The sequence below is a fragment of the Drosophila willistoni genome, assembly GCF_018902025.1.
Source record: "Drosophila willistoni isolate 14030-0811.24 chromosome XR unlocalized genomic scaffold, UCI_dwil_1.1 Seg143, whole genome shotgun sequence".
Taxonomy (NCBI): Eukaryota; Metazoa; Arthropoda; class Insecta; order Diptera; family Drosophilidae; genus Drosophila; species Drosophila willistoni.
The window spans coordinates 3022810-3161147 of NW_025814056.1; the positions used below are offsets into that span (position 1 = coordinate 3022810).

The 138338-nt window shown below is 36.7% G+C and overlaps 23 protein-coding genes, 1 long non-coding RNA gene and 1 other non-coding gene across 28 annotated transcripts; 11 read left to right on the top strand and 14 right to left on the bottom strand.

Moving 5' to 3' along the window:
• Window positions 1-2183: 2183 nt before the first annotated feature.
• Window positions 2184-5858, bottom strand: LOC6645489 (transient receptor potential channel pyrexia). Its single transcript, XM_002067879.3, has 8 exons — window positions 5798-5858; window positions 5418-5670; window positions 5097-5352; window positions 4752-5041; window positions 4347-4691; window positions 3694-4271; window positions 3471-3624; window positions 2184-3410 (listed from the first exon to the last, which is right to left on the bottom strand). Exons 1-8 carry the CDS (start codon window positions 5822-5824, stop codon window positions 2377-2379), a joined length of 2937 nt encoding a protein of 978 aa, XP_002067915.1. The 5' UTR covers window positions 5825-5858; the 3' UTR covers window positions 2184-2376.
• Window positions 5859-6985: 1127 nt separating this feature from the next.
• Window positions 6986-16045, top strand: LOC111519008. The gene is made up of 3 exons (XR_002724193.2): window positions 6986-7079; window positions 7920-8114; window positions 8864-16045. It is a non-coding gene; the product is annotated as an uncharacterized LOC111519008 (long non-coding RNA).
• Window positions 7079-7940, top strand: LOC6645490 (transcription factor Ken). Its single transcript, XM_002067880.4, has one exon. The coding sequence runs from the start codon at window positions 7155-7157 to the stop codon at window positions 7680-7682; it is 528 nt and encodes a 175-aa protein (XP_002067916.1). The 5' UTR covers window positions 7079-7154; the 3' UTR covers window positions 7683-7940.
• Window positions 16046-16050: 5 nt separating the features above from the next.
• Window positions 16051-16954, bottom strand: LOC26528756 (homeobox protein Hox-A1). Its single transcript, XM_015177819.3, has 2 exons — window positions 16884-16954; window positions 16051-16817 (listed from the first exon to the last, which is right to left on the bottom strand). The coding sequence occupies exons 1-2, from the start codon at window positions 16915-16917 to the stop codon at window positions 16093-16095; spliced, it is 759 nt and encodes a 252-aa protein (XP_015033305.1). The 5' UTR covers window positions 16918-16954; the 3' UTR covers window positions 16051-16092.
• Window positions 16955-17419: 465 nt separating this feature from the next.
• On the bottom strand, window positions 17420-18085 carry LOC26529100. The gene is made up of 2 exons (XM_015177829.3): window positions 17599-18085; window positions 17420-17533 (listed from the first exon to the last, which is right to left on the bottom strand). The coding sequence occupies exons 1-2, from the start codon at window positions 18035-18037 to the stop codon at window positions 17475-17477; spliced, it is 498 nt and encodes a 165-aa protein (XP_015033315.2). The 5' UTR covers window positions 18038-18085; the 3' UTR covers window positions 17420-17474.
• Window positions 18086-18141: 56 nt separating this feature from the next.
• On the bottom strand, window positions 18142-19210 carry LOC6645583. The gene is made up of 4 exons (XM_015177783.3): window positions 18909-19210; window positions 18696-18835; window positions 18393-18635; window positions 18142-18338 (listed from the first exon to the last, which is right to left on the bottom strand). Exons 1-4 carry the CDS (start codon window positions 18935-18937, stop codon window positions 18202-18204), a joined length of 549 nt encoding a protein of 182 aa, XP_015033269.1. The 5' UTR covers window positions 18938-19210; the 3' UTR covers window positions 18142-18201.
• Window positions 19211-19266: 56 nt separating this feature from the next.
• Window positions 19267-22685, top strand: LOC6645584 (unc-112-related protein). Its single transcript, XM_002067883.4, has 2 exons — window positions 19267-19953; window positions 20021-22685. Exon 2 carries the CDS (start codon window positions 20058-20060, stop codon window positions 22209-22211), a length of 2154 nt encoding a protein of 717 aa, XP_002067919.1. The 5' UTR covers window positions 19267-19953; window positions 20021-20057; the 3' UTR covers window positions 22212-22685.
• Window positions 22686-24204: 1519 nt separating this feature from the next.
• Window positions 24205-25049, top strand: LOC6645585 (probable prefoldin subunit 2). Its single transcript, XM_002067884.4, has 2 exons — window positions 24205-24486; window positions 24551-25049. The coding sequence occupies exons 1-2, from the start codon at window positions 24356-24358 to the stop codon at window positions 24864-24866; spliced, it is 447 nt and encodes a 148-aa protein (XP_002067920.1). The 5' UTR covers window positions 24205-24355; the 3' UTR covers window positions 24867-25049.
• A 36-nt stretch (window positions 25050-25085) lies between these two features.
• LOC6645587 (molybdenum cofactor biosynthesis protein 1) lies at window positions 25086-28060 on the bottom strand. 2 transcript variants are annotated; one of them, XM_023177407.2, is made up of 4 exons: window positions 27586-28059; window positions 27438-27516; window positions 25834-26685; window positions 25086-25701 (listed from the first exon to the last, which is right to left on the bottom strand). In XM_023177407.2, the coding sequence occupies exons 1-4, from the start codon at window positions 27766-27768 to the stop codon at window positions 25103-25105; spliced, it is 1713 nt and encodes a 570-aa protein (XP_023033175.1). In that variant the 5' UTR covers window positions 27769-28059; the 3' UTR covers window positions 25086-25102. The 2 variants fall into 2 exon arrangements, with proteins under 2 accessions (XP_023033175.1, XP_002067922.3); XM_002067886.4 differs by having other exon boundaries at window positions 25643-25763; window positions 27586-28060.
• Window positions 28061-29571: 1511 nt separating this feature from the next.
• On the top strand, window positions 29572-30384 carry LOC6645588. The gene is made up of 3 exons (XM_002067887.4): window positions 29572-29824; window positions 29896-30104; window positions 30175-30384. Exons 1-3 carry the CDS (start codon window positions 29631-29633, stop codon window positions 30348-30350), a joined length of 579 nt encoding a protein of 192 aa, XP_002067923.1. The 5' UTR covers window positions 29572-29630; the 3' UTR covers window positions 30351-30384.
• A 517-nt stretch (window positions 30385-30901) lies between these two features.
• On the bottom strand, window positions 30902-34146 carry LOC6645589 (protein suppressor of underreplication). The gene is made up of 4 exons (XM_002067888.4): window positions 33668-34146; window positions 33364-33563; window positions 33117-33295; window positions 30902-33055 (listed from the first exon to the last, which is right to left on the bottom strand). The coding sequence occupies exons 1-4, from the start codon at window positions 33996-33998 to the stop codon at window positions 31030-31032; spliced, it is 2736 nt and encodes a 911-aa protein (XP_002067924.1). The 5' UTR covers window positions 33999-34146; the 3' UTR covers window positions 30902-31029.
• An 83-nt stretch (window positions 34147-34229) lies between these two features.
• LOC6645415 lies at window positions 34230-36297 on the top strand. Its single transcript, XM_002067889.4, has 5 exons — window positions 34230-34443; window positions 34513-35515; window positions 35581-35795; window positions 35861-36090; window positions 36152-36297. The coding sequence occupies exons 1-5, from the start codon at window positions 34322-34324 to the stop codon at window positions 36193-36195; spliced, it is 1614 nt and encodes a 537-aa protein (XP_002067925.3). The 5' UTR covers window positions 34230-34321; the 3' UTR covers window positions 36196-36297.
• Window positions 36298-36420: 123 nt separating this feature from the next.
• Window positions 36421-36913, top strand: LOC6645416 (immediate early response 3-interacting protein 1). The gene is made up of 3 exons (XM_002067890.4): window positions 36421-36605; window positions 36670-36768; window positions 36835-36913. Exons 1-3 carry the CDS (start codon window positions 36518-36520, stop codon window positions 36888-36890), a joined length of 243 nt encoding a protein of 80 aa, XP_002067926.1. The 5' UTR covers window positions 36421-36517; the 3' UTR covers window positions 36891-36913.
• Window positions 36835-37498, bottom strand: LOC6645417 (biogenesis of lysosome-related organelles complex 1 subunit 2). The gene has a single exon (XM_002067891.4). The coding sequence runs from the start codon at window positions 37453-37455 to the stop codon at window positions 36961-36963; it is 495 nt and encodes a 164-aa protein (XP_002067927.3). The 5' UTR covers window positions 37456-37498; the 3' UTR covers window positions 36835-36960.
• Window positions 37499-37816: 318 nt separating this feature from the next.
• On the top strand, window positions 37817-39446 carry LOC6645418 (2-aminoadipate transaminase). The gene is made up of 4 exons (XM_002067892.4): window positions 37817-38088; window positions 38156-38277; window positions 38358-38659; window positions 38717-39446. Exons 1-4 carry the CDS (start codon window positions 37927-37929, stop codon window positions 39391-39393), a joined length of 1263 nt encoding a protein of 420 aa, XP_002067928.1. The 5' UTR covers window positions 37817-37926; the 3' UTR covers window positions 39394-39446.
• A 134-nt stretch (window positions 39447-39580) lies between these two features.
• LOC6645419 (proton-coupled amino acid transporter-like protein CG1139) lies at window positions 39581-43175 on the bottom strand. The gene is made up of 6 exons (XM_002067893.4): window positions 42920-43175; window positions 41487-41673; window positions 40788-41413; window positions 40549-40724; window positions 40335-40490; window positions 39581-40267 (listed from the first exon to the last, which is right to left on the bottom strand). The coding sequence occupies exons 1-6, from the start codon at window positions 43147-43149 to the stop codon at window positions 40176-40178; spliced, it is 1467 nt and encodes a 488-aa protein (XP_002067929.1). The 5' UTR covers window positions 43150-43175; the 3' UTR covers window positions 39581-40175.
• A 14007-nt stretch (window positions 43176-57182) lies between these two features.
• LOC6645420 (protein aurora borealis) lies at window positions 57183-59343 on the bottom strand. Its single transcript, XM_002067894.4, has 2 exons — window positions 58957-59343; window positions 57183-58898 (listed from the first exon to the last, which is right to left on the bottom strand). The coding sequence occupies exons 1-2, from the start codon at window positions 59223-59225 to the stop codon at window positions 57509-57511; spliced, it is 1659 nt and encodes a 552-aa protein (XP_002067930.1). The 5' UTR covers window positions 59226-59343; the 3' UTR covers window positions 57183-57508.
• A 594-nt stretch (window positions 59344-59937) lies between these two features.
• LOC6645421 (ubiquitin carboxyl-terminal hydrolase nonstop) lies at window positions 59938-63632 on the top strand. The gene is made up of 6 exons (XM_047011902.1): window positions 59938-59972; window positions 60065-60833; window positions 61316-61717; window positions 61796-61906; window positions 62338-63239; window positions 63358-63632. The coding sequence occupies exons 1-6, from the start codon at window positions 59938-59940 to the stop codon at window positions 63398-63400; spliced, it is 2262 nt and encodes a 753-aa protein (XP_046867858.1). The 3' UTR covers window positions 63401-63632.
• A 1843-nt stretch (window positions 63633-65475) lies between these two features.
• Trnap-cgg lies at window positions 65476-65547 on the bottom strand. The gene has a single exon. It is a non-coding gene; the product is annotated as a tRNA-Pro (tRNA).
• Window positions 65548-66658: 1111 nt separating this feature from the next.
• LOC111518979 (uncharacterized protein CG13380) lies at window positions 66659-68866 on the top strand. Of its 2 annotated transcripts, none has more exons than XR_006954661.1 (3): window positions 66659-66929; window positions 66992-67780; window positions 67838-68125. XR_006954661.1 is itself a non-coding variant. In XM_023177469.2 (3 exons), exons 2-3 carry the CDS (start codon window positions 67840-67842, stop codon window positions 68312-68314), a joined length of 423 nt encoding a protein of 140 aa, XP_023033237.1. In that variant the 5' UTR covers window positions 67594-67780; window positions 67838-67839; the 3' UTR covers window positions 68315-68866. The 2 variants fall into 2 exon arrangements, 1 of the variants encoding a protein (XP_023033237.1); XM_023177469.2 differs by lacking the exon at window positions 66659-66929 and adding an exon at window positions 68177-68866 and having other exon boundaries at window positions 67594-67780; window positions 67838-68124.
• Window positions 68867-72940: 4074 nt separating this feature from the next.
• LOC111519005 lies at window positions 72941-73806 on the top strand. 2 transcript variants are annotated; one of them, XM_047011917.1, is made up of 4 exons: window positions 72941-73134; window positions 73195-73319; window positions 73379-73529; window positions 73590-73806. In XM_047011917.1, exons 1-4 carry the CDS (start codon window positions 72944-72946, stop codon window positions 73798-73800), a joined length of 678 nt encoding a protein of 225 aa, XP_046867873.1. In that variant the 5' UTR covers window positions 72941-72943; the 3' UTR covers window positions 73801-73806. The 2 variants fall into 2 exon arrangements, with proteins under 2 accessions (XP_046867873.1, XP_023033291.1); XM_023177523.2 differs by having other exon boundaries at window positions 72941-73117.
• A 159-nt stretch (window positions 73807-73965) lies between these two features.
• Window positions 73966-75975, bottom strand: LOC6645557 (prolyl 4-hydroxylase subunit alpha-2). Its single transcript, XM_023177482.2, has 6 exons — window positions 75767-75975; window positions 75384-75692; window positions 75125-75303; window positions 74490-75067; window positions 74268-74433; window positions 73966-74208 (listed from the first exon to the last, which is right to left on the bottom strand). The coding sequence occupies exons 1-6, from the start codon at window positions 75958-75960 to the stop codon at window positions 74144-74146; spliced, it is 1491 nt and encodes a 496-aa protein (XP_023033250.1). The 5' UTR covers window positions 75961-75975; the 3' UTR covers window positions 73966-74143.
• A 39-nt stretch (window positions 75976-76014) lies between these two features.
• On the bottom strand, window positions 76015-77296 carry LOC111519004. The gene is made up of 3 exons (XM_047011918.1): window positions 77092-77296; window positions 76787-77035; window positions 76015-76726 (listed from the first exon to the last, which is right to left on the bottom strand). Exons 1-3 carry the CDS (start codon window positions 77265-77267, stop codon window positions 76660-76662), a joined length of 492 nt encoding a protein of 163 aa, XP_046867874.1. The 5' UTR covers window positions 77268-77296; the 3' UTR covers window positions 76015-76659.
• A 6494-nt stretch (window positions 77297-83790) lies between these two features.
• LOC6645559 (protein terminus) lies at window positions 83791-85258 on the bottom strand. Its single transcript, XM_047011886.1, has one exon. The coding sequence runs from the start codon at window positions 85173-85175 to the stop codon at window positions 83826-83828; it is 1350 nt and encodes a 449-aa protein (XP_046867842.1). The 5' UTR covers window positions 85176-85258; the 3' UTR covers window positions 83791-83825.
• A 20759-nt stretch (window positions 85259-106017) lies between these two features.
• On the bottom strand, window positions 106018-124186 carry LOC6645560 (somatostatin receptor type 2). Its single transcript, XM_002067900.4, has 2 exons — window positions 124098-124186; window positions 106018-107849 (listed from the first exon to the last, which is right to left on the bottom strand). The coding sequence occupies exon 2, from the start codon at window positions 107711-107713 to the stop codon at window positions 106205-106207; it is 1509 nt and encodes a 502-aa protein (XP_002067936.1). The 5' UTR covers window positions 107714-107849; window positions 124098-124186; the 3' UTR covers window positions 106018-106204.
• Between the last annotated feature and the right edge of the window lie 14152 nt (window positions 124187-138338).

Genomic DNA, 138338 nt, shown 5'->3' on the forward strand with positions numbered 1-138338 from the left:
TGAATCGAGATTTGAAGTATGTTCTGGTCATTACCGTAACAGAGTCATACGCAATAGCAAGGAAGCGTATCACAAAGATTGCTTACAACGCACGGTAAAGTTTCCCACGAGCACAATGATGTGGGGATGTATGTCTGGAAATGGTGTGGTAGAGCTCTACTTTATAGATGACACTGTGAATGCAGAAATATACAAAGATATTTTGCAAAAGTTCCTCATTCCATCAATACCAAAGCTTTCTGACTGTGGGGAATATACCTTCCAACTAGATGGTGCAGCTCCGCATACCGCAAAATCCACCAAAAATTGGCTTCAGGTGAATGTCATAAATGTGTTAGACTGGCCATCATCAAGCCCAGACCTGAGCCCAATAGAAAATATTTGGTTTGATGAAAAAAAAGTTGAGAAATGACCCTCAGCGAACCCTGGCTGGATTAAAGTCAAAAAATCAAGAAGTTTGGAATTCAATAACTCCAGAAGTTTGTAAAAACCTAGTTAATACTATGGGAGATCGAATTTAGGCAGTCATTTTAAATAAAGGAGATGTTGCACAGTTTTTTTTTTAAATAAAGTTGCCGTACCCATTAATAATGGTCACATTATTTTTGGTGTTTTTGACATGGTTTCATTTAAATAAACATTTTAAGTTTTTTTGATAGGAAACAAATTAATATTTTGATACCAAATGAAAGATAATAAAATAACATTTCCAAAAAGTATAAACTTGTATGTTGGATTAGCAATTGGAGATAAATAAAACCAATTGAAATTCGAACTTTGAAAAAAAACTTGCCGGACCAATTAATAGTGGTTTGGGTTGTATATTTTATGGGGTCGGAGAAGCTTCCTTCTGCCTGTTACATACATTTTGGCGACTTTAATATACCATTTCACCCTATGGGTGTATGGTATAAAAATTTAATAGCTCTAGGTCTTATAGTCTCTGCGATCTAGATGATAATACAGACGAAATAGTTTCCGAGATTCCAATGCAGGTTGCAAGAATTTACTCTAACTTAAAAATTACATGAATTTTGAAGTATTTAAAGAATTGACGAAATTAGAGCTTCTTGATATTAAGGTTTATCTTTTGACATTTTTTGTCGTTTTAACCATTTTTTGCTAACAATAAGACTATATTTTGGAAAATAATAACATTCAAAACCAAATAAATGAATTGAATGACTTTGAAAATCGACTTCAACTAAATGAGTGTGCGACGTAAAAATCAGTCGCACAACATTCAAACGAAACAAAACGAATTGAATGAGTTAGAAAGTGAGTCAATGAGTTGCTATGATTCGAATGCATTCGAATTCCAATTCTGATTTTAGTATTTAGTATTTATTTGTATTGTATATTTTTTAACTATATGTGATTACTGTACTACAAAACTGGAGTGGTTAGTGGCTCAGTGGGGACCTGCTCAGACTACAATACTGTTGTTATCGGGTTCAAACCCCCTACAGAGATAGAGAAGAATTTTTTTTCCAAATAGTGAAGTATATTAAAAAGTAGATCCATTGTGTATATGATGGATTAAAGAATATAATTTTTTTTTATAATATATTAGAAAGCTTTATTTATGTTTTCACGGTTCGTGGCAACTAGGAATCTAATTTAGAAAAAATAGATTTTACAAAATTTGTCCCAAATTGTCAAATCCAAAACAGTGTCCTTAAGTTTTTGGTGTATAGAATATTTTAATTTTAATAGCCCCCATTTTGCCATTATTTTCCATACATTTTTGATAAAATAATTAGTTTTTGTTGCTTTTAAACATCCCAATAAAAATGAGTCAATTCGAATAATTCTAATGATTCGAGTGCCTTAGTACAATTCGATGTTTTGACACTCAATTCATTGCCTTTCATTAAACAAAGTTACGTATTTTGCGTGATATGACAAGTGCAAACTCATACTCATTCATTTCATTGTGTAGTTGTCACTCATTTATTTGAATTCAATTCGAATGGAATTAGCTCTCTAATATGTATGTACATACATATATGAATAATGTGGCACTGAGAATATAATAAATGCATAATGTCGGAGTTCCTTCTGGTTTTTACACAAATTTTGGCCACTTTAATATACCATTTCATCATGTACATAATATGCTAAATTTAAGTTTATAAAAGTAATGTTAAATCATCTCAAACTAATGATAATTCTGTCTGTAATCGAGCTTGACATTAATTTAAAATCGCATAAAATCAGATTTTACTACTCTATACTTTATATAATTGTAAAGTTTTTCTTTTGCCTTTTGTAGATGGAAAGTTTTGAATTTAAAAAGTAACCATTTTTTCGAATATAATGATTTGAAATATTGTCATTTATTAAAGAATTTATATAGATAGATAAGTGAACTATTTAACGATGATGATGACTTCGACTCGTTGTCGTTGATTTGGATTGATTGGACTGCTGTCTCATGCGGCACAATTCATCGGCACTGTAATTTAGTTTACGTGTGGCATTCTCCGAGAATCTTTCGAATTTGGCCATCAGCTCAGCCAGCTGAGTCTTAAGCGATTGGACATCTGCATGCAGATCGCTGAGAAGGTTTGTTTGATTCCTCAATCTATTGGTTACAGCAGCCGCATCGCGGTCCTCCTGACGCCGCAACTGCTGTGGCACATTGGTGGCGGAATGTGGACGCAGTAGCTCATGCATTTGAAATACTTGGTGTGGTCCATTTCGTGTTAGTCCATCCGGCTGATAGGATTGCGTTTGGGTATGCGACAGCTGCTGCTGCTGTTGCTGTTGGCCATCCTGTGTTGCCTTATTTTGTCGCTGCAGACTTCGACTGAAGAAATTATAATTATTCTCGAATTGACGACGTCGCATACTTTGTTGACGATCCCTGCGCTCGGCCACCAATTTGTATATGTTAACTTTGATATCTTCGGGCAATTGATTGTCGCGTGGATCATTCGGACGGATCATAAACTGTAATTTATCCCTTGAAGTGCGCAGAAGAGCACTACGTTTGCACAATTGCATTAGCTTGGTGGGAGCACTGCGCAGTAGGCGGGAAAAAAACAAACTCTCCAGACGTGACACCAATTCCGCTTGTCGCACCAAACGATCCAGCGATGCGGACACTTGAAGGCCTTGTATATCGCTGACGGCCAGACCAACCATTAAATTCGTAAGTATCACGGTGACCAAAAGTACAAATGATAGGAAGATTATATGAGCGGTGATGGGAAATTTAACAGCATAATCGCCATAGAATATATCCTCATACTCCAGTTCGCCAGACATCATGGTAATCGATTTCAGAAATGACCAAGTGATATTTTCAAAGGCCGGATAATCATTGAAGAGTACGGCAAAACTAAGACCAAATGCCACAAGCAGACAAATGTAGGCCATAAGGAATTTACCAAAATTGACAGCAACTGACAAAAATTTCGACTTTTAGTTTGATGATTTGATTTCGACAGACAGTCCTTACTCACCTTTGGTAAACATTTGTACATAAACCCCAAATATGGGAAATCGCCCCACCAACATCATTAACTCCAGCCAGACCAAAAGTATGACCACAGCGGCCACATGATGTTGCCACAAGGGCACCGCTAGCAAATTGCCTGTGCGTAAAATCTCTGGAGTCTACAATAAACATACAACGTATATCATTTAAAAAGGGTGAGTAATTCTTTAATCCTTTCGTCGACTCACCACACAAAGCAGAACACCAAATACAATTGTCCATTGTAGCCAATTTTCCCAATATTTGGCATAACCATGCAAACCATGAGCCATCTGAAAAACCTCTTTGGCCAATAGAATCAAATTAAGTATAATCACAAAATAACCAATTGTCGACACGTAACCTGGGGCCAGACACTCTTCTCCGTCTTTGCAGCAACGTACAAATACCCCAATCACATATAGTGTAAAAAGTAATACAAATATCGTATGATAGGCCAAACTCATTAAAAAGAATTTTCGAATGCGACGCCATTTCAGAAATAGAAATGTCTCACAAAGCGGATGCATTAGTATCCTTTTCTGTCCCACCTCGATCAGGGAGAGCAGCAGCTCAGTTTCGCCGCGTTCCATTGAAGAACTTGGCACAAGGAGACGAAAATCCAATTTAATTTGACAATCCACATCGCCAATTTCATGATCATTTGCCTTGATTGAACAATCGAATTTATGCATTAATTTTGGTATAATTTCCGGTGTACGGCGCACAATAAAGGACAAAGCCGAGACATGACCATCGGTACGAGCTGTTATATCGGCACCATGTTCTGAAATATATACATATATAGAGGATTATAGATAGAGCCTAGATTTCTTTTTTCCAAATTCCATTCTTGGATTACCTATAAATGTGTAGACACAATTGCTAAACTCATTTAAGGCTGCTATATGCAACGGGGTATAACCATAATTATCCGCCTTATTGACATCAGCTCCGGCTTTGAGCAGGGCATTACAACAGTCCAGGCAACGAGACTGCTTGACTATGGCCGCATGGAGAGCGGTTCTACCATCACGATAGACAGCATTAACATTTGCTCCCTTGGAGATAAGCAGATCCACTGTCGATATAGACTGTGAAAGGCAGGCCAAATGCAATGGGGTCTGATGGCTGGCATTACGGCAATTGACATCGGCCCGATGCTCCAGCAACAATCGCACACATTCCACATAATCGTTCTCTGCGGCTGCAAGAACAAATCGATGAAATCGAGGCATAATGAGATAATTAATAGAATATTTCTTACCCAAATGTAAAGCTGTTACCTTGCCCTCACCAAATTGTGAACGAACGTCCGCATTGTGGCTAAGAAGCAATTCGACACATTTCGTAAATCCTGCCGCACTGGCCGTATGCAATGGAGTCTCTGTATATACTTGCGGGGTATTCGGATCGGCACCGTATTTAAGTAATATCTCTACACATTCGACAGCATTTACATCGATGGCATAATGTAGGGCCGATCTTTTCTCAATGCCAATATTGATATTGGCCTTGCGCCGCAAAAGCAATAGCAAACACTCAACGCTCTTGGAACTGCATTGTGAGATGGTTAAGATATAGGAGAACAGTATTGGTGGCCATCTCTCACCTGGCGGCACAATGTAAAGGTGTCACCTCCTTACGACCATCCCAACGATTCGGATCGGCGCCACGATCGAGCAATACTTTGGCGATTGGAGCATTTGCCCTCAGGCATGCGAAATGTAACGGCGTACGGCCCTTACTGTCCGCCGTATTTGGATCGGCATTATAATGATTCAATAGTAGTATAACATTTTCCACAGTACCATAGAGGGAAGAACAGATTAAAGCTAAATTGCAATCACTGGACTCGGCCATAAGTTCTGTGGGAAGAAGAAAGAAAGATCGGTTGGAATAGAAAGCTAGGGATGATAAGTGGGGGGATTACCTAGAAAACATCCCGTTTTGACCATTTCAAAAATATTGATGGCCATTGTTGTACCTGCACCCAATAGAGTTTCTTCGATCTCCTGCGGTTGCCATAAAACTTGATTTTGTTGCTGCCTAGCGAATATCTCATGCGCTTCATTGCTAAAGACTGCATCGCTATTGGATTCACTTGAAATGCTGCGTTTCTCAAAGAGTAAATCCATATCGGCGCCATCTCGATCGCTTTCCGAGTTCCACTTCAAATCATTTTCCTGCCAAAACAAACAAATCTCCAATTAGCGCGCAGAAGCGACAGCAGCAAAAGGGGCATCAGGCGTCGGGCGATGGATATATGTATAGATGGGTTATGGGGAAGGATGGGAGGCACACAACACTCACAATGATCGAAAAGCGCACGTTCTCCATGTTTTATGTATATTTTCTGACCAGCAGCACCACCACCAACACCACCAGCACCACCACTTTCAGACGTTCTTATTTTTTTGTTTACAAAGTTTCGTTTCGTTTTCTGTGGCCTATTAAAATAATAAATGCGTTCAATGTTCGATTTCTTCGCCAAGATCTCCAGCTGTTGACCATTTGGCAAGTGGAAATTTGACATATGCTATACAGAAGGAGAACTGTTGCCTCTGTTTCTAATTAGACTCTTCCCGTTGAATTTGTTGAATGATTTTTGTTTATTTGGAAATCTTCAAAAAAACGCAATTGTTTTCCCACACCTCACACCCAACATCAGACAACCACACAAACAACTGACAATTTGTGTTAATTTTTCACATTGCCCCTCGCCCAATACGATTATTATTTTGTATTTCCGTGTTCCATGCCCGACATCAACGAGGTGCTATAGTCTACTGATCGCCACGATTCTTATTTCTCATTCATTCGTATAATGTACCCCAAAAGTGTTTTTTTACTCTGATTTGAAATTCTCTTGATCTATGTACATATCTGAAGAGTGAGTGGGAGTAAAAGTGTGATTCAGAACTCCTTTCCAATATGACAAGTATTTTAGGGGTCGAGGCAGTACTCAAAATAGCAATGGTTGTGCAAATAAATTGCTACGATTTTTCATAAAAAACATACTATGAATTCTAACTTAGAAAAGTGTAAGGGAATGAGACCGCTTTTCAATTTCATATCAATTGGTTTAAAATACATTTTTTATGCTCTATTTCCTTCAAAGAACAATATTTTGAAAGCGATAGTCTTGGCGCTCTTTAATGTATGTATCGGTAAAATGCACCTCTGTGAAAAATGCTAAAATAGTCTAGTATTTTTCCTTAGCATTTTTTGCATAGACGCCAGCAGAGGCTACCCTGCTGCCAGTTATATTAGGGTGCAAATTTCAATTACTAATTACTAGCAAATCAGGTAACAAAGGATTCAAGGTATCCTTTGAACGTCTCGTCTACCTGGTTGGCAAAAAATTTAAACCAGTTTGGTCTGAATTTACCCTTGCAGCTGCCATAAAATGGTAGCCAATTTAGGTACTACCAACTGCTACGTGGCGTAGCAATACGTTTCGCTGCTGCGGGCCAAGCTATAAAAGGTCCGCTCGCCTGTATACAGCACGCAGTCATCTGGTGTTTGTCGTACGAGAAAATTGAATAGTGGAAGCAGCAGCGCTTACTTCGGATAAAGCGAGAGAGCAGTCAAGGTGTGTTTTTTTTCTTGTATATTTTGTGTGTAAAAGGGAAAGAAAGAGTGAGAAGATTTTTCCTAAGAAAACAAAATGGTGGCATATTACGACGATTGTGATGCCACTCTCAATCCCAAAACCCTAACCGATTGGGTGCGCAATTTTCGCCTAAAACGTGTACAAATGCGACGTAAATTAAGAGGCGCTGGCAGTGATCTGCGTGTAAATGCAATATTATCAACCGCTCTGCTGCAGGCTGAGCTTGAGCTACGGAGAAAGCAACAAGAACGCTTTAATCGTTGGCTTGATATGCAAACAAAATTTGTGCCACATGGTAAAACGCATTGTGGAAGCGATGCTGCTGAGAGCATCAGCAACAGAATGGAATCCGAGCCAGAGGCGGCAGCGGAGTGTGAAAGGCGTGAAATTGAAAGTGATTTGTGGAGGAGTGAACTGAGTGGCCTCGATAGTTTCATGCGCAGTTTGAGTGGCAACAGCAGCAATAATAACAGCACCAACAACAACAACCAGCACCACCACCATGCTCCTCATCATCACATCCACAATGGAAGCAACAGCAATAACGGAACCAGCAGCAACGCCATTACAGTGAACAGTTAAACAAAAAACAAAAAAAGAAAGAAAGAGTCAGATATATGCTGCTCTGATACACAGGCACTATGTGATATGTGTGTGTGAGAAAGGAAGAAGTGACAGCAGAAAGAAAAAGAGAGAAGCAAACACTGTATTTAAGTTTCAGCTAAATGACGAAATATTTTCACATTTTTAATATTTTTGTTGTACATATATTTTTGTTAAATTAGTTTTATTACGAAAAAACCCATTTCTCATTTGCAGTCGCAAACATAGATTATAAAAGAAAAATGTGAAGGAAGAAGAGTGTAATGATGGTGAAGAAGAAGAAGAACCAAATAACTGGCCTTCGCTGAATCAAACAAAGAACAAAAATATCGGTGTGAGTCATGGGCGCGCTGCTGCGATTCCTACACGACACCAGAAAGCAAAGCCATTGGTCCACGGGATTCACACTCGGTTTGTAAATCTCTCTGTATACTATTATTTATTAAGTATAGAACATTTTTCCCCCAAACCAATCGAAAAGAAAGAGAAGGAAAACTGAAAATGACGTCGGGCAGGTAGAGAAGATTCAAGAAGAAACTCGCCAAGGAACGACGCCATTTTGGTTGTCAGGCAATACACACACACATACACACACACTCAGATGTAGACATGCATATGCACATATATATAGAAATATATCTATGTCCGTATGTGTATTTATGACGTGTGTGTATGTGCTTTGTTTTATTTTCGTATGCATGAGCAAGCCTTGAGTTATTTGTCAGTTTCGTTTAGTAAGTTTTCTTCTTTTTTTTGTCGACATATTTTCTTATTTCAAAAGTACATTTGAAATGAGAAACAAATTTTTTTTGATTCACATTGAATCGCTCGTACTACATAGTTACCACACGAAAACGAAAGAAAAGAAACTTTTTTTCTTGTAATTGAGGGGCAAAATGTAAGTCTTAACTTGTTTAGTAATTAGTCTGTAGTTAATGTTCATGTACATATATTAGAGTAAAATACAAAGAAAATCCAGAACTGATAACGATATCTATAAAAATAAAAACTAATGTTAATACTATTGTGAAAATCGGACGTATATTTGCCTTTATTTATTTGCAACCACACCCCATATAAACTTTCTCCCAGCCACACCCCTCACTCCCTCTCATATTCTTGTCGTATACAATTTGCCTATAATTGATTTTGTCTTACAGTTTCCTGCTCCTCGCTACGTTCGTTAAATATTTGGCAACGATGAGGAGGAACGGAATTCTCTACTACTACTACTACTACTACTTGTGCGTCATCATCAGCAGAGAAACCCATCGATGCTTGTTTTTTGTGCACGCACGCACACGCACACCATCTCTCCTCATTTTCTGAGAAAAATATACGTGTATAGAGAGAGGGAAAGAGAATGAGAGTGAGATAAATGAGAAAAAGAAAGAGTTAACACTGAGTGAGTCTTCACGTCTGTCCGTATCAACGCTTGGCAGTCTACACACACTACCACCCACTACTTCTACTACTACTACTACTACTACCGTTACCGTCTGGAGTCCGGAGCAGCGAGCAGCAGCAGCAAACACCACCGAGTCTCCTTTGTTTTTTGCATGACGCTCTGGACAAAATGGCAGGGGACAAGGCGGAAATTGCGCGCAGCCAGCAGCTCCAGCTCGACGAATTTGACCAACAATCAACCAACTTCCTATCGATCGAACGCTTCGCAGTTGCTGACCACCACCAATCAAATCAAATCGATCAACCAATCCACCCATCCACACACGACACAAAAATGAATAACGGTATTTGGTATATCAGCTGCGAACGAAAAATATTGCCTTTTTGAACAGATTTACAGCAAACAAAAAAAATCATCGGAAGAGATACTAGGAGAGAGATCGACAGATCTTTATCCCCTCCTACTACTACTACAACTACTGCTTCCACTTCATCACCGCAACAGTGCAACGGCGGCGGAATATTGTATCAACTTTGATTGGGCTTCTTCAACTTGTCGCATTCATCCTCCTACTCTCCACTGTTTGTTCTTCCACTCTCCACTTCTACAATTATTCAGCACGTAAGCCGATTGGGATTTTGCTCTCGTGATTAACGCTTGAATTGCAGCTTATTTTATATCTATGGCATCGGACCCTTTTAGTGCGCCAATTTAGTCCACTTTTTTTGTTTCACTGTTGGAGGAGGCAACCAACCATCCACCGACAACCATATAGATCTTTTGTATATCTTTTAGCGATATGATGCAGTTGAACGGTTCCTGTACATATCATCCTCTGAGTTAACTGAACAAAGATATTGATAGACCCATAGAGAGTGTGAGAAAAGGACGCTTGTGTCTAAGAAGAAGATTCTCAAAATGCGAAAAAGCCCCGGGAAAGGAAAACAGACATTCAAAAGGAATAAGTTTGCTCTATTGATTTTGACAGCCTAAATTTTGTGGGCCTCTTTTTTGTTGTAGCGACATTATCACAGTTGAACAGTACCTGTGAATGTCCCTTCTATGTATCTCTTTGTCGTCGTCGTCGTCCTATGGTCTTGTGGGAAAGACGAAAGCCGCCGGAACTCAAGCAAGCCAATCATAACGAAATCTTTGCGAATGAATGTGAATTCTCTGTCGACTCAAACGACTCACGTAAATAGAATCTAGGACATAGCCACAACATTTTTCGTTTATTTTTTTTAGCGATGCGACGCAGTTGAACGGTGCCTGCGTGCATCTGCAAAAGGGAACCACATAGAATTGATCGTATCTCAAGCGTTGAAAGACGATAATCAATCGAAGAGTTTAAGGATGATGATGAAATATAGCTTTCTTCTTCTATAATATTCAAGCTCTCTTTTTAGAGTGTCTCGAAACCAAGCTCTGCTCCAAACTTCAAAAAACTCGAATGCTGAAAGAAGAGAAGAACACACGTAACATTGCTTATCTTGATCCTCTCAATGTTGGATATTCTATTCTTCTTTTAGGTATATGTATCATCATATACACTCACAGACACAGACATTTGAGCGCGCGCATACACAATGCAATGTGCAGCTGCTGTGCTGCTTTCCGATCCCCCCAAAACCTAAAGTGGCGGGACTGGCTATGCAGGATTCTTGCCTTCATCATCGAAGACGTGTGGAGTTCAAATAAGAAAAAGAGAGCTAAGATCTTAGACCATTTGTGCTATCGAAAAAACCGTTTTCTTTCGTATTTTTATAGCAATATGTCGCAGTTGAACTGTGCCTGCGCATATTGATGGTGCTTTATCGAACGAACAGACTTCTCGACACGTGAGATTGGTGTGAGCAAAGACAGTTGCTTGGATGCAACCCCTTATTCCGTCTTCAATTCGCTTTTGCTGCGTTTTCTCACGTAAATCAAATGAAATTTTTGGAACAAAAACGTTTTTTTTCGTATTTTTGTAGCGATATGAAACGCAGTTGAATGTGCCTGCGCATATCATTCAATCCAATCGTCAATTAAAATGAAAGATATGAAGGCCCTTTGGGACATGTCGTGTCGTCGGCGTCCTTATGTGGTGTATCAGGCTACAGGAGAGATTGATCACAGAATATTGCAAAAACCAACGGGAATGAGTTTTGAATGAGTTTTTTTCCCCTTCCTCCTTTTGATGAAGAGACACAGCTTTACTATTATTATGTATTCATTACAGAGTTTCCTCGCCTTCGCCTTCCATAAATATCATCCTGTGTGTGTATACATGTATAGCAAAATTTCTTGAGGCAATGGGAATCAAATGCCAACTTGAAAGCAAACACAAAAAAAAAACACTCAATATCTGCCTACCTATATGTCATATGGAAGAGAAGATATACTACTACTACTACTACATACACAAATGTATTAACCATATACAAGTCATGTTGTATTCGCTCGAAATCGCAAGGTCAGCTCAAAATCTGAACTCAACTTGAATTGTTTAAACCTGTTTTACAGCTTCCAAAATCGAATCTCGAATCGAATCAAATGTGTCACAGAAGAGTGAGAGAAAGATGATTCTTGAACCAACAGAGTGAGAAATTTGGCAGATTTCTGCTTTAAAACTCATTTGTGTTCCTTTTTACAGCCGCCCAAAAAATAATGTACAAACTAAACACAAGCCACATACAGACAGACAGTTGAATATGTCGGGTCTTGGCCTTCTATATGATTATCCAACAACTTTTCCCCCTCAATTTTCTCTCCTCATTCTTAATCATAGGTTCTTTAACTTTAAAACGTACGCCAAATCGTTAAAGGGAATCCAAAACGATACATCAAGTCCATCCAAAAACAAAAAAAAAAAGTTAAATTAACGCTTCGACAACAACAACAACAACAACTTGCATGGCACAACACAATCCAGATCCATCCATATCCAGACACAAGAGACACTGAGAGAGAGAGAGAAAGAGAGAGAGCGATAGAGAAAGAGAGAGAGAGAGTAAGCGAACGCCAAGCAGAGCTCTGTTGTCTGCGCCTTTGGACGACTCTCACATTTTAATGTTATTTAATGCTGCTGCGTAAGCATAACTCGTTTCTATATATGTACATATATATATATATATTACAGACCACATATATATCCATCTTGATATCGCTACTGCGCAAGCATATGTGTATACACGTGCAGTCAGAAGATACAGCGAGAGGCATTACGGTGATGACAGTCTAGGCTACAAATTAGCCTGACTGAACTCTGTGGACGACACACGCACACACACACACACAAGATCGATCCAACCCGATCCGATCTAAAAGCCGATTATTATTAACCAAATTGTCAAGCGCGTGAAGCGCCGTTAATACCTACCATCAACCAAACCAACCGTAGATGAGAGGCGTGTATCCCTCATACGTATAATGCACATTGCACCGCACAGAAATGTGCGCTCGGTCCACGCTAAAGGGAAACAAATGCGTTTGGACCGAGACCCGCCACACCCACACCACACCATCACACCAGCTGATGTGTTGTTGTCGTTGTTATCGGGCAGCTGCGCCTGCAAGTACGCTACGGGCATCCAAGCGTCGTCGTCGCTATCTTTCTTTCTTTCGTTTTTTTTTTCTAGTCCTATTTTTTCTTCTCTCTTCTATTGTAACTTGTTGACTTGACTTGCAGGAGAACAAAATAATGAAAACAGGAGGCAGCAGCTAAGTATAACGACTATGTAGCTAAGTCGTTTATCGCAAAAGGGAACCAATTGCGATTAGTGTTCAAGAAGAAGATGATGATGATGATGATGATGGTGGTCAAGAAGAAACATCCAAGACAAGGCACCCAAAACGAGGTCCAGGCAGAGCCAGCCAACGGGTTGTTTTCAATTATTCCCCATTTTCCCCCTTTTTTTCTCATAGGTAGAACAGTTTTGTGTAACAGAGAGAATCAGAGGTAAAGAAAACAACACATACATCTTAACCAGCTCCTCCCTCCCAGTCCACATTCCATCGCAAAGGGAATCAAATGCGATTAGTGTTCGAAGACCGAGCTAGCTAGTCTGTGCGGCTACGCTACGCTCTGCCAGTTGAAAGCGCTTAACTCCTGGCCCAACGTTCAACATACCGCAATAAGGGAATCAATTGCGAGGTGGTACAGCAGCAGTTGAGCTCCCAGATTGAGCTCCTGGTTCTTCCACACAACAGAAAGATATAAACAGAGCCCACAAAGCACACAGCAGCGAATCGTAAAGGGAACCCAATACGATGTACAGCAAGCAGAAAAACATTAACAGCCCCCCCACCCACCTCAGACACAGGTCTCAACAGGCCCAGGCAGGCAGACACAGGGCGGCAGCAAGCAGCGCAGGGGCAGAGGCTGAGGCGAAAATTCAAAAATTTTATATATTGGTGTATAAATAATTTTTGTTCTTTCCAATTTACTTCCCCTCATCGTCACATCCGGCGTCGTTCATGGTCGTCGTCGGCGTTGACGTCGTTGTCCTCCATGTTGTTGTTGTTGATGTGTTCACGTACGCTTACGCATTCCAGGTATCCTTTTGGTCGGTCCAGCCTAGGGCCTTGGTCGATTGATTTAGTCATCGACAGCGTCGCCACAGTTGGTCTCAAAGGGAATCCAAGAGACACGCGCCCGCGCCTACGCTACCACTACAGCAAGCTGCACATCTCTCACTTTTTCTTTTTTTTTTTTTGTTTTTTTCTTCATATATATAAATTTTTGTATTCTTGTAGTTATTTCAAAATTGTAAACTCTAATTGCAGCTAGTAGTTAGTATCCAGATTATGATTGTAAATCACCCTCCTTCCCCCCTTAAAATGCAAGAAGATGATGAATGAATTCAATGGATGGATAGTGAAAACAACTTTCTAGTAGATGTTAAGAAATGATTTCAAATTGTAAACAATTTTGTATACACACTTAGAGATATTTTCTTTTGTAAAAAATTATGTGACATGTAATAAGTTTCGCTGAAATGACCCAATGACAAGAAGAAGAAGCAGACGATGTCACACTACTATCACCCTCCATTCCCTTGAACTCTGAGAAGTATGCGGCGCGCAAGGCAGGCAAGGCACTTCACTTTCGACTCCTCCTCAAGAAGGCTCGTTTATGTGTGTACCAGGGGAACAGAGATTAAATGGGATTATAGGAAGGAAGGCAGACAGACATAAGAGGCAAAGCATTGTCAGTGAACAGAAGAGAAGAAGATGAGAGCAGAAGAAGGCGTCGGCTAGAGCGCATCCTATAACTTTCTTCATAACTTTTGGGCTTTCGGCTTAGACGAATCATCTATCTACCTAATCCTACTACCTTGGATGTGCTTCCATTATGCTGCTGCTGCTGCAATTATATGCTATTTCCAGCCAGCATTCACACACTCCACAGTCTTGAGGTGTCCAGTCCACATCATAATTAAACTTGGGCCGTTTCATCCGAAGTGCACACACAAGTTACTAACATGCATCATTTCCATCGACACGCACCACTTTCTCCACCACGATTTTGAGATAGTTCCGCTGGCTGATAGAATTTTCTTCCTCAATATGATATGATGGGCCCAATCCCCCTCCGAGTTATGGACTACTATTTATAGAGAACCTATAATATACTTCACTTCTCTTCGCTTCACACAAACTTCATCAATTCACCACCACCACCATGGTCTGGTGTGGTTCTTCACCTGGTGTTTAGGAGCTGGTCTATGGCAACTTCGCTTCACTTTATTTTTGAATCTTGATGGGATTATGCCGATTCAGTATTTTCATGGGGACAATCGATCCCTTCCGCTTCATATGGAAATTAGGGAGTTTCTTTCGAGGAATTTGCAAGTTGTATTTCACTTTCCGTACTTATTGACTGCTGCGTGGGATATGTTATCTGAATAAACGCAAAACAAAAAAGTTGACGGCAGCGCGGGATTCCTAGAATTGACGGCAGCGCGGGATACCTAGAATTGACGGCGGCGAGGGATACCTAGAATTGACGTCATCGTGGGATCGCTAGTGTATTTTTCAACGTGGGACTGTTTCTGTAGGGCGTCGGTTAGGCGAGGGCGCTAGGGATAATGTTTTCTATTACGATTTGAGCAAGGGATATGCATCATAAATATATATATATATATATATTGACGGCGGCGTGGGATCAGACATATTGACGGCTGCGAGGGACTCGATCCGAAATTTGACGGCGGCGAGGGAGATCCTGGACTATAAAGACGGCGGCGTGGGATACTTGGAATATTTGGACGGCGGCGTGGGATTTTGAACCTGGACTGCGACGAGGGTATTTAACTGGACTGCGGCGTGGGATTTTAACTGGACTGCGGCGTGGGAGATTCAGACGGCGGCGTGGGATTTTAAGTGGACTGCAGCGTGGGAGATCCTGACTGCGGCGAGGGAGATCCTGACGGCGGCGTGGGAACTTGTGACGGCGGCGTGGGAGTATATCCTCTTCGGTTATAATGTAATTGCTTTGTTTCTGATCATCGGTGGTATTCCTCCAAGAGGGTTTACTTTGGGATCTAATCTTCTATATATACATATGTGTCTAATCTATATCCTATATATGTGTACACATATTCACACAGTTCAAAGCTGATATACTCAATTGATGCCGGGTTTTTGGTAGGCATCGCATCTGTCCCAATATTAACATCAATCAACTCCGCCAAATACCCTCTTTTATGACTAAAACTAGAACCAATCAGTATATAGTATATATAAACCTCATAAATACTGGAGCGATCATCACACATTTCTATCTATATATATATAAACATTTCAAAAAGTTCCTGGAATACCGGAAAAGTAAATAAGTAAAACCAAATCAATCATACATACATTTGAACCGATGATCCGCGATAATCGGCTGACCTCAAAAGACTGATTATCGCTTAAATAAAAATAAATGTTTTTTGAAAAAATGAAATCATATTTTGTCGTCTTGATTTTGTAACTTTATTTGGGGCAGTTTGTTTAATTGAAGAGATTTGCATACGGATTGGAGCTGGCATTATTTGGTTTTGATGGAACAACGGCGTTTGAAGCAGCATTTGGGGGTGAGAGGGCGGCCAATTGTTGGTTACCAACAAGAGGAGAACTAGTCGTATTCTGGGCGGTCCATGTTCCATTTGAGTTGAACAAGGTTCCATTTAAGGTTGAATTATAGCCAGGAGCAGGCAATAAAGGTTGTGGTGGTGCAGCTGCCGGGGCCTGTGGTGCCGACCACACACTGCCTGGAATGGGAATACCTAAGGGAAATGATGCTGTCGCAAAGGCGTCTGGCTGTGCCGCCTGCTGAGGCCAAGCATATTGAGTCTGATTGGTGGTTGATCCAGCAGGATGCCAAGAAGTTTGATTAAAAGTCCCGCCCCCTATGGATTGTGTGGGATAAGTTGGTGCTTGCCCCGGGTGATGGGTCGAATCCGTCCAACTGGCATTCCTCTGACCAACTGGCCAAGGTTGACTAGCATTGCCGTGACCAACCTGCCAACCCGGTGCACTCAGAGTATGATTGACTTTGCCTCCTTGATTCCAAGTCTGATTATGGTGCACGTGATGATGATGATGATGATGATTATGCCCGTGCACCTGATGAATTTGAGCTGGAGTAATACGCGTTGCGTTTGGCCGCCGTTGGGCGTGGTGGCCATGACGTGGTGATGCATTTGTCACCCAATTGATACAGGCAAACAGCAACACTAAATGGAAAACGTAATGTTAGATTATTAAAATAAATGGAAATACCAGCTTTGTATAGATCTAACCTATGGCCAAGGCCCACTGATATGGTTTAAGCATTTTTTGAGATTTCTGACGACGTGAAGGCTTTGAGATTTCAAACGGAACTGCTGGAAGAATATATATTGGCCACAATAGGTGAGATGATGATGCGGTGCTCTGGTGATTTACCCTATCAGTACATAATGTACATAGACAACACAAGCACTAATGTTGTTTATATAGCTAGTCATCATAATTTTAGTCTTATCTATTCTGGGCAATTGATACACTTGAAGAAAAGTGGAAAATATAATTCGATTTACGCAAAATTTGAATGCTTTTTGGTTTGACTCTTTAAAAGCGCTACAATTCTCAAAGGAAAATCGTCTTGCCATTACTTGGGTGTATAATCAAATCTTAAATCCTGCCCTGATTGTCATTATAATGAGGTGAACACAATGCAAGCTTCATCCGAGGCCAACTGGAAGAGATCCGAATAGACTGCAGATGATTCTTTCAAACACATTTGTTATTGTGTTTGGGAATTGATCTGTACTGGATATAAATTAACTAAACGTTGTTACGTTTGTTTCTTTTTATTTATTTCAAAATTTTAAATATTATTAAATGTTCCTTCAACCTCGCATCATGGGAAAGAGGCCTTCACAACTGCCACGGCGTACAATTTGAATATCTGCCAAAAGTAAACGATGTCACAAAAATTCCAAAGAATCAATATTCTTGAAATTTACTGCTTACCTGCTCCACAAAACCGTGCACAATTGAACTTTTGCTCATTCAAATATAATTGCATATTGCTACCACAAATTGGATTGTATTCTGGTGTGGTTGGGCAACTGCCAAAACAATCAAGAAACTGTTGTGTGGGTGGAGGTAGGGTGACAAAAGGAGCTATGGTGCCCGGTATTCGACGATTATTAACCAATACCCAATTGGCAATTGGACGTATAGTTGTTGTAACCTGCCTAGATTCCTGTAGGGGGTTTGCTGTTGTGGTCTGAAAAACTAGAACATCTTGGCCAAGGCTCAAATGGATATATAGACTCAATAATAATAACGGAAATAGTTGCAAATGATGATACATCTCGAACGTTGCGCTTGATACTGAGAGGTGTCTATGTATCAGAATAAATATCTGCTTGAGACTGGTTTTTTTTTTGTTAGTGAGAATGAACATTAACTGTCATTAGTGGTAAATCCAGTTCAACTTAAGCTTTTGTTTACAATTTCATATGGGAAAGTCCCTGAGAGCATGCTTAAGTTTTTGAGTATGTGCTATAATTTTGTATTTGTATGTGTATATTTATATTTGTGGGTAAATTCAGAAATCGAATGAGATGATTAACCGATGATAATAACATTATACGGTGCAGTTGTTACACGAGGACCAGGCATTGAATAAGTGGGCGAGACATATTGCATGGATTGCTCCAGTTTGCGGTAGCTGCTTGAATGCATGCCTAGAAAACCTATTTGTGCTGCAACAGAATCATATTTTAGATGAGTAGCAAGAACCTGAATTTTAGACATACAATTTGATGTACTGGGCACAGGTAGTTGAGGTTTCTTCTCCTTCGCTTCGGCACCTTCTGAGGTCATGGCCTCTTCTTTGGAATTGTTATAAACCGGACTTATAGTTCGCTGCAAGCATTTAAAAGCCATATGTAAGCCTCGACGAGGTCTGCCACAACGACAAGTCCCTAAAAGACTATGATGCATATCGGATGATATAAAATAGCATTCGCCCTGATTGTCGTGCTTATAGGGACACAGATCTGTATAGAAAAATAACAAAGTTCTAAACGAGATTGTTTTTAAGTGTGTTGATTGTTTACCTTGTAGCTTTAACTTATCCTTTAGCTGAGAATCAATTTCATTTTGATTATAGAAGCGATTTTTTTCAACATCGGCCACATTAGACCAAACTTTTGGATAGTTACGACGAGATTTGTGCTCCATTCGCACTTGTTCTTTTCTACAAATCCAAATATACCTTAGTTGTAATTAAAAGAAAAAAAAGAATAATATGCTGTCAAATCTAAACTTACACTTTTCCAATCACTTTGGCTGGATCCATTTTATGTTTAATGGTGTTAATATTCAAGATTCTACAGTGACAACTTGCTTGTTTGATTGATTTTTGTTGTCAACACTTTAAAATTCTTAACCATAACAACGGTTAAAACTGTTATTTGTAGGTTTTCAAATTGGCGACAACATTCGATACAAAAAAAAATGATGTCAGCTGAAAAACGATAGATCGACCGATTATATTCAAATGGCAGCGCTGAATTTGCTGAATTGCGCTTTTTGCCTATTGGAGGCAACGTTCAGTGTTCCCAGGTTCATTGACAACAGTGGCAGCGCTGTCGGAGAAAAGTAAATAGTGGGGAATAAAATACAATTAACGGCTTAAACCGATAACCATATTTTAGGCTTATCAACTCAAAACAAGTAAGAGCAATAAAAAAAAAAAAACGGAGCAAAAGGTGCGTGGGTGTAACGAGAACGAGAACAGTTAATAATATTAACAAATATGTGCATAGATACAAATGTATACACCAGCGCATATATCGCCAAATAAACATAAACGAACGTCGTCGTAAGATTTATTTATGGATTAATCGGGGCCTTTGTTACGCTCTCACTCTCTCTTCTTATATCTCTCTCTTGCTGTTGGTGCTGGTGCTCTTTTGCTGCTGCTGCTCTCACTCTCCATCTATCGCCCTCTCCACGTATATACGTGTTGTTTGTGGAATTCGCAGCATTTAAAATACATACAAACATTATTTGTTAAGTCGTGGAACGGAAGACAACATCAGAAGCTCTCGTCTCGTGGAATAAATATCTGGGCGAAGCGGAATCAGAATAACCTTGGGGCGTGTGTAATATTCATTTATACCCGCGCGCCCAGTGTCCAAAGAATTTTAGAGTGGAGGAGCATACAACATCTGGCGAGATAAGGGCCAGCCCCTGCCCACCCCCGTCCCATCCTAGTGGTACATAATTATTGCAAAAAAACATACACAGACACACACATACGCACACACATCGGACAGAGTCACCCAGCTAGAGAACCTCGGAACGTGTAGAGTAAGTAGGGATTACGTCATCATTGTATTTGGAGAGCAATTTTTAGATTTTTCCTTTGCCCAAATAGATTTTTCAACGCCTATAACGCCCACAACACCTACACAATGATTCATGTGGGCGAAAACACCTGGAACCTGCGGATTCTGATCACAGATTTGCAGGTGGAGAAGACTCTTCGGGTCAAGGGTGACCAGCACATTGGTGGTGTGATGCTGCAGCTGGTGGATCCGGAAATGCCCAAAGATTGGTCCGATCATGCCTTATGGTGGCCATCGAAAAATATATGGCTAACACGGACGCGCTCGACCCTCGATCAGGCTGGTGTCCAAGCGGATTCATTTCTCCATTTTACACCCATGCACAAAACATTGAGGGTTCAGTTACCCGATTTGCGTTACCTGGATTATCGTGTTAATTTCTCGTCGAAAACATTTGGAGCTGTAGTCAGTCTATGCAAAGATTTGGATATACGCTATCCGGAAGAGTTGTCGCTCTGCAAACCATTGGAGCCAGAACATTTGAAGAAGAATTTTTCCAAGTTGCCGCAAAAGAAAATTGCCATAGCCGAACCCAATGGGGTATCTTATCTTCAACCAGCACCAGATACCAACTCATTTTTGCCAATAACAGCATATAATGGCAGCCAGGGGAGTTTGGATCGTTCAAATAATGGGAATTTACTGTGTGCCCCTGCCTCGCCGTATGGAACGACGCCAAGGCGAGCTGCCACAGCTCCAGGAACTCCTATTAGTTCTCCCACTGGGACCTGGAAGCATAGTACCAATGGATATGCCAGCTACGATTCGAATTCCAGCAGTTTTGGTGATTTCCAAGAGAATTTGGCCGTCTCACCGCGTTCACCTAGTCCAGATGTGAGGGCGCGCTTGATGAGGCCCAAGACATTGGTAGAGAAGGCCCGTCTTAATGTTGGCTGGCTGGACTCTTCGCTCTCTATTATGGAACAAGGCGTTAGAGAATATGATACGCTTTGTCTGCGCTTCAAATATTTCACTTTCTTTGATTTGAATCGAAAATACGATCAAGTTAGAATTAATCAGTTGTACGAGCAAGCCAAATGGAGTATTCTAAATGAGGAATTGGATTGCACCGAAGAGGAGAGTTTGATGTTTGCTGCTCTCCAGTTTCAGGTAAATCGCCAAACGGATTTAAATCCACCTGGCATCGATTCAGGCATAGATTCATCAAGTCAAGAGAACGGAGGCGATGACGATATCGATTCGGCTCTAAACGAGCTTCAGATCACATTGGAGGGACCAAATAATGGACAGGATGTTGGCAATATAACACGCATTCCGGAACTCTCCGATTATTTGAGATTCCTGAAACCTCAGCGTTTCACGCTGAAAGGATATAAGCGTTACTTCTTCACCTATCGCGACTTGCATTTACATCTGTACAAGACGCAGGAGGAATCCCGTAGAGGAGCACCCACAATTAGCATCAATTTGCGTGGCTGTGAGGTGACACCAGATGTACAACTAGCCCAGCGTAAATTTGGTATTCGTTTGGAAGTGCCACCAGAGGGCAGAAATGGACCAAACACAGAGGTCTGGGTGCGATGCGAGAATGAAGAGCAATATGCCAAATGGATGGCCGCCTGTCGTCTGGCAGCCAAAGGACGTTCCCTGGCCGATAGTTCGTACGAGAGCGAAGTGAGTAGCATCTGTTCTCTGCTGCAAATGCAAAAACCCGCCGCCCGTTCCCAGGCATCGGCAGCCCCACTCAACATCAACCCCGGCAGTGTAGAACCTCTGGATTATTTATCAACCAAAATGCTGCGCAAGCTATCCAGCAGTAAGGCAGTGCAACGTATTCTTGAGGCTCATGCCAATGTTCGTCAATTGCAGCTTATGGATGCTAAGCTAAAATATATTCAGGCCTGGCAATCTCTGCCGGACTTTGGGGTAACCCTGTTCGTCATCAAATTCGATGGTCATAAGAAGGAGGAGCTTCTGGGCGTGGCCCATAATCGTATCATGCGTATGGATCTCAACTCGGGAGATCACATCAAGACATGGCGATATAATACCATGAAAGCCTGGAATGTCAATTGGGGCATTAAATGCATGATGATTCAGTTCCATGATGAGAATGTTGTCTTTTCTTGCCAATCGGCCGATTGTAAAGTTGTACATGAATTTATTGGCGGCTACATATTCATGTCCATGCGATCAAAGGAGAATAATCAAACGTTAAATGAGGAAATGTTCCACAAACTTACCGGTGGTTGGTCATAAGGGAAGAAAGCACTATTGCACGAGCAGCGAGATTACGAGGATGAATCATTAACCAGCAGTTTTACAAGTGCCAAGCACAACTACTTTTCGCATGTTCTAAAAACAAAACAACAAAAAAAAACCTAAAAAAGAACAAAAAAACTATAAAAAAAAAATGATAAAACAAACAAAAAAGAAAACGTGCCCAGAAATCTTAAAAAGGGATTTCCCCGTTTGCCTTCGACTTTGGCAACCATTTTAACAATTGTATTCATAATATGTGTGTAAATGTTGACAGGATCTTTTTATATAGACTAATAATGTTGATGAAATATTGTGCCTTCATTTTTGCGGATTAGGAAGCAATCTTAACACTTAATACCGAAAACCGCATTCAAGTCAAAACGCACTAAAACAAAAAAAAAAAAAAAACAAAACAATGAAACGTAGTCCAAATGCAGCAGCCTTTTTTTTACATGTCCGGCAAAAAAATAATAAAAAAAAAACTAACCAGAACAATTTTTATATATATTATATATTGTATATTTATTAAACAAATTAATAAATAAATTATTTTATATATGTTTTTAATGATCGTAAACAGAAATGTGTATCTAGAGATATTTATGTTTGTGTCTGGTTTCATTTATTTATAACTTGAGCTCTGTTTATTAGTCACATTTATGGGGCGGAGGCAATAATATAAAGCCTGGGCATTGTTATTAATAATATATTTCAATTGAATTGATAACAACGAAAGCAAATGTGTACCACCATATAAGGAAAGAGAAGATTGGGGTGAATCGTCTGTGTTTGCGTTGTCTCTCTGCGTTGATTGATGACGACATTGAAGTTGAAGAGTTAACTTAAGTGTACGTTATGCAAGTCTTGCTAAATCTCGAGTATCTTCAATTTAATCCAATTAGGGTTAAACCAGAGGGCCGGGGCTAACTTCGACCGCGTCAAAGTTTGTATACCCTTGCAACATTTTTGGTAACTCTTTCCTTACCTATAGCCATCAAAAGTGGAAAAACGTTTAAGCTAAAAAGGCTAATGTTTGCGAAAGAACGGCCTACATAGGAAATAACGGAGTTATTGATCAAAGTCACTGTTTTCCACCGATCGTTCCTATGGGAGCTATATGATATAGTTACCCGATCCTTATCAAATTTGGCACAATCATTAATAGATATATTAAACTAACAAATGTTTAATTTGAAAGCAATCGCGTCAAAAGTAACGAAGTTATTCACCAAAGTCACTGTTTTCGAAAGATCGTTCCTATGGGAGCTATATGATATAGTCACCCGATCTTGATCAAATTTGGCATAGTCGTATATGTGTAATTAACTCACCAATATTAAATTTCACGACAATCGCTCAGAAAATAACGAAGTTATTAAGAAAAGTCACTGTTCGTGACTTTGCCATTTGTATGGGAGCTATATGATATAGTGATCCGATCCGGCTGAATCCGAGATATACAACGCCTGCAGTATATACAAACCTACATGCAAAATTTCAGCTCTGTTGCTCTTACGGTCTAGGAGGAGTTTGCGTTGATCCAGACGGACGGACGGACGGACGGACGGACGGACATGGCTATTTGAACTCGTCTCGTCGTGCTGATCAAGAATATATATACTTTATATGGTCGGAGATGCTTCCTTCTATGCGTTGCACACTTTTGACCAAAATTAATATACCCTTTTTGCAAGGGTATAAAAATAGCAAATTAACTGCTAATTTTCCTTTAAAATATCTGTAGCGATTTTATATTGCGAGAAGTTACTTCAATAACTAAATACAAAAATATTTATTGTCCAAATTTATCTAATTAATAAATATTTATTGACCAAATTTATCTGAAAATCTAGTAAAGTACTCACATGATTTTTGACACATTCAAATTTCGATGAAATAGCTTTAACTGCGCGACTTATCGATTTTTTTTAATGTACCTATCGAAATGAAAAATGTGCACAGTGAATGTTGCCAGACACGGAAAATTAACGGAACAGCGTCTGGCAACACTGCCTCGTGCTAGTTTAGCTTATTCCATTATAAATATCTGAGTGCTTGTTCTATTATAATTTACAAGTGCTAGACGCTCGTAATTATTTCCTCTGCCTGCGACCCAGTTTATTAAATATCCAAATATTAAAATGAACACCGAAGCAGCCAAGGCGGCCGCCAGCCAAGAAAAGATTGTCGCACAATTCCAACAGCTGCGAAGCGAGCAAAGAAATTTGGCCAATAGCCTTAACACGCTCGAAATGGATTTGCGAGAGCACAAGTGAGTCTGAGTCATTTGACAGGTCGCCCCGGAAAAAATCTCATCCCAATTCGTTTCCGTACAGAACTGTGATAGAAACCCTCCAATCAGCCGATCCGGAGCGCAAATGTTTCCGTCTTATTGGCGGTGTGCTATGCGAACGCACAGTTAAGGATGTATTGCCACAGCTGGTCGAGAACAAGGATTTCATTGCCAAGACCATCACCATAGTCACCGATGATCTGAGCAAAAAGGGAATCGAGCTAAATAAATTCAAAGAGGAGCATAATATTAAGATCCGCGGCGAACATCTGGGTGCCGATGGCGCACCGGGCAGCAAATCATCAGATTCGGAAGGGGCATCCAAATCGGAGAATCGCAATGTTCTGGTCTCAAACTAAAAGGACGAGCCGGCCGAAGTGTCAAAGATGGATTGAAAGATAAATTCAAATGTTGAATGTCAAATCATTTTTTTTTAGTTCTATAACACATTACTCGCGCTCTCATCCATACATACAGCACTCTCACTCACACAAAATCTACAGCCCCCACAATAAGAAAAAAAAAAAAGAAAAGAAAACGCCAGCAAAATTAAAAAAAATGCTAACTTTTTCTTAAACTTTCTTTAAAAGGGATTTTATTTGGAATGATGCCTATCATTACGGTGATAGTCCCGCTTGCCACCAGATTTGCTTAGCAAACGCACTTGGCTTATGCAAATATCATGGCTAACGGCCTTGCACATGTCATAGACAGTGAGAGCAGCCACGGAAACCGCGGTCAGAGCTTCCATTTCCACACCAGTCTGCCCGCGGCAGCGAACAGTCGATTTCAGGTGCACGCATTGCTCTCGCTCCAGCAACTTGGCCTCGACTTTAACCGATGATATTGCGATATTATGGCAAAGAGGTATTAATTGTGATGTCAACTTGGCTCCCATAATGCCTGCCAATTGGGCTATAGTTAGAACATCTCCTTTTGCCAACTGATTGGCCGCTATTAGCTGGGTTAACTGCTCACCAACCACAACATAGGCCTCCGCCTGGGCTATACGTGTAGAGATTGGCTTTTCTGCCACATCCACCATCTGGGCTTTGCCCTGAGCATTCACATGGCTGAGTTGGCTGCAATTGCGGCGTATTTGATGATGATAATGATGATTTTGATAATGATTTTGTTGAACAAGATGATGGATTGAAGAATGATGAATCAAGTCAACTGGAACTGGAACGGGACCTGCAATTAACCGCCGATGAGTATCATTGGGCGATTCTCCATTTGCGATAGATTCAACATGCCTGAGAAGAGCACACACAGACACAGTCAATCTTGTGACATGACATGGAAGATTCATTTGCAAAAACTCACCCGCATGCTGGCGTTTCTTGCGTTGAACTGCTGCTCCAATCAGATCAACCAGATCCTCTTCAGAGATATCTTTATTTCGCATGGCATCACGCAGAGAGAACTCTTTATTGCCAAATAGACATACTTTTATATTGCCATCTGCTGTCAATCTCAGCCGATTGCATGTGCCACAAAAATGCTCTGTCATGGAGGTAATGAATCCCACTTGACCCTGAAATCCTGGCACAGCATATGCCTTTGACGTGTCATTGGGACCATTTGGTAGTGCTTCAAAGTCGCTAAAACGCTTTCTTATCACTTCCAGTGTTTCCTTATACGATATCAATCTTTCCGTTTGCCATTTATTGCCACTAAATGGCATATACTCAATGAATCTCACATCCACTGGACGATCTCTGGTGAATTCAACAAAATCACAGATTTCATCTTCATTGAAATTTCGCATGAGTACACAATTCACTTTGGGTCTATAGCCCAATTGAATGGCCAAATCTATGCCAGCTATAACACGTTCCCAGCCCTTGCGTCGTGTGATACGCTCAAAGCGCTCCTTACGCAACGAATCCAGGCTAATATTAAGCGAATCCAGGCCAGCACGTTGCAAGGAGGGCAAAAGGCGGGTCAAAACTAAACCATTTGTGGTTATACCAATATGCTCCAATTGTGGCAATGCCTTCATTTCGGCCACTATATCGACAATGTCACGACGTATAGTCGGTTCGCCGCCCGTAAGGCGTATCTTACGTACGCCCTGCTCCACAAAGATACGGGCCAATCGTATAAGCTCTTCATTGCTTAACAGATGAGATTTAGGTTGCAATGGCACTCCTTCGGCGGGCATACAATAGTCACCTGGTGGTAAATGAAATATATATGTATAAGTATAAGGAATGTGGTAGGTGTTTTTCTTTCTTTCATTTTGAAATATTAATAAATCTTGGAAAATTTTCAACATAATGAAAGGAGAGTTATATTATAGTTTTTCCTATAAGAATCATCTTCAGTTTCTAAAGGGCACATTCAATAATTTCCCCTTACCCTTAGGTGAGATTTAATGCAATTTTGACGGGGGAGTCCATGATAAAGACATGATTTAAAGGTTATATTTATTTGTATAAATTGTAAAAACGAATAAGGTTTATTTAAATTTAAAGAAGGAAACGGATAAAAGTATCACTCTTTACACTTTTCTGTAATTAGTTTATATTTTTTCAAAAAGTTGATGTATGATTTTCAAGTGTGACGCGAAGGTTAGATATTCTTGGATCTCTCTGCCCATTCAAAACACACGAAATTTTGAAATTTCCATAACAAAATGGAGACAATATGTTTGGGCCTAGAACAATCTTTTGGGTATAACTTTTGTTTGTCCTCAAATTTTGTAGATTGGTGTAGATATGTACATATATATATATATAATTTTTTTTTGAGAATTTCGCCATAACATTTAATTAAGGTATGACTGTTGAAGGGGGTTAGCGGAGTGGAAAAAAATGTCTTATCATTAAACTGAAGTAGTGACGATAACAAAAACTATTAAACTTATATTGATTTTTGTTTTTTTTTTTTTTTTGTTGTCGTAGGATTCAACAACACCAACTTACAACGTAAATTACAGCGTTCTGTTAGGGAAATTCTCAGATAGGTATGATGTCGTCCAAAACTATCCGTTAGGGGCGAGACCTATAATGAATATTTGATGAATATTGTCATTAGTTATTGATTTCAATTGTACTTTATTTCACAAACTACCTTTCTATCAACTGCTCTCATTGTGCTGGTTGCTGTTGCTGGTGTTGTTTGAGCACTTGTTGCCAATTTGAGGTAACCGGTTGTAGCCGCAGTCGCTGCCATTTGCCGTATAGAAGAAACTGGACCTGCGCCGCATTGATGTTGGAATAACAACAGATTCGCGTGTCTGACAAGAAGCCGCATTTCATTTGATTTGAATTGATGAATGTGTTTATATTTTTGTATTAATTTCTTAAAAACACATTCAAATTGATTACGTAAGGCCAATTTAGTATGTATTGGATGGAACCAAGAGGGAGGAGGTAAGAGGGCGACAGCTTGGGTGTCAGATTCAGTTTCTGCAATTTAGACAATTTGATGTGATAAGCAATTACATTGGTCACAACAAAAAAAACACACACACGACGAGGTTAAGCAGAAGGTGATACCGGACTATCTATCGACTGCACTGCAACCGGCTACTGTTGTTTATAAACTGAGCTGAGGTAAGATCATATGGGGGGCTATTTGCCCGTCTATTAGTAAGCTTTTTTTTTTCTTCGTCGAAAAGCTTTCATATCGAATACTCTACAGGGCTGGACTTAGAGAGATGATGGCCAAATGGGGCAACTAAATAATATAAATAAAATCTGAAGTTCACTTTTCCATGCCTTTCTCCTAGTGTCGGCTTTTTCTCGCCCCTTCTGTGGTGGTCCCGCGGGCTCTACCCTAAATCCGACCCTGTGTACACTTGTCAAGTAAGTCATCACTGTGCTTAACTGTGTGTGTGTACTGTACTGACTAAATGGAAATTGGACGCCAAAAAAAAGGGGGAGACAAATATAATTAATGGAGTTTGACCCACGTAGCTAATCATTAAAAATAAAAAACTCAGCTTTTTTAATGTATAACTACATTAAACTACCTTTTAGACTATAATTTTGTCGCTATTCATTTCGACTTGGTAACGATCGAGAGAACATGAACATTATTGCTTGATAAACGAATGAAGTTTTTGATTTGCTTAGGTCCCTTATATATTATGTTTGAGAAGTTTTGGATTTTTTGTTTTAACCTCCTGCCAAACTAAGCCGCTGTCTAAGTGTTTTCTCTTAAGTGAAAATATATTCATTCACATGTGCAAAATTTCTGCGACAACTTGTATTTCCACAAAAAAAACTAAATAGAAGTCAAGATATCCGGTTGAGGCAGCTGTGGAATGACATTATTTGATGGTGATTAGGATTTCTTGGCTAGTAGATAACTAAAGGGAAGAATGATTATATACTCGATTAAAGAGACTAATTTAAAATAATATTTATTTTGTTTCTTAGCAGCTTTAAATTTTGAACATTTAGCAAAAAATTGATTGTAAGATAATACGAACTGAAATTAAGATGAAAGCTTTTGTACCCATATCCGTTACTAAATAAATTAGTTGAAAGCTAAAATTACTTTAATCGCTCAACAATTTCGGTCATATCTTATCTGTATATCTATTATAGAAATCGCCAAAGAATAAAATCTTAAACCCTTTTAAAGATGTTTTGATTTTTAATTAGATATTATTAGCCTGCCTCTTATCTGTTGGGTATTACCTAAAAAATATTTAATTTTTAATTAGGAATGTAACTATGTTCATTTGAAAGCGACTACTGAACAATGTGAGAACAGATAAAAACAAAAATGTATCCCAAGACCTTAATTGATAACAAATATTCCCCTTTTGAAAACTAAGCCTCTGAATCTGAAGGGAGATCTCGCCACTCTCTTTTCTTCTTTCCTTCGCTCTTCCAACACTCTCCAGTAGTTGTATGTACATATGTACATACATATGGAATAATTTGGAATAAGTTATTCATTTTAATTTCTCTCATTTAGTGTGAATATTGCTTTGTTGCGGATAGGACCACAATCATTCAGAAGAGTTTTTGGTTTTTTTTTTTTGTTTGTATTTTTACATTTATCGTTTGTTTATTTCAAATTTGAAACTTCAATTGTGTATATTATATACACACAAAACGTATTTTGGAACATCATCATCATCATCATCAACGGCAAGCAACATGCATGGCGCTCCGCGGTTTAATATCAGACGAATCTCAGTTTTCTTTACATTGGGCCTATTGTTCTATGTGTTGGTGATCTCCGGCAGCTATTATGAGTATCAAATAGGCGGCACTATCAGTAATGCAAGACCGGAAAAGGTTTGGGAATATGTGGCCGATTTTAATAAAATGCGTCTACTAAATCCCACCATGTGAGTTTAAGATATTCAAGGAAATTTGCGCTGACTACTATATAGATGATATGGATTTCTTCATTCAATAGCATAAATTTCAAAATATTAGCAGATCATGGCCACGCCCATGATTGGAGATATACAGTGGAATATACCGAACGCCTATCACATTGGCCACATTGGATAAATACAGCCACAGCCAAATATATGGTTACAAAAACTAAACCTGGGGTTACACCCATTGAATATGCCATACAATCGACCCATGAGACTTGCTTCTTTAAAGGATTATACTGTCGTAAGCACCTACTACCAGTCCAGATAAGTCTAGTGTATTAAATTTAAACCTTTTCTTGTGTTTTCTTTAGTACACACTCTCAGTGAGTTTCGCTTTAGTGGAGTCAAAAAGGATACCTATGCCCATGAGAGAATCAAGTATCAATGCCCTCCACTTTTGAGTAGCATGTGCCGAAGAGAGCTTGAATACCAGAGGCAGGCTGTTATTCATAATTTAACTCATATTTTTAACAAACAATCTACTTAAATACACAATTAATAAACAAGTATTCAAATTTCAATGCAAGCAAACAAAATTGCTTGGTTTTTTTTTTCATTAGCTTCTTGTAGTTTATCGAACTATAAGGATATTTAATGCAAATGTTGAGGCAATTTATATTGCCATCTGTTTTTTATACATTAGATATACATTTTTTGCATAATTAATAACCTTTCTGAGAGATATTGACTCTTTCTTTTTGACGCCTACTAGAAAAAAGGACACGTTACTGATCATTTTCATATTCAGTTACATATATATTTTTCATCATCATCCATATTCATACATATATGTTTCATAGTTCTTTTTGTTTCTTAATCTTTACATTTCCTGGGCAAAATTATAATTGAGATACAACAAAAATTGGCTAGCTAAAATGTTTGTCCAGGTCATGTGGAACCAATCTCTAAATAATACAAATTAAAATTGCAGACTAAGAAGAAATAAAAAAAGTAAAACAAGAAAAAAAAAATAAACTATTCATATATATTCTCTATATATGTATATAATATTTGTAAAATTAACTTTTCTTTCCAAAATTAATCCTTTGTGCTAATTGTATTTTGATTACATTCAGTTCGCGAGCTATTGAAAATGTCTCTCGAGTCTTTTTTTGTTTTGTCTTACGAAATTTTTATATATTCTTGGATCGGAGATCAAACTGTCATCATTTGTAGAGATCCAATCTTTTGCGTTTAGTTGGACTACGTGAAGTACGTCCAGCTCGCATTGCTGCCGCGGCATTGGCACTAGTCGATGGCCCTTTGGGAGTGGTGGGAGCACTTGACGATTCACCCGAGCTCATCTGAGTGTTGGTGGCGGAGGAGTTGGCGGTGCCAGTGGCAGTTGCACCAAACCAGCGTGTGAGTTTTGTGGTTTGTTGCTGCTGTTGGGTGGCCCTTATAGATTTTGGTGATTTACGTACATTGGCCATTTGCGTTGAGGTACGTTCCTCTGGTGTGGGTCCGGAGCTAATTAAATAGTTAGTAATCTTGTTTGGCTGCTGTGGGGAACGCAATGAAGCTTGCTGTGTCTGCTGGTGGTGCTGCTGCTGTTGTTGCTGTTGCACAGGTGAAACATTTCCCCCCGAATTGAGGCGCAGTCGACTACCAAATTCACGATTATTGGTAATCTCAAAAATGTCCATATCACCTTCATCCTCTAGGAGATTTCTGCGTGGCAATGTTGGCATAACCTGAGTATTGGCTGGCTTTTCTGGACGTCGATGTGGCTCAAACATTTGCTCCAAAATGTCCAGGCAAGAGCGTTCACGTCTCTTTTTGCCAATTGGCTTGGTTTTGGCATTTTGTTGTTGCACTTGCTTCACCTCCGAGCCAAAAATCTTAAAGCCCTCGAACGGTTGAGGCTGAGTTAGGGTCATTTGGGATAATTCTGAATAGTTACTAAATATATCTGGCGATTTATTTTGTTGTCTTTGTTGTTGTTGCGAGATAAGTGACCCAAAGTTAGAGGAAGAGACACTCACTGGCGTTGCCTGCGGATGATGATCCTCGTTTCGTTTTCGCTTCAAAGCTCGTGTCCGGCGACTTTGTGTGGGCTGCGAATGTGAGCTATCATCGTGTGAGCTGGATACGACAACAATCTCTCTTTGCTTCTGACTGACTATGGGGACGACCAGCTCTGAGTCACTGAAGAGATTAAACGCTGATGGCAACAAAAGACTATTTGGCGTGGCAGGTGAGGGTGTAAAAGGCACTCGAAAGCCAGGCAATTCCAAAACGTCTAGATTCTCTGGCACCTTTTGGGCACACTGCAAGTATTCTGATGATATTGAACTAGAGCTAAGCAATTGTGGTGTTGCTGTTGGGGTTATTGGTGGTGGTGGTTGTGTTGGATTATCGGCTGCCATAGGAATTTCCTTGGCCAGAGACTTTCGTTTCGGCCGACGTCCTGCCTTACGTTTGGGTGTCTCAGTGGTTCTATTTCTATTCATATATTTGCTAACCATTCGAGCGGAGGCCGAACGAGTCAATCGTTGCATGCCCCGAGTCATTGGACGACTGGGAGTCTCCGCTTCCTGTTTTACTACCTTGGGCTCACTCTTGGGACTAACCGTATTCCTTATAGCATTAGATTGGGGTGTAGCTATTGTTGTGCGCCTTAGACGGATGTTTACATTTCTGGTCGCTAGTACGGGCGAAGGGTGCTTTACTGTCTCCATTTCCACCTCAGATTCACTGATCTCCACTGGCAACGGTTTCAACGGTACTAAACGCTTTTTGGCCTTCCGTTTTGTCGTTGGTGTTGAAGGCACTCGCTTATTTCTCTTTTGTGGTGTCACCATCTCACAGTCATCACTTGACACAGTGAACACAGCTTGTGACGTCGGCGGCGCCGGTATCGGAGGCTGTCTGTCTTCCTCTTCGGGCTCAGACATTTCGAAAACCAACGGCGACATGGCCAACACTTCATCACTATGTTCTGATAATTTCTCTGGCTCTTGAGCACCTTCCCGAACACGCTTCAAATTAATTATACATTCCATAATCTCATCAGTTCCAGCTGTGGAACGCGCATCTGACGAAGATATCGTGGGCAGAGTAGAGCCACTCAGTGTACTCTCGCTATTGTTGGCTGTCAGCCACAGTTTAAGATTATTATTGTAATGCTCTACGCTGACCAAGGGTAAATATTGATCAAATTGATGTCGATAACGACGCAGTCGATAATCTCTAAAAGCAGGAATTCATGATGGGTAAACATTGAAATTGGAGATAATAATTTTACACTTACCTGATGTACTCGCCTAGAAAACCTCGCTGCTTGTAGTATTCCTCGAGATCGACTTTCTTTTGAAAGACCTCTTTGGCATCGGGCAAATGGAATTTGCGCTCAAAACTACGATATGTTCTATATTGGTTTTCGAGGCATCCGCCCAGACGAAGTATGTTATACAAAAGTTTTGTCTCCGACTATAAAAACGAATTCTAGTTAACATAAAAGAGAATAAATTAAAGATATATCTCTATGCCTCACTTACGGTAATATCTACACTTGAGATCACAAGATTGACCTTCTTCTCGTAGTGCTTGAATAGCATAGAAGTACAAAAATTATTGTTTAGCGTATGCCCACGATTATCCACAATGACTAGATCAAAATTAAATCTACTTAGATCCCCAATGTTTCTCAATACACTCCATTTGGCTAAATAAACACTGTGCGGTGATTCTGTGGAGTCTGGGCGAAAGTGAGTCATATTAGAAATGCATTTCAAACTCTATCATGTCGTGCCATCGCACTCATTTTCGTGACGACAGCGACAAGTAACTCCTTCCTCTTACCTTTGACATCCTGTATTACGTAGACAGGTAAATCCGTCAAGATATCAAAATGAAATTGCCAACCAGATAGCAATCGGTCATCGTTTTGCATTACAATCAATGTTTTCTTTTTGGCCGGCTCCAGGGCACTTAGTAGTGCCACCACAGCTGCACTTTTACCCAAACCGCTCTCATCGTTGTATATACAGAATTGGTGTTTGGACAGCCGTTCGTAAATAAATTGCACTGCCTCCAGTTGGAAACTCTTCAGATATTGCGTTGTCTGACTGCTGACAAGAACATTGGTGGCAAGTCGCAATTCTGGTGTCTGCTCCGAGACAAAGTGATACATGCCCGATTTGTTTGAATTGTGTATATATGATATGTGTGGATAATACAGAGGCTGGAAGAATTTTTGGTCTCTTGGTCTTTCTTCGTCTACTTTATTATATTTTCATTTCGATAGTCGCCGTTCACCGTGGCACTCAGGTCGGCGCTCATTTCTAGAGATGTGCAGAACAGTAGAACTGCATAATTATCGACTATCGATATACAAAAAAAAAAAACTCCCTTTACTCACATTCAAGCTAACAGAGCATTACTATTGACCGGCAAAACCGTGAATGGTTTTGGAACATTTTATTTAAATCTTTCATAAACTCATTTTTGTTAATTATGTCTGCTACTAAGAAAGCAAAGAAGGCTGTAAAAAGGAAGGCCACCAAAGAAGAAATCCCTACACAAGAGCCTCCTGCACCTACCAAAATGAGAATAGTTGTTACTCCTTGGCGAGACACGTGCGTTTGCGTAAACAAAACAATTGACTGCTCCCTGTCACATGTCACTCACTTCTCTTTCTATTACAGATCAGAATTTACAAAAGTCTATAACTGGCTATTCGACAAGACCACCTCCAATGAGGAAAGTCATTCCCTGGCTCTTCGACAAATACGCATTTGGCAATATCGACGTGCCAGTCTCTGTCCAGCAGCTGTTCTAGCCACTTCTGTTCTCATCGAAGCTCAGATGGAGGATAAAAAGGGCAATAGCCAAATCCAAAATGTATATGCCAGCGCTTTTACACGCTTTTACAACTTCATGTCTTCCATTATCAAAGGGCATAGCGCGGCCAGTATGTATGAAACAGCGGAGGAATTGGGCTTGGATTCATTTATTGTAGACCTGAGACATTTATGTGCCCATGGCCAAATTCTTCCCCCAGTCGATGTGCTTCGGAAAGCTACAGTCTTTTGCATTGAATGGCTACGTGGATACTATTGGCTGCCTCACAAAGAAAGCATGACAAATTTAATTGCTGAAAAATTACCCAGCAAGGATTTACAAAAGTTTACTCAAACAATTGAAAATCTTCTTGAATTATATGATCTTGCTCTCGAGTGTTATATTCTCAAAGCTCATAAACTGAAAGCCATCAGTAAATTGAAGACAAGTGTAGAATTCAATAAGTTAAGAGTCTATAGTTCCAAAAAGAAGGCGAAGTCAACTATGGAAATGATCACCGCTTTGGTCAATGACATGGGTATAATGCTGAAAAAGGAATCGACCTCAAAAACAAATTTCTTTCAAATATATTTGCTCAAATTGTTGGACAGGAAAGTTTTCCTAACGGCCGGCGTCACATTCAAGGAGAATGAGGAACTTGTTATAGAAGCCACACAGTCAATATTTAAAATGCTGGCTATTCAGGGGCATATCGATGATTTACTTGTGGCCCTTATTACCTTGGCTGAGAATAAAGACCAGCCCGAGGAGAAACGTACTGGTGCCAGCTATTGGGCAATAAAACTAATTGATACTCTGAGAATGCTTAATGGCATGAAGAAAATGTATCAAGAGGAACTGAATCTGGTGGGAATTGTTTAATCAAATGCTCTCCAGTAAAACTCAACTAATAACTTGGCTTTGAATTTCAGAATGATAAATTCAAGGACACAGGCTTTTCATCTCTTAACAATACAATAGTTACAAAAACTATGAAAACTCTATTAATACATTCTGGAAGGGATCTTTCGGTGACTTTGATCTTCGGCGATAGTGCAAAGAAACCACGAACTTGGTCATTCGAACGTGAATTTGTATTGCAACGTGTGGGTCTAGTGAGTGATTACTCTGTGGAGATTCTTAAAGGGTAAATGGAGATGAGATTGATACTATAAAAGGAAATGGCTTTATTTCACATGTTCATACTTTCAGTTTACTGCATATAGTCGAGCCGCCTTTTAGTGCTGAACAGTTAAGAGACTTAACTAGTCTTTGTAATATACGTTTTCGTTTGCTGTCCGAGAAGGAGACCAAACAGATGAAAGAGGCTGAAACGCAATCAAATTATAGTCTCGAAGACTTGGAGAATCTTGTGTCGGACTATGAAGGCAATGTCCCTCCCTCAACGGGCAAAACATATGGTCTGTTTACCCTAGATACTAGTAAGTTGGACTGAATAATGTTTGAAAATCTGATTATATCTATTTTCCCTCTTGTTTTTAGATCCAAATTGGTCGAAATGTGCTTTGGGTGTTTTACCCTATTAAAAATAAAATTGCTTGAATTTGTCTTAGTTTAATCACTGTATAAATAATGTATAATTATAAGTATTTTTTTCTCCTTTTGTAATAATCGTTTATCCAAAAAGAGTGTGGGACTTGGTCTATTTTTTTTTATTTGAATTGGGCGCTCTCAGTTGAGCAAGGTGTGTGTGTGTGTGTGTTATGGAGAATGGCAAATAGTGTTGTTCAACTTGGCAAAAGTAGCCAAAAGTGGCTAAATGAACACCACTAATGGTAGCGCTTAATAACTGACGTCAACAAAAAAACTGTGCGTGCTCTTGCTTCAATTAATAATAGAAATTTTGAAATGTTTACCCTGTGGACCCTAATTGAAGCATCGTTGCTGTGCTTAAATGCAGTCTGCATACTGCATGAGGAGCGTTTCTTGGCCAAGTGTAAGTCGAATCTGACCCCGGATCAGGCAAATAATGATCAGAAACTTGTGCTTTTGTTTTTCAGTCGGTTGGGGCCGGCATGCAGGTCAACAGAGCTTTGGAGCTCCTACAGCCAAGGATCAAGTACTAAATCTCATCCGATCTATACGCACAGTGGCGAAGAGTAAGAAAATGAAGCAACAATTAGCCACAAGTAGCAACTAATAAAGCTAATTTTTTTTTTTTACAGTTCCATTGATCTTCCTTAATATAATTGCCATTTTATTTAAACTATTACTTGGTTAGATTTACACACACACACATACATATCTATTGTAATAAAAAATTTTCTTTATATAAAAAGAAAAGCTCCGCATTATGTCTGTGCCGCCGCTGCCGGGGTCGATTTACGTTGAAGCACACATTTGACCCGATTCTCTAGGGCTATGCTATAGGCGTCTAATTTATAGGCAGCTGCCTCCAGCTTGTCCACCGTGTCGGAGATCTCATCAATTTGCTGCATTAGGGGAGCCAACTGCTGAAACTTTAGACTCAGCTCGTTGGTTGAGCCATTCAAATTCTCGGCAATTTGACGCATATCCTTGTACTTTTCGATAGTCGCCTTATTCATCTCCTCAAGCAGTTTGTAATCCTCGAGAGGTGCATTCAACTCATGCGTGATATAGTCCTCGGTTTTGCGAAACATCTTTGTGGCCAGTCGCGAGAGATTGGGATCGTGGGCATGGGCCAGGGCCTCGAAACTGGATGTGCTAGTCGAAAGGGTGGGTCCTCGCAGTGGTGAGTCCAGTAAAGGATCTTGACTGGCGGCTCCGGCGGCCGCAGTGTTAGTTGTTGGCTTTTCCGTATCCATTTTGTTGTTGCTTATAGGACAAAAAAAAAAAATTAATTCCAACAACAATAATGCCAAGTTAAAATGAAAAATTAATCAGCTGTTGTTGTCCACGTTTTACTGCGATTGGCAATGTTTGTGTTTTTGTACAAACCGTGGTGCAAAGTACAAATTTAATAATTTATTTAATATCCTATCACATTACGACAACAATAATTTAAAATGCTGAAACATTTAAACAGTACAAACATTATATTTGTTATAATTTTAAAGCAATATAGTTTACTCGACTTTCTCATATCTCTGGGCCCAATGTAAGGAATTGAATTTCCCTGTGAATGACAAAAAAAAGCGAAGAGCTTTACAAGTTTAAATTTTTGTTTGATTTAGTTTATACATACATATATATAATTGTTATTGCTATTATGTAGTTTAATTTAGTGTGATAAGACTTGAAATTATCATTATAAAAATTCACCTTCAGCTGGCAGCATGTCGCAAACCCAAAAGGAACTCAAATTGAAGCATCTTTTCGATGGCGGCGCTTGGAATGTATACGATCCGAATGTCTTAAATCTGGGCGTAGGAGCTCCAGGCACTGATCTTCTCGAGCCATGCTGTGACATATTCCATCAGGCCACGGCACATTGTCTGGTAAATGATACGACAATGGATGAAATTTTTCTTGCTAACTTACATTTTTTGTATTTTTTTGAAAAAGGAGCGCGAAAAGTCAACAAATCAATCGCTGATCTTTCAGTATGGACCCAAAAGTGGCAACTATGAAGTACGCCGTGAGATAGCCAATTATTTTAGTTCACAGTACGATATGCCCATGAAGAGGTTAGTCCACATTGCGGTTTAGTCTTATCATATATATATACTTAATATTGTATTTGACATTTATGTGGTTGACTTTTTAGTGAGGATTTGATTATCACAACGGGAGCCACGCAAGGTCTACATTTTCTGATATCCACACTAATTGATTTTAAGGGTTATATATTTGTGGATGAATTTACGTATATGATTGCTTTAGATAGCATGAAGGAATTCACTAGCTTGACTCTGGTGCCAATTAAATTAAATGATGATGGTGTCGATCTGCATGATCTCGAAGAGCAGGTGGCAAAATCGGTATTTAAATCCAATGAGAAAGAATTCTGGGGCATCTATTATACCATACCCACCTATCATAATCCTACGGGTATTCTCTTTTCGCCAGGTGGGTGCCATGGAAGAGATTTAGATTGATTTCTGATAGTTACATTTTGTCTTTTAGCTGTTTGCCGTGGCATTGTCGACTTGGCACGCAAGTATGACTTTTTGGTGGTATGTGACGATGTCTACAATATATTACACTATGGCGAGAAACCTCAACATGCCCGTTTGCTATCCTACGATGTTTGTTCCGATGCAAATTACAAGGGTAATGTCATCTCCAATGGCAGTTTCTCAAAGATCATTGGGCCGGGCGTACGTTTGGGCTGGCTAGAGGTTCCGGCACGTCTAAAACCCCATCTGCTGCAAAATGGCTTGATACAAAGTGGTGGTTGCTTCAATAACTACACAGCCGGCATAGTTGGTAGCTTATTTGAATTGAATTTGGCTCAAGAGCATATTAAACGTCTCTATGAAGCCTACAAAGAGCGCATGTTGGCCACCATTGAGTTACTGAAATCGGAACTACCCGCCGATTGTAAAATGCTGAAGCCCAGCGGTGGATATTTCATTTGGATACGTTTACCCGAACCATTGGATGCGAGTGAATTTCTTCAGTATTGTTTAGAGCATGAGAAAATTGCATTTATTGCTGGTGCTAGATTTGCTTTGGCAAATGATATGGGTAAGCAATACTTTCGACTCTCCATTGCCTTTCATGGCAAGCAAAAGCTACAGGATGGGGTCAGACGTCTTTGTCGTGCTTTAAACGACTATAGAAAAACTATAAAAGCTTAGTTTTTAGTACATAAATTTTATGGCAATATACAAACGTTTATTACGCTTCTCTATATTTTTTGTTTTTCCACTTTATATTATCATAATTTAAGGCAACTTAGCTGCTAAAAACTACTACTTAATGATTACGATTAGAAGCTATATAGAGTTATTTTTAAATTGTTATAAAGTTTGTGTTTTGTATTTTTATGTTTTCTCTGTTTTGTTTTTTGTTTTTTTTTTCCTTTTTGTGTGTTTTTCATCTTGGGCATAATATTCTTAAAATATCACAAATCTGATCAATTTCATTTAAAAAAAATTATTATTATTACATATATTCTTCTATACAAGTTTATCAAGTTTACAGACAACAATTAACTGTACAGAAATCTTAATAACATTCGATATATATTTAGGATTTTGCTTTGCTATATAGCTTTTAGTTGATAGTATAGGAATGATAGTAAATCGAAGTTGAGAAAGAGAAATTTGTCAAGAGATTGAGAAAGCAATTGAAGCATAACAAATGAATCGAAATTCGGAACTTTAGGGATTTTTAAATCCCACTTTTGTTGGCCCAAAGTTGTGTCCTTTATATATACATTTGTATATGTATGCATTGGTAGGTAATTGTCTATATATATAGTGGGTCTGTGAATGTTTATCGATTTACATAGTTTTATCATATTTTATGTTTTTGTTCATAATACTTTCACTTGTAATTGGAATGCCACTTGGCAAATTCAAAGAAAAACAAAAAAAATTCATTCATTAACAAACCAAGATTATTAAATAACAAATTACTACTCGGAGAATGTGAGTACAATCTCTTTGAGTGAGGTATATGTGCCTATAACCAGGCCCAGTATTCCGACAATGATTAACACAAAGTTACCTATAAAAAGGAAAGAGTTAGTTAGTTAGTTTATTGCCTTGAAAGTATAAAAGTTCAATACACTCACTTAATAAAAGCCATATTTTGGCAATACCCTTGGTGTGATACCAATGTGTACAGATTTGTATAAGAGCCGGAAAAGCCAAGCCCAAAGCTGATAGACATAGGGCACCAAAGAGTGAGATAAACAGCTCCAGATTGGGTATAGCCACAGCCAAAAGAACTGTAAGTTAAATATTATTTAATTGGCTTTCTTCTGTCATGTTTTTATATGTACTTACAAGTGGCAAGAACCAGAAGAGTTCTAACTGCATACTCCCAAAAGAGTTTATTACGCTGGGGTCCCAATCTGTCGGCCACATAATCATTCCAAGTGATATCAATGGCCACATAACAGGCCAGGCCATGGGTTATATAAATGGCAAAGGCCAACATGCCCTTGACACATTGAGCCAGGCTGTAATTCACAATAAATAAAACATGTTTCTGCACTTTCCATCCATTTCATGTTCACACTTACATCTCATGTTCCGGCAGGTTAAGCGTTATGGATCCCAGCACAGAGGTGCCATAGTTGAGATAACCGAATAGACCCATGCCCACATATAGGAACACAATCAATACCATCGACACATTAAGCACGCCACAACTGCCGCCAAATTTCTTTGGGGTTTTCATCTCATTTTCCAATGGCAATATAACACCGATTGCCTCTAATGCGAATAGCACGGTGCCAAAGAATAGTGGGAAATTCTCAATTTTGCCAACCGCATCTTTGCCCTCCATTGAGATGGGTTCACGGAAAATGTAATAGCAAATGATGCCAAAGGAGACCATGGTAATGGCATTGGCCAGAGTGGAGAACGGAGCCAAATATTTCAAATTGCGCACCCAATTGATAAGAATGAGGGGCACTAAAATGATGATCATGCATAGACGTACATCAACATTCGTCTCCCAAACGGCATCCACAATTGACTTGATATTGGAGGCCACAAATACCACATAGACACAACAAGTGCCCAGTTGATAGATCAATAGGAAGGTATTGACCACAGTTCCAATATACGGAGAACAGGACCGAAAGCATGATGGTCCCTCGTTAAGAGCAGCTTCTGCAACAGCTGGATAATTCATGGCGGGCATCTAAAGGATAATCAACAACAACAACAACCTATGAGAGAACTGCTTATCATTGGATTCCATTCACAGAACTAACCTTCTTTCGGCGGCATAACTCAAACTCTGCCTTGACCAATTGATGTATGCAATATGTGCAAATGAAACCAATGACTATAGTTCCAATCGATCCTGTCACATAACCAGAATTCTTAAAGGCATTAGGCATAGCCAAAATTCCGGTACCCAGTGAGCCTTTCAATAGATGAAACAATGTTTCCGCATTGCTGAAAGAAAAAACATACAAAATTATTCAAGTAAGTGAAAAAGATTTTTTGAACAGTTTTCTATAGTCTAAATAGTTAGTTTAAGTTTATAGTTTAGATTAAGACTTATTTATCCGTTTAATTTATATGCATACTTGGGGTCTAAGATTAATTGGAACGATCAGTCTAAAACACGTACATTAAAATGTTTGAAAAGTCTAACTCAGTTCATTTTGTAAAGCAAAAATCTCAGTTTATTGTTTCTAAGTTAAAAAATTAGATATTTTTCCACTTCAAATTTAAGAAATGGGGTTTGCCAGACACATTCTGACATAGGACACGATTTTAATATATTTCTACTATAGATAGCGAATTGTGCTTTCTGGTACCTTCTTAAAATTTAATTCTCTATCCAGTAAACAGAATAATAGTTCCTGTAACAAAACGAAAATCTCGGTTTTTAACTTACTTTGCGCTCATAGGTCTATACCCCTGTATAAAATATATGATATTATGTCGAATTTTATTCACTTAGACTATTTTTCATGGTTTTTATCTTCTTTGCATTGGAAAAATCTATATGTAGTCTATCTTTTACGGTCATTTATTTGATATGCATCAATTAATAATGAATAACATCGTTGGAATCGTTATCTCTTGCTACAATCAAATGATGAAAATTGGACTGGATTGGATTGGAAAATATGTTTCTTTTTTCCTTAAGCAGGATACTAAGGAATGTCGTGACAAGGTTTCTTTGTTTGTCCATACCTTGAAAATTCATAAGGTTTTATTCCAAGTTGGAACAATTTTCCACAATGTGTATTTAGCTTAATTGGCATTTTAAGTTTAATAAATTATTGAAATACATATTTGTGAAGCATAAGAAATGTAAAATACCTACAGTTCCGGAAGTTTGATAAAGTTGGAATGAAAACAAAAATATTTGCCGATAAAAAGAAGAATAGTGAAATTTTGCTCCCTAAAGTATGCAAAAATTAGTCAAAAAATAAGCTATTTAAAACAGAGAAGTCTTTTTTAAATGTATTGTGAATAAAAAGTGGTTCACCACCGTACAGCTTCTTTTATTTATTGAAGTTCTGTTTTATTGCTAACAATTTATGCATTGATAAACTGTTGCATACTTGAGGGTCATAATTGAAATCATTTTACAACCCTACATCATCTCTACAATTCTTGAAACATCTTCCATTCATGTGTTTTCAAACAAATTAGTCATAAACAGAAAAATTAAGATTAAACTTACGTAGTGGGATGTTCAACTTGACGGTTCTCATAGGGATTATAATCGGGATCTTTGGCAACGATGGCTGCCTTATTGTTATTATTTGTGCCCTTCTCGGCTAGCTCCAATGATGGATATGTTGTTGTGTGCTTGCCACCAATTCCTCCTCCTCCTGCTACTGTTCCTGGCTGTTTAATGTTATCCACATGATCACCAATAAAGGCGGCATTACTATGCCCGTTTTTACTCATGTTGTTGATGATGACGATGACGGGGACTGTAATAAAATAGAACAGATAATACTAGGTAAATGGTTTAGATATATAAAATGGAATGAAGGCAAATGTTTGAAAGAATTCATTCTATATACCTCTAACAGGCTCAAGTGCGTGCAATGCACTGCATTCTGCAATCTGTCTGTCTTTTGCTTAAAAATAGTTTATATTTTTCTAAATTAAAAGCAGACCGCAACTGAAATGTCAAGTTCAATGCAAAGCAAGATGTTGTCTACCCCCTACACACACACACACACACACACACACACACACACAGCAACACACACACACCCACTAAGGCACACACGATTCTGATAAAATCGGCATGTTCTACCTACCTACAAAAAATCAAGAATACGTTTTCAACTTGTCGTGCAAAGAGATTCTCGTAATTGTCGCCAATTTTACTGTCACACACTTGTCACTAACTTTGGATTCTATTCTGATTTTTCATATATATACATGTATGTATATATATTTCCCCCAACCCCTAGAACCTTTCTATTTTTTATTTCACTCTTTATCTGCTGTGACAGTAGCAAAAACAACAATTGCCTATATCTTAATTAGAAAATATGTATGACATTTAGGAAGATTTGTTTCTTTTTTTTTTTTGTTTTTTTATTGTACCAGTTAAGATAATCATAAACCAAAAAAAAAAAAAAAATGAAAAAAACAACATGAAACAAAGAAGAAGGGGGTGATAACAAAAAAAATGGAAATTTTGGTACATTGAATTTGAAATTTTTCCGGTTTTCGCATATCTTGCAATTAGATTTAATTGCTCTTGAATTGACTTCTTGACATCATGTAAAAAGAGAACTATAAAATGCATATAATTGTGATTCACAGATAGAGCTAGATATTATATATATCAGGTAAAGTAGTTAGTTATCTATAGTGCTGGGCTATGGCACCCACAAATTGGTTTTGGAACTTGTCTTTACTCGCATTATGCATGCATAATCTCAAGTACATCTAGTTTACTAGTTTCTCTTCTGTCTACTACTAACCTACCTATGTAGGTATTTATTAAGCTAGTCTGAGATATGCGGAAGTCATTAAATGTGCCTAAGTGACTTTTGGGAATTGTATGTATGTATGTGAGCGATTTCAGTTGCGAATGTATCTGAGTTTCCCCCCAACTATGCTAAATGAATTATTGATGATGATGATGCATTGTCAGCTTAACTTTTAAGAAAATGTTGTATAGAATATATAATTAATAGTTTTCACAGAAAAAAAAACTTCCCCCTTGACTCTTTTAGATAAAGAATTTTCCATTGAATGTATATAAAAATATCAAGAATAAATTATGAGAAACTTATTGATACTTAATCATTGCGGATCTAACAATGCACATGAACAGAATTGAATTCAAATATATTTAAGTACTTGCTTTCAAAAGTATTCACTGAAAATGTTATCAGAGTTGAAAGTAATTTACTAATAAGGTTGCAAATAAATTGTACAAGTTTAATTGCAAGTTTTTGAATTTGCTTTTAACAACAATCATTCTTAGTTGAGTAATAAAAAAGTGTGAGAAAGTGTAAAGAATTGTTTTAAGAAATATTTTAAGAATGTTTGTTTTTAAAATTTTATAGTTTTTTTTGGTTTTCCGATGAATTTTACTAGCAATTGTAAGCAGGTTATCTATATAAAACTATCAGACTCAAAATATTTCAGATAGCAATCATATTTTTAACCTTAAAACAAGTTCAGAATTAAGACTACAAATATGATATGGAAAAATATATGGGTAAAGCTTACAACTTTATTGTTGCATTTTTTTTTTAAACTAAAATAGTATAAGTTAAAAAAGCTAAGTGTTCCTATTTAAATTACATACATTGTTTTCTAATTAGCAATTTTTTTTGGTTTAATTCTTCTATCCTTACTAGGATAACTATTAATTATTAACATTATTGAGGGATTGCTAATATATTAACTATCTATGTATATTTATCGTTTCTCTAAGAAAGATTTATAGATTTTGAGTGCTTTCTAAACATAAAGATTCAAGTTGGCAAATCTTGCATATCATATGTCCAAAAATAGATTGCGAAGTCATCTTCTGAAGACAAACGTCAGTAAACTCACTTTTTTTTCTTCTTTGTTGAATTTTTTCTTTTTCTTGTTTTTTTACGCAAAATTCGCAGAGATTTTGTTGATAATTTATTCTACTATAATTTATGCAGGCAAAAAAAAGTAGAAGCCAAACTTGATAGTTAGTTTGTTTTACTAATGAAGAGTGCAGCCGGTTTAAACTGGATTATAGACGCATTTATTAACACAAGAAACAAGAAGAGATCCCAAAAAGACACCAAACAAATCATTGAGATTTTGACACTTTTTGCGCATGAGTTAATGTAAATTGTTCTTCTTTCACAAGCAAATTGAGTTGAGAAAACTTAAAGAGCTAACCCTGAACAGATAGACCAGACATACATTCATAAATAGATATGTATCTACATATATCTGTATCTGTCTCTGTATCTTCACGTGTAGACAGCAATGGCACGCGACTATTTCGTTTCGTTTTTCTGTTATTATGTTAACATTTTTGTATTTCTATTGTTTTTTATCAAGTATGTGGTGGTTGGATTATTTATAACACGTCTGGGTCTTGACAAGTTCAATGAGCCTGGCCTAAAGCGGGCGGCCTTAGACGAAAACAAAAAATTGGAAATTCAATTGAATTTAAACTTCTTGTCTTATGAAAAGTTGTTGGCCTTGCTCTGCTTTAAATATTATTGATTTAATTGATTCTTAATGGAAAATTTTGCACTCTACTTCAAGTTCTGTTCATTTCAAAAGAATAGCATTTATTTTTGGTTAACTAATTCTAATCCGAAACCCAAAAATGCATCAAATTGCCAAATACTCTAACAGACAAAAAAAAAAACAAATTCGACATGGTTCAGTAGCTTTGTTTGCAATTTTCTGTTTTTGCTTTTTCTCTCGTTTTTATAATCAAATTATATTGCCATTTGACGCGCTAAAAGTTAAATTTATCAACAAAATATTTCACAACAAAATGAGTTGGACAATTCGATACCCTTGAAAAGTAAGAGCATTTGTATATACTTATAAGGAAATAAGTTCAGCTCTCGTCTGCCTGCTTTGGAACTAATATAGCCCTCAATGTAAGGGTATCACTGTGTACATATGTAAATTGTTTGCCTTGTGTGTGTCTGATGACGCTAATGTTGCAGAGTGTTGCGCGGGAGTATCGCACTTCAGGTAGACCCCAAAGATCTCTGAGGTGTGGCCAAATGTCAGGGGGCAGTTACATAGCAGTAAGCAGTTATAGGTGACTTAAGCCAACTTAGTTGGATCGTAATTTAAGTCATTTGAATTGCTATCGCATTACTACTTCTACTACATACTTGGCATGCTCTGTAGCAAAAGAAAAAAAATTCCATCTGCTCTCGGTCGTCTTCTGTTGTTTTGTTCATGTTTCATCTACGGCTTAAAATGTCAAAAAAAATGCAGAGAACTTTGTTTGGACAATCCGGCGTATGAGTGATGGACTGACACATAAACTAACAAACTAACAAACTCACTGACTATGTAGAAATATGCAAATATAATATCATAAATAACACTTATAAATCTCAAAAATTACTTCATTTACTTTAGATAATCAATTGCCAAAAATGTTACAATTTGTTTAAACAAAAAAAAAACAAACAAGATTCATTAAAAAAATCGTTTTAGACTCTCTTTAGCCCAAGCTTGATAATTTTCCTCATAAACTGTTCAAATTTTGATACTGAAAAACGATTTTCTTATCATTAGTATTTGAATTACTTGAAATCAATTGAAGATTTGATAAACTTGGTCAAGAGCTAAATCCAAAGCATCGTATTGAGTTCAACAAATTGAGACTCTATATAGAATATATACATACATATGTATGTATGTTCTACTTCAACAGAAGCAAATGATCTGATCGTTAGTTGTATTCATTTATAAAACTTAGTAAGGTAACAACTCAACAAGTGAGTAATCAAGTAAATGAATAAAAAAATATCAAGTTTACTTAAAATGTTCACACACTTACTGCAAAAATTCAATGCAATTCCTTTACAAATACCTATATTTCTTCAAAACTCTATCTAACCAAGCAATTAAACTACCAACTATGAAAATGTAATGAGCACGATTCATATTTTAAATCAGGAATGTTACCAGGAGTCCAGGCCATGTTAAAATTTCGAGTAATTCGGGATTTTTTTTTATCTGCTTATAACTCCATAAAAAAGTCTTTGAAGAGGTCGAAGATCCTCATACTGCAAAATGTCTTTATTGAAAATAACTAAAATTAATAAGCCGATAATCTGCTTCTTTTTGATTGGATACTCATCGAAAATGTTTTCTAGATACGTTTATAAAAAAAATTTAGAAAAATTATTACCAACATAAGTCTAGATAATAGTTTTATATCTACATATGTTTCACATACCTGCACACTTATTGAATTTGATGAATAAACTTTTATACATTAGTCTATCATATTTTCATAGCGATTTATTATTTCAAAATTGAATTTTGTTTTTTTGACAGTTTATGGCCAAACTTTTCTTCTTGTTGAGAGATTTCAAGTGTCATTACCAAAAGGCATATATGCAATAAAGACCTTGACCTGGTTAATTGGCATTTTGACAATTCATAACTCGCCTATTCATCATCAACTGAGCTCAAGTCACTTTTGAGGCATCGAGAGTCATGTCATCTCATCCCATTTCATCTCATCTAATTTTGTGTCATAGACATCTTTAGTTAGTTGTACTAAAACTGAGTACAGCCTTAATTGATGTACATGTTTTTGTGTGTTTTTTGTTTTTATTTTGCTGCACATTGTTTAGTTTAGTTTAGTTTTCTCCTTTTTTGTGTCTAAATGTTTGCTATATATTTTATATCCCATGTCCAACTTGACTGACCTGAGTCTCCTCTCTCTCTCTGTGTGTGTGTGTGTGTGTGTGTGTGTGTCTATTTTTGTGCATTTTGATCAATAATTTGCGTCAACAAAATTTTTGTCGTTTTTGTTCGAGTAGTTAGCTAATTTTAAATGCAATTAATTTGAATTGAAATAAAGAGACGGTTTTTGTGAATTTTTTTCCTTTTTTTTCGTTTGTCATTATATGGTTTAATTATAACAACAACAAAAACAAAAACAGCAGCAAAAAAAAAATAAAGCCTAAGAGAAGCTCTCGAAAAAAAGTAACAACAAAATAAAGTACTTCCGCTTTTATTAGACTAATGATTCGGACTTACCGACTGGCACATATACTATATATGTATTATATATGTATATATATATATATTATATGTTATAGATGTATGTATATATATATCACAGTTGGATTTACATAAACGTGCAACAAGTCTCTTGTAAATGGTTATTAGTGTTGTAATGCTAATTCACTTCGCAAGATTTTCGCAAGGGCACTTTGTTTCGCACTTTCTTTTGGCCTCTTTTATTTTTGTTTTTAACAAAGGTTTCTGTGATTTTTGAGGGAAGGGGGTAATTACAAGAAACAACGTAACAAAACAGAACAGATAAAAAAAAGAAACACTCTCACTATGGGTAGATAGTTACTATATATAAATATATGTTTATATATATTAGTATATATATATTTTAGGTTTCGATCTGCGATGTGATCGTGTTGGCCGCCCGTTAACGACTAAATCAGACCCAACGTGGGTCACCAGTTTTTAAGCATCGCGCAAAACATTGCACGACTATGCGAACTCAGTTGAATGGGGCAGAGTGAGACAGCCAAAGATGAAAAGTGTTAGAGAGAAAGAGAGATGTGTTGGGATGGGGGGGCAAGGAAAAGCAGACAAATTTTTAACTAACGCAGATTTTAATGTACAAAATTTCATATGTTTAGTATGTGTGTGTGTGTGTGCGAGGGAGTGAGAGAGAGCGAGGTAATTCTAAAAAAAAATCAGGGTAATTTACACATATTTATACTTTGGTTTCATTCATTGGGTTAAACGATCTACATATCCCATATCCAAAGGTTACTCTAAGCTAAGTTTGAGAACGTTCTTCAAAACGATTGTCAGCCTTCACCTTTAGTCTGATTATTAGTTGCGATAATACCGTAACATTCATTGTCGTACAAAAATTATTCGAAACTCTACAAATATTGAATAAGTATCTAAAATTGTTAACTTGATTTGAATCATTTGCTTGTTTTTAAAATATTAAAATGATCACCAAGTCCGGATATCCAGATATTACATCTCCAAAAAACTCCAAATTCAAATAGAAGGCGGCACGAATATATTCAAACCTAGGTTTTTACTGAAAATTCGACAATGAGACAGTTTAGTGTTCATATAAAATGCAGTGCTTACACAATTGGAATAAATATTTAGAAACTTAATCATGGAATGAATAAATCTTTATAACCCAATTCTTGTATGACCGAATCATTCAGAGTACTCTGAAGATTTGTGAATCTTGAATATTTTAAGTATTCATTCTTCATACGTAACATTCATGTCACTTGATTCTCTATTTATTCAAATCAGTCAAGTGTTAAATGGAAGAATAAATTTAACTAATGCATTTACGCAATTCATTTTAAACTGATTTAAGCCCATCGTATTTAAATAATGCACAGAGTGCTCTAAATATTCACAATATTTTGAATTTTTGAGTATTCAGAGCGGATTGACATCATTCATTTCGTTTCATTCTCTATTTGTTCAATTCAGTCCAGTATAGTATAGTATAAGTATAGTCAAATATATAATATATGTAAATATATTCATAACTCATTGACATCATTCTCTTCATTAAATTCTCCATTCATTCAAATCATTCAAGTAAAGAGTAAGTTTGACTACTAGCAAGAGCTAGTAGCCTAAGAATGTGTACTCAATTCATTTAACCTAATTTTTACGAATATATTTGAGTATGATAACTACATGAGAGAACTATCGTTCTAAAATAATGTACGGAGTGCTGTGAATATTCGCCGTTTTTGATTTTATTCAAATGGCCTAATCATTTAAGAACTACGAGTGCTTTGAATATTCATAATACTCTGAAGTTTCAATTGCACACACTCACTGTGTAGCTTCCATCAGAATTCTCTATCAACTTCTGGGCTTAGTGTATAGATTCTTTGTCTGTAGAATGCAGATTCTCAAGTTCTTAAAGCTTAGATACAAAAATTTGATGAAAAATTTGTGATATCTTAAGGATCGTTTAACTTGTGTCATCAAAAACAGGTTCTCATTCGACTCATTCATTTTAATCGGTTCAGTATTCATTCAACCAATAGGCGCTACTAAGTCAGCTTTTGTATTTAATTAGTTCTTTTCAGTTTCAGCCGCATTCACCGGATGCATTATGCTACTGAATGCTTTAAATGTCGTTGCAATTGACAATGGTTTTTTGTACTTTGTTAAGCTAAAGAAACTTATATTTTAAACATAATGATCTTTCATTTGAGATATATCAGTTGGATCAGCTTTATGCGAGACCAATTGAAAGGGTGTTCATTTACTCATTTCACATCTAAAGGACTTTCTGTGTATTTGAGATTAAACATCGTGTTCATATGAAATGACTTCCTCAAATCAGATGCACTTAAAATATATACAAAACGAAATTAAGTATATAACAAAATTGAGTCATAAAGAATCATATGTTGGGTTATTATCCCTATTCACTGTGTAAACTAAGGTTTTGAGTTTTATAATTGAAGCTTCCATTAAATTGTCACCTGTTTACAGTTTTACAAGCTTTAATTAATATTTACGTCTACAGAACATAAAAAATATTATCTGCAAGTACTTTCCTGCAAAAGCATAATGGATAAGATACGAATGATATTGCACAGTTGAGAATTTATCGAATCATCAATAGAACAATTGTCTTTTGTAATATTGAAACTTCAAGATTAAACTTTATCATTTTCACACTTTACAACAATTGCAAGTAAATATGTAAGTATTTCTCTGGTTTGTTTGCTATTTGTTCGATAAGCTGACTGCATTCCCTCTAGCTGAAGCCGTTTGTCAACAACAACTTGGCAAATAAGGGCCTAAAGCACCTTAACCCCCTTATAAACTTCAACTCCTTCTCCTTCTCCTTCTCCATCTCTCTCTCTGTCTCTCACTCACTCACTCTCACTAATTAGTCCCTTTCTCTCTGTAATATTTTGTGTTTTCTTTTATGCTTTCCAGTATTGATCGTTGCCAAAATATATTGCAAAGAGTTGCAAAAAGAATCAGTGGGGCGGGGAAAAAATGCTGCTTAAATTTGTCGTTGCATTGCCAATTAACATTGTTTTTGTTTGTTTTGTTTTTTTTTTTTGTTTTTGGTAGTTGCAGTTAATAAACTTTCTCAGTAAACCGGTTAGCTTGTTGTTGTTGTTGTTATTGTTTTTGGCAGAGAATTTGCTTGAAATTTCATTCGAAGGCAAGACCTTCCTGGCATACATTGCGCATACGCAGAGTGTTACAATTAATCAAGTCTATGGGTAAAGTAAAAAACCGGTCAAGCGGCGTCTAGACTTGGCTCTGACGTAGTTTTTGAATGGTAGTTGGTTAGTTGATTGGCCTGTTGGTCTGTGTATGTTTAGGTGTATGTGTACGTGTGTATGCTTCATGACGTCAGAGGCTCTTTCTTTTTGGGGGGTGTGAGGTATGTGGGGCATGTGTGAATCACGTGAAAACCAAATATAAATTGTTTGTTTGATACGATCATATTATATGGGTTTTAGGTTTGGTTTATTCATACTCACTTCAATCAATCAACCGATCAATTTCATCTTTCTATGACGTTAATTGTTGCCATCTGTTATCCCAATTTCTGGCAATTTACTACAAAACATGTTAAATGATTGGCTTTATAGATTTGCCACCATTAAGACCACAAACGAAGGTGCAAATTAGTAACAATTTGTGCTACTCAAAAAATGTATTATGATATTATTCAATTTCGCATGTTAATAGATCATAAAAAGCAACATCAGTTGACGCACATTACAAGGCAATTCAGTATGTGGCTGATTAAGCTGAGAATGAGATTGTAATTGATGAGCTAATATGGAGGTTAAGTCTATCTCACTAGATTTGATTAATCTATCTTATTAGATCCCCATTGAATAGATATAGATGCTTTAATTGGAAACTTTTTTAATTGATCATAGCATAAATAGAGTAAAAGTTAACTAAGTTTTAGTACACACAATTAACGTTATTAATTGGCTAAGCTATACAATGATAATTTGGTTATTGATGGCTCTAAATGGCTAGTTAACATAATAATTTAGTTAGTATTGTTACTTACTTTTTAAGCCATCAATAAACGAATTATCTCTGTTTAACTTGGCCAATTAATAGATCCTTTTACTACATTAGTTGTGTAATGAAAGAGGCGTTTACTTTGTAGCCAATTTAAAATTAAGTAGTTTAATTAAATAATTTGTTTTTATTGCTTTATTAGCTATTTAAAGCTATTAGATGTTAGGTTTCATTATGCAGGATCCAGTTAATTAGCGCAATCAAGGAAGGAACAAAAAACCTTTTAGCCCCATTATTAAGACAAAAATTGCGTTGGATAGATACGTATATTGAATTAATGGTAGCAGTTTCTGTTAATAACTATGACAAATTTCCGCACTTCATTGTGAAATCAAATCAAATATTATGTGTATGAACAGGTCGGTCTATCAATTGTATGGCAAATTTAACTAATTTATTCTAAAATGAAAAGTAAATTGTAATGAGAAATTTCGTTTTCGCCCTGAACTTTGTAGTAAGTGTTCAAATACATTAAAATGTAAACACGTGCTAACTATGTTTATCCATTTATGGGACTATGGTATTATCTCAATCCATTTGCCCCTCACTTGAGGTATTTGAACTGCCCTTTGGCCGGCCTTCTCCCTGGAAATAACCGACCAACCAAACGCCCACCCACCCCACCAACAACAACAACACGTGAGGAGCCAAAATAATAATAAAAATAAATAAATTATATTTAAATAATCTCTGTTGTATAGAGTCCAAGTAAAACTTATAGCTAAATTGGAAAATTACTTTGTTATGTTGCACACACACACACACACACACACACACAATTTGTGGCGCGTCTGTAAACTATTTTAGGTATTCCATATATTTAATCAAAAATTGCGCATTTGGGTGATGAGAGATGTACGAGAATATTATGAGTGCTGATTTATTTATTATTATATTATTTAGTTGAAAGGAAATGAGAATTGAGAACGACATAGTTTTCAAATGCAATTCCATATTATTTGTACATATCTCGATCTGTAAGTAACCAGTTTACATTCCCCCACATGAGAAAAACAAAAAAACATTCATATAAAAATACCTATGTATGTATATACATATTGTCAATCATATTTAAAGCGCATTAGCATTGACTCTCAAAAAGCCAATAGCTTATGCTATATTTAGATTGCTTTTAGTTGACAGCCTTGACTGATCCTTTCAGTGTTTTGTAAAATCAAAAATTGAAGGCCCAAGAGAGGATCAAGATAGAACTGCCGATAAATTAATGCAATTCTTCAAAAGGCAACAACTTATACTATATGTAAATTGATTTTAGTTGACACCCTTGATTGATCCTTTCAGTGTGAAAATTGGAGATTGAAGATTATGATAGATCTCTTTCAGTTGCCCATGAAAAAATGCACAAATCAGTCATAACAAATTTAAGTATACATACATACAGGAAACTCGACCTCATGCCATTCGGAAAAGCCACTCATCATTAAACAAATTGTTTTAAATACCTTTGTTTTGGCTATCTAAATAGTATTCCAGATCTTAAACGCAAAGATAAGTTTAGCAATGACTGGCACGTTAAATTGTTGTTCTAATCTTGGCCAATAATTAAGCCAACTAACATGACAATTAAGTTGACAAAATGTGAATAAGGAATTGTAAGAACTTATTAGAAAACCAGAGGGTACAGAGGGTCGACCGAGTCAAAGTTTGTCTAACCTTGCAATTTTTTTGTTACTCTTCCCTTACCTAAGACGTGCGAGCAGTCATTAATAGCTATGTTAAACTGAGAAATATAAAATTTATGACATTTACATAAAGAGTATCGAAGGTATACACAAAAGTCACTGGCTTCCACCGATCGTTGCTATCGGAGCTAGTCACCTGATAAAACTCACCAATATTAAATTCTACGACAATAGCTCAGAAAATAACGAAGTTATTGAGAAAAGTCACTATTCGTGACTTTGCAGTTTGTCTGGGAGCTATATGATATAGTGGTCCGATCCGGCTGAGTCCGAGATATACAAAGTAGTTTGTGCAAATTTCAACCCTCTAGATCTAACGGACTAGAAGGATATTGCGTTGATCCAAACGAACGGACGAACATGGCTATATGAACTTGTCTCGTCGTGCTAATCAAGAATATACAGTGGCGGCAAAAAATTGGAGTGCTTTTTTTTTTACCTTAAATTCTGATTTCATTCGATTGTTACTTAATATTAGTGAAAACTTTTGATATGTTAATTTATAACGTTCAATTGGTTATTCTATTGAGATGATGTTCTGTAAACTTCGTGGGCACATCTCTAATGGGTTGTTTTTAAGTGGGTTTTAATAAAAAGCCCAAAAATTTGGACCCGGCAAAAAAAAAAAACACATTTTTAAAATATGTAATATTGATCGTACACCTTTGGACTCAAAGAAAAAGTTTTAGGTCTAGTAAAACTAAGATAAACTGCATACCACAAATTGTAAATTTGGCCCCAGGGTCCAATTTGGAGCCAATTAAAAAATTCAATTTTGTGTGTATTTTGTTGGTCTTCCTGTTTGGCGTCACTTTTCGCCACTAACTCACACCAAAGTATAACTACACTTGAACTATGAATAGTTATAGTGAATTTTCCGTCGAATGAGATATTGTCCATAAAAATCGGATTAAAAATAGATAGACTTCGTGCCCTGCAAAAAAGGTGTTTATTTTTTTTTTAATATGTGTTTTCAATAGCCCAACTATTTCCCTCTCTTTCTTTTGACGCAAAACGCCGCTAAGTAGGTAAAAGGGACAAAAATTCGCCAACAGGCAAGCAATCAGAAGACGCAGTAGGTAAAAATATTTAAATCTTGAAATAGTTTTTATTGGAAAAAAACCCTTTTACCAAAAGAAAGAGAGGGAAATAGTTGGGCTATTGAAAAGAATATTGTAACAATCAATTTTTTGCCAGCACTGTATACACTTTATATGGTCGGAGATGCTTTCTTCTATGCGTTGCACACTTGTGACCAAAATTAATATACCCTTTTTGCAAGGGTATAAAAACTGCATATCGAATGAAATTGGTTCGCTTAGTTGACTTGTTCAGTATGGAGAGCAACATGTCGTATACTTTATGTGCTCTTATTAATAACTTTTAGCTGTGATTGTTAACTTGAAATATTGTCAGAACTATTAAATGCAGTTGGCTACCATTTTTCTTAGACAAATTGAAAAAAAAAAGAAAACATATTGCAAAACAGAGCATACTTATAACTAAGTTAAAATCTACAACCTACACTTGGAAGCAGTCTTAAAACCGTGTGATATACATATATATATATGTATATAGAAGAAATCTTCTATATTCAATCAGATGATTTCATTTTATTTAATTTTGGATATTTTTTTTTTTCAATATTATTGACTTATTGATTTTGGCAATTAAATGGTGAGAAGTCAAGGTTTTTATTGAAATAATCCATCTTAAGAGCTGTCGTCCTCCTAACTGATTGCGTCTCTCTGTTGGTTATTATAAATGATTTGTATTTTGAATCGGATCTGGAATGTCAATAACCTGTTTAATAACAATCAATGTTATAAAAGACGAAGCGGGAGGAGGTCATTCCGATTTGTTGTAAAACTTTTATGAATTACTCTCAAGGATGAGGGAGTTTTGTTTTGCCCATGTGCTTTGCATACAAAGATTTAAACAATTTGACTAACAATTGTTAAGGTAATCCCCCTTCAATCGGTCCATATACACATGTATGTACAATATATTGAAGCTATAGTCATCAATTTTTACTTGCGACTTCCAGTTTTTTTTTGTTTCGTGTTTATTTTTTCTGTATGTGCTGTGAATAATTAAGACCAACGGCCACAAAAAATGCATTAAAAAGAAAGAAAAATAAAACCTGTTTGCTCTTCTTCAACCTAAATTTAGGATGCATTTTACAATGTTTATGCAAATTTTTGTATACATGTAAATGTCATTTGGGTTTTTTAATACTAAATCAACATGTGTATGTATGTATATATGTATGTGTATACTTATGTAGATAATATTCATTTAATATATGTATGTATTTCAGCTCATTTTCAGCTTACTTGAGATTGCCATAAATTAAGTCTCAAGTACGGGTACTCAATGTGTGTGTGCGTGTATGTGGGTGTGCGTGTGTAAATTGAATCCATTGCATTTGATTTTGTTTCATTTTTGGTTTTGTTTTTCTTTTTACTTTTATACATATTTATCATAATTTAGCCAAGTGTACCTAAATTTGTTGCAATTCCCAGCTGGAGGCCATATTCACATAACAATTACGACTTAAACTTAGAAATGAGACAAGTAACTACCCCAAGGCTAAGATCATAAACTCTCATCACTGTTTCTCTTAATTATTCTTCTAAAAGATTGGCACAAACATTTATATATTAATTAGTTAAAAGGTATATCAAATAGATAATAATGTGAACAACCATGTTTGTTAACTTTTTGCATATATAAAAAATACATATTCCTGTACCGCATGTACAATAACGATTCTTGAAGTCGAGAAGTTCTTTCAAATCATAAATGGTAGACCTTATCTATATGTTAAATCCTTAAGACTAATCCTATTTGATAAATCAAAAACCAACGGGTTTTTCTTATTGAATTGAAATTATTATTTTCACATTATTTCATTTGATTATTAATTATTATTGCTACAATTGAAATGTTGATAAGCTTATGTTATACGTTAATTTGGCTGACAAGGGAGACATTAAACGAATAAAAGAGAAACATTTATTTAAAAAAAATAAGGACATACATATATATACCTATATTCACTAAGAGAACAAAAAATAAATCAAGTCGAACACATAACGGAAATTTTTCTAAACAATTAGGATCAAATTCGGTGGGTGAGGATTGTTTAAAATTACGTGTGGGCGTGGCACTTGATGATTACACATGTCATTGTTATTGCATCATCGATATATGTTTAAATATATATGGCTATATGTGTAGTATGTGTGTATGACTGAATAAACTAGTTTAAACAGGCCAAAATTGTTATGTCAGGATCTTGTTGAGGGTGTTGAACAACAAACAGCCATTGAAACATCTAATGGCAACTCTTGAGATAGACAAGATGATGATATTTCATTGAAGCCGCTATCCGTGCGATAAAAGGTAACGCGAGGCTGGGGTGCTAAAGCTACCGACGCAGAGGTAGACGCAATATCATCTTTGTTCTGTTGAATTACTTCCTCCTCCACATCCTCCTGATCTTCTTGCTCTAATTGGGTACTAAATGACTGTGATAGGTTCTTACGATTCGCTGAACGCCGTCGTCGATGTCCTCTGGGTGTATCCGAATTGGATGAACTGCAATTGAAACTTAGCTGAGATAGTTCCATGGCCTCTGCTTCCTCGTCTTCTTCCTCCTCTTCAGCTTCTTCAATATCATTAGTTGTAGTCTCTTGTAATTCTTCTTCGTTTTCATCAAATAGATGTATTTCTTTATCGGACAATTGTTTGGAGCTATTTACACGTAAACGTCGAACTCGCTGATAAATACTACAATCGGAATGCTCCAAAGACTGCATCATAGGCGAAGAGCTGCGATCGGGTGTAAATTTGTGTTCGGACAGTGTTTCATTTTGCTGATGCTGCTCTTCGACACTCATCTCATTTACTTCCAATACTTTGGAGTAGATAAGCCGACGGCTTAAATGCTCTGAAGGCGCTATAGGTGAAGGTAACTCCAGTTCGGGTAGATTAAGCTTGCGCTTGCTTATACCAATACCATTATCTGGAGTGCCAGGTGGTAAGCCACATGAATTTCTTATAGGAGAGAGGCAGCCAAAGATGCTGCTCTCCCCCTCGCCAGAAGTTGAATCGGACAGCCTGCCAGCAAACAAAGTCTTTTGCTTAATTTGCGGACTCGAACCCACCATCTGCGGCGGTGGTGGTGGCTCCTGTTCGCATTCTAATACAACAACATTATGCATATCAAACAGTTTTCTCCTCATGGAACTATTAAATGGATCGCTCGAACGATCTTTTTTTATGCCGCCAGCTAAATGAGGCTGGAAATATGGTTTTAATGCCTCTTCCAATGCCTTGGGTAACACAGGCGGTAGTGATAGAATGGTTTGGGACTCGCAATCCCGTCGTCGACGTGTTGCATTTGAATTGCTTTTATTGGATATGGGAGTATTGTCCTCCAGTATGATGCGGTGCTTGCGCAACGGACAATCCACCGGACTGGGAACTATATAAGACTCTTTGAAAAATGCCGATATGGCCAATTGTGCCTTCGATTCCTGTTCAGCATCGGGCGAATCATGGAATTGGGTTTCGTGCGGCTCTACATCAGCGGGTTTAAGCTGTGAAACCTCATCAATATTCCACTCAAATTGTGTGGACGACAGTTGGGGGGTACGCGACCGAAACAGCGAGGGGCTGAAAATATAAGGTTTTGGTTCTCTATCCTTGTAACGCTGTATACGAAGTTCCTCACCTAGCAATCAATGGCAAATGTAGACGTTCGGCCAATGCTGTTTCAAAGGGATTCCTCACCTTCTGCAGACGCTTGGGTGGCGGCGTGCATACCAATGCTGTTGTCGACGATGAGGACATTTGGGGACTCTTGTGATTGCCGCCATTAGTTGGCGTCGCTGTGTTACTGGCACTGCCGCTGCTCTTTCGGACTCGGGCTTTTAGTTGCGTTAAATTTACAAAGCAGCGACTCTTTAAGGCCTGCGGTGTCCTCACCTCATCCGAATACATAATTTTTTCAAATTAAATTGACAATTTTAAACGGTCTTACTTTTGAATATATTTTTTATGCTGCCCGACCAGTGTTGCCATTAGGGGCAGCTGCCAGTGTCGGTCTATTTTCAAATGCATTAATACCCAGTTGCAACTTATCGATAGGCCAAGCCTATTTAGAGCCGTTCCATAGTTGAATAGAAGAATTAGCGTATATATGTTTCTTTTAATTTTTTTCTATCCCTTATTTATATTGTTTTTAACCCTGTTGACTTGATTAGCGATAAAATTATAATATGATTGTCACATTGTAATTTGAACTAATATTTGGTATTATCCATGTTACGCGCCATTCCGATAACATCAACAGCTGTGGCAAGCTGCTAGAGATGGACAAGTAATCGCACCTCTAAGTCACAACAATAACATTCACTGTGACTTATTGATGAAAAAAGCGTATTATAAAAAAAATATTAATTATAGTACTTTATTTTGAAAATTGAGCTGCTGTTGTCTTATTTTTCTATATAATTTGTCTTCGCTTTCTTCAGGCTACTCTAATGTAAAACTAAATACGAAAAATTGAAAACTGTGACTGACGGTGATTTAATCTTTAGTGCTCTAGAGAGTATTGCCCATCTCTAGTTTCGATAAAACCAAATCGAAGAGTCTCAAATTCAGCTGGTCTCTGACCGCTTGTGCTCTCTCTGTCTGTCCCACGCATATAGAGATGTACATAGATGTAGATGTGTGCGGATGGCGCGTGTGTGTGAGTGTGAGAAACAGAAACGAAACTAAGCGAAAAATCACAAGAAATTAAGATTAAGCAAAAAGCGAAAATTTTTAGTGCAATAAAGTTCCTATTTTTCCTCTTCAACTTTAACACTCGTGTGTGTTCAAATTACAAAAGTGGCCAAAATTCGACGAAAACAGCAGCGCAAGTGTGATAAAGCCTTCGTGCCACAGCCGTTAGCAAAACGAACGAAAACAAAAGAGAATAGTGTTGATAGTACAACAAGCATTGTTAGCAGTGGCAGTAGTACCACTAGCAGTAGCAGCAGCAGTAGTAGCAGCGGCGGCGGCGGCGGTGGAGGAGGCAGAGGCGGTAGCAGCAGCAGCAACAACAACAAACGATCAAACGCCGGGGCGGGGGTGGGCCGGGGAACGGCCGAAAACGAAACACTACCATCAGCTGCCGGCCGGTGTGCTTGTTCTACAACTGCCGCTGCTACTACTGCTACTGCTGCCGCTGCTGCGACTGCGACTGCAGCTAACAACGAAACCGAAACCGAAACTGTTACTAGAATTTGCGGGTGGGGCGACGTTGGTGGTGGTGGTGGTGGAGGCAGCAGCAGCAGCGGCGGCAACAGCAACGACCAAATCCAGCAGGAGCTAACAAAGGGCCAACTGAATGCGACGCATTTGTCTGCCTGTTTGCGCACCGTGCAAAAGCTTGCGATTGAACTTGACAACGGCAACGACGACGACGTCGAGGTCGCTGCCGTCATGTCAGAAACTGGCTGCCGGCATTATCAGAGCTACGTGAAGGAGCATAGTTATGACACATTTCGGGTCATCGATGCGTATTTCGCTGCCTGCGTGAACAAAGATGCGCGTGAGAAGAAGGTGAGGAGTGGTTCCGAGCGAGGCAAGCTGAATACACGATTTCGCGATGAACGTAGTTCAAAGTGTGTCGTGGTTGGTTGGTGGAGTAGGGAGGTGATGGGGTTTCTTTTGGGGAAAGATAACCACAAATCAGAGATGAGCAAGCATGTGACAAACAGTGACTGTGACTGCGAGTAAAAGTGTAAATAATTGTTGATTAGATATGACTTAAAAAAAAATAAACAAAAACATTTTGTTTGTTTTCATCATACATTTAACTGTTGAATCATATACTTGTAGTTACTTAGTATATATTAAAAATAGGTTCATGAATGTGTGTGGGCATAAAGAAGTTGTAGTGGCAGTCACAGTGTCCTCTGATGCTCATCTCTTTACTTTGACTTTCATTCATACTCCCTATTCTTTGTTTTCTTTCCCCCTATGCACATATATTATTATTCCTCGCTTTTCCCCCTTGATGATGATGATGATGGCCTATAAAGTCCATACACTGCAATTGCTTCGAGTGTGGCAACTATGGCATTCAGCTTTATGCCTGCCTGCATTGCATCTACTTCGGTTGTCGCGGTGCACACATTACCAGCCATTTGCGTGCCAAAAAGCATAATATAGCTTTGGAGTTGTCGCATGGCACCCTGTATTGTTATGGCTGTCGAGACTTCATTTACGATTCAAGGAGCCGCGAATATGCAGTAATTAATCGTAAATTGGAGGCAAAAGACTTACAAAAGAGTCTGGGCTGGCAGCCCTGGGTACCTTCAGCCAAGGAGACGAATCTATTACTCGCCAACACGCGCAGACGATTGGTACGACCGAATCAAACAATCGGATTGAGAGGTCTTTTGAATTTGGGTGCCACTTGTTTCATGAATTGCATTGTACAGGTGAGTACAGAATTGATTAAGGCCGAAATTCGATTTCAACTAACTGAAACTTCTAAAAATCGCAAAATCCATCTTTAGGCTCTGGTGCATACTCCGCTACTCAGTGATTATTTCATGTCAGATCGTCATGACTGCGGCAGCAAGTCCACGCACAAATGTTTAGTCTGTGAAGTGTCGCGTCTTTTTCAGGTAAGATAGTAAATATAGACGGCAATTGGTGGACCATTTATTAAGCTTAGACTAAATATTCTTCGATTAGAGTTTGTATGTGGGAAATTTAATGTCAAGAATATCGATTATTGGGAAGAAGGACCTTAAATAAAAAGAGTACAGATCAAAATGGAGAAATGTATACAAGGAACTCAAATGAACTTCAATTAGAACTGGATTCTAGCATTTAATGTCAAGAATATCAATTATGGGAAAACGGACCTTATCTGGAAAGAAACCGTATGAAGATAAATTTATGCATGAAATATACATACAAAGCTACAGAACAGGAATGAATTTTGCTAATAAAATGATATACATTTGTAAATTAATTATTGTTAATAACATGTTTTCTTTTCCACTTTGTGTTTCCCGTTTTTTTTTTTTTTTTTTTTTTTTTTTATTTGCAGGAGTTTTATTCCGGATCACGTTCACCGTTGTCGCTGCATCGTTTATTGCATTTAATTTGGAATCATGCCAAGCATCTGGCCGGCTATGAGCAACAAGATGCACACGAGTTCTTTATTGCCACCTTGGATGTATTGCATAGGCATTGCGTGAAAGCCAAATCGGAGCATGAGAGCAAAAGTAATAGTTCAAGTTCCTCGGGTGGCGGCAGCGGCGGTGGCGGCAGTGGTGGCGGTGGCAGCGGCGGTGGTAGTGGCGGCGGCAGCGGCAGCAGTGGAAGTGGCAGCAATAACAATTCAAGCAACTCATCCTCATCATCGCATTGTTATGGTCAATGCAATTGCATTATCGATCAGATATTTACGGGTATGCTGCAGAGTGATGTTGTTTGTCAGGCTTGCAATGGCGTTTCAACCACATTTGATCCCTTCTGGGATATCTCATTGGATCTCGGCGAGACCACATCGCATGGTGGTGTTACGCCAAAGACCCTAATTGATTGCCTTGAACGTTACACGCGAGCCGAACATTTGGGTTCGGCGGCTAAAATCAAATGTTCCACATGTAAATCGTATCAGGAATCAACGAAACAATTTAGCCTGCGTACCCTGCCCAGCGTTGTGTCATTTCATTTGAAGCGTTTCGAACATTCGGCGCTGATTGATCGGAAAATTTCCTCATTTATACAATTTCCGGTGGAATTCGATATGACGCCGTTCATGTCGGAAAAAAATAATTCCTATGGTGATTTTCGTTTCTCGCTCTATGCGGTGGTCAATCATGTCGGTACCATCGATACCGGACACTACACGGCCTATGTGAGGCATCAGAAGGATACGTGGGTTAAATGCGATGATCATGTGATAACGATGGCATCGCTTAAACAGGTGCTTGATAGCGAGGGGTGAGTGGGGACAATCGGGTAAAATGCGGGGAGAAGGCTTATTTTCTCAATTGATACTGATACGTTTTTTTCTTTTTTATTTTCTGTTGTTTTCTTGGTCATTTATATATTTTTACAGTTATTTATTGTTCTATCATAAAAATGTGCTGGAGTACGAGTGAAGACAACCATAATGGAAGACACAAGACCGAGAAGACGATAAAGAATATGGATACGCAAAAGTAGAAGGAGGAAAAATAAGCTAACTGATCAGCCGACAAAACATCCATAGAGACTGTATTCCCCCACGCACCACCCCCACCCCCCACTCCACACACACACACACACACACATGCGCACAGACACATTTACACACACACACACACGCAACGTTTAGACAGAAACGCCAACGCAGCATTTTAGAGATGGAAGTACGAAGAGCTGTTAGTAACTGAAATCTTGACGCTTTCGTATCTCTACCCCTCTTCCTTTTATGTTATAAGAGACAACAGGCAGAAGGAAATGACCACATGAACATATGCCATCTACAACCGTAGCGTCGAGGAACGATAGATTCAGACTGTAAACATACGTTGGTAGATCCAATTATTGTCTATTGCTGATGAGATCCTAAGAGAAAAAGAGAGAGCGGCATATCAGTTACCAACTACTCCCACCTTAGACCTTTATCAGTTTATAATTTTCGCAACAATCTTCTTATCCTAACTTTCGATTTATTATTTGTTATATATGATATTGTAAAATTTCCCAGCACCAAAACAAAAACGTGGATCTAAATTTAATCGTTAGAGATCCGCACTACGGTGCAGGTTATTTTGAGAATGAGTGAGATAGCAACATTTATTTCGATCGCCATTATGAAAGAGATGGAGATATGACTGAAAATGAATCAGTTGGGTGATTTAAATTTTTACAATTTTTACAAATTTTTATAATTATACATAAACGTTGATTGATAGCAATGTAGGATATTTAGTATATAGTCGGCACTTCGACTTTTAGCACATGTTTTGGGTTTCTTTTTTTCCCGAATTTACTCAAATTTAGATACATTATTTTTATTTATACAAAATTTAAAATTATTTCATTAGATTATTTTTTTTTCTTTAGTCTAACAAATTTTTGTTTATATATAAATTAGTTAACCAATTCGTGACTTCCATCTCCAATGTGCATTAAACAACAGACAGACAGACAGACTGACGAGAGACATGCCGGGGCTGCGGCCTAGGCAGCGTACATACATACAAACCATACCATTATATCATATAAGTAATCTTAACTAACTAAAAAAACAAAAGAAAACAAAAAAAAAAAAGAATACGGGAAAAAACCAACAAAGCAAACTTATTATGTGTATTATTCCAAAAATGAAAACAAAACAAAACGAAAAGAAAAAAATCAAAAAAATAGATCAATATTACAACAAATTAAATACTGAAAGCAAGAAAACAAAACAATAAGAATAAAACAGCAACATTTTCGTATAATTGTTTTTGAAAACAATTTAGAAATCAAACAAATTTAAAAAACTAACCCAAATTGTTTATAAGATATTTCCAATCTATATATATATATATATAAATTATTTAAAAGAAAATTCTAAACAAATGCAAACAAAAACTTAAGATTGCTTACCGTATGTATGTACATACAAAATAGAAATATGAACAAATTTGATTCGAATTCAAAAAAAAAAAAAAAAACAAAACAAAAGATAATAAATTCTCTTCTTCCTTTTTATTAAATGAGAAAGCACCTAGAAAGTACCATGAAAGACAGATTTAATAGCAAGCCGTATGTTTAACCTTAGCAAATTGATTCTACTATATACATACATACATATATCGTCCCAAAAAGAAAACAAAATTTACAGCCTTATGTTCTTGATGGTCATCTTTGTATATCTGAATCAATTCAAAAAAGTTTCAAAGTTGTAATGTTTCTGTCTATATATTTCACAATTTGGATACTGATATTACAAAATTTCATAAACAACTTTTAATGAGATCATCGTATGACTATAAATTATAACTAATTTGGAAAAAATGGGCTATATAGCATTTTTCCATACAGAAACTACCTCATTAATGAAGTTTATTTAATTTGATTTTTTTATTTTTTTCAAATGTATAATTTTAGCATGAAAAAACTTTTTTACTGTGAGAAAGAAGAAAAAAAAAAAGAAAACTAAATTTATAAAACGTAAAAAAATTAATTTCATACTTCAACACTTGGGCTCGTCCGGGAATTGAACCCGGGACCTCTCGCACCCGAAGCGAGAATCATACCTCTAGACCAACGAGCCGGTTGAAGGTTGAGCGCCGCATTGTCTATTTCATTTGCGGGCCATGGTTGCTTGTCAATGCTAAGCAACAGAATTGTTAGCCAGGACACAAACCCATGGTGTAAAACAGGACTGTTATTGCAAATAAAAAAAAACGGATCTGTTATCAAATTAGACTGGACATTTGTTGACCTTGATCCAATTTTTCTATGAATAAGAGTTTTTTTTATTTTTAAAGGCAGAAACGATAACCTTTTGAAAGGGTATGTAAGTTTGGGTTAAGTGATTTTTTCGGATTGCCATATTGATATACATGTTTGTTTCTGATGATATCGGCAAACGTATTTTTTAAATGTATAAATATTTTTTGTTTTTAGCTAATTTAAAAAAAAAACAAAAGCGACTAACTGCGACGGCGTAAAAGTTTGTATACCCTTGCAAGTTTATTGTTACTCTTAGCTTAACTGTAGCCGTCAAATCGGAAAAATGTTTTATTTAAAAAGTCTAATGTTTGCGAAAGAAAGGCCTATAATCTTAGCATAGCAAATGGTTATTGATCAAAGTCACTGTTTTTCACCGATCGGTCCTATTGGATCTATATGATATAGTCACCCGATGTTGATCAAATTTGCACAGTCATTAACAGATGTATATATATATATAGTAAAAAGTAACAAAAACATAAAAATTACTGTTTTTGACGGATCGTTCCTATGATATATTCACCCGATCTTGATCAAATCTAACACAGCATATTTCACGACAATAGCTCAGAAAATACCGAAGTTATTGAGAAAAGTCACTGTTCGTGACTTTGCAGCTTGTATGTGAGTGGTCCGAATCCGAGATATACAAGCTGTGCAGTATTTACAAGCCTATATGCAAAATTTAAACCTATAGATAGGTATAGCTTTTACGGTCTATATGAACTCATCGTGCTGATCAAGAATATATATACTTTATGAGATCGGAGATGCTTCCTTCTATGCGTTGGACACTTCTGACCAAAAGTAATATACTCTTTTTGCAAGAAAATACCAAACATCGCAAGTCAAGATACTGTGTTGAGAAGGAATCGTGATTTTTTGAACTAAATTTAATTAATGGTGTTGGAAAAGATCTGTACACAATTCAAGATCTTAATAGAAGCTAATTCGAGCTCGGGGAGAGAAGAACTGTAATAAAGAAGCTAAGAAGAAAAAAAAAAAACTACATTGAAAATGGAGTGTCGCAAATATTGGAAAAATTCCGCTGTCTTTAAAATTAATCCAGACAGCGTTAATAATAATGTAACTCCCAAAAATTGTATTTGTGAGCGTCCACGAAACAATGTAATTGTCTGCGAACATTGTCAGAAATCGTTTTTTGGCCGCATAAGTCAAACATGTCCCGAACATCCTGAGGTAAGAAAAACTTTCATTTATTGTTGTTAATATACAATAGCAAATCTCTTAATCGCATCCAGGTGGCCTTTTTAATGGATGCCCGTAATTGCGGCTTCTGTGGGGCCCCAGCCAATTATTTAAAAATCGTTGGAATCAAAAAGAACTAAGCAACGTACGATGTGATGGAGAGAAGAGGTACATATTTCAGTAAGAAGGGAGGAGGTGTAGGCATCGTTGACGATCCTACTATGTGACAGCAAATAAACAAAAACATATGGCCGCACCCAATACGATGGCCAATCTATACATAAACAATATGTAGAAAACTTTGAATCAGCATATTAATGCATTCGTTCGCTTCTACATGAATCTATTGAAGCTTATTCCGTTACACGAACTGCAAGGTTCACACGAAGTGAAAAATATCGATAACTAAATGTCTTTGTTATTGTTTGAAGTTTTTTATTTCATTTTCATTGTATAACTTAATCAAAATAAAGTCTTGTGGAACATAATTAAGCACTTTTTATTTTTAAAATACAAAAACATGCATAACAATGCAATTTGACAGAGTTATCCTTAAAATAAAGTCATTTTGATTACGACTGTCGTGTAAACGATTCTTTTTTTTAGTACTTCGATTTCTCATGTTGTACAACACTAACAAACGCCGTTATTCAAACAATCACGGTCAACGCTGCGTCAAAAAACTTTTTTTTTAAATAACTCCAAATATTCTTTTTTCTGTTCTCGTCGAGGCAACCATTTAGGTAAATGTCAGAACAATCATTAACAGCGACGAATCAATTCTGGCATTTCTGTGTAATTCGTCAGCTAAGCAAATTTCTACGAAAAATTAAGTGAATCGGGTAAATAAAAAAGTGAGACTTTTTCCAAAAAACCATTTCAACTAAACTTAATTACAGCCATGAACTGCTGCCTCCACTGCTCTGGTACTGGTTACCAGCCTAAACGCCCCAAGAGTGCTGTGCGCAAGCGCCTGGATCGCTACTTGAATTGTTCAAAATGTTTGGGCCCCAATGATGAAACCAATTCTGTGGAAGCCGAAGCCGACTGCAATAATAATCAGATAGTCCATCCAAATGCCAACAAGCCTGCATGCATTTGTTACCGTCCACAGCATGCCTATGAATGTGACCGATGTCATCAATTTTTCCATGGACGTTTGTGTGAAATTTGTCCACGACACAAGGTAGGATAAGGCGAAAAAATTTACAGTAAATTTGAAATGTTTTCCGTTTTAGGAAATATATTTAATGGACTTTCAGTGTTGCCCATATTGCGCGGCTCCAAACAGCATGATTCAAATTGCCAAATTTACTTGGAAGGAAATCTGTAAATTTGAAAATGCTGAACTACCCGGCGGAGATGAAGGCTTGTAGAATCCCCCCTTAAAATGTAATACGTGCTACTCACAAATTCAGTTATCTCAATATGTGATGTATGCAAAATGATGTAAAAAGAAATCGTATATGTAAGGGCCTTGAGAAGATACAGAAGGATATAAATATTATTTATAATTCATTGTCTGTTCTTCAATAAATTGTGACAAACAATTTCCGGACAAGATTTAGTTTTTACAAAAATTATCTATTTTTAAAGAAAATTAAGAGTCATTTTGGCATCTCTAAAACTTCGATACACTAGAAGAAGTGTTTTTTCTAACAATATAATTTCTTACTTGATTTATGTACACTTTTGCTTAATAGACTTAACTTTAAAGTTGATTATGTCAAACAGCTAACCAAATTGTTTGTTGGTTGCGAAATGATCTCGAGTAAGCTTAGCACGTAATTTTGTCGTTAACAATGTAAAAAATTAGCCAATATCGATGGCTAATAAATTGTTCGCTATAATCTAAGTTCTGATGATTCACCTCTCAATAAGAGCAACCCCTTAAGTAAATATAGTCCTGGCGTAAATGATTAATAATACAATTCAAGTTATTCAATTCTACAATACCTATATTAATATATAAACTGCATTCTCCATGCCATATATAGAACAAAGCCTAGAGTCATGTTTTGTTATGACATTCCATATGTGTTCAGTTGTCTTCAAAGGTAATTTGCTAGCTATTCCCTTCGCGACATTTATGAAGTGCACAAACGCAGACACCAACTGGCAAACTGATGTACTTAAGCTGAGAAAAGGGCAATGTGTGGCACATACCATGGTATATAAACCCTTCCCTGATGGCCAACAGCTTGACACTGCAGCCATCTAACCGAAGGGAAAACGCAGTTTCATATGCTAGCTACATATGAGGTGTTATCGGGGGAGGAACATGACTCAACGCTAAGTAAGTGGAATGCAGTGAAGTGTTTTGTGCCCACTCGGTGTGATGCCACTCGCGTTCTTTCACTCACTTTCTTTTTCAGTGCACACTTTCTTTTCTTGATTTTTGTATATCCCTATTTGCAGGAAAACTAAAGAAACTTCAAATGTAATAATGGTTTATATGAGAGAAGATAAAATTACAAGCTTTAGATTTGCTTGTTTAATAATATTTCTGTTAAAAATTTATTGCAAGATTGAAATACCTCTGCGGTATGGATGACAATGGATGCCATTTACAGAAATCTATGAGGTGAGTGTATATATTTGTACGAGAATTTGTCTCAATTTATATATATTTGCCCCATGCTCTTTTTTCCAATTGTATTGAAGTTATCTTATCATTTCATCTTTTACATATTACAGTGCTTGCTTAAAGTATATTCTCAGTGGTGTTGCTTTCGCTTCTTTTATGCTCATGCAATTCAATTCCAATCGGCAAACAAATTCATGTCGCCGATAACAATTCAATCACTTAAAAGTTCAACACATTTTGGAATCGCTTTACAATGTTCCCCCGGAGAGTCGAAACTGGCAAGTTGCATCCGCTGGACATATTGCGGCAACGTTGGCGCAGTTATCCCAGCTCTCTTTCTGCTGCTGCATGCTGGTAACAACAATGCAAAAGCATCATTTTCCACTACTTATACATATATAGATATAAATGCGTATACTGTACTTGTATATATTTTGCTGTTGCAGTTTTCACTTGACTTCAAATGCTTGCCGAAACTCCCCTCCAGCTAAGGATGAACTTCGACAAGCGATTAAGAATGACTCAATAGGATGCTGGCCAACTGAATGTGTGATTTCTTATTTATAGGATTTGGAATTCAACAATTAAAAATCTAAATGCTACAGCGGACTATATTTCGAGTTAAGTAGAATAAACGTTTTAGCATAGGCACAAATATAATAATAGATTTAAGTTCTTATTAGTTTAATATTTGTAATTACCAATATTCTTATCCCACAAGGCTTCTAGATGTGTATATTTGCTTTAGTTGAAATATGGTTAATATGCTTAATTTGTTGCTTGTCATGTTATGATCGGGAAACTTGAATTTTTCAAAGTGTAAATTTACGTGCTCTTTCATAGATTATCATTTATAATAGCTACTATAATAACAATTATTTCTACACTGGATATTTTACCCACACCAAAGAGCGACCCTCAAACTTCCCATCTACATAGTTTCTCTCCTTTGACATTTTAACCCGCTTCAAAAGCAGTTGGCCTGGACAACGCTAAAGCGTCCCCTTCGTCCGTTCTCTTAGTGTTCCCGTTGACAGGGACAACTGGTGGTTCGGTACGGTACAGTTCTGTATTTGTCTGCTTGTGTCTGCTTGTGCTTCTGCTTCCAATTTGGCTCCTGTTGTTGTCCTGTGAGTCCTTAGCCTCTGGGCACTTTAGTATAACTTGCACAATTGCTTTCATGCTGATTTCGTTTCACTACCGCCAAAGTTGCTTTTAAACTCATTTAAAGTTTTCAAGTGTTGAGGGAACTTAGCAGTAGTCTGCAGCAAGGCGGCACAGCAGAGCAGAGTGTGAAGACCAGACCAGACCAGCACGGCTCAGCCCCATGCATTAGCACTATTTCCGAGTGCCTCACGTTCAGCACTTGGCTCTTTTGAAAATTGTCCAATTAGTTAGTATTGTAGGCGTCTCTTACATTTATACATACATAATCTAGGCAATTAAAATTAAGAGATCTCTAATTAGAATTTATGTATATAAATCATTCAATATTTTTACAGTTTTTTTCCCCTATTTGTAGTTTTTGTTGTCGTCTAAAATATTCATGAAGACTAAAGTTAGCTGCACCCTACAACATACATATGTATGTATGTGTTGTGTATGCTTATGTATGGTATGACATGGTGAGAAATAGATGTTGTCTCTTTTAGGATCCCTTTGCCTCACCCCTTTCTTTCGTTTTTTTTTTGTCCCCCCTGCTTTTACCCATGGCATTGTCAATGCGCCTTGCGCCATTGTGCTTTGTCCTCTCGCCATGGCCCCGCTTTCTATTATTGAAGTGTGTGCACTTCCGCTAAATGGTATTTGGGGCAAGCACATAAGCTCAACCAGATAGCGCACTTGTCCCCTTTTCTTTTATTTTGTACCATCCCTTCCCTTACTTTCTCCTCGCCAAGTGCGCTGTTCTACTAACAGTAACTCTGAATTTAGTGACGCTTGCAATTTTTATGGCAAACAATAAGAGGGAGAGAGACAACTCAGAGACTACTGACGACAGTAAGGACGAGAGTCCTATGTATGTATGCACACAGATTGACATTGTTCCACTTCCATATACATAAATAGTTATGTGGGCGCAGTCTGCTGTAGGCTTTTTATTAATGACTGGATTCCTTTAATAGTAAAGATATAGAATTTAACTTCTAGATGGATGGATGAACACCAGACAGAATTTTTTGAGGATCTGTTGTCGTAAGTAGGCTCTCCATTGAAGTTGCCTTTGTCGGTGAAACTTTAAGAAGTATTCATACTTGTTTGTTATTCTGTTCAGATACAAAATTCTAACAAATTAATATTTAAGTTAAGCTGAAATATTGTCTGGACGTTGAGGCGTACAATGCGAAGTACGTACAAGTGGCCCATACGACACCAAGCAGAGAGCTGTCCACCTTCCGTCCGACCGACCGCGCAGCCGTATATCGGACAGCACGATCGCGTGGACAAATACAAATAAAACGGCCAATCAATTAAAATATGATTAGCTACAGCTAATTACGAGCTAAATGTGATAAAGTAGAGGTTTTCAGAAAAGAAAGCGAGTCTTCTGATCTGATTACGGGATAAAGAAAATTGTAATCAGAGCAGAGGACTCGAAAAGGTTCATGAAAAAAATAGTTAGAATAAAATTTCTGGTATGTCTACGGGGTATAGATGTTTCAATAGCTCAGGAGAGTCTATTTTACCTATTAAAAGTTTGTGAATAAAGATAGCACCAATCATTACTCTACGATTAATTAAAGAAGGAAGATTGATTAAAAGAAGCCTACTGGAGTATGATGGCAAATTGACATTGCGATCCCGAATCACAACCGCGAAGAGCAAAACGCAGAGCAGAATGCTTTTGAACAGATTCAAATTTACTTTGGCGCGTCTCATATTGAGGTCACCATATGCACGATCCGTAATCTAAGATAGGACGGATTAATGAAGTATAAAGAATTTTGGTTGTGTACGGATCGTCAAACTCTTTTGACCATTGTTTCACAAATCCAAGAAGATTTATAGCTTTACTAACTGTAGTAGAAATATGAAGATTAAAAGTTAATTTATGGTCCATAAGAACACCTAAGTCATTGATAATATCTAACCGCTCTAAGGCAGTGTCGGTAAGTTAATAAGCTAAGTATGGAGTGAATCTATAAAAATCTAATCATTTATCTATGTACATATATTTAAGAAACTCTGCGTTGAATAGATGTCATCCCGATTGTTCTTCTAAAATGCGTCTGTTGGTGTAATTTCTGAAGCAAATAAGGTAAGCTAAGACCAATTTCTAAACTGAAAGTATTTTCCTTATCACTTGCAGTTTCCACTTAAAAATTGGAATGAAATGACCATGAAATTGTTAAAATTTAGCGTTTCGTTAGAGTCGTCTAGACTCGAAAAACTAACTCAAGAGAGAGAGAGTTAGTATACGATGAAGTCTCATTTGCTTTTCATTTCATTTTTCTGCTTCGTTTTGGGTACCAAAGTCAAGAAAGAGGAAGAAATTATCTATGCCACATCTATTGTGGCTCTTGGCGAATTAAGGGAAGTTGAGAACAACTATTTCAATCACTTGATTGATTATGTCAAATTATTGCAAGAGCAGGTGAATTCAATAAATAAGTAAGTTCATTCCCATTCACAACAAATGATTGACATTTGAATTAATGAAAAATTTTGTAGGTACCTACACACGATTGAACAAAATGGAGTGGAACATCGTCTTCAGTATGTGGAAAATCCTTTGATTTTTCTTCGCTTGGTGTCAAAGGGTTTGCGATATATCAAAGAGCAGAAAAATTTAAAAAGTTGGTGATCATAAAAGGTCTACAAAGTATAAAATTTGTATATAAACATTTGCCCATAGCATTACTAGAAGATATGGACCAAGTAGTTGCTCAAGTACCCACCAAAACAGACATGGATGAAGCACTCATGGGTATGGAGCGTATTGAACGTTTTTATGATCTAAAAGCCGTTGATATAGCCAAAGGATTTGTAGGAATCAAGCAATTTAAGTAAGTATCTTTTAAATATTGTACAATTTGAATGTTTTGCTAATCTCAAACTTATGTAAGCAACAAAATGTCTGCGCCAGAATGTCTTATGTTGGCTGAATTTCTATATAACAAAACCGAATATTTTCGGGCTGCTCAATGGTATAAATTGGCTTTGTTCTACGAGAAGCAACCTGATCATCCAGTTCAAATCGAATTTTATGGTATAAATCGAACGGAAATAAGTCGAAAGTTTCTTAAAAGTCGAATAAATGAGGCTAAGCATCTATAACCTTAATCATCTGCATTTAAATTTGCGATATCTTCAAAAATTTATGAAGTGTTTTTTACCTTAAATCTGTAAAGTGAGTAAATCAATCTTAATTTTTTGGTAATTCTTTTTAATGCCTTAGAACTTTAAGGTTATTCTTTTTAATGCGATATATAAGGGTGTATGTCGATTAAACTATGATATTTATTTAATTGTTTGCTCTTTAGCATGACTAAAGAACCGTAAAATGAGGAAAATTAGATGTTAGATGTTTTGAATTTATTTTTTCGCTTAGATGTAGCAAAAACAAAAGGAATGTTTCAGTGTTGCCCACAATATGTTGATGTTTACTACACTTTCTTTTCTATTTTCTGGGTCTGCAGGGTTTTAGGAACATTTGAGGAGACAGATGAACCCATTTGGTTAAAGCTGTAAAGAAGCATAAGTTATTAAACATTTTTCTAAGCCTTGATGAGGAGTCTTCTTACTCCATCTGGAGCCCATAAGTGTGGGACATACAGCATGTTGACTTCGTTGATCATGTGTGCTGTCATCGTACGTATTATACCAGACCAAACCAGCACCCTTCTTGGGGGTTATTGCAACATCAAGTCTTGGAAATACAGTGGCGCCACCTAGATGAACTTCACTAGCCTGTAACATAATAAACATTTAGAGAGTGAATCAAATTATATATACTTATTACCCACATAAAAAATAACACTAGCCAAACGATCGCCCAAAGTTAAAATATTAGGCGGTTCATAACCTTCAGCCATGTAATCATAATGAGGCTTAAAATTGCATCCTGGTCCATAATTGCACACTTGTAGCGACTCTATGCCTTTCATACTAAATCCTGTCATATCCATAATACGTTGATTGACGCTATCCATGAAATTTGAACTGTCCGTTAACCAGGAAACTCTTCCAATAACTTGTCGCATTTGGGATTGATTTGCCTTCCTTTCTTCTATCCAAGCATTCGATATATGAGCATTTGCCATCTCTTCTTTCATTTGGGCAATTTCTCTGTCATGGAGTACATCATGGTATACAACTATATAAGGATCTAAATTAATTTCTTCTTGTTTTAATGGAGCCAAACGCAGGAATGGAGAAGTGGTAAAATTGTAACGACAAACCAATTTCCCAGGCGGCAAAAAAAGTCCACGACAACCCAGATGGTAGGAGGTCATCTCTTTACTTAAATTGCCATCAAATTTATCTATCTCTGATGATGATGATGATGATGATGATATGTTAATGGCTTCCAGTGTTTTTTGGCCTGCAATTCAGATGTGGAAAATGAGTATAAAATGTGTATGTTGCAGGATATACCCACCCTTTATAGTTTCGGCATATAACTGCTTAAGGTCTGCTTCAGGATCGTCTAATATGTCAATAAATTCATTTTTTGTTGATTTGCTAGCCGAATCATACCACATAAGAGCTCTGGCATAGTCTCCTATTTCGTATTTATGTCGACCAATAGCCACACAATCGCGCATGGAAAGTCTAATTCTATGAAATATAAGCGTATATATGTATGTACATATGTATGTTTTGTATTGATTATTTGATTTCGTATGCATTGTTCTTACTCGTATTTCTTGTGCAGCAAACGTCCTTGCACTAAATCCACAGCATGGAGATTATTAATTTTCTCAGCACGTTGCATATTCTCAAGCATCTCTTTCATATCCTGTTTATCGGGCGCTTGAGATACAATCGCATTCAATTTTACCATTTCGCTGGCATTCAAAATTGTTTTCATGAACTTTTGCCATTTGGGCCAATCCTGATGCGTGCGTCTGATTAAGGTGAAGGCATTCAATATGTTGGACACATGCTCTTCACGTTCTCTATAACTTTTCTTGTTAACATTATTGAGTTCAATCGAACTTAGATATCTAAGAGAAAACAAATTTAGTATTATCTCAAAAAGTTTGCTCTTTTTCTTTCAATTGTCCACTTTGTAATTTACTTGGTCAAAATGCTATTGTTCCTTTCTACTGCATATACTTGAAGTGTTTTAATATATTGCTGTTCCAGTTCGTACAATTTCATTAGGCCCAAAACTGATGAGCTATAACGTTCTTTCCTCTCATCATAGTCCAGGGCCTTTGCAATGGCTAAAATGGATAAAACAATAAACTGCCATTCCCGTAGACTTTTCATTATTGTAAATACTTTTCAACTAACCACAATTGATATGCAAAAAGTATCGATTTGTTATACTTTTGGTCGTAAATTTCAGTTGTAGAAAACTGAAAGGCTTTAATATGTTTTTTATGTGGAACCATTTGGTTTATTTTGGTTATAGTTAACTTTAGTTAATTATACTTTACATTTATTTAACAGTGCCGGATTGAGAGAAAGAGCGGGGTAACAAGAGTTTTTGGAGTCTAATACAAATTAGAAGATTCATTTTCAATATGAAAGTTAAGATATGAATGAAAATCTGACAAAAACTATATTTTGCGTCTGTATGTGTGTCTGTTCTGTTGGTTTCGAGCAATGACGTAGTAGGCTGCTGCAGCGCTGTCGGCAGCGTCGATAACTTCAGTCCTATTCATCCGATCTTCTTAAAATTTTGGGATATGACGATTTAGATGCAAAACTATCTCATTAGCAATTTTTGCATCGCTTGAAAAAAATAACTTGATATTCTCGAAATTCTCTGAAAACGCAGATCGTTTAAATGCGTGGGGCTCTAGTCCTGCTATATGACTAATCCTACTAACATCGATGTTTAATTTATATGCCCCACAGATAAATCATCAAACAAAATCGTTGGATGGATCTTAATCTTGGATAACAAGTAATGCCATGTATTGATTCCGGGTAAGTCACGACATTTTCGTTTCAAAATTGTCCTCAAAGATTATTGCCACAAGACCACACGAATTGTTTACATACATTTGATTCAACTTCTTTGGTTGGGCTAGACATAATGGAAATCAAATGAAAGTGTTTGATTAACTGTCTTCAAGATTATACTTACTCCAATGTGTAGCCACAATAATGGGGAATGGCTTGAATTTCCTCTAAGCTAGACAAATGCAACTGGATGAGTAGATCTTGTAATGAAGCCAATTGCTCCAATCCTACAGAGGCCTTTGCATAGGCATGCCATTTAGGCATATCTCTATAGGTTCGTGCCATTAAACTAAAAGCATTTAAGGGATTCAACACGTACTCTTCTCTTTCCTTTTGATTTTCATTTGATTTATGGTCTATGGAATTAATATATCTAGAAATTGTGTACACTTTAGTAATCGTGTTTATCAAAATTCTGGGAAATCTTACAATGTTAAGGTGGAAATTTTCTCTGTTAGTAGTTTGGCGTAACTGTTTAGATTACTTGCAAATTTTTGCTCTAAATCCAACAATTTATGTGGCTTTTGGATGGAATATTCATCTAGTGCAATTGTCCTGTAGCTTCCAAAAACTAAAATGGTGATTATACCTAATACTAATTGCATATTTTTCTCTCTACACACTGATAATTTAAACTAAGAAGAAGTTTGGAACTCACTTGCTTGGGGTTTTCATGCTTCAAACTGAAATTAGTAGCGCCAATTAGAATATTTTATATGTCTGAAGGAAATTTACATGCCAGATTTATGAGAAATTTAAAAATGAAATGAGAAACTACTAGGCATCTGAAACGATAAGACGATTTACCAAATGAGCTCTGCTTTAATGCACTTCTTTTAAGTGGTCTAATAGTCTACTCGTTTATCAGAAATCTGATAAAGGAGAAGACAAAGAACCTTTTCAGACAGCTTATCATAAACATACATGCCAGTGGGAATATTTGTGAAAAATGAAATTGGCATTTGAATTAAAATGGATAAAAGCCAACTCACTCTCGCGGCACACACGTGTCTGTCTCTGTGTGTGTGTGCGTGCCTATGTAAGAGAATAATGTTTAAATTAATTGCCTTAAGGAACTTGAGATGATGCTGCTTATAATGATGGCATGAATTTGTACTATGACTGCGAATTATTTTGGACAAAAAAAAAGGAGAAAACAAACGAATGTCAGTCAGACAGTCAGCCTGATTAGAATGATTGTGACTGAATGAGTGACAAAGCTAGTTGTCGCTTGTCTCTCTTCCTCTTTCCTTCGCTCTTTGGCAGCCTGTCAAAAAGGAGCTTATTACCGCAAATTGTTTTTGGCAAAAAGCATTATAATATCATCATGTGATTATTACACATTCTCTCTTCGCATTTGATTATCTATGGTCTGGCGAATCATTCATGCTTAACTCAGCTCAGACAATCAAACCAGATGCTTAATGCTATTTGTTTATTGAGAGGGAATTGATTGCAACGAATTTAAGACAGGCTAAGCAAAAAATACAAAAAAAAAAGAAAATACTGAGAGAAACGGAGCAAAAGAATTTGTGGGAGGGAGAGACAACTGTTACGCTAGCCGCCCCGCCAGATGTTGAAAGTGCCCTGAAAGAAAAATGTAAATTTGCCATTTACGACGACAGCGACAGCGACCAAGACGAAGACGACAAGGATTATGTATGTATATGGTCATTATAATTTCAATTTATTGCAAAAGTTCACTTCAAATAGCCATCTTAGGCAATACTACATAAATATATCATTCGTGGATAACGTTTCGATAACCATAAACGATTTAATCTCAAATTGTACGAGTAGCAATAAACAACGTGGCAGCACTTCCACAGTCTTTTCGCTGTGGACTGACTATAAAGTGGAAAATTGGTAATAGCTTTTATACCCTGTAGCCAATACCAATAAATGAATGTGTAATAAAGTCAATCTATACTTGTTTATAAACATATTTCATAAGACACGTTGTCATTTCCATAAACACCTCTAGCCACTTGGCTATGAATTAAAGTGCTTTGGGAACAGGGAGAAATTTAAATCAAACGTTGAGTTTAAGCCGGCTCGAGGTCTCTTCAGAAGAAGATTGTTTCAAGGACATCACAAAAAGGTCAGCAGGTTTGCCTCAATGACCATTATGTTACATCATCATCAGACTTTGCCAAGCAATTTCAGAATTTCAATGGCCAAATCTTCAATCCTAAAACTGGTTGGGATAACAGTACCAAGATTCATTCCAGTAGATTTCTAATTACTGGCGTATTACCCACAGAAAAATCTGGCTATATCGAATCGCCTTGTTATGCTTATCAAGTATATACACTCATGGTCAAAAAATAGTTCTGATCCTTAGGATTTGACAAATGTCCATATAAACCAGAGGGGCGGGGCTAACTTCGACCGCGTCAAAGTTTGTATACCCTTGCAACTTTTATAGTAACTCTTTCCTTACCTATACCCATCAAAGTGGAAAAATGTTCAAGCTAAAAAGGCTAATGTTTGCGAAAGAACAGCCTACAATCTTAGCATAGGAAATAACGAAGATATTGATCAAAGTTTTCTGTTTTCCACCGATCGTTCCTATGTGAGCTATATGATATAGTTACCCGATATTTATCAAATTCGGCACAGTCATTTACAGATATATTCAACTAACAAATGTTTAATTTGAAAGCAATCGCGTCAAAAGTGACGAAGTTATTGACAAAAGTCACTGTTTTCGAAAGATCGTTTCTATGGGAGCTATATGATATAGTGGTCCAATCCGAATCCGCGATATACAACCCCTGCAGTGTATACAAGCCTACATGCTAAATTTCAACTCTGTAGCTCTAACGGTAAAGGAGGAGTTTGCGTTGATCCAGACGGACCGACAGACGGACGCACGGACATGGCTATATGAACTCGTCTCGTCATGCTGATCAAGAATATATATACTTTATATGGTCGGAAATGCTTCCTCCTATGCGTTGCACACTTCTGACCAAAATTAATATACCCTTTTTGCAAGGGTATAAAAAGTTTTAGAGGTTTTTTTTTTTAGCAGGAAATGCATTATTGTGGATGTGCAATTATTTCGGTCATATTTACATAACTAGGTGAGAAGCACAAAGAGAGACAAACTTACAAACTATTGCTTGAAGTACCGAAATTCTGGGAAAATGGTTTCGTACTTCAGAAGCCCAAGAAATTGACTTCGAGTCTGCGAATCGACAGTCCAGTGGTTTGGGTATATTTTCCATACCAAGATATTCGTTTGAATCATTTGTATTTCTAAAATTGGGAAAATTCCTGTGGAAGATTGGATATCCTAATTCAATTATTTCTTTTAAGAGCAACACCCTGACATCTCGGTATGCCCCTTGAGTGGAAAAGTAATCTTTGGAAAACAACCTTAAAGACCAATTGTTAATCTTGCTTGCTTTAACAGCACATAATTTTTGAAATACAGGGTGCAACACCCGTATAGAGTTCTGCAGGTAAACAAAGTCGTCTGTGCCCATGAATATAGAAAAACTTATCAAGAGTAATTGTCAATATTCACAATACTATATTTATTCAGTAAAATTCAATCAAATATTGGACCATAGTTACATATTTTAACACAAATTAACACTAGATTTGTTGAACACACCTTTTATTCTAGCCAACTGAAAAAGTGGGAATATTACGAATTATGCTCAAAAAATGATTTAAGATTGGTGATTATTACTGGGAATGACTTATTTTACTTCATGATACTACCAATAATCATTAAGATTCTGTTTTCTGCCACATGATTTTAAAACAGGCAGTTCTTGAATCCTGAGGGGCACACCTATTTCTTTGTCCATGAGTGTAGCTATATGTATACTTTATGTTCCTGTTTCCTTCTATGCCTTGCACACCTCTGACCTTTTTTGTAAAGGGTATCAAAAAACAATACAAGGCGACGTGAGAAAAATTTGCCATAAAGAAAGGAAACTATATTGCCATAAATTGCCGAGTCCAAGATTCATTAGGCACAAATGAATTTTACTCAATGCAACCGATGGTTTTTATGAATACGAGTACGAAACATATTGAATCATAAATATTCATAATACATATTAGGTGTAGGCAAGTTGTTGGCTTCATATTTTGTATAACTTTTTAGACCCATTATTCATTTTCTTGATGACAATTGTACATACAAAAAAAAAAAAAACAAAAAAGTAATAAAATAAATATAAGAAATGATGAATTCAAAAATTGTTATAAAATGAAATTTCACCCATTTATCATCTCTGTTGACATAGATATATGTATGTATTCCCAGGCATTTCACTCCAGATTAGGCTCTAACGACAAATTACATTCCTTTTTTGTCTGTATTCGAATGAAGACTAGGAAAGTGTTTGTCGTGAATAAGCGATGAGTCGGTCAATACTGGAATTGTTAAATAAAAACAAAAAAATTTTAGAAAGTTTTTTTTGTCTCCACATAGATTTAGATTATGTTTCTATAATAATTTCCAATAACAACAGGTTTTGCAAATTTAACTTAAATTATTGAATGTGGGGAAGTAATAAAACTAATTGGGCAACAAAAGTCATTTTTAAATTATGAAAGCATTATTAGTTTATATATTTTAGATAACATTTTTGATATTTTAATCGGTCTTGGTTAAAATTCAGACTGCAATTGAATATAAATGTTTTCAAGGTTAAGAAATGAAAGCCTGTTGTCTCTATTCTATTGTGATTCGAACTATTCTGTTTGCCTGCCATTTAAACAATTTACTCGTTGATTCGCTCACAAATGTATGTACATATGTATGTATATGTAAGAGAATCGGAGTATTGTGTTCATTGTTCTGACATTTTTCCCTCAATATATAGTATGTATCTACATAGCTTACTGTCTCGACATGCGAAAATGATTATTTTTCTATTAAAGTCTGGGTTTTCTCTTGTGTTTCTGTATAAATATCTGTGAGTGTATGTGTTTGTGTGGCTATTTGGATGGATATATTTCAGCATATATTGTATCTGGCAAAAACAGTTTTCATTGTGTGTTGTATAAATGTAACAATTGATTTGGATTTCGTCTTTTGGCTCCTTTAAATAGCATTGAGTTACGACAATGGAAAAAAATGGAAATGAAATCGAAATACTTGTGTCACTCACACATCATCAGATAGATGGATGGATGGACGGATGGATGGGCGAATGGATGGTTGAATGAATGGATCGACACTGTTTGGGTGGTGGCACTTCATTTAGTTTATGTCTTTTGTCTGCTCTTTATGTTCAAAGATATGGCTACAATTTGAATGAGAGTCTGCCTTACAGACAATTGTGAAAGTCGTATCTACTACTTCTGTCTTATATTTCTATTCCATTTTATTTATGTGCTGCAAAACGTTTTATGAGCAATGTTTCTTTCCGATTCCTTTCTTTCGCACATTTAATCATTTTCCTTCTCATTTGTGGGTTGGGTGAAATGACGGGGTCGGACGGGGCGGTGGGGTTGTAGTTAGGTAGGAAGCGGAACCTGTTGGTCGGTCTGGTGCTCAAAATGGCGGAACTAATGTGTCCAAGCAGTGCCGGGCTGATGCCGCTGCCATATTTGAATTATTATTATGAAAGGCATTTAGGTTTTAGGGCGTGACGACGACAATGACGACAAACAACAAAAACAAGAAAGAAAAAAAGCATCACGAAATGGCAACGCGTAAATTCCACACAATTTACTAAACAGTCAACTTTGACGAAGGACGACATGTCATTTCGTTCCTTTTCTTTTTTTAACCTATAACCGCAACCAAATTACGGAGAGAGAGAGAGAGAGGGGGAGAGTAAGAGACGAAAGCAGACAGGAGGAAAAAAAAGGAAAATCGATTTCTTTACAAAATGATTTTAAATTTTAAAAACTTTTCTTTGGTTTACTTCAAAAGTTGTGATAACTTTCGATTTCTTATTCACAAGTTATAGATTGAATATTTACAAATGTTTTAATGCATCCACCGATCCCATTTTGCAGATATGAATATTCTTAAATCTCTCTCAAATCGAAATCTTGAGATATACTTGAACCTCTCTAAAAGGGATCACTTACTTTATATTTTAATATTGAATCTGTATTTTTTGTAATGTTTGGTCATGGTCATAATATGTAAAATATTTGCTAAACATACAATGAACCTCTCGTTTTATTACATTTCAAAAATGTCCTTGGGCAATTTTCACAGCTTTTGTTTCCGACCAGATAGAGTGTGAGAAAAGTTAACAACTTTTTCTCTTTTTTTTTAAGCTGCCCGCAAACCCCATTTATTGTGGTTTTATTTTGCTTTGGCAGTCAGCCAAAAAAAAAAATCAAAATTATCAACTTTAGTACTTCTTCCTCTTCTACTTGCTAATTACACAATGCAATTGGGACTGGGGATTTAATGGAGTGGGTGAGTGAATGAGAGAGCTGGAGGCACAATAGCAATTTCAAAATGATGTTACTTGTCTTAAATTGATTTAATGAACAGATGTTAAACTTAATTGATCTAATTGTATGATGGTTTTTGATTTTGATTTAAAAAAGAGGGGGTTTGGGGGGAAATCAACTAACCAACTTATTTGCAGGGAAGAGGTGGCAAAAGTGTCATAACTCGTAAATCAACAAGTAAAATTAGTTATTCAAGTGAAAGTCATTTTGGGCGTGCACAAAGGATAGACGGATAGACCAGAATAGAATAGAACAAGACAAACAATTGAAATAAAAATACGCACGACCAGAGCTAGAAGATGCTAGTAAAATACATAGAAATAAGGACCAAGACAAGAACCATGTCCAATTGAGTGACCAACCAGGCAAGAAAAAGAATTGGAATGTGAATGAGGGAGAGAACACATTTAAAATGCAAACGAAAGCAAAAAAGGACTTTGGAATGCGTTTTAAAAATCTAGAAAGAGTCAGAGTCAGAGCTAGAACAGGAGCCGTATAAAAATGCAAAGGCCATAAATCAAGAGGTGAGGACAAAAGGACAATACAGAAATGGTTGTTGGGAGCAAAGTTGTTGGCAACGGCAGCAACTCAATTAAGTGCTCCTTGGATGAATGGATAGAAACGTAAAACTAATGCTGAAAATGTAAATTTAAAAAAAATATATAAACACACAGTGGGTAGTTTTAGGCTTAAAAATTTGATTTATTGAAACTTATTTAATAGTATTTAGATGGACTACTATGCTGAGCATTGCTTATGACCACACAAGGTCCATGCTGAACCTTTACGGAACTCTCACTACGCCAATCGCATTCGATGGGCACAAATTGACCCTTTCGCATGACAGTTTTCGGTTTGGTTATGCCATAGCAGGCATATTGAAAGACAGTTCGGGATATGGGCAGACATTGCTCATAGATCTCAACAATATCGGCATGCATGCTGTCCACTGTGAAGTCCTGACCGCAATGCAATTGCTGATGTATATGCAATTTACTCGAACGACTGAACTGAGTGCGACAACGACGGCACTGCAATGAGGATGAACGGCTAGAATTGGAGCTAGTAGGTGAGGAGGACGTTGAGGATGGAGATGCTGGCACCGACGAAGAGGTGTCCTCTGTGGCCAGTCGTGTGGGCAGCTCATGCAAACGTTGGAATTGACCCAATATATTATTCACTATAAGGAAATTCTTATTGGGCAATTGTTGAAGAGTTTCGCTTATATGATAGGGCACCACATAGATTTCTTTGGTGGTTCTGCATTGTTGCAGGCCATAAAGATTCACCCGCATATTGGGTGGAAAATATCCATGACATTCACGTGAGTGCTTTAAATAGGCAGCTCGTATGGTGGCCAAATCTGATTCGCTGCTTACTGACGATGACGAAGATGATGATGATGACAATGATGACGCCCCTGTCACCTCTTGCCTCAGTTGCAATGGCAAGGAGTATTGCGAATCAATCGTAGAGTCACCATTATCCTCGATACAATTACGCTTCACTTGCACTTTCAAACGGGTTATGCTGCATTCCTCCAGGCCCATGTCCAAATAGTTGTGAATCCTTTGCAATAGCATATCGTAGACCACACTGACACACTCCTCAATGTCATAGTGATGATCCACCTGAAGATTGCCACTCTGGAAAATTAGCACCTGATTCTCCACATTCACGTAGCAGGCCAAATTGAATTCCACACTCAATGTGTTCCCCTGATGGAACATCCAGCGCAATAGCTCTGGCACTCCACGGGCACAAGTCTCCCCCATAAAGTGTTCCAGTTTATCCTTGGCACTCTCATCGCAAAAGAAGAATGTCTCGATCTGGCGTGCCTCAATGATGTCCAGGACAGCTTGTTGCTGTTTGCTTAGCTGGAGCAGCTTGTTCGACTCCTGACCATCGTGTAACCAATGCTGACTGGGTGGCTCATCGGCATCTATGCAACTAAAGCAGGTGGCGCACTCATGCAATTGACCTTGGGCATACCATTGATGATGAAAGGTTTGAGTGGTTGACTCATTGGTGAATACAAAACTTGAAATTGGCTCCTCGTCAAACATGATGGCAAGTAACTTTTGGTGTTGTTGCTGTTGTTGTTATCGATGTGTATAGCACAAGATTCAATTGTGAACTGATATGCTCTTTAGCACTTCACATCGATTATATATACCCTTGCAGGTAGCTACATAATTAAGCAGATCCTACCTGATCTACACTTTGGGTTTGGGCTCACACAAAACTAATCTTGGTTTATGATTTTATTAGGCCCATCTGTTGCCGGTTTTGCAATCTCCATATGTCATCACCACCACCTGATTAGCTTTGAAAATTTAGGTATATTTGCCTAACCTGGGAAAACCCCAAAATGACAACTTTTATTAGTAAGGAAAGCTACCTGCTGCCTGGAAAGAGGCTACGAAATTGAATACCAAAATAGTGCGAGTTCAAGAGGTTTCAACACAACTACAATTGCTTAAAAATCATGCTTAAACCTTTAACTAACAAATATATTGTTAACTAACTATAACAGTTTATAGTATTTTAAGAGCCTTAACTTCAGTAGCGTTCTTTTAGCCAACACAATAAACGAAAAAACGAAAGTTTTTAATCAATCGGAATGGCATTATAGCGCTTTATAGTTATTGATACTGTGTGGATTATAATATTATTAACCTGTCCCCCTACATAACCCACACACGTCAATAATATGTGCAGAAATGTTTTTTTTTAAGCGCTTTTGATCTTTGTACTTAAGCTTCCAATGAATCCCATAATTCAGGCATACATACATGAGGTGATTTTGGTTTGGATGAGATTAAATGGGATTAAAAGTTAAAATTCTGGTTTTCTGCAATGCATTTAAATGCATTAATGAGCTAAAAGAACTGTAAAAATATTGCTGAGTAAACTTAAAATACAAAATAAATGATATATGTGTGTATGTATATAGGATGATAATAATTCCATGCTGTGTCAAACCACGCCCAATTTGAGTAGGAATCCTGCGATTTGCAGTAGTTAAAAGCCATCAACTAAACTTCATCGCCATCATCATCATCATCATCGGTACCGTCATCGTCATTTGCCACTCGAAATCCTTTTTCTATTTCCATTTCTTTTTTGTCAACTGGTCGCCACTATGCATTTTGTTGTCGCCACGCAAACTAAGTGGACAATGGCCACCTCGTGGCAAGTGACGCGACAATGGTGTTGGTTTGCCACCCCAACCACCCAACCACCCAACAACCCATCCACATCAACTTGGTCACACTGCAGTCACTTAATTTCCGTTTCCGTTTTTTACGCTTCATTGTTCTGGCCCCGTTTTGGCTTGGCTGCTGCTGCTGCCTTTTGCCTAGCCGCGTCTCTCTGGCGTCGACAGTGTTCCTGTTTTCCCTTTTGGTCTTTTTTTGTTTTCCATTTTCTCACTGTCCACTGTGTGTGTTTGTGCTACTCCCTCGTTGTGGTTGTCTTTGTTGTCCTTTTTTGGTTTTAATGCTGCTCTAAATAAAATATGCTTGAAAATTAACAAAGGCAATTAGAAGGTACTTAAAGCTAAAAAATACAATGATAATTTCTCGGCAAGTTACACTGCAACCCAGCACCATTCATTTAAACCCACCTACATAGTCTTTGTCATTCATCCATGTGCCCGTTGGCTCTTTTATTTCTGGCTTTTAATGACTATTTAAATATGGTGAATTCTCTATATCCATAGGGGATACCCTTTCATATAAAAGGATGTCCTGCATATCTACCCTTGCCCCTTTCTCATTCATGAAACTGAATTCGTATTTCGTTTTACTCTCAAATGCAAGATCAAAGGATTGCTTGAATTCTTTTTTTAGTTGCGGTTCATTCCAACCTCATGGGCATGTCCAAGTTCCATTCAAAGGTCTTAACATTCGGAATACATAAGTATTCAGAACAGAATACTACAAATCGAATCATTTCCCTATAATCGAAAACCGTAAAGTAAATATCTTTCAATGTTCAAAAGTTTTAAACAAACTATTCAGCAAAAGGAAAGTAAAGAGTATCAAGTGATTAGACCATACGTATAAATATTTTTCATATTTGTCCTGCTCGTTTTATTTATATATTCCCTTAGTTTTTATATTGTATATTTTTCCATTTTTATTTCTTTATTTTTGTTGAGGTATGTGAAACAATGCGGCTCCACACAGAGCGCCGGGCATGGGAGCAAAAAGTTAATTAAGTCAGAGAAATGGAATGCATTGAGGGGACAAGGAGGTGGCAGACGGGGAGCATTTCTGCCTAGCTACTCCTCCAGGATATGGTAGAGCTTTGAAATGATTTTTTTTTTCCAAACTAAAATGCAAAGTGATGGGTGACGCTTGGAGATTTTACTTAATGCGGCACTCAGAAAGTCGTACTTTGAAGTTGGCTGGGCCCATTAAATCCTTTAGCCTCTTTTAACCCCTTTTACCCAAAAATGCAATCCCTTCTGATATATCTAGCACAACATTGCACTCAAAATCAAATCAAATCAAATACTAACTGTAAAAGTGTTATTTGCTATGGTCAGAAGGACCAGAATGTGTGAAACCTAATGCCAAATGAGAGACTAGACCGGAACAAAATGGAAGAGTACAAACTAAAGACGATGCAGTCAATCAACCGTAGTATGGATCACATGCCCAAACAGGGGGGTGCAAATGGCAAAGAAACATACATACATACATACATACATACATACATATGAGACTATCGATCCACTTCACTTCTTTACCTCTCAGTCGGTCTCTCGTCACTTTCTTTTTTCTCTAGTTCTCGAGTTGTCATAAAATTTTGAATTGCTGGTTAATCCAACCAACACTTTCTTTTTTCTTCCCCTAGATACCCTATAGGGATTTCTCTTCTTAAAGGCATATTAGGTTAAAGTCATTGACCGAACTAGATTCTAACTAAGACAACCTATTCACATCTATTCTCGAGTTGATGACAAATAGCATAACAAAGATTTAAAAGTTCCTAAATGCTGACGTTACAGGGTAATTGCAAAGTCAAAAGGTGCCAGATTTTAAAGTTGTTTCATTCTGCTTAAAAGCTAAACTAAAGACCTCGTATAATGGATATGCAGCACGACCATAAGAGGAGGAGCAGGAAAGATGGCTGGTCTAGGCAGACAGATAGACGGACAGGTGTTCCAGCAATCCAAGTGAAAGCCAGTAAAATTGAGTTGGATAAAATCTGTGCATGGGTTTTGTCTTCTATTTTTCCTTTTTTTTCTTTTTTTGTTCTGTTCCTTTTCTAGCTTCCTTTTCGTTTCGTTTTTGCCCTGTGTTGGGCTATCTCAAAGTGTTGACATTTTGTGTTTTTACTCATACATATTTTGCTTTAGGTCCGTCGTCTCAGGCTAGTTGGGTTAACAGTTACTTGGACATATTGTTGGCAAAAAAACAGACAGCACTTTTGGTTTGAAGCCAAACGCATGAGTAGGAATATAGATATACCTAGAGCTATAGCTATACGTGAGGAAAATTGTTGGTTTTGCAATTTATGCCAACGGACAAAGAACATGAGGATAAATGCAAAGAGAATTTACCCCCATTTCTGTCACCTACAAAATACGAAAAAAAACACACACAAATTTGCACACAACAATGATGGAAAATTTGTTCAGAATTGCGTTTGGTAAAAACTGATTTCCCAAAAGCATTTGAAAGTAGAATTTAAAGATTATATAACCATATGGAATTTCACAAAAGCCCATGTCCAAGTGAAATTCCGAAATATGTTTATCCCTAAAGGTGATGGTTTTAGTGGTTTTTAACATAATTTAGATTCTGTACAATGTGGGAATTGAAAATTTAACAACTGACTTAACGTAAAAGACTCTTTCCATTATACTATGAAAATTAAACTATGAAATAAAAATTAAAGATTGCGAAATATTTATAGGACGCCTTGAAGATAAAGTTATTTTAATCATCTGGATTCTGAGAAACCCTTTGTTCTGAGGTAAATCTTTTTTATAATCTCGCGTATCCCTAGAAGTGTTCAGTTAGTTATGTAAGTTGAACACATTTAGCTCTGCACTTTAATTAGGTATTTCTTGTTGGTTTATTTTTGTGGAATTAACCTTTCGTGCTGCTGTATCATTTGTCAAAGTGGATTAATTTTGAAAAGTTTTCTCTTTTGGGTAAAACTCATTTCCAGGCACTTAACTCTTTATCCAACTGCCTAGGTCCAAGCAAACAGTGAAATCTTAAAAACTTTAATTGAATTTTTTGATTTGTAAATCAAAGTTTTAGTATTTCAATTTTGTGTTTCTTTTTTTTACGTTTTCTTGGTTTGTTACTTGGACTAGTTTGTCGGTTTGGGTGCTTTGGTTTTCCATTCATCTTGGTCATTTGCACTCTAAAGCTGTTGCATTGGAGGGTTTCTGGTTTTCTTTTCGGTGGCGGTTTCTGTGGCACTGAAAACTTTAAAAGCTGCAGAAATTCGCTCCCGTTCTTCTTCAGTTTTCATTTGCCCGTCCTGTGGAGAATGCAATTTTCCCATGCATTTAACTGTCTAGAATTTTTCATGGCAATTTTAATGTTATTTTCTCACAATTTGCTGCCTTAATGCAAATGTCTGATGAAACTTTTCCACTTTATGCACTCAAGTCGTGAGCCTATCCAATGGGTTTTGGGTGAGGGAGAACAAGTTGGAGAAAAATGTGACGCGTGGTGGCAAATGGCGGGGTAGATGGAAAACTTGTAACTTGTGCTGCAGTTTGTGTTAAATTTCATATTCATACAACAAACACCAACAACTACTACTACGACTAACAACAACAATAGCAGCGACATGAACAAAAACAAAAAGGTGGGTTGGTTCGGTAAGTGGATGGGTGCGTTGATGGGGTGTGGGTAGTGGGTAGTGGGTAGTTCGCCCGCTCGGTATTCATCCACTTGACGCGTCTGGCTGCAAAAATTGCCATAAAAAGGAAAGAAAAAAAAACTTTGGCTGTCTCAATGGCAAAAGTCGTCAAACATTGTCGCCAACATTGCCGTTGCGTCTTTTTCGTTTTCATCGTCCTGGCTGATCGTCTCCCAACCAAGTTGGTCGTCGTAGTCGTCGTCTTCGTTGTCGTCGTCTCAGTCATCTCAGTCGTTTGCATGCGTAATTCAAGCAATCTACAAAACGTAGTCTGAGACTGAAGTAAGTGGCAAGGGTCTTGGTTTGGCTTCAGGGGCGTTCCATGACATTCCTGTCGCCGCTGCTGATGCCGCCGCAGCGCCGTCAGCCTGTCAGTGGGTTTGACTGAGCCGAGGTGTTGACGTTTATGGACCAGGCGGCGAAAATCTCCCCCGCAATTTGTCAGCAAGTTTTGTGTTGAGCTAACAACTAAATTCTATGCTTCTGCTGTTGATGTAGCTGTAGCTGCCACAGTCAACTGCAATGCAAATTATGCAAATTTTCTCTCTTTTAGCCTTTCACTTTCTAGCTGACTGACTGCAAGGTCAACTGACATACAAACATTCATCCTACATCCTACAAAAACAAGCAATTGTGAACCCTTCTTTAATGCATATATAGAAAAAGAAACTGACTGTGAGTGAAAAGCTGAGCAATTAAAATGCTTTACAATTTTGTCAAAGATTGAGTCACTCACTCACTCACTCACTTCTCGGGCCCTGTGCCTGGGTTATGGGTTTGGCATTAGATGAGGTTAGAGATGCATCATATAGCATACCCTGAGTACTTGTGAGTTTATGTCCTTAACAGCTTTGTCAACAGTTCTCAGTTCTCAGTCTCTCAGTGTTTGTGCGTGTGTGCTTACGAGTATATCGAGAGAAACAATGATGAGACTGACATTAGCAGAAATTTTCAAAATAATACTTGATGAAATTGTAAGGATATACTACATAGCACATATGTATACTTCATACATATTATGTATGTAGATTTGCTTCTCGTTTACTTGGCAATTTTCAATGGTCTATGATGAACTAGCATTTAATACCCTGAATAGTACAAAAATAGTAGAACTTTGGCTAACTAAGACGATGATATACATGGAAAGACAAATTGAATTAGTAAGTGACCGAAATCATGTTCTCTTTAAACTTCCGCACTTGTTTACTCAATAACTCACTGACTCACTTGTTCATTGATCTACTAGTTCAGTTCTTCTCTCAATGAAGACTGTGCTATTGAGTGACTGAGTGCATTTAAAAAATATTGCTTCTGATTAAACGTAAACTCTGTCTTTTATATATTAAACTTTAATTCGTTTAATATACCCATATACTATTATTGGGTATTCGAGTAGTCGATTCGTGTTCGTACCTCTTGTTACCACCTTGAGTAATTCATTATGTATGCCGGTCTATAAATGAATCTAGTTAATTTATTGCATTTAATTGAATTGCATTTCATATGAGGTTTTCCCTGGTTTTTGGGGTCATCGCTGTTTGTGTGGAGAAATGAATCTCTTGCCTATTTGTGTTCTTAAGCTTATTAAGTTTGTTTTCCCCACTTACCTACTTACTGAACATGGACTCTATATAGTAAATAAATCCATCTGTCTTGGATCTGGTTAGCATTGCATATAATAATACAAACATACATATGTATATGCATTTTCAGTATTGACATGCATAATTTATTATTGCATTAAATTGTTTCTGCCGAAAATTGTTCCACTGATGTTCAACTTAATTCTGTTGAAATTTTTCCCTTGCAATTTTCATTAGTTTCCTTAGATTTTCTTTTGCAAAAAGGGCAAAAAAATGTTCCTCGCTGCCAAAGAAATTTACTCATTAAATTTATTCCGGCACCTCCCGGCCTCCAATGTTGCTCCATCATCAGGAAATCTGTTTAACTGCTCATTTAGCTGCTGTAATGTTGCTGAGAAGGAACACAAAATCAATGCATTGCGTTTGAACAACGACATTGGAATACCCTTTATTAAAGCACATCAATTAACTAATTTCTTTTCTTATGTGATACTGTCGCAGCCCGTCGAAAGGCGGAAAATGTAAGTGTGATGGACATTAAGGATATTAAGTTGGAAATGTGAACCTTTGCTAAAGTAGGGTATTCGAAAGGGCTAGAGCAAAATGTGCGTTGATTATTTTATCCCTTTTAACTTTGCTTTTCATTTGCTTACGTTTCGCTTTTTTCTCTTTTCTTCTTCTTTTTTTGTGCTTTTTCCGCTTTTGGAGTGCAGAGCAAATGCATTTCTTAATAATCCTTAATCCTTTCAAGATACTTTTTACCTGGGATGTTTTTTTTTTTATATCTGGTTCCTATTCATCCACTTTCTTTCTTTTGCTTGCCTTTTTAAGGCTCGGCTTTTTATCTCATTTCTCATTAAAAGTGGTAAGTCGATCAGTCGTAAAAATTCATTTAACATGCAATCAATTTGAAATCGCTGTAAAGCACACATTGGGGCCAATCCCAATTTTTTATTTTTTGCATTAATTTGATCTACAATAACAGAACAAAAAAAACCGAACCAAAGTGTTTGTTTTTTTGTAGACCAGAACTAAGTAAAGTTTAGTTCAACCGAAGTATAAACCATTAATAAATCTTTGCTAATAAGTTTTTATTCGGCTTTGGCCGTCACATTTACATGAAGTTGTAGGTAAATTTGTTTGTTGAAGTTTGCTTTTATATGGGCCACAATGGCGTATCTACCAAGTTCAACTCGATAACTTTACTTTAGATGTTATGCTAAAAAGTCGGTGTTGGACCCAATGTGGGAGAGCATCTAAATATTTCACTTGAAAAGTCATTTCAATTTTCCGTTGACCCCAATCACTATGAGCAAAATTCAGCCAACAAGAGACGCTATAGAACTAAAGTTGCTGCAACATTGTCTTAACGGAAGTGCTGTTGATGCCATTTTGTCTAGAGACCGCAAATGTATACATACATGTTTATATATTAGGATGTTCTTGGCACAAAAAGTGACGAGCATAAATTCAAGAGTTTCTTTGGCCAAATGGTACTCCTTATTTATTAACACCTAAATAATACTGCGAAAAGCTGAGTTAAAAGAACTTCTTCGCCCTAAAAAATTAGCGAATATTTCTCCTTAGGTGGGTTAAAAACTACTGTGAAACTATTTCTAGCTAATTAACTTCTTTCAAAACGACATTCCGATAGCCCTGCAGGGAACTAAAATATTAGGAACTTTTTTTCTTATTTTGGAACCAGAAAATGTTTTTAAACAAAATTTAAATTATTAACTATCTAAGCCGCATGAGTTTTTAATCGATTGTCGTATAAATTAAGAAACAAATGAAACTTTTTATTAACCTAAATTAACTTCCCAAACGATTTGAAAAATGGTTAGTAATTGTGGTGTCTCAACATAGACCCAATTTAAATACAAGACTATCTTTCTTGTCTACTTCATGTGTAATGTGTTTTATTTTCTACTCGTTTTAATTTCATTTACATACATTCGTTACAATAACTTCCTGTTTTCATATGTTACATTTGTTTTATTACATTAATGTTAATTGGACTCTATGCAAATGCAACGTTTTAATTATAAAATACAATATATATAACAGTTTTAATAATTTTTTAAAATATCGGTATTGCATAACGGGATAAGGGATAAAACGTGCCGACTTCACGTTAAACTTTTCAGTGTTTTTGTTTGAAACGTTATAAAGATTGTAGATTTTATTATACCCTTGCAAAAAGGGTATATTAATTTTGGTCAAAAGTGTGCAACGCATAGAAGGAAGCATCTCCGACCATATAAAGTATATATATTCTTGATCAGCTCGACGAGACGAGTTCAAATAGCCATGTCCGTCCGTCCGTCCGTCCGTCCGTCCGTCCGTCCGTCCGTCCGTCCGTCCGTCCGTCCGTCCGTCCGTCTGGATCAACGCAAACTCCTCCTAGACCGTAAGAGCTACAGAGCTGAAATTTTGCATGTAGGCTTGTATATACTGCAGGCGTTGTATATCTCGGATTCAGCCGGATCCGATCACTATATCATATAGCTCCCATACAAAAGGCAAAGTCACGAACAGTGACTTTTCTTAATAACTTCGTTATTTTCTGAGCGATTGTCGTGAATTTTAATATTGGTAAGTTAATTACACATATAAACGACTATGCCAAATTTGATCAAGATCGGGTGACTATATCCTATAGCTCCCATAGGAACGATCTTTCGAAAACAGTGACTTTGGTGAATAACTTCGTTACTTTTGACGCGATTGCTTTCAAATTAAACATTTGTTAGTTTAATATATCTGTTAATGATTGTGCCAAATTTGATAAGGATCGGGTAACTATATCATATAGCTCCCATAGGAACGATCGGTGGAAAACAGTGACTTTGATCAATATCTTCGTTATTTCCTATGTAGGCCGTTCTTTCGCAAACATTAGCCTTTTTAGCTTAAACGTTTTTCCACTTTTGATGGCTATAGGTAAGGAAAGAGTTACCAAAAATGTTGCAAGGGTATACAAACTTTGACGCGGTCGAAGTTAGCCCCGGCCCTCTGGTAGTTCAAATTAAGTTAATACAACAGATATATAATAACTATTATTTATTTCTAGCAAAAATCACAAGTTGTTTTTATCTAAGACCATTAAAAGGACAAAAAGAGGGTAAAAGAATATAATTTTATTTTCAAGCAACACCCTAATATACATAAGTATAGAGAGGTACATGCTCTGTTTGATACGTGATTTGCTTACAATTTTCATACTCATACATATATGTATAAGTAGGGCGTGACCGAAAGTATGCGTTCCTGGTTTTCGAAAGCAAACTGAAAATTGATTACTTGCCTAATTAGCGAAAATTTACCATCAATTAGGACTGTGGCTGCATTGGGAAAGTGTGTGGCTGCAATTTGGACGTTAAATGGATACAATACCAAAAACAATCTTTGAGAGACAGCCACTTGATGGCACACACGAAGTGAATGTGCTTCAGCTTACCTCAGTCACTTGGCTGCTTTTATCTATGCAACAAAGACAGGCTTGGCTAATTAGGCTAATTTGCAGATAATTAAGAATCCGCATTGCAAAACTGTGGCTGTTGAGCAAACAAAATGAAACAAAAGAGTAGACTTTGAAGCTTTTAGGGATCTCTCACCTGTTGGCCACTTGGCTGGTCTCTTCCATGCCATGGTTTAATAATGGATATGTTGCCATTTTCTTGTCGTTTTAGTTCTAGACAGAAATCACTGTTCAAATTGAAAAAATGCAGCAAATCAAAACAAAGGCACGTAAATGGCCTTAATACTTTTGTGGTTGCCATATGGATGCAAATGCAAATTATTGGTGACTGAGGTATAAAAGTGAGTGACGTTTCGCCAGTTGCCATAATTTTGTTTTGTCCCCCATTGTGCATTCCCCTCGTCTCTGACTGATTCTTCACCATCATTTATCGTTCTGGCGGCGTCATCTTCCTCTTTTCTATATTTATTTTCTGCGTAATTTCATAATTTATGCATAATGAAATGAAAGTTGTGGTTGGGCATTTTTCTGAGCACCGGAAGTTGTCTGCGCTCCTCTTTGCTTGAATTTCCCTACATCTCATTGCGGAGGCCCCCTCTATGTGTGTGTGTGTTCCTAGAGAGGAGCCTCAGTGTGTTGGCTGCCTGCCAACTGACAATTTTTTCAAAGCCCTGTCTAGGCAACACCCAACTGACATTTTTTATTTAAGTTTCACCTCCTCCCCATCGTTCCTCCACTTCCTTTCCGTTGCTTTTTCATATATATATATATATTATTTTTTTCTTTACTAATTTAACATTTCAGCGTCCAATTAACATTTTAAGCCAAAAAGCTTTAGGGAGTTCCATAGCAAAGAGGGGACGTATGTATGTATGTGTGTGTGTGTGTGTGTCTAAAAGAAAATGTTGATTATGAAATTTTTATGCACCCATTATTAAGTGCAAGCTGAAGAGTTTGTCGAATTCGTAGACATTTTGTATATGTTCTCTCTCTCTCTCATTTCAGAGTTAATATTTATTTGGCAGGGTTCCCTATTCTACTCAAAGTCAAAATTAATTCTTTAGTCAATTCGAAATCAAATTAAAAGTGTGCTTCAAAGGTTGTCCTATGTGTTTTCTGCTTGGTTTTTTGTTTTTCAACTAGGCATTTTTTTTTTAAATATTTGAAAATCACCCACGGATTCATTTGTCTTTGAGATGCCTTTTATAAGTCTAGAAAAATATTTGAATTCGAGGATATAGTCATAGTCTCTCCTCTCTCTATGTAATGTCTTTGTAAGCTCTACAGAGTTTTGGCATTCCACAAAAATAATGCATAAAGTAAAAGAATCCCGTATATATAAGCCAATGAACCTTTTCAAAAATGTCGAAAATGAAAATAATGAATCAGTAGGATGATGGATTCTAACAGTCGGCTAACTCCCGCCTGGCAGTGCCACTATAAAAAACGAATCGGTGGGCCATAGCTGGCATATTTTCCTATGATAGAGTTGAAAAGAGAAAGAGGGACAGATAGAGTCATTCATATGCAAGTTACTTGAAAGCGAGGTAAATGCAAAATTTTATAATTTTCAAGATAGAAATATGCAGAAATTTCTCATACGCAAGCTCATTAAAATTGAAATTATGTTTATGTCTCACTCAGTGTATGAGAGACCAGTTACGTGCACATAAAACACAGGAACCCTTTGTCGTTTCTATATAGAGGAAGGGAAAGAGAGCGCAGGGGTGCGGGCTAAAAAGTGGGATAAAAAACAACGTTCCCTAGTTGCTGCAGCAGTAGTGTGTTAATTTGTGCGTAAACGTTGCGCTAACGAAGCGAAAACCTTTGTGGGCCAAGAGACAGAGGCCAGAGAACGCGTAATTGAAATGGCATTTAAATGTGTTCAGGGACCTTCGGTATGCAAGATGAAAATCGAGTGGGGATTTTCCGTATGAGAGAATGTCATAGGAAATGAAATGTGTGGTTAGTTCGAGGGTTGATGTGATTGATTGTATGTACATACATATATCATCATTTAAAATAAATAAAAGAAAACCTTAAAAGCTATAAAATCGATTACAAAGATTAAATGGGACTAAGGGATCAAGGAATTAAGTTGATTGGAATCATTGCTTAACCGCAAAATCTCCCCCTCATTTTCAATCAACACATTTCCAACACTTTAGCAAACTACTTATGCCAGTATCGGTAAGCAGATTAAGAATCCAAAACATTTCAATTATAAACATTTCATTAATAAATATTAAACATTTTACTTCACTTTAATTTAGTGCATTTGTTTGTTATAAAAATTGAATACTTGTAAAATGCAATTTCATAAGAGTTCAAATTTAGTGACATGTTTGCCGAATTATACTTAGTTTAACTTTATTTGCAGTAGCAATTTTCATCATAATTACCAGCAGTTAACCTTGAAGTTTAACCTCTAGACTACAAAAACCAATTAGTCTTGCGGAGAGAACTCTCTAAAACAACAAAACGCTTAATTTCTCTACCATCCTTTGTCGTACAACTTTCTCATAGACCGCAAACTTTGCGACGTTGTCCAACACTATGCAGTTCCATTACAAAAGTTCCACCCACATATATCAATTACACAAGTTTCGTTAGACAACGTCTACACCATCAACATCTACACCAACATCGTCGTCGTCGTCATCGTCATCTTTATTCAGTTGGTCCTCTCATTTTCCTGTTGTAATTGCATAGAAAATTGCAACCGCTACCCAAAAAGTTGCTCACCCCACATAAATACATACATAGCTCCAAAGTGAAGCTAAAGTTAAATTGGCATTTGCATTCCTGGACAATATCATAACATGGACTTGAGCGTACAAAACATTTCCGAAAAATCCACAAAAAAAAGAGGAACAAAAAAACAACCAGGCAAAATAAAACTTCTGTTTTCATTTCCTTTAAATTTATGCTCTATGCTAGATTTCATTGTTTAACTACAGGCAAAACAAATTCGCTTATTTTGATATTCTCTTTTCGACTTAAATGCGTAAATATTTTTACGCTCTTGGAAAAAGTTCGCTCTAAACTTTAATTTACTTCGAAGTGCTAATACCCTTTGGAAATAGAAATGATTTTAACGGCAATCAATTGCCGAGTCCTTTCATAAATGCATTGCAAATGTTTTTCGATAATACGGGGATGACGTCTCGCCCCTATCGCACCAAAAACAGGAATCTCTCTATATAGTTACATAACATTGATATTAAATTTGTAATGCAAACTTTTCACTACTCCATATTTGCTGCAATTTCAAGTTTGAAATGTTTGGAAAATCTAGGAAATGTGCATAATATTTGTGCATAAAATACTTATATATATAAAATCTATAATCTCCTTTTGGGACTTTTTTAGAAATTTTGGGGATTCGAAGTATCCATTTTTCTACGGAAGGTGAGTTCAGAATTCGTGATTTTACTGTTCTCATTGGCGTAATGGCTTGCTGACCCGCTTTTTCCAATTATTCAAGAGGTCGTTTGCTCTAATCATCTACCAAGGTTTCCCTTAAAGATAGACATACATGTACATATGTACGTGTACATGATTTGGCACAATTTAAAGAAAAACCTTGTCCCCTACTTTCGACTGCAACCAGTTGGAAAAAACTTCATGTTCTTTGGGATGTTTCAATGCGGTTGTTAATACAATAAAACATAGCATACTTATTAGGGCATATGTCATAAAATGATTGAGGATTGACAAAATTATTGTTAAAAAAAAGGCAAAACTTGCTAAAGCTTTACATTTCCGTGTATTTGTATAGTCATTCAATTTATACAAAATTTGTTGAAGTACATTGGACCCTCGGTTAACGAATATTTCGGGAAATATTTCAGTGTGACCTCTTTAGATTTTATTTGGCATTATGTTCTAGGCAATTTATCTGCAAAATTCATGGTTTCGCCTAACGAACGTTTTGCAAAACGAACAAAATGCTGGTCCAATTGTGTTTGTCAACCGAGGGTCTACTGTACATAACAAACTAGTAACGAAAAGAGAAGAGTTTCTTTAGAAACAGCTTTATCCAGCGTTCAATAACTAAAATAAGACCATAATTGGTTAAAATTAAATATAGTTATCAGACATTTTAATAGATTTGGTCCTAAGTATCGCAAACTTCTTACTAATGTGAATGTACCTTTTGTTTGTTTGTTCTTATGTTTTTATACCCTTGCAGGTTTTATAAAATTGGGCAGATGTTTGTAACGTACGGAAGGAGACGTTTCCGACCCCATAAGTATATATTTTATTGATCAGCATGAGAAGCTGAGTGGTATGAAACTTGATATTATAACACGGGTAAGTTAAAGTATGAAAATCGTCAGGATCGGGCCACTATATCATTAAATGCTATACGAAAAGTCGGTGAAGCAGTTGAAGTATTGAGTATCTTTACCAAATTTACTAATGAAATTGATTTGCAAGTAAAACATCATACCTCAAGGGCGTACCAATCACGGTATGCATGTACAAGGCGATGGGGAAGAATAAGAAAAGCAAATGGAAAACTATTATGGCCGTGGACTGCAAGGGTATAGAAACTTCGGTACAGCCGAAGTTAGCTTCTTCGATGTTTTTTATTGAAGGCGAAACAAATGCGAGCAAATCTCGCAAGATATACATACAGCAGGTGCTGCTAAGGGGTATGGAATATAAAAAAGTTTTCAATTCTCTTTTTTTTTGCGTTGTTTTTTTTTTTTTATTTGGTTGGTTTGTCCGATATTAAATGAAGTTCTGTAGTGAAACTTTTACTTTGCCATTCAATTCGTATTTAAAAAGGGTTCCCCTATACATTCACCCACACACCCACATACACATACATGTATGTATATGCTGGTAAATGTATTCTTTCTTTCCGCTTTTTTTATACTAACTTACCTGGGGCAAAACTGTGAAACTGTTTTTTGTAGTATGCATGTATATTGGGGCTTGACTTTGTTTGTCCTCATCCGATTTACCTCGATGATTAAACTTGCTTGGGGCCAAGTTGAAAAATTGCATGTGAATGCCCAACATGAATTATTTTTTTGTAAGCATTTTTTTCGTTTTAGCTGTTTTTGTTGGTATAATGTTTCATGCGAAATGGGATGCTAAGCAGCCGCTTGATAAACATATCGTGTCTGTATAATGAACTCGATATTGTGAGACAGATTCTTTGAATATTTTGTCGCCCACTTTTTCTGTGGGATTATTATTATTTTTTTTTTTTGCTTGTTTTGCTTTGTATGGAATTTTTCCTTGTTTGAATTGATGTCAGAAGTATTTCATTTTGTTTGCTAGTTGCTGGTCAGTCATTCTCAAGTTTCATGGGAAATTTTGTATGTTTTTTGCAACTATTTGAAGTTTAAGTTGATCATTTCTTTGAGCAAATTAAACAAGACCATTTCAACTTGTTTACCTTGTCCACCTTGAGAATATGCGGCCTATTATGGAAATCAGCTAATCTGGTCACTATTGTCCGCTGGCGATAAGATCTTAGGCTATGCCAATGCGATGACCAGCAATAGCAACCCTGCAGGACATCCTTTTAAGTCGTTGGCCATTTGCACTCAAGTGTATATATGCAAGTAGATGGGGGAAAGAGCACTGCAAGTGGATGCTGGTGATGCTTGAGAGGCTTTTGGACCAACAGACAGACAGTAAGATAAAGTGGGAGAAAGAGAAAGAGACCGAGACGGCCGTGTGACGACAACAGCGAAATGCATTTACAGCGTAATCCAATCAGTGCAATAATGAAATGCTAAGTGCCAGACACATACAGCCAGATAGAAAGAGAAAGACACTGAGTAGCACACAGAGCCACAGAGAAAGCGAAATGGAGAGAAATGGAGCCAGTACCAGACAGACAGACAAAAACGGGAGCCAGAACATACAATCTGGTCACTCACCAAAAACAGAGAATTAAAAAAGTGAGTGGGGCAGGATGGCAGCAGAATGAGAGGAGATTTAGAAGTGCAACAGTTTCTAGTTCGCAGAAAGAGTTGACTCTAGTCACGTTTTCTATACCACACCAAGGATTTTTAATATCCCCACGTATCAGATTGCTACGTCTCTGTTGTACCTAATGATTGTTTTCAATCGTTTGACCACCAGCACCAGCAACACCAGCAGCACCTACAATCCCCTTGTTCATGTTGATGAGGCCACCAAAATGGGTATTGCTCAGGCTATCAATGCCAGTGACAGTCACAGTGACAGTGACATGGTCATTTAGCTGCTTGAACCCTTTACGAAGCCAAAAATCGATATCGATATACCAAATGCAACATCTTTTGCTTTTTAGGTGCAATCCACCTAAACGAGCGAAATTTCAATCAACAAACAAGGCAATCAACTAATTAAGCATCCTCAAAAGTATGCTATAGCGTATAGAAACCTGCAATGCAGTGTCTCACAATTTCAACACGTTTCCTGAGAAATTTGTCCAAGCTGCATTTTGTTTTTTCCCTCAAAGCCATTGTTGTATTTATAAATCAAAGTCAGTGCGAAATTTAAGCCATGAATATAAATCCTTGTACAACGGGAGTGACTATCAAAAGCCAAGTGCCAGGGTAGGTTTTCAAAAGTCAAAAGTAATAATGATGATGATGTTGATGCTGACTGTGAAAAGGAATAAGGGAATACAAATTTTTTGTATTTTATTTTCTTTTTCTGTTTTTTGTTTTTGTACAAATTTGCACTCGAAAAAGTTGCACACAGTTGCTAAGCTTTTTACTTCACTTCTCATCTGGCGAAATCCCCTATTTCAGTAAACAAGCCGAGCAACAGCTCAAAGATTTTTCCCCTTCCGCACCTACACACACACACACACACACTTATGCTTTTTTTGTACCCTATTTAAAGTAAGATTTTCTCTCTAGAAGTTCTTGCATATTGCAGCAAAAGGTAAGAGGTAAAAACCATTCCCAACTCTTTATGTTGGCGCGCTGAAACGCATAAATCAATGGCAGCAATGAAGGCAGAGAGCCAAGTTCCTAAACTTGATTTAATGCCAGTGTTCCGAGTTGAAGCTCGTCTATATGTACGTATATGTGTATATAAAGAAAAAAAAATCAAAAAAAAAAGAAATACAATATATTGGCAGGTTGTTCAAAAAGTGCCTGGCTTAAAAGCATTTGACTTGACTTGAATAGTATTGATATAAATCAATAGAGAAAACTCGATGCTTTCTTGAGACACTCATTTCTCTTTCTTCATCCCCTCTCTCTCACGCTCTCGCTTTCATTCTCTCTCTGTATCTCTCGGCAACGATGACAAAGGTTTTTGGTTCATTCTTTTAAATGATAAGGATTTATGAAAAGCATTTGAGCCAGCTTTATATTTTCAATTTATATTCCCAATATTCCCCTGATAGAGCTCATTGACTGGATTTAAATTCTACTTTTATGTAAATCGATAGTTTCACTTTAGATCAAAAACAAATTATAATAAAATAATAGGGTAAAATTAACCAGAGGGCCGGGTTCCCTTACCACCTATAGCCGTCAAATTGGAAAATGTATTCTAATGTTCGCGAAAAAACGGCCTACAATTTTAGGCTGGAGCAATGTGGCGCATGTAGCTATGATCGTATGTGTATATTACAGCCATATAAAAAAGGTATCCGATCTTAATCAAATTTGGCATAGTCTTTAATAGACATATCTAGCTGCCAAGTATAAACTTTTGTAAGAAACGGCCGATCTTAATCAAATTTGGCACTATCATTAAAATTAAACTGTCAAATATTTAATTTAAAAGCAATCGCGTTAAAATTAACGATGATATTCATAACTAAAAGTATATATAATTTATATGGTCGGAGATGCATCGTTCTATTCGTGGCTTCTGACCAAATTTATTATACCCTTTTTGAATTGATTTAAAATGTTTAAGAACTTAACAACATTTAACCCTCTGTTGCGCACATGGATCTGGACAGACCTTTTTTTCGCTTTTACACAGCTTCCTTAAATTTATACCGTATTTTGCACACCTGGGTCTAAACAAAATGCATGAAATCATTAATGCATTTTGCCTATTTTACATACTTTTTGTCTTTTGTTGATTTGAAAATTTATAAGAAATCTGTCTTTTACGGTCATTCGGTTCATATGCATCAATTAATAACAGTAGCTTTGGAAGGGATAGATATTGCCTTTAACTTTTATAGCTTTGATAACTTTGAATTTGTTTTTTTGGTAAAAGCAAAGAAACTAAATTTAAATTTGCGACAAATGAGATATTTTTGATTAAAATGGGGGGATGTACAATAAATAAATTTTAAAATTTCAGAATACTTAAATCCTTTAGCTGTTTTTTTTTTTTTGCTTTTAACTCCTATGTATATATGTAGGTATTCCCAAACCACTTAGAAAAAAATTGAAATGTACACCTGGGATGCTTAAATATGAATCGGCATTTGGCATATTTTCCCATAATAACGTATACACGGGTCCGGCCAGATGTATGTGTGCAAATAAAGATTTTCAAAATATGCTGTACAAGGAAGAGGATATTAAATATTTCACTCTTCTTGATGCATATTACAAACAAAGGTTGTGTTTTATTTATTACCTTTTCTGCTCATACAAATATAAAATGTATTTCCTTTGGTTTTTTATCCTTATACTCACCAGAAGATTATTCAAATGAAATAAGTAAGTCGTCTCGCCGACTTGGGTATACCACACTCCAGGTTAAACAAATATTTAAAATTTCGAAAACCAAATGTATGTCTATTAAATTGTTTCAACATGCCTCATACCATATGCTATCTCGCTCACTCTACAAACACACGAGCACTCTAGCGCCGCCACTAGCCAACGGCCAATTCTGCCCTTATGGATCGCGTAGCAAAATACGTTCATACGTTTCCGATTTCAATCAAATTTGGTAGTTTGATTTGGTAGCAATAGATAAGATTTATTAGTCTGCCAAATTTGATCGCGATGGTCAAAAAATTACAAGAGCCAATCGGTTTTTTCTAAATTATGGAGGCGGAAGTGGGCGTGGCAACATATTAAAATATATGTATTCTGCGCGCATACTAAGCCAATATACATACTAAATTTGGTGACTTTAGCTTTGTTAGTTTTCGAGAAAATCAGTTTTGTTTAATTTTCGGGGGCGGAAATGGGCGTGGCAAAATTTTTAAATAGTCAATATCTGCGCGTCTATTAAGCTAGCTTACATACCAAATTTAATGTCGGTAGCTTACATGGTTTTTAAGAAAATCTGTTTTTTGTAAATTTCGGGGGCGGAAGGGGGCGTGGCAAAAATTTGAAACAAACTCGATAACTGTACATACTACACAAGACTGCATACCAAATTTAGTGGATCTAGCTCTTATAGTCTCCGAGATCTAGGTGTTCATACGGACGGACAGACGGACATGGCTAGATCGACTCGGTTGTTGATCCTGATCAAGAATATATATACTTTGTGGGGTCGGAGATGCTTCCTTCTGCCTTTTGACCAGCTGTGGGTCAAAGAAAAATTCCAAACTATGCTTTAAGTAAAATTTCCCATTGTTATTTTGTTAAAAATGTGTTTGAATTTTTATTAACGCTCTTAAAAGCACATTTAAACTTAAATATATAGCACAAGTTTTATGAAAAAAAACAAAAAAAAAAAACTATCTAACTGTCATATATGTAAAGCCAACTTATTTAATATATTTTTGTGCATTCGCACAATTATAATCACACAGATACATATACACACACATATATACAATATAGAAAGTCAACTTACTCACTCTAAGCGTCACATACATATAATTTGAAGGATTTTAAAAACAAATTTTAAGTGAACTTTTTGTCAGTTGCTTTGGCCTTACATTTTACTCGTTGTCTTTACTTTAAATTCAGCTTGAACTTTTTCAGCCATTTAATGCGCCATTTTAAATGAGTAACAATATGAGACAAAAAATAAAATAATGTGGATATGGCTATGTATATTTCGATCCCAAAAAGTGTTTTAGAAAACAATATTAAGAGGATCTAAATATCAATAAAAAATAATTAGGTGATTTCTAATTTGTCTTGTTACTCATTACGCCCTCGTGCAGTTCTTTAATATAGTTTTCTTCTCCTTTATTTTTTTGTTGTTAGACGCAGCTGGAAAAATTATAGAAAGAAAACTTTGTTGTTCTCGTAAAAATAATATTTTTTTTTGCTTTTGTTTTTAGCTTTTTATGAGTGTCTTGGTTGAGTCGTTTTGGCCATAAAAGAATTAAGCTCCTTATTTTATGTGCGTGTCTATATCTCATTTATTGCTTGTTTTCTTTTGCCATAATTTTTAATTTGTATTTAAGTAATTGAAAAATTATAACAATGTGAATTGAGTTGTCTAAGATATGATTTTTTAAGTTGTGAATATATTTTTTGCATACGTGTTCAGAGTTTCATATAAATTACATAAAGGCTGAAAAAGTAAAAATGGTTTTTGAAGAAATGTTTTTCTTTTGGTTTTCTTTGTTTTGTTGCTTGAAGTAAAACTTTATTCTTAATTTATCAACTTGTTGAGTACCTTACTATCTGCGTTTAAAAAAAAGAGAGTGACAGATTTCTTAATATGTAGTTTTTAATAGATATTTTTTATACACACCGTGTATTTAATATTAAGGGAATCTAAAATTTATTACAGCTAAAACTAAATTTTTCTTTGAGCTACAAAAAATTGTAATTATAATGAGTTTGAGTGAGATTTGTCAGTGATTTCCATTGGATTCCAAATGTTCTTAAGACTTTAATGCCCAACACTTCTAACCTGTTTCATATAACCCTTTGCAACACTGCTAAACTCTTTGTAGCTTGCTTAAAAGTCTTTTTGAAACATTTACTAATCGTTGTTTAATTCTTCTTTTTATTCTTTCGCATTTTGATTGGACCAAAAATGTATTGTGACATATGCTTAAAATATTTATCTATTATTTATGTATGTATATGTAGGTATATAAATATGGTTTATTAGTTAGAACAGTATTATAATGTATGACAGTAATGTATGTATTTAAAATCTTTGATAGTAATACTGTTGCACCTAATTTGTGTCATCCATATAGAAATAGTCACACACATTGATCTACTTATGTATGTATAAATGCCTGCCTATCGTTAGATTTTTAATGTAGTTACAAATCAGTTTGCTGTATTGCCAAATTGGATGATTCCCCCCTCCTGGCGGTCATACAGAATGCCTCCTGCTGGTCACTCAAGCAAATAATCAAATTCTCTGTACTTGCTGGTACGACCAATAATTTTCCATTTTGAGAACTACTGCAGGATTTTGGTACGCCAGTAGCAGTGGAGGCTGTTTTATCAGCTGTTGTGGTCGATGAAGTTGTTGTCGACGAATTATTATTGCCTACATTGAGGGGCAAGATGAGTGGTGGCTGATGCTGATGTTGATTATTACCGCTGGCCAGTAAACGCTTCGACCCACCACGACGACGACTTCCCTGTTTAGTGAACACACTCGGCTCCAATTGTAATTGAGCGTTGATATCCTGCTGGGTCATGCAGGTGAATGCCTTGAAGAAACTCTTTCGAAAATTCTCACTGAGAAAGGCGTATAATATGGGATTGACAGCTGAATTCGAATAGACCAGAGCGCCAAGCAATAGAAAAATCAATATTTCCAATCGTGAAAGATCTCGCTGAGCTGGATTGGAATTAATCAGGGCTAACTGGGACATCCAATGTGGTAGCCAACAGCATATATAGACCGTTATCACGGTCAAGACCAGGCGCGTAACCTTACGATGAGCTCGACGTTTCTCTTTCGATTTGGTTGTATGTTTCGGGCCAACCGATTGTAATTTACGTATGACCAAATAATAGAAACTCAATATAAAACACAATGGGGTGGCGAAACCCAAAAAGAAGGTATACAAAATGAATGTAGTTCCCGAATGCTTCTTATATGCATCTGGCCACATAATATTGCATGAGTAGTTAATGCCATCTTCTTGTTCCACTGTGCTGGCATAGAGCATTACGGGCAGCATTAGAAATGCCGATGTTGACCAAGCCACAGCCGATACGATTTTGGCTATATGCAGTGTTCGATATCGTGGCGATGATATCGGATGGCAGACAGCTATATACCGATCGGCGGACATAATCAAGAGAAATATGGATGAGGTAAATGATGTTATCGATGTGCTGACCATATAGGCCTTACACATTAGCTCACCGAATCTCCAACTACAAATACGCATTGTGTACAATAGAAATGGTATACCAATCAGAAAACATTCATCGGCTATAGCTAAATTAAGTATATAGATATTGGTAACTGTTTGCATTTTGGAGAAACGCAATACCACATAGATGACCAAAGTGTTGCCAAAGAGACCAACTATGCAAACAATGCCATAGAGAACGACAGTTAAGAGATCGGCAAATGAATTTCGTGTGGCTATGCAATGTTGATATGTTGGCAGATCTGTGCTAAATAATGGATCATCTTCAGTTTGTGTTATACTCGAGATACTTGTGGTTAAATAGCTATCATTGCCATACGAAAATGTCGAATTGTTATAGGCCAGAAAATCATCGTTCGGCTGTTGTAATTGTTGCAAATTCTCTTGCAACTTTTCGCCGCTGACCAAATTTAGACTCATCATCAATAGCCACATTGTGTTGGTAAAATGCTCTCCCTCTCTCTCTCTCTCTCCCTCTTTTTCTCTCTAACTAGTTAGTTGTGGTCCAATTTCAATTATATTGTTGTTGCCTTGATGCCCACATTGGTTGCCTTCACATGGTTGAGCGGTCCTGTGAAATATATTGTAAATTTATAAATTTAATTTTATGTTGAGCAATTCTTGTTTCTGTGTGTTTGTGTGTGTGTGTATGTTGGGCTAATTATGCTAAATACCACTTGGCAGGCATATTTGGTATTTGTTATTAAAATTTTTAGTTGTGCTTTGGTCGTGTTTGATTGGAATTAGTCTGGCTTAAAGTTAGATAGACATGGAGCGACAGAGAGAGAGAAAGAGTAATAGTTAAATTAAAGGGCTTTTATAAGGTATTAAATAGATTAGTTGTGGTTAGATTAACAATTGATTGCTTACCCAAGCACCTAATCGAAATAAAGTCCAAACAAAAACCAATTTCATAGATTCATTGCCTATCTTAAGAGGCGTTTGCAATGTTAAATATTAAGATTTTACCACAAATACACACACACACATATACCTTTAAGGCATTTTCACACTTTAGTGTTGTCTTGTTTGCCTGCCATAAATGACTTTTGATACTGTATATGTATCTAATATTAACTTCAGTCAAATATATCAAAAATTGAATTTTCATTTTAGCTTAACCGAAATGAAAACAAAATCTGCAACAATGTTTGCACAATCTGCTGGAAATTAATTAGTCTTGTAATTTAATATATGTGTTTACCATACCATATAAAGATACATATATCGGATAATGCACTGTAAAAAAAGTTTCAGCTGAAAGTAAAAATTATGCTTAGATTGTAATTATCTTGGATAATTTCAAAGTGACTTTTTTTGCTGCTTTATCTATGATTAAACTCTTTGTGGAAGGAGTTTTCTTTGGGGTAAGTTCAAGATATATTATTATTTTCGAAGGATAAGACTAACTAAGCAAAGATAATGAAGAAGATGTTTGTTGCTTTTGGTCATGGTAGGTTACCTGTGAGAAATAGTTTTCTCTTAGTGCATTGCTGTGTAGGTGTTTGACCATTGCAAAATTCCAACGGAATGTATATTGATGAGAATGTAAACTAAGAGGCTTAACTTCTCTACTACAAGTGAAATTTAGCACGTTGCTCTTGGATGGTTGGTACCCGGTACGGATCTAACGTCGGACGGACGGATCCATCTGTCTGCAATGTATCTATGAAATGTATATGTACACATACATTGTAAACGTGGAAGGACGATGCTCATATGATGCGTGTGTTATGTAGGTGGGATTATTTATCTTGGTCTGTGTTTCTGTTGTTGTTGTTATTGCGTGCCGTAAATATTTTCACCTGACATTTGCATAATTTCATTGGGAAATTTGTTACAAAGTTTGTCTGTGTTTTCATTTCGTCTTGCCCCGTCTTGCCTCGCCTTTTCTTTTTTTTTTTGTGTGTGTGTTGACACAAATTTTGTGCCCAATTTGATTTCAATTTAAATGTTAATTTATCCACTTTGCAAATCAAAAATCTTCTTCAACTGACTTTTTATAAATCATAAAAAAAAACGCACAACAACAACATACGCTTTCTTTTTTTTTATTTCTTACTCTGCCCCGTTGAACTGCCCCTCTTTGAATTTCTGTTCCCTCTTATTTTGTATTTCTTCTGCATTTCCGTCAAGCTAATTGTGCGTTTTATTTGCACAATCAGATGATTTATTTATTTTTCTTTGGAATTTGCTGTTGTCAAAGTCGTCGTTCTGTCTTTGTCGTTTTTCAATAAACTTTTACTAAACTTTCACTTCATAAAACATAACATAAGCAGCTTTTGAAGTCCCATCTCTTTCAAGATGATTAAATTCTGTAGACTTTTTTGAAATCAAACATCTGTCATATTCTGATTTGATTACGAAATTATCGTTTATTCCAACATTATTTGTCTGGGTCAACTTCTAGTTGGCGTAACCCGTAAAGTATTTGAATTTCATTGAATTTTTTAAGCCGCTTTAAAAATTTAGATGTCTTTTCGATTCATGTATTTGTGTGTATGTGTGTTAACTATATACACATACACACATTTCGATCGCATAACTTTTGTGTAACGGAAAACCGCAAAATTTTGCGAAACATTTTGCTTGTTACAGCTTGTTACTCACCTTTTGACATTTCGGTTTTGTGTTGGTGTCGTTTTAAATTTCATTCTCAAACTCGCCAAAAAGCATTGCCAATAAATCGCGCACAATCGGCAATATAACACGCCTGCAATCAGGCCGATAGAACATGGGGATTTTACATGGCAAAACAGCAGCCACCAGGGAGAGGGAAGGTTGGGGGGATGGTTGGGGCTTGGGCTGGGGAGCTCTGAGCGTGCATCTGGTGGGGTAGAGACTTCAGTTTCAGTTGTGCAATCAATTAGCGGCACATTGATGACGATACTCTGGCCTGGTCTAGTGGACATGGGTGTGGCAATCAGGTTGACAAAAGCAAAACCAGCAGAACAAATCGAACATGCACAGCCATTTCAAGCACGACAAACGGATCAAAATCCAAAATACACATGTACATATGGATTCGATACAAATAAGTTGTTGAAAAACTTTTGCTGACCTCTTAGGCATTCGCTTGTAATATTCACATATTCGATAGACTTGATAAGCTTATTATCAGCTATTATCAATAGTAAGATTATAAGGCTACGCCCATGTTTAAGGATGACATGCCACAATATAATTTACTGTATATACATTTGTATGTGTAGTTGGTATGTGTGTGTGTGTGTGTGTGTGTAATGCAAATTACTATGTTAGTTTATTGTTACGGAAGCACTGCAAACAACTGTGTGTGTGTGTGTGTGTGTGTGTGTGTGTGTGTGTGTGTATAGCAGTAATAAGGTGCTCCTAATCAAGTGGCTCCTCATGGAAAGATAATTAATTATGAAAGGAATTCAGCCTTAAAGTCTAATCATTTCCCAATGGTGTTACATTGAGACGACTTAAACCAATCATCTGATTTAATCTGACATTCAGCTAATTATTCGGCGTAATTAGCTTCTAAACTATTCTATAAGATGTGATTAAGTGGAGAATGTTAGATTTTTGTAATTTTATGATTTTGAGGAACAAACGTTTGGATAAACAAATCTTATCCAAATGTCTGATATGTGATTTCTTCTAATTGCATTAAAATTGAAGAACTATTTAAATAGAAAATTTTCATGTTGGTACCATAGCAACACATTTGAAAAGTAAACCAATTCATTTGGTTTTTTAAGCATCTGTGTGTGTATGTGTTTTGGTTTGGTTTGTTTGTGACAACAATTTTAAGCTGCCACACTGGTTCGTAACAGGTATAAAACTAAAGCCCCATGTACGTATCATTCGGCTATTAATGATTGCCTACGGAAATGTTTCAACTTTTATTTTGCATGCTCTTTTATGAAATGATTCTAGTTGAAAATGTTGTTGCTGCAACCGCAAATTGAGGCAGAGAACAGGGGAAATGTTTGTGTGTATGCATGCATGTATGTAGCTCTTGTTGTACTCGATGACAAGCGGCAGACAATTTTAAGTGTCAATTTCGCAGAATAATGCTGCTGACTAAGGGTAGACAGGCCAAAACCAGCGGGGAGAAAGAATGGTAATGATGGCAATGGTGAAGTGAAGTAGAGTGGAGTGGAGTGAAGTGAAGTGAAGTGGAGTGGAGTGTCCCCTGATCCCTTGACCGCATTTTGTGTCTGTCTGTCTGCTCTGGCTGTCTCTCTGTGGGGTTTTTGTGATGCTTATTAAAAATTGATGCATTTTATGAGCCCCTTAAGTCTCCCGAATGCATTCCAGTTGACTCTCGATGATGTGACGAAAGGTTATAAAATCAGCTTAGGGTTACTTCAAAACATAAAGCTTAAAAGTTCTCCAAGTCAAGTCGAGATGCAGCTTAGAGACTGCATTAGCTGTGATTACCATGTCTTTCTTATTAAAGTGGAACAACACAAAGAAATAAATATCTTTATAGAAAATTGTTGAAATCTCATTAGAAGTATTTCTGTCTACATTTTTGGTATTATCTAAAGTCTTAAACTCCAACCAGTCTGGATGAGTATAGGTTGTGAAAGCAAATTTGAGTAAGGATTTTAAGCTCTAAAACTAACCATGAAAGTTGTCATTCAATTAATTTGCACTTGCTGCCGCCAACTACAACTGCAAGCGTGTTAAATTTATTAAAATTTATATGCTGGATGAAACTTTTGCATTTCAGTTAATTAAATTAAAGTTGGTCTCCTCTTTTACTATCTCGCCCCTCTTTTTCTCCTTTCTATTTGGGAGCTTAAAAGTTGCGCGTGTGTTTAGATTAGGCTACCAAAAATTCTTATACATATGTACATGTGTATATAGAAACGCCTTTAGTCGGCAACTTTGGCCTAGTCCAAGTTAAACATAGCGCAACGGAAATCTATTGCATACAGCAAGGCGCAGGCCAAAAGACACACTCGCTGTGTGCGTGAGGCTGTGAGGGAAAAAGGGAAGAGAGCAGGGCAAAGAGTCAGAGTCAAAGAGTCGAAGTCCTGGCAGCCAACAGCTTGGCAAATGTTTAGCTGCTTGCTTTGGTTTCAACCATCCAAAAACAACAGCAACTGAGACAAAAAAAAAGAAGAAAGCGAGTGAGAGGGAGAGGGAAAGAGACGGTACACAAAAACACATAGACCCATACATATGCATATGCAGCGGAGAGGCAGGCAAGGCGCATAATTTTTGGATAAACACCAAGTACAAGTACAACACACAAACACACACACACACATACACTCACACTCTTCCGAGAGGTAAAGAATGTGATGTGGAGAAAAGAGGAAGCATGCAAATTTGCTAGTCATATTTGCATGTACAGAGAACACACACACAAACACACACACCATAGAGCATGTCAAGTGCACTTGGTATGGGGTTTCGGGTTCTGTTTATAGAGCGGTTCCAACCGTAAAGTGCAACATAAACAAAAGTCAACTATGCCTTCTCTGCCCAAACGCTCTTTAACTTTTCCTCTATCTCTCCAGTTCTCCGTCCTCTCTATTTCTACCTTCTCTTGCCTCTTGCCTCTTTTCTCTTGTTTTTTTTCTTCTTTTGGTTTTGAGGGACTTTCACGTAAATCTTTTGGGGGCCACAGGTTGCCACTTGCCGTGTTGTATTGTTACTTTAGGGTGTTGTCTGATCAAAATTAAAACACTGCCAGACAAGACTACCACTATATACATAGTTGAATAACAACGTTGTACATACATACAAACACACTGTATTAACAGTTTTAGGGGCTACATTATATATAGTCTTTATTCTAACCATAAATGTGAATTATATTGTAAACTATGTATCAACAAGTTTCACTCCAACTAATTTAAATGACTAGGGCATATTTTGGGCTTTGTTGTTGGCAAAAATGCAAACAATAAATAAATGTATCACTAAATGTATTGCAATTAATGATGGAAATGGTGGCTTATTGTTTTTTGGATGCCCCCGGTGGAACTGGGAAGATATTCATGTCATTGATTTTGGCCACTGTACGCATTAACGTTAACATGCAATGGACAATGGCGCACAAACGCTTATTATCTGCTGATGATTTCTCGAAGCAATTGCTGAATATGGTAATGGCCGTGTTTCTGTTGACGAATCGAGCGGTTTGATTTCATTTCCTCCAAGTTTTTGCAATTTCGTCTCATCTCAAAAGATGAGCTTATCAACAAAGTATTTCTGGATATCATTGCTAACTACAAAAATACTAAATGGTTAAGTGAGCGAGCAAATTTGGCGGCTAAAAATAAAGATGTAGATGACTTTAATTTTATAATTCAAAATCAAATCGTAGGTACTCTGTATTCATTCAAATCTATCGACTGTGTAACAGCGAAGAAGAAGCCACTAATTATCCAACTGAATTTTTGAACTCCTTGGATATGCCTGGATTACCACCGCACAATTTACAACTAAAGGTTGGCTCCATAGTAATCATGCTTCGAAACATAAACTAACCAAAACTGTGCAACGGTACGCGTTTGGTGGTTAGTAAATTGATGAACAATGTAATTTACGCTACGATAATGATAGGAAAATTCAAAGGTGAGAAAGTTCTCATTCCGAGGATCCCGATGATCCCAACCGATATGCCGTTTGAATTTAAAAGACTTGAATTTTCGATACGTCCTGCATTTGCCATGACCATCAACAAATCACAAGGCCAATCCTTAAAGGTTTGTGGTTTAAATCTAAAACATTCATGTTTTAGATGGTCAATTATACGTGGCATGTTCGCGGGTCGGAAGACCATCTGCGTTGTTTGTTTTTGCGCCTGATAATAAAACAAAAAATGTCGTGTATCACAAGGTACTTAAGTGAAGAGCAACCTATGTACTAAATACAGAAATAATAATGAATGATTAATGTAGTTATTTAATTTTTTTGTATTTTTTCCAAAAAAAAAAAAAAAACACAATCTGCTTATTTATTGTCATTATTAAGGCGGAACAAAGTTCGCCGGGTCAGTTCTAGTATACAATATATCATGAACTATATCAAATTTATCTGTAAGATTACGAACTTTTTGAGATTTAAAGCAAAGCTTGCTTCTAAGCCAGTTCAAGGTTAATTTTTAAAAAGAGATGAGTTCGAAGGCAGCACAGAAAGGTCAGCCGGTTTGTTCATATAGCTATTCCATGAATTACCAAGTTCTATTATCATACTACTACATGTCACTTTCACACTAAAACTAGTTGGAAATTGTTACTTAATAAAGCGAAAAATGATTAGCCAGGCTTACAACAGCAGGCTTACAATTTATCAACATATTTTGGATCCAGAAAAATGAAAACATTAATTGGAATATTTTCTAACCAATTTTAAATATTTTTTATGTTTTATATTGATCAGAGCTGTTAATACAAGCTCTAAATTTTGATAAATTAAAGACTTCGTTTGTTGGAAAAGTGTGAGAGATTTGGCATATTTTGATTTTTTTTGTTTCTGCAAGAAAAAATATTACAAATAAAAGTATTCATACTGTAAAGGTAATTCCTACTTTAAGGTTATAATGGTTATATCGCATTTATTATTGAACTGCAGATTTATTCCACTTCAATTCAAAGCTAAATATACTGAGTGGGTGTCTATTTGTCCGTCCCTGTTTGTGTGTGTTCCCTTTGTGTGTGTGTGTGTGTGTATGCTTCATGTGACTTTGGCCATTGTGGTCAGTTGTCTTCGAATACTACTCTCCGTATGAATTGTGGTTTATGGTTATCCGAGGAGCTCAATTATGCATGGTGAGCACACACTTTTGTCATATGGGTACCATCACTTGGTTAATGTCTGGCACCTTCCATACGAATAGCAGGTCCCAACACTGGGACAAACACCCATGCCAAAGGATAAAGAAAGCCAAGGCTGAAACAGACCAGAGCTAACTTATTGACGATACGCCCTCCTGTGGTTGCCCCGGCCATTACTCTGTCCTGTTCCTTTCCTGTGGTTCCGATTCTCTTTTTTCCATTCCTCCTCATGCCTTCCCCCATCCCTTTTTAGTATTTATGGTGCACACACACCGTGCCTGCCTCTTATGCTGTTATTTTCCACCTCATCTATCATAGGCAGAGCCATAAAGGACAAACATTTGCACCTCTTATTGGGGCAGGTTGTGGATAGTCAACTGTGCGAGCAAGCGAGTCCTTTGATGTGGTGCTGTGTTGCCTGTGTTTCTGTGGTTTCTCAACTGCAGGTGGGTGGTAGATGACTTGCCGAAAATGAAAAGAAAGAATTTCTCTCAATTGAGCATTGTTTTGGTCTCTATCTATCTATCTATGCTAGCAATTCTGTTTTTATTCTCCTCCTTTTGCTGCCCGATTTGTCACAGAGCTTAGGAAAAATATCTAAAGGGCTCTCCAATGAAATGTGTTGTGGCAACAAGAACAGAAAGACGGTGTGAGAAAAAGAGAGTGGGGGCCTTTGAGAAAGGGGGGAGGTTAAAGCCTATTAAGGATTTTTTATGTTGAATTTTGTTTTGTCTGTTAAGCCGAAAATTTGTAGCTCATATATGCTGAAATCCTTTTACAGCAGCATCTTTATCATCAAATGTTTTAGCACATAAAAAATTGGCTAATACACACACATACATACAAAAAAAGGGCAGATTCTTTTTTCCCGCTACCATTTTAAGCGGTTTAGTTTTTAAGCCTTTCTACATACTCACTCGCAGAAAAAGGACAGAAATTGGAGTAATCTTAGGGAAAAGCTTCGCTTAAGGAAATGGAATTCTTTAAACATAAATTTCAGTATACACTTGGAATTTCCAACCATTGCTGCCCTTAAAACCCGAATTAGTCCTCTTTGACCACATTGTCCACTGAGTGCAATTTATGTCGCACACAATTTGCATAAATTAACACCAAAATATTAACAGAAGAAGGGAATTCCGCCCTATTTCCGTTATTGTGTTTATTGGCCGCCCCTTCCCATCCCCGTTTAGTCGGGATGCGCTCATTAGTTTATGTGTGCCCAAAAAGGGCTAGACAGAAAAGAGTGGGAGGGGCGCTCGACTGCACAATTTAACATCATTGACAATAATTGCACGCGTTTTCTGGACACTGACTGTCTGTCGTCCGTCGAAGGCTTATGTCAATTTAGTGTTGCATATGCCACGTTGTGCTGATTTTACAAGAGGAAAAGGGCGCGAGAGAGAGAGAGGTTTATAAGTGCCTCTAATGGTGTCAACAACGCGCAAAAGCCTTTGTTAGCTTTTCTCTCTGATTTTTGGTTTCTATTCAAATTGATTTGTTTGAGCCAAATAAACTGACTAAAAATGCGAATAACGCTTTTTTGCCTAACAAGACAAGCACTTTTTCAGCTGACAAAGGAATTGTAAGGAATTTTATAAATAAAATTTTTGTGTTTTTTGTGTTAATTTTTGAGTATTCAGTTATGGTCTTGAATGATAAATTTAAAACAAATTAAAATGTCAACTTTCTTAAGCTCTTCCTTTTAATCGCAAATGTCAATTTGTTTTTGTTTTATTTTTATATTTAACTATAATTTCAACAGCAATCCAATCAACATCATTCACACGCCCTGTTGTTTGCACTTCAATTGAAGATACTCTGCTGACTTTCTTTGGGCTATTTGCTGGCCACTCAAAGTGCCTGCTCTTTGACTTCATTTTGTCAATTGACTGAATCATCTGTCCATCCGCCTGTTGTCCTGTCTGCCTGTCCTTCTGTCCGTTTGGCTTTTCATCATGAAATGGTAAATGCCATTACCTAGGTAAATAGTATTTAAACAAGTTGTCCGGGCAATGAAAGGTATTCCCTTTTATCGATGTTTATCTGGGCAAATGTTTTTGCTGCTGTATGCCAAGTTCAGCAAAAAGAATAAATAAATAAACAAAGCAACAAATAAATGTTAATAAAATAATGTTAGTACAAGCTCAACAAGAAATCAAGCAAGCAAAAATGGTAAATTGCTCTTTGCCGGGTAAGCAATGCAATTAGCAACATGAATAGCCAATTAATTGTTGTTTAAAGAAAAACAATGCCATTGACCTATTCGATCGTCCATGTCTATTGAATAAATGCACTTAGCCAATCATCTCATTTATTCATTCGTTCAATTATGGACACTCGGTCCGAACAATGAGCACTAGTGATTGAATATGGGGCATGTGAGAGATTTGAGATAATTGGAATGAAATCACAGATGAGATTTATATGCATTAATTTCTTGTTATATATAGATCTAAATTATTATGGATTCTGTAGAACTTCGTTCCTCATCCAAACACTATATAATAATTCATCTTTAACAATCACACAGTGACAGATATGAAACATTACCTTATATTTTCTTAGCATTTTATTTTCAGAATTTTGTGCTTCTTCTCGACACAAAAATCTCAGGGGGGTGGAGAGGGAAAATATTGTGTCTATAGTTTACATTTGAAATGAATTGAGCAAAAAAAAAAAAAAATTGGCTTTTAGTGCTGGCAAAAATGCAATTGTGAAAACTCATAGTCACTCTGGGTTAAAATTCTGGGAAAAGAAGCCACAAAAACGTCCTCCAAGTTTCTGAGAATGTGAAAATCATGTAAACTACTTAGAAAAGTGCAACATGTGGCCAGATATCATACATAGTGTGAGTCAGTGAAAATGTGTGATCTATTTTTGACTAGTGTAAAGGTTAATAGATCAATAATGATCTAAATATTCAAAGCTATTTCAAAACAAACGAGATTTTTCAAAGCCCTTTTAATTTGTTTTGTTTTACTATTTTAAGTCATTATTTTATTCGGAACATTCGTATATCGTCAATATTTTGTCTCTAACCTTTACTTTTTTGGGCCAACATTTTTTTGCTGGGTATTGCTTTCTATTTAATTTGTTATTGTTAGGATATTATCAATTCGTATAGCAATATTTTTGTGTGCCCTCTTTACTTTTATTCATGTTGTTTACAAATTTTCAAAAAGAAAAAGAAAATGAATAATAAATTTCTGTGTGTGTGTGTGTGTGCACTTTTTCCGTGGGGCTTTGTTCTCGTTTTCATTCGATCATTTCATTCATCATTGAAGTGTTTTTAATATTTTGTAGCCATGGTTATTCAAAAAGTTTTTGTTGTTCTTGCTGTTGTTGTTAATATTATTATTATTATTATTAATAAATTGTTTGCTGTTATTTTTGTTCTCGCCAATTTTTATGAGTTCAATTAAGCAAAAGCTATAAAAACAATGATGAACTTTTGCCAATTTAAATTAATTGCTTTCCAAAGAGAAGAGTAACTAAGCTTAGTGAATGAGTTATTGTAGAAAGGGAGAGGTGGTGGATGGGGTGGGGTTTTTATATTTATTTCGTATATCATACATATATCCTATCCGTATCTGTTTATCTATAGATGACATTATGTATAGTCTTCCAATTAACACTAAATCATGCTTTTAATTAATTAACATTGTGATTTTTATTTTAAGAACCGTTTTTTTGTTCTATCCAAAAATCCAATCAATATAGCTTGTGGGTGGGGTCAAGAGGAATCCAGTTGCCGAGGTAAGGACTAATACATAGAACTGAACTCATCATTCATTTCATCATTGGCTCGCAGCTAATTGAATTGCGAAATCGATTGCAAATGACTGAATAGATATATCTACGCAAGCACTCATATATGGGGGAGTTTGATGGCAGGCGGATGATACGATGAAGGAGACGATGGAAAGTGGAGGAGATGGGTGGAGATAAAAAGTGAAACAAAATATTTTCATCTAATCACAAAGTCTATAAAGTGTTTGTGCATTAGTTTCAGTTTGATCAGGATTTTCCAAATTGATTGATGGAGTCACTCATTCCTTTAGTTATCCCATCACTTATTCCCCTACACATCCCCCTTTTTTCAATCTTAACCAGCTAGTTATCGATTTCCATTCAATTTAATCAATAAATTTGTTATGCTAATTGCTATAAATCGCCATCGCAACTATAGGCAACTATTTGAATTGAATTTCGCAGAAATTAATCGAAACCAACAAGCAAAACGAACAAATAACCAGCGGGCCAGGGTTAACTTCGGCCGCTCCGATGTTTGTATACCCTATACTAAGTATATCACTATATCTGTCAACGAGAAAACAGGATTTTTATAAAAACTAATGATTGCGAAAGAACATCGTTCAAGCTAAGGCTGTAGCAATCCGCCGCATGTAGCATGCTATTTTATCGTTTGTTTATATGACAGCTATATAATTTAGTTATCCGATTTTGATCAAATTTGGCACAGTCAATAAAATGTAAACAAAACTAACAAATATTATAATGACAACGAAGTTATTTAGAAGGAGCTGCTTCCTTCTATGCGTTGCACACTTCTGACCAAAATGAAGTTACCTTTTTTTGCAAGGGTATAAAAATGCAATCAATTATAAACACAAATCGAATACGCAGTCATTTCAAGGCAATTGTACGATAATTCTATATCTATATTTCTCTTCTTCTTTTTTTTCTTTTTGTTTGTCCTTCTAATCTCTATAACAATTGATTTCAATTGAAATTTAATATGTTTCAGATAAATAATTATCAACGTTTGCATAAAACTTTGAGTTATGGCAAAAAAAAAATATGCATAATTGGATATTGATTTACATGTTTATGAATCAGTATGGAAATGAATTAATGAATACTCATTTTCATTAACATAAAGTTAAAATAGTAAATTAATATTCAATTTACTTAAAGTTCCTTTATTTCTCTTCAAATATACATAACTATTTTTCCATTTGGTTCTATATATTTATACAATGAGTTTTGTAGGATCATTCTAAATGAGTCTAAGTTGATAGCAATTAGGATGAAATATTTTTTGTTATTTTGTAAAACATTAAATTTCTGATTGTTTTTTTTTTTTTTTGATTGTTTTGAATGCATTCTGTAATTATGTTTGATATCGATAATCCGCCAAAACATGCGAACTGCATTTGGGTTTGTTATTCTGACACATATAGATAAATGTTCCCTCCTCCCTCCCTCCCTTCGGTTCAACTCTCTTCTTGCCAGACTATGTCATAATTCATTATCTTATGTAAGCTTTTGTTATTGTTATATTTTCACTTTTGGGTTACTAACTATAATAGTTAGTTTCCACCTCCTCCTGTGTTGTTCTAGTCAGTTCCTCCCTGGTGCTTGTTGTGTGTGTGTGTGTGTGTCTATGTTTTTTTTTCTTTGTCATCATTAACGTCAGCCTGCTGTTTGTTGTTTAATTTGAACATTAATCATGGCCAGGCCCTGATGTTGGTTAGAATGGAATGGGTTTGGGTAACTGGAGCTGCAATTTAGATGCAGTAAACTTGATGAAAAAGTTGCGGCCAAGTTGCATAGCTACGTAAGGGGGGGAAAAAAGAAAAGAAAACACATTTTAAAGAGCCAAAGCCAAGGAGAAAAGATGGGGAGCCCAGGAAAAACTCGTAATGAAGACTGACAGGCTGGTTTATTAGTTTTATAAATTTTCATGTTGCACATGCGCAAATATGAGAATTCGTTGTAAAGGCAGCTGTTGCCGCTTCGTCTATTAGACAAACTTTGATTTTGCTTCCTTTTTTTGTTTTTAGTGATTTTTCTTATTTTCCTCTTTTATGTAGTTTGTTGTTCTCACTTTTGACATTCTTCTTTTGATTCTTGGTTCTTTGCTTTTACACCGTTCTCGCCTACGACACATTCTTGGGACTTTTGTGAACAATTTACTGGCACCATAGCACATAGTTTGTCACCCCCTAGTCATCATTATTCCTATCGCCAACATCTAGATCATCATCATCCAGAACGACTGTTGGCTTACATTAATTGACAGTTTTGCAATCAGTTGGCCAAGTCCTCATTAACTCATCTATCATTGAAGGAGGGGGGAGGAGAATGGGCGATAAGTTTCTTTTGCCTTTTCTAGTCACTTTACCATCACTTGCATTAATTCCCTGAATGTAGGCCAAATCAGCCATGAAAGTTCACAGTTGGATATGGGCTGATATCGTTTACTCTCTCTACTCTCTTTTTGTCAGTGCATGCATTTCAATTTTCATTTAGAAGTCGACAACTAATTGCACCAGCAGCAGCAGCAGCCGCTCTAGTCTTGGCTTGACTTTCTTATCTTATCTGAGGTTTGAGTTGCTTTCTTTTTCTTTTCTTTTTTTTTTGCGTCTCTTCTCCCGCTTTCTTCCTTTAGTTTATGAGTTAAGTGCGCTATGGCGCTGTGGTGTGGCAAAGTGTGGTAGTGCTTCCATCATCTCGTTTACAGCTCAGTTTAAAGGTCTCGTTCGTAATTAATTGCAAAAGTTTTCTTCCGTTTTAGCGTCGACGACGTTGTCGTTTGTCTAGCTGGATGTTGTCCCTGTTGTGTATAAAAAGTTCATAGCTTTATGATAAAGGGTAAAGCAATGGCGAAACTCTTAAAACTGATGAGTGGTGAAGTAATAAAACAACCGATTTATTGCCCATCACTTAAAATTGTTGAAAACTGTTTTATTTTAATAGCAATTGAAGTTGTTTAATATCAAGATCAACTGAAATTGTTTTCTTTATTGCAGAAAGTTGCAAGTTTTCAACCATATTTTTTTTTGTTATCGAAAGAGAAATCGCCACTTGAATATATCGATATCATACTCATATAAATTGGTTGCTTTTGTCTAAATAACTCATTAATACTTCATTAGGAAACCTTTCAGAACTAAGAGTAAACCCAAAACGGTTTTGTATTCTTTTTGTTTTTGGATTGAACTTGTATGTTATCGTTAACCGATATGTCGCATGTCGCACCCTGTTTGTGTGTGTCGGTGTGTGCATTCCATCTCTAATGCATGTCGCATTTATTCACGTCGTTCCTTGACTTTTACCTATCAATTATCCAACACTTGTTGTACCATTTAGAATCCTGAGCTTATCCTTCGGCAAACTGTTCCTTTGACTCGAACGGAAATGCTGTCATTTTGCTGTTGCTGTTGGTTCTCTTCGTCTTGTCCGGCTGTCTGTTGCTGTCTGTTGTTTCTTGTGTCTGTGTCTATGTCTGTGTGTCTGTGTTGTTTGCCTCTTTCGTTGAGGAAAGGTTAAGGCATGCATCGCTCCCATCAAATTAGACGCATTTTCATCGCGCTTTTTGTCTTGGTTCGCCTTTAGCTATTTCTCTTCACCACTAGCGGCATCACCACTACCCCCATACTTTGCTTCCTATACCAACAGCAAAGCGAAAAAAAAAACAAACTTTGTTGCTGTCTAACGATTTTGTTGCTGGTTTTTGTTGCTGTTGTTGCTTTGGCAATTTTGTGAGCTGACGCCGCCTTGCCTTTACTTTTTATCACTTCATTTACACTGAAATGTCAATGTCTGTTGCTCTCTGTCTACCCCTCTGCCCAACCGCCCGACTCAAAGGCCATGACAGAAATGGCAGCCATGCAGGGCAGGAAGGAAGGAAACAGTTTTGTTGCAATGATGTGGGTGAAGCGGGGTCACCAGGAGGAACTACAACTGGAATTGGAGCTGGAGCTTGAAGCTGTCGTCCTGGCGCTAAAAGAAATCTGTCTGACAAATTACATGCCCTGCAAAGCAGCTGCTGAAATGCTTCGTTTATTCTTCTTTCTTCTTCCTTCTACTCCATGACTCTTGGTTTTTTTTCCTTTTTCCTTTTTTTTTTTTTTTTTGGTGTGTGTGCTGCCTTGCTCTACATTTCACGCACGTCATTCAGTTAGAGCAGAGTGCAACGGCCTTTTGATTAGTTCAAGATTTCGTAAGGGACAGAGGGGACGAGCTTCCTTAGGTTAGGGAAAGGATGAGCTCAACCATGATAGTTTCGCTTATAATTATCAAATTATGACTAGCTAGGCGAAGTTTTACGCTAAGGAGGGATTAAATGAAAATAGAAAGTAAGCACTCTTCGTTTTTTATAGAACATAGACAATTGATAGTAAATTTGAATCGCATTGTAGCTTTTTCATTTTTAATTTTAAAAAATCTATTTCTAACAAAAATTTAAAGTTCGATTTTATGTTACAAACACTCTAGCTTCACTAGCTTATCTTAAGGTGTAATCAAAGTATAAGCAGTTGGTGATTAAAATTAATTTTAAATTAAAAGAAGTTTGAAAATTATATTTTGTCTGCCAGTTGATTTTAGCGACTTAAACTGAAAAAGAGAAACCCTTTATCTTCTTATTCAAATTGTTTTCATTCCAAAATGGGAAATTTGTTAGGATTTGTCTGAGATATTTCTGCTGGAATTCACATTCAAACATTGAAACAATAATAAATGATTGTAATTTACGAAAGCAAAACCTGACGGAATGTTGTAAAGTAATAAAAAGACAAAACAAAAAAAAAAAAACACGATTTGACAATCTGTTCAATTTGGAATGAATCCAATAGTCATCCTAATCTCAATCTCAATCTCAATCTTTTGTTTCTTTTCTTTTCAGCTCTAATCACTTTGCACAAAAGTTTCGAATATAATTTATCAAACACATTTCTGTTTTGTTTTCACTTCTCTATTCATTCATTCGTTCTAATTTCATTCGTTTCTAGAGTTTTCACATCATCAGGCAAGCAATTTCTCATTCTGACACACACACATACTTACACACATTAGCCCTTTACCCTCTTGTTTTTCCTCTTTCCTTTTATTTTGGTTTAACAAACATTCAACAGTTACAAATTGCTTTACGCACAAAATTTTCAGTTATACGATAAATTCCAATACAAACACTTTTACACATTTTGGCAACTTTTCGAACCCTTTTTCCCCATTTTTTCACTCACAAACAACAGAGCAAAAAAAAAAAAAAGAACAAAAACTAAAGTATATATTTTGCTTACCGTTTTTTTTTTAATGTCTTGGCCAAATTTAAAGGTTTTTTTTCGATCTTAAACTCGAGAATATTATACAAATGTCACACACTTTCTTCTTTTTTTTGGTTGGGTTCTATTTGGTTCTTATTTTTTTGTTGTTTTTGTTTTTATTATTTTCTTTCAATATTTTTGAGGTTCTCAAAATATTTGGCAAACGTTTTTTGTTTCTTTCTTTTGCTCCTGCTGCTAACGTTGCTGGTGCTGCTGCTTTGTTATTCCTCACTTGAAGCACGCCTGTCTCGGTTTATTTATTCAAAATTATTTGTTTATTTGGCCAAGTCGGTTTGACTGCTAATTTGTATCTTGGCGGCATTGCCTCCCACGGCCTCCTGCCTGCCTGTCTGCCTATGGTTGCACGCTGTTTTTATCAGAATAATTTGTTGTTGGTGCTGTTCTCTATTTGGTTTTTGCTCGTGGCTCGTGCTTTTTTGTGGCACTCTGTTGTGGCACGTTGCTGGTATTCGGAAGAGTGGAAGAGAGTGGAGGACCAACAACTGCACGTTTCGGCTTTGTTTTGCATACTGTGCGAAGCATTTGCCGGCGAATTTTGTTATGGTTGCCACTGCTGTTGGCTGCATGCGAGACGCGAATCGAATGCACGGTTCGTCTCATAGTTCGGGTTCGTCACCCGATTGGCCCGATACATATCCATATCTATATATATGTATATACATATCGTATATCGTATATATTTGTTGCATGGCTAACATTGCAGTTTTTCCTTCAATTAACAGTGTGGAAGCGAGTGAATAAGAACTAATACTTTCCCTCTCGTTTTTTCTTTCATCCACCCTCAGGCAATGGATGACTCTCACTTTCGTTGGCTGTTAGCCAAGTTAACAGCGTACTGTTAAGTTTGGTTAAATGTGGCCCAACAGCTTGTTGATTGAACTTTGATTGCGATTCGGATTGAGATTGAGCTTGTGGCAGCAAAATGATTTGATTTACATGGCATACACTATACTATACATGTGTATATATATGTACATACATATGCAGATGTGATTTCAGTCCATTGATTTGGCTTTGATTAGCCAGAATTGAGCTGTGTCCTGTAAGCCCTGACCCTATTGATTGATTATTTCAATTTACTCTCTAATGAGATGCATTCTGTTTGCCTGCAGAATAGAAAATATTAATTACAAATTTCATAAACCTGGATTCATTAGAGGCCTTATATTCAAATTAAGAGATGATTTGAATTCAAAGCCGAGAGTTTTAGTTTTACAAAGCATCCTCGACTTATGTATGTATAATATTTGCCTCTATCGCATTCATTTGATTTGGGTGACTGATTAAACGAAAAGAAACCAGTCGGGGCTAACTTCGACGTTTTTCTATTTTGATGGCTATAGGTAAGGAAAGAGTTACCAAAAAGTTGCAAGGGTATACAAACTTTGACGCGGTCGAAGTTAGCCCCGGCCCTCTGGTTTTTTTTATTATCCTATATTAGAGTTATCTAGGCAAATTTTATTGGCAAATATAAGATTAATTTAATGCAAAACAATCAATTTAGGTCATATTAGATAAATTTATAAACGTATTGAAAAGCATTTGTTAGTATTTCTCCCAGATGCAAGTGTTTTTTCCTTACCATTTGGGATTTTCGGTATGTTTTTTTCTTGGGTTTTTGTTTGTTTTTATTGCATTGATTGTAATTGCTAGCAGCCCACTTGATAATTGGAGAAACTAAACCACCTGGCACAATCTTACAATTTTTCAAAGTCATTAGCAGAATATCAAATTTGCCTCAACTTTTTGCCAACAAATTGCAATAATTTGCATGTGGGGCAAGTTTCTCTCCCCCTCAACTTCGCCCACAATCATCTATCTTTCCTTTTTCTCTATTCATGTTCAGATTTCTGGCGAGTAAAAAAGTTTTTCTTAAAAAACAAACTATGTATGTATGTATGTGTATAAATGGGATGTGAAGAGAATGAGTGAAAAACCAGAATAGTGAAGATGGTGGCATAAGGAGAAAAATTTGAAAAGATGGCAACTGTCTTTTTGAGCTATGCCTTAGAGTTTGGCTTTTGAGGGAAACTTTTTAATCCTTCTGGTTGAAGTTCCGTTAGTTAGCGGGCTGTTGTTGTTGTTGTTCTTATTGTGTCCCAGCTCCGTTCGAATCATTTTTCGCTGACACTAAAAAGTGCTTAAAATCCAACTAAAAGGAAGCTGTTTATTATATGCTGCAAGACACGAAAACAATCTGAAAAACATAAAACTTTAAATTGAATGACCAACCGCAAAGTTATCCAAAACTTCCCTATGATTCCCTCTACTCTGCTAACCTCCTTCCATCTTTGTTTCTTATTTGCCACAGACGAAAATTGAATAGTGAAATGTTTTTAATTGAATTTGTTGTTTGAAAAATTTGACTTTGTTGCTCTCGCCGCTGTCCATACTAATTACACTTAACACTGATGGATTGCAAACTCATTAAAGTTCACTTTGAAGAATATTATTAAATTTGATGGTTGAATAACATAACTTTAAATATTCGTACTCGCTTGATGTTGATTGAATCAAGAAAAGTTACCACAAATCAAATGGGAACAGACACTTTGAGTTCAGTTCAGTTTGGTATGCTTCAAGTTTAGTGAAGTTAAAGTCAAGTTGATGGCCCACAAAAAAACTTTTCCAGGCGTCTGCGAATGCAGACACAGTTTTTTTTCCCTTCCCTTCCCTTTCCTTTTTACGCCCTTACATTCTAAAAAAGATAAAAAAAAAACCCAAAGAGGAAAAGGCTAAACCATAAATGACTTGTAAATTAAATTTTCCAAATAGTTTTTGCATAAAACTTAATTAATCAATTAATTAAAATACCATTTAAATAATGGCAAACTCAGCAGCTTATCAAGAGATTTGTGTGTATAATAAAGCAAAATGTTAACTGTATCTTCACCCACACCGAATAGTTGTTTACCCTAAAAATAAAATTATATAATCATGCATTATTCCAGAGACTTAATTAAATTTTATTTTTACTTTATATGCAAAATTGACAATTGTCAGATTTTCATTTAATTAAGCATTAAAAAAGGTATTCCAAATCTGTAATAGTATCTCCTTTAGCTCGTTGTTGTAGCCGCGTTCCCTTTTTAGCTAGGCAAACAAACAACAACAAAAAAAAAAATGTGGCAAAATTGCAATGAATTCATAATGAATCGAGTGTTTTGCATACGTAAATAGCTCAAACTCGGCAATTAATTTGCTGTAAATTTTTCAAAATTTGCATATTTATACACCGTGTATGTGGAACCAGAGAAGGTCCTTTTCTACCTACACAACTAACAAAAACAAAAAATAGCATTCGGTTGCTTAATTTATAGCGGCTGGCTCAGCCAAAATGAAAGCTAATAGTTGCCGGCATTATAATGGATATCAAATAATTAAAAGGTTATTCTAATACACACTATTTGGGAGGGTGTCAGTGGGTTTGTTTGATGCTGCCTTCTTTCCCCCTATCGATGTTAATTAGCAAAAGCTTCGATTACAGAATATTAAATTTTCGAAAAATTTGTTTGGTCATAAAATTAGCGAACAATTGCATCATGGCGTTAGTTAAAAATTGTAAAACCTGTGAAAGGAGGAAAATCGATTTAATTTGCCTATCAACACTTATATTGAAAAGTGCCCACCCAGTATTTGGAAGATTGTTTTAACATAAACGTTTTTTGAGCCCCGTTGTTAAAAAAATGTTTGATTTCATTGTGGAGCGAAAAAGTGTCGTGCAGGATTTGAAATATGACTTCAAACAAGCCGTTTATGATATAACATGTGTCGGAGAAATAATAAAAACGGCATACAATTTAGTAGGTCTGTCTGTCTTGTGCCAAGACAATTTTTTTTTAAACTCTATGGTATTTATATATTTTCATTTATTTATTTTCATTCTCTTGGAGGATTAAATAGAAAGGATAATTTTAAATGTAAAAAAAATATAAAGTTGTTGTCCACTGCAGATATTTATTTTAGTTTTCAACAAATAGTTCAATTAATATTTTGTCATTTTACCCTTATTGTTCAATACTTCGCGGCCACGACGTTCTATGGAATCAACTAACTTGGCACAAATATATGGTTTTATAGAATACCATTCAGCCGGGATCTATTCGCATAATTCTTGTTTCCTTTTTGGTTTAGAACTAGTAATCCTTTTACTTAATATTTCCCAAGTCCCAAGACTGAAACGGCGACTGCACGATTTTGCCAGGTGATACGAGTGTTTGGGGTCGTTTTCCTGCTGATATTCCTGCTTTAAAGGCAAATCTTCTTCGGCTTAAGAAATCATAGTATTGCTAAGGATATTAACTTTGTTGATTTCCTTTTAACCTTTATCCAAAATAACGGGCCGACACTTAAAGAAGAGACGCATCCCCAAAACATAATGTTGCCACCTAAGCGCTTAACTGTCTTTAAAGTGCCTTCAATCTTAGCATAGCAAATAACGAAGATATTGATCAAGGTCACTGTGGTCGACCGATCGTTCCTATGGGAGCTATATGATATAGTCACCCAGTAAGTTTATCTATTAAATTTTCTAGACAGCAAATACTAACCAACTTTATAGTTTCATTTCCACAAAAGTGTATGTTCGAGGGTGGTCCGATAAGTACTTACCCTCACCGCCCAGTGGCGTCACTATGGCAAGAAAAGTTTATTATCGTGTAGCACCATCTTATAGACGACAAAGCTTAAAATTTCATTCGAATCGAATTTGTGCTTTTGTTTTGACTACGAGTGCGATCGAGCGTGGCTACGGATTTTAGAAAAATGGAAAAAGAGCAATATCGGTCGGTGATTCGATTCTTGTTTTTGAAAGGGAAACCGCGAAGTGAAATCAAAGTGCTTTTGGATACTGTGTACGGTGACTTTTCTCCTTCGATGGCGACCGTCAAAAATTTGTTCAACGAGTTTCAACGTGGTCGCACTTCGGTTTTTGATGAACCACGTCCAGTTGCCCCGAAAAGTGCAACCAAGGAGGATAACGTAGAAAAAGTCCACGATCTCGTATTGTCAGACCGCCGATTACAAGTGCGCGAGATAGCTGAGACAGTAGGTATCTCGAAAGACCTCGTGGGTTATATCCTGCATGAAATTTTGGGCATGAGAAAGCTGTCGGCGCGATGGGTGCCGCGTTTGCTAACTCCGCTTGACGCTGTTTAAATGCAATCCGAAGGAGTTTTTGCATCGTTGTGTAACCGTCGACGAGAAGTGGATCCACTGGTATACACTAGAGACCAAGGAACAGTCGAAACAGTGGACTTCACCAGGCGAATCTGCTCCGAAGAAGGCGAAGACTGTCCTATCAGCCGGAAAATGACGTTTTCTGGGATTCACAAGGTGTGATCTACATCGACTACCTGGAGAACGGCAAAACAGTCACAGGGGCCTACTATGCTGAATTATTGTCCCGATTTGACGCTGAATTAAAGAAAAAACGGCTTCATTTGGCGAAGAAAAAAGTGCTCTTTCACCATGACAACACACCGGCTCTCACCTCCACTGTCGCCATGGCCAAATTGGTCGAGTTGGTCTACGAACTGCTGCCCCATCACCGCATTCTCCAGATTTGGCCCAGTGCGACTTTTTATGGTTTTCAAACTTAAAAATGTCACTCGCCGGGCAGAAATTTGAGTCGAATGAGAAAGTCATCGCCGCCTCGGAGGCCAATTTTTCAGACCTAGAAAAAACTTATTTTTCAGACGGGCTAAAAAAGTTGGAGCATCGCTGGATCAAGTGTATCAACCGTAAAGGAGACTATGCTGAGAAATAAATCGACACTTCTTCAAAATGTTCGTTTTTCATTTGTGACTAAGTACTTATCGGACTGCCCTCGTATATATCCAATCAGAAATTACATATTTCATGTTATTCCAATTTTGATTAAATAATTTTTGATCCATGTGTTTAATACATTTATTTCATGAGATAATTTTGGTCTAATTGTAAGACTAATGTCGAAATAATGTCATTGTTACAGTATGTAGATCTATATATGTAGATATCATGGCTGGGATATTAAGTTAATTATTTGATTTGATTTCTGTTTAAGACCTTAAACTAGGTTACAGAGCACCTAGTCCTTATATGCCGAATATGTGGCAATTACAACTTAGTAGAGATTTAATATGATATAATTAGATTTCTTGTTGTGCTGATCTCTCTCTACTCAGTATCTTAATATAGTTTGCATCGAGTCTTTAGTTGTCAGTCTTTGTGTGTGTGTGTGTGTGTGTGTGTACAGAGACTTCACTTCAATGTTTTAATTTTAATTATTTCTTGTTTGAATCCTCCACACTCACGTTGACATTAGAAATTAATTTTACATAAATTCCACTATACTTGCCAAAAGAAATTACGCACACTGCATCATGATCACACGGCACGAACCGCAGCGTAGGAAAAAGAAGACATAAACAAAAACGAAAAACCAAACAGCAAAAGGCTAAATAGAAATAAGATAAAAAGGGGAAACTATGAAATAAGACAGCGACTTTTCAATACACTGCATTTAAATGCGAGCCAATCTTGCATTTGTTTCGACATGATCTGCTGTATAATTTCACAGAATGTGAGTTTATAGTCTTATGGCCTTCAATCTCTAACTCCAGGAAGCTTCAATTGTTTTCTGCATTTTAAAGAGCTATTCCTTGCAATCCTTTTTGTGTATAATTTAATAAGAATACTCTTAGATTTTGCCCATGATTAGCAGGGTATTCAAGCGACCAACTAAGGAGGGCATTGAGGGTAGCAAAAAGTGAGTAAATAAATGCCAACATAAAATATAAGCAAAAATAATTACGCCGCCACAAACACACACACACACACAGGCATACACATATATTTAAATATATGTATAAACATATATTACTTAATTAATAGTTGGCTAGAGTTTTTAATGGGGTTGACATGAAATATGCATTTGGCATATTTAGTAGGTGTTTAGCATGGCGCAATAGAGAATTTTATTTTATTTGAATTCTTGATTTTCATTATAATTATTATGGCAATTAATAATTTGATACCATTAATAAGTTAATTTTTCTTCTTGATGTGAATTGAATAGTATTTAATTAGCCAGAAATAATTGAATGTCATGGATCATGGGCAAGTGTTTTCTTTTTTTCTATGTTATTTGATATAAGATGGGACAAACTATTCAAAAGGATTTTCGAATCATTTTCCAGCCAATGTATGTGTAAATATATAAATATGGTTTTTCGAGTGTACATATCCACACTGTGTGTGTGTGTGTGTGTGTGTGTTTAGGCTTGTCAATCAAATGTGGGGAATGGATGTTTGTCTCATAGTCTCTCTCGCATCTCGCATCACGCATCTCGGATGGCAATGGATGATGTGTGTTTGTGCCTCTGCCGTTGTCTGTCAAAAAATGATTGACATGCACAAGCGGCATCGCCCGACGACCGTCTATCTCTTCACTCCACTACATTTCACTTCCCTCCGTGTACTCCTCTCATTCTACGTAGAGTTCTCCTACAGCTCCTCCTGCTGCTGACCGAAATACGAGCCAAAAGTAAAGTACGCCCACCCATTCAACTGATTTGCATTCGCCAAGCGCATGCATTTCACTTCAGAGTTTTTTGTATCCCCCACTACCACCCATTCCCACCCTCATCCCCTCTTTCTTTCAGTGGTTCTTGAGGGACCGCAGAGGGTTCAACGAACTGTTTGCCTGCCTGCCTGCCTGCTTGCCTGATGCCTTTCCTTATAATATATATTATGTATTCAAGTGCCTGCAGAATATTGGCATATTTGACCACAAAAAACAAAAATATTTCTATACATTGTTTTTTGTTTTTTTTGTGTACTCTCTATGGATAGGGCCATGGGTTTAAAAGGTTTATTAAGATCAACGAAAAGCAAGTAAATATTAAAAGACTTTGCACAATAAGAAAAAATAGTCTTTTTTATTAAATAGCAAAGAGAAATTGAAATAGTCTCTCAGCTATGAATCTTATAGAATGAATTTCACTTTGTTTTACTAAAGGGTATCTTGAAATCGAATTGCAGTATGGGATCCATTTTATTTTTTCTCATTTTACACTTTTCTTTCCTTTTGTGAGTTTCATTTTACTTTTTTTGTTTTTGCTGATTGTTTGCTATCATGTCTGGGAATTGTCATTGGATTGGTCAGATGGCGTGGCTTGCCCCACCCTTCGTCCCATTTTGTGTCATTGTTCACACCATATAAATCAGTTCGCTCAATGACTCATGGCACATAAATCACAAAAGTGCTGCCAAAATTCACTTGTCAATATTTATTTTATTTTCAGCATTTCATCTGGAATAGGAACAGCAGCAGCAGCATCCAAAGCTTGGAGAATTGTGATGAAAGTCATTATATTGGTAAGTTGCAAAGGTTTAAGTTTAATTGTCCAATGAAGATAGTTGAGATTATCAAAAGTAAAGTGTCATCTTTGGTATGCAGAAAGAACTTCTTGGTTTTTTTTCTTGCTATTTTCTGTAAACTATAATTTTGCTGTACGTCTCTGTCTGAAAGTTGGTTGTTATCGTGTTCTTTTTGAAGTGAACCAACATGAGCTCATCATGTGTTACCCTCATATCTGTTTAGTTATTTGGAGGAATTCTTCATATTTTCCGCTGCATTTGCTCTTCAAGTTGTCCAACTTACCACACTGAAAGCGCCCAGAAGCGGTAACTTCATACTTATCTCCGGTGGCTTAGCCCACTGTGTTTTCTTTTCTTCTTCCTTCATCATGCTTTGCCTTCAACTTCTCCAACTCTGCAGCATGACATAAATTGCAAGGAAACGCACTTGAAAGAAAGAATGAAAGTGGGTGAAAACAACAACAACAAAAAAAGGCAAACCAAAAATGCCAAGCCAAGCAGATATAACTTGCATTCTAGTGAAACCAACCACTTGCTCCTTATGCGGAGCACTTTTAAAAATTCATTTACTTTGTGATATGTGGGTTAAAACCGGGCAAATGAAAATAAAACGAACGAGAACAATGACGACAATTTGTTTACCCTATAAATAATTTAATAATCATTTCACATTTTACTTCATTATAATATTTTACGTCCTTAGTTTCCCTCCTTGGATCTGAGTATTCATTTGTTGACACTCTTCCCGATCAACACTTGTTATCAGAGTCGGGCATACCTCTAATGAAAAACGGTATTCACAACACACAACCCACAAACCCCCCGAGCATGAGCAACGCAAAGTTTTTCATAATTTCGCTTCATGTTGGGAGTTTTGAAGTACATACACTTATCACTGAATATGCAACTCGGGAAAAGCTGCTGAGTGGCATATGTTTATCTGTTTCTGTTTCTGTATCTGTATCTATATCTGTGTATTTGGTTCTGTATCTGTATCCTGTGACTGCATTGCCATTTTTATTCATACTTAGTCTTACATGTGCGCGCAATACTTTTATTGACATTTCTGGCTGTAACTTTTCGATCTTTGAACCTTGAACTTATTGTCTGCGTATTTTACAAATGGTTAATTGCTTTTTCCAATGTGAATGCCTGACTGCTTGACTGGCTGCCCGCCTAGCCAGGCGTGTCCAAGAGACACATGTCAAATATTTTAGATAATGACTTTTTTCGTTTCGTGTGGGCTCGCCTCCCGAGGCATTATCCATAATTGAGCGGTTCATTTGCCTTCTCCTATCAATTGTATTTTTCTCATTGTTGCTTTTTAAGAGACATTTCATGGAATTTTATTTTATTTATATATATTTTTTTTAATGGCCATTAACATTTCGCCTAGCTTTGCTTTTTCTGCTAGATTTGTTCTTGACATTTCGGTTGTGGTTGAGGCATGTTGGTTGACAATTTACTTTGCTGTTGCTGGCAAAGATCCCATTTGGCCTTAACTTACCATTTTTATGGCTTGCGTGCAATTAACTGGAAAAGTGTTAATTCGGAAATTATAAATTTAACTCTCAAATTTGGAAAAGTCTTTGCTTTTCTTTTGTTTGAGAAGAGTTAACTTATCAAGATATTCTCTAGACTAATTATATTCCTTCAGATCAAACTAAACAAGGCAGTATATAGATATGTATATAAAAAGGTAAAAGGAGTCATGCTACGATTTTATATAATATTCAATCAATATTGTTTCGACTTTCTCATGATTTGCAGAAAATTTAAATGACAACACGTGGCGTATGCGTAATATTCTGAAATAATTTACCTATGCTTGAACTTGTTATAGTTTTTGGGTAAGCCAATTGCTTGTGTGGTTCTTTGCCAATTTGGCCAATTTGTTTACGAAAGCAGAGTAAAGTTATATTTAAAAGAAACTGTAGCATTTCTAACCTAACCATAATCAGCTTTTGGCAATTAGTTGCCAAAAAAGAGCAAAGTCAATTGAATACTCGAATGAATTCAAAGACAGGTCAATGAGTAGAGTGTGTGTTTCTCAAAGGCGTTTCTACTGTAGAGACTGCTCAACATGGATGCTGAAGTCAACAACCAACTGTGCTGGCTGGATGGCTGACTGGCGGTGGCTCATAACGAGCATTCCGTGCTGGCCACATGATGGTAGCTGATGGCCGAATAGAGGCGGTTAGTTATGCGACGATGCTTTTTATAGTAGCCGTCAGCCAGAGCGAAACTGCTTCTTTTTGCGGATCCTGACCAGTAGTGTCCGCAAGGCAGTTGGCCTGCCACAGACAGTATGTCAGGTAACATGGAACAGCAGCAGATGGAGCATAAAGATGGAGTCCACAGAGGGTGCGAGGTGAGAGAGAGGGGCAGGAAATGGAGCAGCTGTTGTGTGTAAATTTTATGCAATGCCATGAAAACTCGCTGACTCTGAGGAATTACGCGCACAAAACATGCCAGAGGAGAAGGAGTAGTAGTGTGATGAGGTTGCGTGTATCCCGGACGGTTGCCCACGGCGGGGCGACATTGACAAATGATGCCCCGCCATACACACACACACACACACACACAGCAACACAAACACATACGCATAAACACACACGCATTGGCACATGCGAAACAATGGGCGTTGTTGGTGGTTTCTTTTTTACCAAACATGTGGCAGACATTTGTGGATTCACTGGGTCACACACACTCACACATCAAGGAAGAGAGGGAGAGAGAGAAATCGCTTTAAAGTGCAACGACCAAGCTGACCAATAAGTAAGAATACCCACTATAACAATGGCTCTAAGTCCTTTGTTGCAGTTCAGCTGGAAGCTAGCAAAAAAAAAAAGAAAAAACGAAAACGGAAGAGGGGCAAAAAATAAGTTGCAGCTGCATTTTATGGCTACGAAAATACTCATAGTTGTGCAAACTTTTATTCTTAGGCAAGTTGTTAGATACAGGGTGCTCCTTTCTGTACTAGCATTGAGTCAACGCCATGAAAATAAAACCAGCAGCCCTGATGCTGTAAATAGGGTAAATGCCAAGGGCGACCAATTTTAGGCGAGGTGGCAAAGGAATTGCAAGGATTCGAGTGCACATTCTTGTAAGGTAACCTAACAGGTTTCTATGGGTCTAGAAAAACCATGAAAGTCTGTTCTGGGAATGTGAAATCGGATAAAACTGGCTTCCTAAAGTATGTAGTATACAAGTTGTCGAAAAATACATTCTTTTCAAGAATATACATATGTAGAGCTTTCACTCTGCCATCCGGCAATCGGCCCTACTTGGTCTTCAAATCTCGAAAAATGGGACAAACTTTTTATTATATGATTATGATTGATTACACCAGGATCTTGACTTGTTAGCCGCACCGGTAGGTCTAGATCCTCAGCGGACCGAAGGACCATCAACAGGCAGAAGGGAAGGCATTACCCGATGCTGATGTGCTAAATTGTTAAGTAGCCTTAAGTAGCTAGACATGTGTATATGTATATAAATATGTATGACAAAATTTAGCAAAAGCTATTTGGTGGGGGGTCCTGTGAATCTTAGTTCTTCTTCTTCATATACTCTTATTTTAAATAAAAAAACTTTGCTAAGATCATCTTTAATATCTGAAGATAACACTGTGTGACAACAATTTCATCAGTTTTTTATCACAGATTTTGAAGTTATGACTTATATATGAAAATCTGTATAGTCGAAATCGTTAGGCAGTTTGTAAGTGTCTTTCTTGAGGTAAAACTCCCTTTTTAGAGATTGACTCATATTGAATGTGGCTTAACACTATATGAAACCGTTCTCGTTAATTTGTACCCTGTTTAGTTGCTGTGTCCTTTTTTTCTACTGCGGCAGTTTAAAACGCAAGAGGAAAAAAATATTGACAAAGTAGCCAACTACGTGACACAGCAGAATTCAATTTGCAATAAAAGTGTGGACAAGAAACGTTTGAACTCAACGCAAAGTATGAAAGACGATGAACAACACGGTGAACGGGGAGGGCACAAGGCATCAACGGGCTAGCCAGCTAGCTGGCCAACATGCCCTCCAACAAGGTGGACCAGCAGCAGCAGCCGCAGCAACATATTGTTGCCAGTCTTTGCGATAACTTGCCTGTGGCCAAGTTAAGCTAATCCAAAACTGAACTCAAGACAAGACCATTACACATGTGGGACAAAGTCTCTTGGCATCACTTTAGCCACTTTTTCTACTTCCTTCTTCTCCCGCTTGCCCTTCATTCCTGTGTTCTTTTTCTACCTTTCTGCTAGTGAAAATCTCAGTTGTCTGATGTTATGCAAATGAAATATGCTCTAACATTTTGTAGCAGGTAAAGCGAAATAAATGAATTTCAGGCAATACATTTTATTCACCTGACGATGTCGACAAGTGAAATGATAAATTTTGCATATTTACATATGAAATAAAAACAAAATGTACTTCCTCTCCTTCTCCCCCACCTAATCCACCGTCCTTAAACTTTTCCTTCATTCTCATCTTCAACCTCTTAACCACATGCAATTTGAGATAATGCTGTTGCATATGTTTCGGGTGAACGATGAAAACAATTTTATGCGTATATTGCATACTTTGTGGGGCATCCATTAGTAAGATTCAAGAAGTTCCATGGAATTCATGCATGCCCTCTTGTGTGGCTGTCATAATATGTTTGTATTTGGCTTTAATAAGCGTAACCAAGGAAATCCACTATAAGTGAAAGTGGGAGTAAGATTACGATGGGCGTTTGTGGCATGGAAAATCATATAATGATGAAAACAATCAAGAACTACTAATTGCATAACTAGGCAACCGAATGGAATAAGAGATATTTATTAATAATTAGATAAATTCTTCAATGCGAAATCAGCAAGCATGGCCTGTTTTCCTTGTTCAGCATGTATCTAATCAGTCACCAAGACCGATTAGAATGATCTTAGTTTAATGCACAATACAAGCACAAAATATATAGTAATATTCTACCATTTTACATTTTTAGATGCACCTTTAGACATTTAGGGGAGAGATTAGTCCGGTCAAATGGGGCAAAAGTTACAATAACTTTTAATTTATAAAGGTTGCTTTCATTTTTGGCTTTTACAATGACATTTTTAGTGGTCTTTCTCTGTATTTAGTTGCCAATTTGACGGTTTGAAGTATGCAATATGCCAATAAGTATTAAAGTTTGATAAGAAGTTTTCAGACGATGCACTATGGTCTGGATGTCGATTTTTTTGGCATAAACTACAGTTTGAATCCTAGAGAGTTGAAATTTTGCAAGCATGCTGGAAATACTAAAAGAAAATTTCAATTTTTTTTTTTTTTGGAATTGCACCATGGCTTTACCGCGATTTGTCGAAAACTATAAAATTTGACCCGATTGCATACTTTCAGGCTGCATTTTTAAATATTCGGAACTGTTTTGACCAATTAATAATTATATACATGCACAAAATAGATAGTTTAAAATTTTTTTCGTATTCCAGATGGTTATTGTTGACTTTACTATAGATCCATTCTGATACAGATTTTATTTCTCGATTGTTGCTGCACCAAATATCGATGAGTTCTTTATAACAAAATTCGAACTTGCCTGAATATTATCAAATTAATGGAAAAGGGGGAAAAACGGGGCGAAGGCATTAGTTTGCGATCAAAGACGACATATATAGGTACCAACTTGTGTCATTACTTTTTGTCAGCAGGTGTCAGCTTGTTAGTTCTATTCCACGAAACACAGAGAACGCAAAACAATTTTCTAAAAAAATACACATTTATTGGACATTACACAACACTTAAATCCTAAGACTACACATAAAATAAATATATACATTA

Excerpts from the sequence above, each read along its gene's own strand:
- LOC6645418 (XM_002067892.4), top strand. The coding sequence starts at position 37,927 with ATGTCGCAAACCCAAAAGGAACTCAAATTGAAGCATCTTTTCGATGGC. Across the intron at positions 38,089-38,155 it reads AGGCCACGGCACATTGTCTG|GAGCGCGAAAAGTCAACAAA; the intron begins GTAAATGATACG and ends TTTTTGAAAAAG. Across the intron at positions 38,660-38,716 it reads GGGTATTCTCTTTTCGCCAG|CTGTTTGCCGTGGCATTGTC; the intron begins GTGGGTGCCATG and ends TTTGTCTTTTAG.
- LOC6645585 (XM_002067884.4), top strand. The coding sequence starts at position 24,356 with ATGAACACCGAAGCAGCCAAGGCGGCCGCCAGCCAAGAAAAGATTGTC. Across the intron at positions 24,487-24,550 it reads ATGGATTTGCGAGAGCACAA|AACTGTGATAGAAACCCTCC; the intron begins GTGAGTCTGAGT and ends GTTTCCGTACAG.
- LOC26528756 (XM_015177819.3), bottom strand. The coding sequence starts at position 16,917 with ATGCTTAAACCATATCAGTGGGCCTTGGCCATAG. Across the intron at positions 16,818-16,883 it reads TCAGTGGGCCTTGGCCATAG|TGTTGCTGTTTGCCTGTATC; the intron begins GTTAGATCTATA and ends TTTTCCATTTAG.
- LOC6645489 (XM_002067879.3), bottom strand. The coding sequence starts at position 5,824 with ATGGAGAACGTGCGCTTTTCGATCATT. Across the intron at positions 5,353-5,417 it reads CAAAACGGGATGTTTTCTAG|AACTTATGGCCGAGTCCAGT; the intron begins GTAATCCCCCCA and ends TTCTTCCCACAG. Across the intron at positions 3,625-3,693 it reads TTGGTGTTCTGCTTTGTGTG|ACTCCAGAGATTTTACGCAC; the intron begins GTGAGTCGACGA and ends TGTTTATTGTAG.
- LOC6645416 (XM_002067890.4), top strand. The coding sequence starts at position 36,518 with ATGTTTACCCTGTGGACCCTAATTGAAGCATCGTTGCTGTGCTTAAAT. Across the intron at positions 36,606-36,669 it reads GGAGCGTTTCTTGGCCAAGT|TCGGTTGGGGCCGGCATGCA; the intron begins GTAAGTCGAATC and ends TTTGTTTTTCAG. Across the intron at positions 36,769-36,834 it reads TATACGCACAGTGGCGAAGA|TTCCATTGATCTTCCTTAAT; the intron begins GTAAGAAAATGA and ends TTTTTTTTACAG.
- LOC6645589 (XM_002067888.4), bottom strand. The coding sequence starts at position 33,998 with ATGTATCACTTTGTCTCGGAGCAGACACCAGAATTGCGACTTGCCACC. Across the intron at positions 33,564-33,667 it reads CGTAATACAGGATGTCAAAG|ACTCCACAGAATCACCGCAC; the intron begins GTAAGAGGAAGG and ends ACTTTCGCCCAG. Across the intron at positions 33,056-33,116 it reads TTTCTAGGCGAGTACATCAG|AGATTATCGACTGCGTCGTT; the intron begins GTAAGTGTAAAA and ends TCCTGCTTTTAG.
- LOC6645415 (XM_002067889.4), top strand. The coding sequence starts at position 34,322 with ATGTCTGCTACTAAGAAAGCAAAGAAGGCTGTAAAAAGGAAGGCCACC. Across the intron at positions 34,444-34,512 it reads GTTACTCCTTGGCGAGACAC|ATCAGAATTTACAAAAGTCT; the intron begins GTGCGTTTGCGT and ends TTTCTATTACAG. Across the intron at positions 35,796-35,860 it reads TCTGTGGAGATTCTTAAAGG|TTTACTGCATATAGTCGAGC; the intron begins GTAAATGGAGAT and ends TCATACTTTCAG.
- LOC6645583 (XM_015177783.3), bottom strand. The coding sequence starts at position 18,937 with ATGGATCCAGCCAAAGTGATTGGAAAAGT. Across the intron at positions 18,836-18,908 it reads GCCAAAGTGATTGGAAAAGT|AAAAGAACAAGTGCGAATGG; the intron begins GTAAGTTTAGAT and ends TTGGATTTGTAG. Across the intron at positions 18,339-18,392 it reads TGTGCCCAGTACATCAAATT|CACAAATAGGTTTTCTAGGC; the intron begins GTATGTCTAAAA and ends ATTCTGTTGCAG.
- LOC6645557 (XM_023177482.2), bottom strand. The coding sequence starts at position 75,960 with ATGAAAAGTCTACGGGAATGGCAGTTTATTGTTTTATCCATTTTAGCC. Across the intron at positions 75,693-75,766 it reads AACAATAGCATTTTGACCAA|ATATCTAAGTTCGATTGAAC; the intron begins GTAAATTACAAA and ends GTTTTCTCTTAG. Across the intron at positions 74,209-74,267 it reads ACTTATGGGCTCCAGATGGA|CTTTAACCAAATGGGTTCAT; the intron begins GTAAGAAGACTC and ends GCTTCTTTACAG.
- LOC6645587 (XM_023177407.2), bottom strand. The coding sequence starts at position 27,768 with ATGCGGCTTCTTGTCAGACACGCGAATCTGTTGTTATTCCAACATCAA. Across the intron at positions 26,686-27,437 it reads AGAACGCTGTAATTTACGTT|GTGACTATTGTATGCCCGCC; the intron begins GTAAGTTGGTGT and ends ATTTACCACCAG. Across the intron at positions 25,702-25,833 it reads CAAGAAACGCCAGCATGCGG|GTCCCGTTCCAGTTCCAGTT; the intron begins GTGAGTTTTTGC and ends GGTTAATTGCAG.
- LOC26529100 (XM_015177829.3), bottom strand. The coding sequence starts at position 18,037 with ATGTTCATTCTCACTAACAAAAAAAAAACCAGTCTCAAGCAGATATTT. Across the intron at positions 17,534-17,598 it reads TGCACGGTTTTGTGGAGCAG|ATATTCAAATTGTACGCCGT; the intron begins GTAAGCAGTAAA and ends TACTTTTGGCAG.
- LOC111518979 (XM_023177469.2), top strand. The coding sequence starts at position 67,840 with ATGAACTGCTGCCTCCACTGCTCTGGTACTGGTTACCAGCCTAAACGC. Across the intron at positions 68,125-68,176 it reads AAATTTGTCCACGACACAAG|GAAATATATTTAATGGACTT; the intron begins GTAGGATAAGGC and ends TTTCCGTTTTAG.
- LOC6645559 (XM_047011886.1), bottom strand. The coding sequence starts at position 85,175 with ATGTTTGACGAGGAGCCAATTTCAAGTTTTGTATTCACCAATGAGTCA.
- LOC6645419 (XM_002067893.4), bottom strand. The coding sequence starts at position 43,149 with ATGAGTAAAAACGGGCATAGTAATGCCGCCTTTATTGGTGATCATGTG. Across the intron at positions 41,674-42,919 it reads CAAGTTGAACATCCCACTAC|CAATGCGGAAACATTGTTTC; the intron begins GTAAGTTTAATC and ends TTTTTCTTTCAG. Across the intron at positions 41,414-41,486 it reads AGTTATGCCGCCGAAAGAAG|ATGCCCGCCATGAATTATCC; the intron begins GTTAGTTCTGTG and ends ATTATCCTTTAG.
- LOC6645421 (XM_047011902.1), top strand. The coding sequence starts at position 59,938 with ATGTACATAGATGTAGATGTGTGCGGATGGCGCGT. Across the intron at positions 60,834-61,315 it reads AAGATGCGCGTGAGAAGAAG|TCCATACACTGCAATTGCTT; the intron begins GTGAGGAGTGGT and ends TGGCCTATAAAG. Across the intron at positions 61,718-61,795 it reads TCATGAATTGCATTGTACAG|GCTCTGGTGCATACTCCGCT; the intron begins GTGAGTACAGAA and ends ATCCATCTTTAG.
- LOC6645584 (XM_002067883.4), top strand. The coding sequence starts at position 20,058 with ATGATTCATGTGGGCGAAAACACCTGGAACCTGCGGATTCTGATCACA.
- LOC6645417 (XM_002067891.4), bottom strand. The coding sequence starts at position 37,455 with ATGGATACGGAAAAGCCAACAACTAACACTGCGGCCGCCGGAGCCGCC.
- LOC111519005 (XM_047011917.1), top strand. The coding sequence starts at position 72,944 with ATGAAGTCTCATTTGCTTTTCATTTCATTTTTCTGCTTCGTTTTGGGT. Across the intron at positions 73,135-73,194 it reads CAGGTGAATTCAATAAATAA|GTACCTACACACGATTGAAC; the intron begins GTAAGTTCATTC and ends AAAATTTTGTAG. Across the intron at positions 73,320-73,378 it reads AGAGCAGAAAAATTTAAAAA|CATTACTAGAAGATATGGAC; the intron begins GTTGGTGATCAT and ends ATTTGCCCATAG.
- LOC111519004 (XM_047011918.1), bottom strand. The coding sequence starts at position 77,267 with ATGCAATTAGTATTAGGTATAATCACCATTTTAGTTTTTGGAAGCTAC. Across the intron at positions 77,036-77,091 it reads AAAATTTCCACCTTAACATT|ATATATTAATTCCATAGACC; the intron begins GTAAGATTTCCC and ends CACAATTTCTAG. Across the intron at positions 76,727-76,786 it reads TATTGTGGCTACACATTGGA|CCCAACCAAAGAAGTTGAAT; the intron begins GTAAGTATAATC and ends CATTATGTCTAG.
- LOC6645420 (XM_002067894.4), bottom strand. The coding sequence starts at position 59,225 with ATGTATTCGGATGAGGTGAGGACACCGCAGGCCTTAAAGAGTCGCTGC. Across the intron at positions 58,899-58,956 it reads CATTTGCCATTGATTGCTAG|CCCCTCGCTGTTTCGGTCGC; the intron begins GTGAGGAACTTC and ends TTATATTTTCAG.
- LOC6645560 (XM_002067900.4), bottom strand. The coding sequence starts at position 107,713 with ATGTGGCTATTGATGATGAGTCTAAATTTGGTCAGCGGCGAAAAGTTG.
- LOC6645588 (XM_002067887.4), top strand. The coding sequence starts at position 29,631 with ATGCATGGCGCTCCGCGGTTTAATATCAGACGAATCTCAGTTTTCTTT. Across the intron at positions 29,825-29,895 it reads CGTCTACTAAATCCCACCAT|CATAAATTTCAAAATATTAG; the intron begins GTGAGTTTAAGA and ends TTCATTCAATAG. Across the intron at positions 30,105-30,174 it reads CTTTAAAGGATTATACTGTC|TACACACTCTCAGTGAGTTT; the intron begins GTAAGCACCTAC and ends TGTTTTCTTTAG.
- LOC6645490 (XM_002067880.4), top strand. The coding sequence starts at position 7,155 with ATGGTGGCATATTACGACGATTGTGATGCCACTCTCAATCCCAAAACC.